Raw genomic sequence first — 117,079 nt, forward strand, 5'->3', positions numbered from 1 at the left:
CTCAAAGACAAAGAGCATTCTATTCTCTTGTACGGGCTGGTCTAATTTTCATATTTTTGTTTTTCATTTCTGTTATTCACTTGAATTTAATACGACAGCCGGAAGAAAAACCTGGCTTGTGATTGGTTAAACTTGCCCAACCTTCATGTTAAACTCTTCAGCCATTCCTCTTTCATTCCACATAATACCCTGAATCATCTAAGATCTCATTGGCAAACCCAACATGTCACAACGCTTCTTCTTATAATTTCTACTGGTTTAATGTAGTTCATCCTTAAACTAGATTCAGCTTCACCAAGCTCCTTTTTAAGCTCCTCATTATCATATGTAATTTGCTGGCTTTCCACATCTGGAGGATGAGTCAAGTTCTTTCCCTGATGTTCATTTCATCAGGAAGCAATAGTCGGGTAATATTTCAGCTTTGATAAATGTTTCTTCACACTGGTGTATGTGCTGCTACATCACATCCCCTCAGGGCTTCCTCCTCTGTGATTAGCAAACTGGCATGAGGATCAAGCAGGGTGGATAACAGTGAATCCTTCTCAATGTTGAACAATAGAGGGAGGGAGGAAAAGATAGAGCTCCTTGTGTTCTGTTCAAACTAAAAGTACTCTGTTGTAGTGCAGGTTTAAGATGTTGGAATGATGTTGTGATGACCAGTCAGAAAAAGTGTCCAGAACAGAATTTTCTCTGGCAGAATTATTTGGGTGGACTTCCGTTGCATAGAGGGAGCTTGGCAAAGAGTTTGTAATTAAGGGATAAAGTGAAATTACGGTAGGTCATTGAATTGGGTCTTTGTGTGCCCAGATGACTTAGACAACCAAAACTGGTCATTCCTGTTATCTGATGTTGAGATTTTAGTCATTACATGTCTCTCACTGGCATAAAATTTTGAACATCGGACAGTGTTATAGATCACAGCTTTAGAGTTATGGTTAAGTTTAATTCAGATGTTGAATTGTCAGTGACAATGATGTGATTTTACTTGATGTTCTGAATTACTGTGTTTTGTCTCGGTAGTTAGATGAGTTATGGTGTTTTATGTCTTATTGTGAGCAGGGCCTATGGGGCCGGATGAGGGGGTTAGCTTTCAGCCACTGGGGGTTAAACATTTCTTAATGCATACATATTTTCCAGTATCTGTACGCTTGAAATGATCCCAAGTCTTAAAACTGCCAGGGGTAAACAAATATACACACTTTTAACATCACCTGCTTTGCCATTCATGTAGCAAGTGAATAAAAAATTGTACATTTGTCAATAAATGTGCAGTGTTTTGTTTTCTTTGTTTTCTCAATGCATCGTTAAATAATTCCTCCCGATGTAATGATTATAAAAGTAAGTAAACATACAAACTGAATCATTTGCATCAGTCAGTTTGGTTTTAAATGCTACAGATCGAGTGCATAGTGATTTATTAAAAAAAAAAAACAAAGTAGTTTAAACCAAAATGTAGGATATTAAGACTTACATGTTATATTCTCTTTTGACTTTTTTAGTGCATGAGTAACTCAGGCAGCGTTCACAAGCTAACCATGGACAAAAATGATGGAGGTAATGTAAAGAGAGATTGACAGACCACTGCTCAGGCACTGTTGATCATGAATACACCAAACAACAACCACCTGTTTTGGTTTTAAGTGCATTTTTTCAGTGTTTGAGTAGCTAGTGCTCTATGTGTGAATGCCCACCACAGTACACCACAGTAGTAGCTAATAGTCACACAGTGCTGATACACATAGAAAATAGTGCAGTTAGCTGCTTAGCTGAAGGCACTGCTACTCGGCACTGTTTTCGCTTTGATATTGTAGAGTTAACACAATGAATGAAATATTCAGTGCTGCAAAGAGCCAAATAAAGCTCTTTATTTGGTAAAATACTTGGTGCACAAGCTATACTGAACTTGAACTTGCAAACCAACTGACCTGCATCCACTCTCCATGCAGAGAGCAGCAGAGGAGGCACCACCACAGTATCGTTAATGTGAAAGATGGGAAAGATAAAAAAAAAAAAAGCTCAAAAATAGTGCCCAAAATTTATGGGCCTTTTTTAACACTTCAGTCATCCCTACACCCTTTCAAATTACCTTGTGACTCCCAAAAACCAGGGACAGCTAATATTTTTGAGAAAAATCTCTGTCTCTGACTCGTCTGTCAGCATTATTTGGTACACACACACACCATATTTATCTTGTGTGGAAACACCTTTAATTAATTAAGTACTTAAGTGATTTAATTTTTGCTTTAGAAATATTAGAGATCTTTTTTTTTCATTATACTGTTAGTTATTTTCAGTACTTTTAATTCATTATAGTAATTCTTGAATCTCTGAATTGACTTGCTGAATCGATTCGTTGTAGTGTGTTGAATCAACTCATTCTTAATTCACAGAAATTTTTTTTTTAATCGAAAACCTGAGAATTGTAAACTGAATTGAATCACTGTCAGCTCAAGGATTAACTCCACTAATGCTCTGTCTAACAGTAAAAACAGCCTGAGTAACAACCTGATGGATGAACGCATTTATGAGACTTTTTGCCTTATAAATTCAATTCAAAGTTTTATTTGTCACATACATAGTCATACACGGTACAACTAGCAGTGAAATGCTCAGATAATAATTAAATGCATTTGTATTTATAAGAATTTTATTTTTTAATGAAGTTTAATGAACTTCCTCTTTTATTTTTGTCCGGTAAAGTTTTTTGGAATGCCATGTATGCTTGTTTCTCAGGTTTTTGTTTTACTTAAAGCTGATTACTTGATTGTCAAAAGTTATGGATTGCACAAGATGACCAGTAAGCAATGAATTAGAGGTCTGCGTTTCTGCAGGACTCGCCACAATATCTTGTGGCGCGGGGTTCATTTTCAGTGTAACATGGGTAAGTGGGTGGGGCAGTTTACCAACATAGTGTGGCATAGAGCGGAGCAACACACAGATTTTTGGGAGTTGGACTAAAAAAACGGTCCCGCGTAGACCTATACGGTGAACCACCTCGGCTGTCCATCTCAAGAAAGTGATCAAGAACTGTACCATTCAGAAGAAAAGCCAGCATGAATCTCTACTGTAGATCCCACCAGAGCTTCTCGATGCAAAGCCTGAGCTTGACGATGAGAGAGAATTTCAGAATGGGGAAATATAGTTGGCATTCTATGCACTCCACTTCGTTAGAAGTCTACACAGTGAGCTGCCGCTCCCTACATTGTAAGCTGAAGCTCCTGAGGCTCTCTTAAGACACACTGCGGGATACTGTTGGCCCTGGCCACCTGCCAACTCAAAGTGCCCAGGAGCCAAGGTGAAGGGAACGCCGCTGATTAATTGTCTTGGAGTGATTCTGCGTGACCTCTCTGATCCCTGCTATTGAGAAAGACTCGCTCTGTTCTCATTCTGCCAGAGACACAGCTGCCTGCTTTTGTTGCTTTGCTCTTTTACACCTCTCTTTCTCTCCGTCTCTCTCTGTCTCGCTCTTTCTCTCACACATTCACTCACGTTGTCAAATTTGTCACATTCTCTCACTTGCTAACTCATTTTGGTGTTGTGTAAAATCCATTAACAGGGAATAATTTACCTACTGAAAGTTTATGCAAAGGAGATGAGGCATTGTTTGGGGTGAGAAACTGATTTATCTGCCATTTTCCCCAAGCGACAAGTTTGATAAGGAGCTGTTTTAAACTTAAATATTCCCCCACTTGACACATTTATATATGATCAGTTGTTCAGAGGGTGACGTGACCCACGTTTCGCCACTGGCCAACGTTTTTCTGCTGTGTTTTCTGTGCAAACAGTGCAAACTTCTGTGTGCAAATCAAATGGCTATTGTGTTTTGCCATTGCCTAACCTTCTGCTTCTCATATTATCAGTTTATTTTACCAGTGAGAAACAGAATGTAAAGAGTTTTATGACTAAAAAGCAAAATAGTCTATAAAACGATTCTCAGCACATGGTGTTGTCTTAACTCCAGGCTCAGTGAGAAAATGTGTTATTGTTGTTAACATCACTGCAGCTCAGACCTTCCTCGTGGGGTTTGAGCTAAGCCTTTGAATCAGTAATGTCAAAATTCTGATTTCTAGATGAAAAGGTCCTCTGTGTATGGCATTCTTCATTGGTAGGCCTTGAAGCAAGTCCCTCTGTACTGTGACTGATCCTTTAGCTGCTGACCTGCTTGTTCTAATGTGAAATTTCCCAAGCGAACCAGCCATGATTTGACCACATGACAAAACATAAAACATGAATTCCATTCTAACAAGGAAGCATCAAGTAAAACCACTTTGTGGCATGCATCACTGTCACTGACTAACACCTGAATAAAGGAAAAGTGCTAAGTTGACTTATCAAAAGACCACAGTCCCCATATGACAAATATCTTTAGTCTTTGCAACATAGTTACTAGTAGGACATAAAAAGCTTGTATAGAATAGTGCTAGGTAGTATTGATAAAATATCTTAGTTTCACAATATTTAATAATATTTATGCTATATGGCCAAAACTATTTGGACACCTATATGAGCTCAGTTGGACATCTCATTCCAAAACCATAGGCATTAATATGAAGTTGGCCCAACATGAGTATGTCTGTGGGAATTTGCCCATTCAGTCAAAGAGCATTTGTGAGGTCAGGCCCTAATGTTGAATGAGAAGGCCTGGCTTGTAATTGACTTTCCAGTTCATCCTAAAGGTGTTCAGTGGGTTTGAGGTCAGGGTTCTGTGCAGGCCACTGGAGTTCCTTCACACCAAACTCATCAAACCATGTCCTTTTATAGACCTTGCTTTGTGCACTGGGGTACAGTCATGCTGGAGCAGGAAAAGGCCTTCCCCAAACTGTTGCCGCAAAGTTGGAAGCATATAACTGTCTAAAATGTCTTTATATGTTGTGGCATTAACATTACCCTTCACTCGAACTAAGGAGCCAAGTCCATACTTTGAAAAACAGTTCAGATCATCATCCCTCCTCCACTAAGCTGTGACTCTATGCATTCCGGTTTGCAGCATTCTCCAGATTCGGAGACTGGGACATAGTGAAGCTTGCTGCATCACTCGAGAATATGTTTTCGGTGCTTCAAAATCCTGTGGTGTAGTGCTTTACAAGAAAGAATGAAACAGCCCCCTGGTGAGGCCACAGCCAGTTGTGGCCACGAGTCCAGGAGAGCACAACTGGCCTTGCTTTCTGGGTGAGTAGAATGACCGTCTCCTTTTGCCCTCTCATCACTCAGCGCGGCACCAGCCAACATTGGCATCTGTTAGATTAACAGAATTGGCAGTTAGTGTTTCCCTCCTAGCATGTTGAGCTGTCCAATGATGCATGTTAGCAGCAGTTTGAAAACATGCAATGGTGCTTTACCCGATTTGAAAAAAGGCACATGCTTTCACTCACCCACCTAGCGCTGGTAGTATTGTGAGACAGGGCTCTAGTTAGCGGGTGGAATGGGACATGACTAAATAAGGGAGAAAACATAGCCAACAGAAATATAAGACACAGGAGTGTCTACACTATCACTAATTTACCAAGTGAGGACCAGAGGATTCCTCTGAGTTTCTCAGAAATCAATTTATTGTGTATTTCTGCTGGCATAACAACAGGGACACATCTCTCAGTACTGCTAAACCTGGACACAGTTTTCCACTGATGCAAAGGAGCACTTTTACAACACACCAAATGCTATTAAGTTGTAATAGTTTCCACGCTCAGCCAGGTAACCAGGAGTGCGGGATGGATGGCAGGTCCATGAGGTGCTTCATATCTAAAAAATGAATATTGATATGTGGTAGCAATACCAGCATAGTAGTATAGACAATATATTGCCCAACACTAGTACAGAGACATATTTTGGACTGGTAATCTCGCTAATGACTACAGCCGTGTTTACATCCCCTCTAAAGAGCTATAGTAAGTGTAGAAGGCCGCATTCTCGACATCTTTAAACCCCCATGTTAATCACTCTTGTAGCCTTTCTTACTGTAGGCAAGGTCTGTTATGCTCTCATCAGTCACCACTTGAAATAGGAAAGCATACAAGCAAACAAAACACAGCAAGTGTCATACTGACCAACCCTATAATATTATCCTTATCGTTATTACCATTATTGTGGTGATGATGGACAGCAGCAAATACCGTGTCACCTGAAGCCTTGATTTGCTTGGCGTGTTGGTTGGGAAGCAAGCAAAAGCATTTGGAGCTGTTTACCAGTTGACATGAAATCATAACCTAATTTTTTTTCAGGACAGAAATCATCTAGTGCATTTTGGCCATGGAACCCAACATACAGTGTGTTTGAATACCAACTGCAGTATGGCACTTCTACTTACTAGGCACTGTTAATGTAGCTACAGGATGAGAAAACTGTAGTAGTGCGATTTCACCTTTTGCGTTTTAAGAGAGAAATTATGTTCTTTGTACAAAGACATCAAGGAGGCCACTGGTTGCCTTCTAGCGCTACAATAATCACATACACTCATACACACAGAGCACCGGGATCTGGAGAGAGGGCTGCCCTGCACTCAGCTGCCTCCTGCCGAAGGGCCAGATGCAGCTGAACTGTAATTGCATTGGGGATGAAGGGGTCTGACTCTTATTATGCTCTCTCTCTCACTTTCTCTCTCTCTTTATCTCTCTCCCTCCCCTGGCTGCCCATGGACAGAGAAGAGCTCCTTGTCCCTGTTACTGAGAGCTTCTTTTATGGGATGCATGCCTTGCCAATCATTTACTATTAACTGCTCATTCCTGCTTTAATTCACTTTCTCAAATTTCCCTTTTTACTGCCTTACACTTTTTTGTATGTCTTCAGTTGAAGATTTAGAATGTCCTTTTCAATTTCTGTGTGCTGTTGAAAATGTGTTCATCAAAAATCCTGGGTTCTTTTGTCTTATGACAGATCTGGCCACAGGATTCTGAGCAAAAGTTTACTTTTACATTCACTGTTGCATTTGTCTATATGATTTTGAAGTAGGCGCTAACATTCATGTGCTAAAATAAGACAAATTTGCTGTTACATAAAATAAGCCCCTTTGTCTTGTTTGGTTTCTGTTTCTTTTTTGTTTTGTTTCTTTTTTTTTTAACTGCCATTTGTTTAGTAGCGTAGGCCCAAATCATTTGAGTATTTCTTCATTATGTTGGCATGTGTTAAACTAATAATAAATTAATTGTATAAATAAATAAATTATAGCCTAAAATAAAGTTTATCTTAGAACAGTGATTTGGTTATATATAGATAATGCTAAATTTTAGATGGTGTAGTTGTTGAATCATAGGTTTATGCATGGTATACCATGGAGGCATAACACGTTTGGTGAATCATTTCAAATATGTGAGAGTGTCCTTTTCCGAGTCCTGCCATGCGTCCATCCACACGGCCTCTTACTCAGCTCTTGTTTTGACGGGCTTGATACGCATCTAGCGCAGCCACTATGAGCTGAACCACTCAGTAAGCATAGACGTGTATCTGTTTTGCCAGATGAACCACTAAAAAGCACTTCAAATATTATTGTTTTTAAGGGTGGTTTGTGAAGAGTGTTGGAGCACTTGTTCAGTCATAGTATTCGAATCCTGTGAAGTGCTGTTCGGGCCAGACCTAGTGTACAGTGTTTTGATACTGTACATAATTCAAGTACATCATCAGTTTATGCAAAGAATACAGCTCAGATGAACGGAAAGGCTACCTGAAATCTACTAATCTATTATAGCTGGTTCTTTAGTGACCATAAACCACTCAACATAGTCAACATCAACTCAGAGACTCTTACTCAGATATCAGTTCATTTTAAAATACTGAACCATTTTTCCCTTTAGCGCATTATATTATACAACCTTTTTCTCTTGAGAATACTTTGCTCTTGTCTGTTTTCCTATTGAACTAACTTATTTACTCATCTAATAATACAAGTGTCAATATCATACTAGCAAGCAACATCATTAAAAGGACAAGACCCTAAACATTGCATCCTAATTTGAATATACCCTGAGAGAAAGCTAGTTTAAGTTTGCTGGTTAGTGTACTGAAAGCCCTTTATGTCTGTGCATTTATATTCCAAGGCTTTGCCTTTCCGTAGGAATGAACTGATGCCCCATAAGGTCACATACAGTGCATCTTTTGTTAGCCTGTCTCATCCTTGACCTTATCCATCCCCAGACACTCCAAATATAAGCATTACTGTTAGTTAAATTTCTTCTTTTTTTTAACAGTCGATTGCCTCAGGGGGTTCTGGCTGTAAATTGATGGTAAATTTGAACTGTGAAGTGACCCATCCAATTACAGCCTTCCTACGCAAATTTTACAATGAGGCCAGCTGCTTCCAGGGTCTGTAGGTCTTTCTTGTTGAAAAAAAAAAAAAGTGTTATTCTGAGCAAGAAAAGACGAGTCATGGAGTTGGTCTTCTTTTTTTAGTAATGTTAAATGTCATGAGGGACAACGGATACAGCTCTCAAACAGACTATTTCATAGTCTCTTGGATGCCTTTTGGATTAGGGCCCAAATTGACTCACAGTTCTGCTTTTCAATTAGCTATTTTTAAAAAGCGTTTCATCCTCCCCCCAAATAAGTTAATAAAAGATTTGCAGAATTCTCCCTAAATAATCATATTATTGGTTAAAACAATGTGAGGTTTAATGCTATTCACAGCCTTCCAGAGGAAATGCTTAATAATGTACATTTTAAGAACAAGCAGCTCATCTTGACTTCAGCATAATTGCCCAACAGTGAAACAGGCAACTAGAGATGACATATAGTCTCTGACAGATCCACATAATTTAACCAGACAACTGTTATAAGCAATACTGACACATGATTTGAAGACCGGCAAAAGTAATTACCATATTTGACCATGGAACCCACAGCATTTTACCATACTTCAGATTCATGTAGGCAACATAACAATGCTTTCTGGAGTCCTGAACCATGTCAGTTGTATTTCTATGGAAAGGCAGGATTTCATGCACGTAATGTAATGTACATTAATGATAATAATGGAACTAACAAAATGCATTCATTGTTAAACACTCAGACTAAGTACATATTCAATTCTTATCCATTTTCAGCATCAGTTACGCTGAATGATATGAACTGTTAAACATATTTCTCTTAGATTTGGATGATTAGATTACGTCTTAAAAGACTTGGGGAAGGATTCATAACTGATTGATAGTGACAGTAATATTATTATTTTGCTCAAAAAATATGATTCATGTTGTAAGTCATGCTGTTCTCAAACATGTGACAAACATCTTGTGACTGGAAGATGCAATCTGTGGGATTTGTCTTTTAACAAGGAGATATCACCATCCTTTTGTTTTTCTCAGCTCTATGCTGCCTGTGAAAGTGAGTTTTAGCGCCTACTTTCTGAAGAAAATGTACAACAAACATATGCTTTCAGACTGCTCTATCTCACTTGTAAGACAAAGCACAAGCCAAGTTGGAGAATAAGTTGCATGTTTTGCTCAACGTTTTCCCCTGTAATCAATTTAGTGGTAGGTTAACAAACTTCTACACTGTTTGCCAAGAGGTTTCTCATGCTGCAGCTCAACTCGTAGTTCTCAAATCAACAAAATCGCCTGTTTCCTGTAACAAATGCCAAACAGAATCTCCACCATGATCAACTCAATCAGATTATTCAGTGGGCAGAGAAAGGCCTCATTTTTATGTTCGGTATGTTCCTGATCTGTTATTGGACACATGGATTCCTAAACTGTCAGCTGCCACTTTTCATGAGTTTTGTTTTTGGGTACAAGAAGGAACAAAACCATTAGAATATGGGACATACACTCTCAGAAAAAAAGGTACGAAACTGTCACTGGGGCACTACCTCTCGGGTCACTGGGGTGGTACATCTCAAGGGTACATCTCAATACCTTTAGTCAGGGAACCATAATACACTGAAATTATATTTTCTAAGTTGTATTGACTCCACACACCACATCTCGTATATGCTTTATATTTTTAATATGTACCTGAAAAAAATATATTAAAAGTGCACAGTTGGACCTTAAAGCACTGTTATACCTTTTGAAGGTACATTGTTTGTACCTTGATGAATGAAAAATGTACCTGCACAGAACCTTTATTTCTAACAGTGTACCTTAAAAAAACAGACATAAATACTGCTAAAAATACAGTAATCTCACTATAGCCACTTTTGTAGGACAGTTTGATAGGCTTCTAAGATCGTATGCAGTATCCCACCAGTCGCACCCCCTGGCCCTTACTGATTGATGATGGTATCATGAGGGCTCGTCTGGAAAATACGGCAAACACTTCAGAGATGCCTGCTTAAAACTACCCTATATACAATTTGGGGATTTGGAGACCTCTCTGGTGGAAATCTGTAATTGCACACAACGTGTGGTTGAACATTTTTTAACATCTATTGTGCCTTGGACCCCTTCCCCGAGGGGATGAGTCTGATGATTGCGAATGTGTTGAAAAAGTATTTAAAGAGAACTCAGTCAAAACCTGAGGAAGGATGTATTTTCAGAGGATATAAATGAATTATCTGCTGTTGTCATCATATTATCATTGTGCATTTGAGACCTAAATGTCCAGCCAGACCTTCTTTTTAAGCCTGCGTGTGTGATGTTAATACGTAAAGATGCATGACATGGTCTGAAAAAAAGTGAAATCCGACCTGACAAACAAAGAGGCTACTGATATTGTAACTTGATAAGCTATAATGCTGGGCTTTAGTAATTTGTATTTCTGTATTGAACAACTTTGCACAGCGAAGTCAAAATTATTTATAAAATTTATAATTTATAAAATTATATAAGTATCTTAAAGGGTGGCTTATTTTGTGATATTTAAATCATGCATCTTGAATGCCACAGAAGCAGTCTATTGGAGAATCATGATAGTATTGTCATTAGCTCAAGAGAGTGTTGTCCTCCACAGGAAATTGACCCCAAATCATGCCTTCATCGTTTAAACTAAGGCTAACTATCACTTTTGCGTCTACATCATCTTCACATCCTCAAAGTCATGCATGTGCTGAACTCTGCATCACATGGCTGTGATGTGACCTTGACGGTGACAGGAGGCAGGCTTTGCCATGTGGCAGGGGACAGAGGGGTAGTGGTTTAGATGGGAAGCATTCAGACAACTGTCACCTCGTCAGCTCGTCACAAACACTTCTTATGATCTCCTTTGACACCGGAGTCGGAACAATGTGCGCAATTGCAGCTGAAAGGTTGTTGTTATTGGCGCCCTATGCCTCGGTAGCAAGGACGTTATTTGTGTTTACTTTGTGGAAGAGCTAGTCAAATGACAGCAGTAGATCTAATACCACTATCGAGGTTTTGTTAGAGTGGATAGAAAGGCGTTTCGAGTGCTATTATGTTTGTGAAAAGCTGATTTTATACCAATCTAGCATCATCTTCTGACTTCTCAAATAAACCATCTTTTATCCATGAACAAATTACATTAAGCAAACATATGTTCTTATCAGAGATGCAATTCTAGGCAAGGATGGCACCAAGAGACAGACCAGCTACATCTAGGGTCCACTATCATCCCTCGTTTTCCCGAACGCAACTAGCAAGATAACAAGCTGTCCATATCCTTTTCAGAGAGCTAAACGTGACGACTCAGATAACACGCTGTATAGATTCTCTTGTATCTGCCTGACAAAAGGCCGTCCGCCCTTTTCCCGCCTACCCAACACGTTCGTCTCTCTCTCTCTCTCTCTCTCTCTCTCTCTCTCTCTCTCTCTCTTTACTTTTATCTTTTCTTTGCCCTGAGTCTCGCAGCCCCCAATTTCTCCTCTAAAGTCTCTCCATTTGCTAGGCTCTTTTCCCTTGCCGCTCGGGTTCTTTCACTCCTCTCTTACGCTTCCTCTTATCTCGTTACTTTTACCTCCTCCCACCCCCCCTTTTTTTCGTCTTAAGTCCTTCTCCCTCATTCCCCCCACCCGTTTTCCCAGCTTACTTTCCCTCTCCCCCTCTTCACCTGTCTATTTTAATCTATTCTTAAGCACTTCTTCTCCTTGCTTGCATTATACTTTTCCCCCCTCTCTCTGTTCATTCCACTTGGGAGGGTGCTCTCTTGTGGGGGGAAAGATGGTGGGGGGGAACTCGGCGTTGTCTGCAGAATGTTGAGCACCGTGGAACGAGGTCAGGCAACGTTAGAAAAGTGCTGACTGCCATTCAACACAGTGTTGTGGGAACGTCGCAACGTCCTGCAGTTGGATTAGGGGCATGTTAGTAGGTGCCCTTGCCTCGGATTGACTGTGAGGAAACAAATTCTGGCAAAAAGTAAATTAAAGGTCAGGTTGTTTGATGAGTTGTAGCGGCGAATAGTGATAAAGGTTCTGTTAGGCGTGGTCAGTGTTTGTCTGAGTAAAGATGGGACATATGGGCTTATCTTATGTACTCATCAGGCAGGAATGTATTGAATGCAACAGCGTAGCTTGGCCAGACACGATGCAAAGATGTGGTCTAGACACAATGATTATATGGAGATAGTGTTCTTCTGCTCTTTGGGTAACCAAAATACAATGATATCTAAGCTCTCCCAACACCCCAAAAACTACACTTCAAGTGCTTTTTTCATATCCCCAATACCAACACAACAAACTTGACCAATGATCTCTCATACTGTCCTCAAATGCTGTATGTCAAATCACTAACTCGATCAGACCTATGCTCATACTTTTGCTTACCGTTACTCTATACTTTACATCTTACCTGGCCCAGAAAGATGACTTTGTGCTCCTTTGTTCAACAGCTTAGAGGCACTTTTAAGAAGAGTTAGTGGAGCGCCTCCTACTGCTCAGTGGAAAACATGCTTTACCCAGCATAATTTAATCTAAGAAACATCTCCCTGTGGTCATTGAGCTACGAGATTGGAATCAGTAATGAAGGGCTTACTGCAGCTGTGTATGTTTCAGTCCCACTTAACACTCTTTCCAAAGTAGGTCACTGTAGTTAGTGAATGCGTGAATGCAACATGCTTCTAGGGTGTGGGCCACATCTCATTGTTCCAAGATCAAAGAGGATGAAGAAAATGTCATTATTCATTTAATCAGTGGGATTCATAGAGCAGGCTCATTTAGGGCTACATCAGTTGTCAGCCAGTTTTACATCAGCTGCATGCCGTGCAAGCTTTTACTTATTTACTTCATTCTTTTTTAGGTGTAGAACAATCTACATGACAAGCAGAACGCTGAATTGTTTACGAAACTGAAAAAGGGTGGAAAAAATGTTTTGTGAACTTGTTTGTGACTTTGAAGATGATGTACAGTTGTGGCGTCACAAATTATACTGATGTTTTAAGGTCTACTAAATGTTTTAGCGTATTTTTCTGGTAAGAGCTGAGTCAGTGTATAACAAACATCTAGACCAGTATCGGACAGTATATGCCCCAATGGGTACTTCTCTTATTCCTAGGTTGTCTAGGCTACAACTGAAAACATTACACTCCAGACTTTTTAGAATTACCCTTGGGCCAATAATTGACATTATCCAATGCTGTAGTAATATAAATAAACACTGATATTATGCAAATTATTGTTCTTTTGTTCTCTTTTACACATCAAGTGGTTTATGATTTTTATGCCATTCACAGTGCCAAATTTTTTTGCCATTGTTTCAAACCATACACATTGATGCATGTTGGCACTCTGTGACTGTTTTGCCATTACTGCGTTAAATTAAAGTCACATCAAGAGCACAAAAAGCCGTAAGTCTTATTAAATTTATACGAGTGGAGTGTAAAAATGAACTTGGGCTTGGTGTTTATCAGTGCTCTCACTGTGTACATTCTAAAGCAGAGCACTACTACATGACTTTATTCAATTCAATTCAACTTTATTGTCATTATACTGAAACAGGGTTGTACAGTACAACGAAACACTTTTAGGCTAGATCTCCAGTGCAATTACAGACAACATAGTGCAGGACAGGACATAGTGCAAGACAGGACATAGTGCAGGGACATAGAACAATAAATACAGAAAATAAATACAAGTATATACACTGCAGTAGGTGTGCTGGTACATGTGCATTTTTTGATTGGCTGTTTAGCCTAATGGTTAAGTTACTCATCACCCTTGTGGGAGAGCAGAGTTAAACACAGCGAAGGACTCATTAGACTTTCAATGGTTTGTGCCGACAATGTAAGGACGTCTCTCTGGCGCTGTGTGTATGAGGTAGTTTGATCTGTTCTGTCATTGCAGCTCTTAACAATGTGTATCACGGAAACTCATTTAGCAAGAACAATAAAAATGTAACTTATCGTGCATTCCTATATAGAATGTAATATTGTTCCTATTTCCATGAGGCTGATTTGGCGTATTTGCCAATTTTTGTCAGAATTTTCTGTTCCATTTACATAATTTCACATATTTCACGTACTGAAGAAGCTTTTATTTGAATTTTCCGTTCCACCTTAAATGATGCAGCAGTTCCCTTAAATGGTGGACAGGTGCAAGAATGTAACTGCAGCAACATTTAAGGCGGAATGGAAAATTGGAAAAACAAGCTGGTGAATAAGCCAATTCAGCCTTGTGAAAAGAGGGACAATTTAATATCCAACTGCTCTGGAATGAAAACTTTACTTCAAATCTGGTTAACTGGCTAATAATCTTTTTTTATAGAGTTATGACTACAGCAATGATTTTCTCAGTACATCACTCCGAGTTTCCTGTCAAAGCTCCCTTCAGCGGCCTCGTTATGTGAAGTATGTGAAATTATGTGAATTCTGATGGTAAGATGTATTGAAACATAAATCAGCTCCAATCATTTGTCCAGTTACCTGATATTACTTCAGATTTACATTGTCACTTTAATCTGTAGCTATATACAAAGAAATGGGTAAACTACGTTTAGGACAGTCCAACATCTGCAAATCTCTTTGTCGCTGGCTCTAGTGCTGTCTTGGTTCAAATCAAGTGGAGCCAAGGACTCCAGAAAACCCTAATAACATTTTGGATCACATTAGTAATGGTGGTCAGAATTTTATGCACTGACTTAGCAGACAGCCACAAGTCAACTCAGGCTTTGTCATTTCAGCTATGTACAAGTACACAATGAAACGAAACAACACTCCTCCAGGACCATGGTGCAACACAGGAACACAAGTGTGAGACAAAACAATAAACACGGTGCAGACAATACAGTACAATAAATAAATACGAAAGACTTACAATAAATATAGAACAGAATACAGGCAGGACACAGTACTGAGAATATGTAGATTGTGCAAAGGAGGATGTAACATACTATGACATATTAGCAGCTTAGCAGATAGCCTAGCATATATGAGCATAGGAGTCACTGAGGTAGCAACCAGGGCAGCAATATATAGTATACAGTATTTGGTTGATACAGTAATTCCAGCAGCTAACATCAGTGAAAGGGAAGTACAAGTGAAGTAAAATGTGCAAAAAATCTAAGTATTCAGATCTACAGTCATATCAAGTAAAGTGTTTCAAGTGTTTCTACAATAATATGAACGAAGGTCATACGCCATATCCTAAATTGCTTTTTGACCAACTGATGATGAAACCTTATTCCAAGCCAGTCTTTTGTGTTATTTTGTCTTTCACATGTGAACTAAAGACGATGGTGTTAAAACAGTACTGTAACATTTCTTCAACACTAGATTCTTATGGAACGTTTTCAAAAAGGCAAGCGATGGCTGTATTTTTTTTAAAGATGTATTGTTTGCTTTACAAATGTAGCTAGCAAATTGTGTGAAATAAAGAATAAAGGGCTTGTACTGAAATTACCACATGAAAGGAAAGCTCATACAGTTTTAACATTTTTTTAAATTTTTTTTGTGAAAGAGAATTTGATATAGCAGCACATGCATGTGTGAGAGAGCATCCATAAATGCACAATGCTTTATATGTGAAAACAACAACCACAATACAGTCTGCCAGCCAGCAACTTGGACATTCCCAGGTAATGCTCCATCGTACCAAAGGCGCATGTTTACCTGTTAGCACAGAGTGAGACACATACTGAAAAAGAACAGCATGCATTTGTTTGTTTTCAGTCCTTGATTGTTGTGTACTATTAACACAAACAATGCTGACCTTTTGTGCAAATGTTACAAGAAAGCAAGGTAATGTCACCTGACATTATTTACCAAGGAACATCTAACATTACAGTGGTTTCAGTTAGGCCCTCTGCCAGAAGTAAATCATGAGTTCGGCATCCAAAAATGACTGAAGGGGCCGGGGGTTAGTGTGAAGGGAGGAAAAAAAATAACTAAGATACATTTGGGGCGAAAAACCTACAGTAGACACATTCAGGAGAGAATCAACAGGAGCGCCACGTCATTTATAGCAAAGGTCTACTCATTTAGTAAATCTGTCTGCTGATTTATCTTCCTACTATATAAATGCATCTCTATTATGTAGCCAATACAAAGTGATGCATGCAAGTCTTTGTGGTAATTGATGTAGCTATTTTTACCAGGTGTGTGTGGCAAGCAGTGTAGTAGTGCACACAAATTGCAGTTTCACTTCGTCATTTTTGCAGCTTGCAGTAGAAGCATGTAATGTTTATAAATCGAGATGTCAGTATTTGAATACTGAAATGAATATTTGTTGCTCATGTCATTTCAGTACAGGAATAAGGAGAAAATATAGACTATCAATTCAATAAAACACTGTTTTATTCCAAAACACGAGTGCCAGAACTTGAGCGCGTTGTCCAGGACAGATGTAATGTGGCGTTATTGCTAACCAGACTAACTACTCTAGCTGATGGAAGCTAGGTCTTGAAACGGTGGAAATAATTTTTCTAATCAGCTAAATTGTTAGCACATCATCCACTGAGGAAAAAATATGGTGGCACTTTATTTTGAGTGGTACTTTTTAGATGAAAAAAACAGTCAACGGACTCTCAGTAAGATGTAAAAAACATATGAGGGTTAAGGTTAGGATTAGGGCCAGGGCTAGGGTAGGTTTTGGGTAAGGTTGGGTAAGATTAGGTTTTGCATAATGGAAGTAACATATTAACAATACATCTACTTAATGTACTTCATTATATTCAGATGCTTCACTACAGCTACTTCACTGATATGTTGTTGATGTGTTACTGATACTCTGTTAAGAGTTTGTTAATCATCTAAAAAGGACCACTCCAGATAAAGTGTTACCGAAAATACTTCATGTAAGATGATGAGTCCTCATCAGCATACAGTGTTATAGCAGTTAGCTGTAGTTTTAGTTAACATTTGAGGAGGCAGCCTTTGTTGTTTACTCATCCAACAGGAAAATTACCAATTTTCCTTGGCCTATTTTGAATAATAAAGCATGTTTTCATTTTGTGTTACTGATTTGTTTTTAGCCAGTTAACACCAGTACTATCACCTAAAAGAGTAACCCTCCAGCTCCAGCTTTGGCTGAAGTATGATTGTTTTGGCTGTTTGTCATGTTTTTCTCCTTAACCAGATATCCATTCATAACTCTTGCGATACTCAAATATCAAAGTTAGTCAGAATGCACATCCCTAGTTCCTGTCATCATTTTCAAGGGTGAAAAGATACAACTAACATCATAAAATCATAAAATTAAAAAAGGTAAATGGACCAATTCGATTGTGTTGAAAACTAGGGAGGTTGCTGAAGGCTGGGGAGGTGACTCGCATGTCTGCAAAAGCCTCCATAGGCAGATGCTCTTCTCTCTTTGTGTTTGCCAGTGTGGCCTCAGTCCTCCAAGTCCTGGCGAAATCTTTCGACATCTGCTGGGATCTGTAATCCTCTGTCCCAGCGAACACAATTGCCAGACGGGGCTTGCCAGTGCTGTGGAAATATGTCCTTGTGCCCATGCCCGAGTGTGGAGGTACTTAGCATGAAAATGGGGCTCTATGGAAACTCAATGGAAAAAGTGCAAACACTTGCTGTGCTCCAACAGAAGACCACAGAGAACAGTGTACCAGCGTAATAGCTGATGATTAGATTCTATTGTTGGACTACATATGATAAAGTTGACTTTCATTTTCTTTTTCTTTTTAATGAATTTGAGTTTCATTATAAATAGTCAAATAAACAGCAGGCGGCAGATTTTTGCTTTTTATTACTTTTCTTTCTTACCAAGATCTTAATAATGTATGTGTTTTTCTTTTTAAAATCTATTTTTTAAGGCAAAGGGAAAAAAATCCTCAAAGAAGTTATAGGCCAAATCCCAAGGCATGTATCCAAAAAGAAACCCAACATTTTAAAAAGAATAGCTGAAAGTTCAAGACAATTTTTTGAGTCTTCCCCAGGGTAGCCAGTGGACTACAAAAAAATAAAACCCTTATATAGAAAAGTAGGGCTCTTCAGCAAAATGGAAGAACAATTACATCTAAAAAGCTTTGAATAATTCATAAATCATTGTTTGAGAAGCTGTCATTTGAAACAACAAGGCTGCTCTAGATACAGTGTCCTGGAGGAAAACTATTAACTGGCAATCCTATTTGTGAATGTGAACACAAAGCTCCTCTTGCTGGAGGACACGATTAATAACACTTCTCATTAACCACACAAGCCTTGATTCAAATAATATCCTGACAACTTGTATAAAAGAGATTAAAGTGAAGCACTTTGAAATCACTGATGAACACAGGATCTGCTGTTCCTTGGCCCAGCACCATATATATATATATATATACGATACACCTATATTTGTTTTTTGCATGTGTTTTTCTTGTTTAACTGTGCGCATACTGTTAGGCAGGCTTGTTGAATGAGGCTGCTTTTTAATACCGTATGCGTGTTTGCAAGCAGGAGATCTTTGGTGTGTGAGTGCCACCTAGAGGGGTAAAGTAGAAAAAATATTAACTACGAACAGCATCATTACATTACATGATAAAATGAAAGATAAGAATGAGCTAACTAATACATGTTTGGTGTAGTGAAATGCTGCACATTAAAAATGTGCATATTTATTTGCCTTTTCATCCTTCTTATGCATAAAATTATTAGTTTGAGTGCAATCTAAAAGAAAAATCACTTTCAGAAGTTCCAGTTGTTGAGTTGTTATGGAACAGAACAAAGCAATAACATCAAATAAACTTTAACTAAACCGCTTTCTTAAACTGCTATTTTATACGTTCTCAGGCTGTGTTAACTCTATAGACGTGTGTGAGCTGTATACCTCATTAAATAAATGTCAAAAAAAGTATTTTTTTATGATTTAGCTTTAAGTAGTGTCCTCCTTAATGCTAAAATAATTAGAAGTAGTGCATTTTTGTGAATGTTAAAGGCACACATTCAACATTTGATGTGTGTAGGTGGGGTAACAGAACCATATCAGTTACTGTTCACATCATTTTAAAACGATAAGTTGACAAGATGTTTGTGACTTGAAGCAACACAGTTAAACACTGTTTTTTAAATGTGTCCTGAACACAAATCAGTGTCAAATCTGGTACTGATCTACCAGATTTGAGGTGCTTAAGCTGTTCTGCACCCCCACCTGCATGCAAATGTGTATATATATAGTCAAAAGTATGAGGACTCCTCCTCATTATTGAGGTTAGGTTTGAGCCACACCCATTGCTAATAGGTGTATTAAATTAATCATGGCTGTGTAATCTCTATAGACAAACACTGGCAGTAGAATGGGTCGTACTGAAGAGCTCAGTGACGTTAAACGTGGAACTGTCATAGGATCCCACCTTTGCCCATATCAGTTTGTGAAATTTCTGCCCTGCTAGATCTGCCCCTGTCAACTGTAAGTGCTCTTTTTAGGAAGTGGCAGCGACTAGAACAACAACTCAGCCACAAAGTGATTTACCACGCAAACTCACAGATCGGGGCTGCTGGGTGCTGAAGTGCGCAGCATGTAAAGATTGCCAGTCATCTGTTGCACACTCACTACAGAGTTCCAGACTGCCTCTGGAAGCAAAATGAGCACAAGACCTATGTGCCAGGAGCCTCAGGAAATGGGTTTCATAGTTGAACAGGTGCAGATAAGCCTCTCTACACACAATGCCAAAGATCAGCTGAAGTAATGTAGCGCATGTTGCCGCTGGACTCTAGAGCAGTGGAAACGTGTTCTCTGAAGTGATGAATCACGCTTCACTATCTGGCAGTCTGATGGGCAAATAAATCTGGCTTTGGCTGATGCCAGGACAATGCTACCTATCGGTATACACAGAGGTAGCAGTAAATTTTGGTGGAGGAGGAATAATGGTCTAGGGCTGTTTTCAGTGTTTGGAGTCACCACCTTAGCCCCAGTGAAGGATAATGTGAATGTTGCAGCATACAAAGACATAGTAGACAATTGTATGCTTTTAGCTTGGTGGCAACAGTTTGGAGAAGGACCTTTCTTGTTCCAGCATGACTGTGCTCCAGTGAGCTCCATAAAGACATGGTTTAAGAAGTTTGTTATGGAGGCCTGCACAGAGTCTCGACCTCAATCAGACTGAACACCTTTGGGAGAAAATGGGACATTGATTATGAGCTGGGCTTTTTTGTCCAACAGCAGTGCCTAACCACACTAATGCTCCTTTGACTGAATGGGCACAAATTCCCACAGACACACTCCAAAATATTGTGGAAAGCCTTCATAGAAGAGTGGAGCTAGAGGAGTGGGTGTGGGGATGGGGGAACTCCATATTAATGCTCATGGTTGAAATATGACATCCAACTAAGCTCATATTCATAGTATTCCAATGACAGTTAAAACATATTTACCAATATATTTGAGCATTTTATATTTGTGATTTATTTTAAATATTGTAATTAATTTTTAGATTTTGATTTGTTGCTGTAGTGGTAACAAAAGCTGAAACCTAAACAGCTGAGATTTCCTGCTGCGTTACTTCAGCCACATCCCAAACCGCATACTACCTCACTAAACAGTATGCAAAAAATAGCGCTATACCAATAGAAGTGCATTCTTTAGGTAGAAGGTGAAGTACAGAAGTGTGTGGTTTAGTACACAACATTAGATCAGCCTGTTCAGCAGTTCTAGCGGCTGGTTATTGCTCTGCTGTGCTGCTTGTTACCTGATCATTAAACATTTCCAAGTGAAAGTTTAAGGTATTTCTTGATTAAAGGTGCATTTATGAGGTGAAATAATGCATTTAATGAGGTACCTGATGCCTTTGTTTTCACCAAATTCATTCTGTTTAAGGCACCTCAGTGTAACTGCAGGACAATTTAAGGTGCAACATAAAATCCAAATAAGAGGAACTTGAGTTTATTTAAGATCTTTGGCAGTTTTGGTAGCCACTTCTGATACTTTTTGTAAAATGTCACACTTCGGAATTTTCTGAACTCTGGAGATATGCAGGCAGTACGGATTGAGTGAACCAATCTAGCTGATCTTCTTTTTGTAGCATTTCCTTTGAACTGCATCTAAAGTGTCCACATATGAAGTGTCATCTTTTTTCGTGGTCATTCTGGTCTATTTTGCTTGGTCTTCATCCACTTGCAGGGTTGTAACTGCAGTAACGGTGACTAGACAAGCTATATCAGAGCACAGCCAGAGCTACTGCTTGCCTACCAAAATGGCAACAGGGTGTTTTTAATGATGTAATTGAATACTATAAATAGGTGTGATGGTCAGGTGACCACATACCTTTGGTTATATAATACAGACTCACTGGTACTATAAGAGACTCAGAAAAAGTAACCCATATTCAGAGAGAAGTCACCAAACATACAGCAAAGCATGCACTATATGTATTGTCTTTACCAATACAAACCTTGTATCTCTGGGCCGCCTCGATTGGTACGTTCAGCATGACATTTTAACATAAATCACATTAGTTTGCTAGTTAAACTTGATTAAGTGTGTTTATCTTATTTGTTCAAATGAGACCATTAAAGTTTTTTCATTAAAAGTAGTGTATTTTGTTATAGCAATATAAGTGGATCAAAATAAGCTTCATCTGAATGTATTTATTACTTTCAGACATTCACAAGGACATGGGAAGGTTTTTTTTTTTTTTAAGTTGGTGGGTGCTGATATTTTAAGCAACATATACGTGATGTTAACGATGATATCATGTAAAACAATTTGACCGTTTTTTTTTATGTTTTACAGCAAACAGAACATATTGTACCTCATGTAAATGAGCTGAGTGGCGACCAATCAGATTGTTGATATGTGGTGTGGTATCTGATTTTGTCACACCCACAGTCTCACACTGAGATTTAACACTCGAACACATGCAAAGAGGGAGATATAACAATAAAAAAGCTCAAATATTCAAAGCTTTATTATAATAGATTACTTAAACTACATTTGCAGCTTTCTGGTCAGAAATAGCTCATTGCTCTGCACACACTTCCACCTCAACCTGCTAGTGTTTTAACAACGCGCCCCCACAATGAAAATCTTTTATTGTTATTATTATTTTTGGCAGTACCAGTCAATCCTGAAATCTGGGGGTGCTGTGACACGCTCACCACCTCCACTTCCACATCTCTGGTAATTACCTGACATCATTTATCATGTAAACGCAGGTTTCAGAAGAACTGAAAATCACATGAATTGCCTATGTTTAGGCCCCGTCCAATGGGTTTTATGAGCACTATTAAATACATGAGTAAGGCATCTGTAAAAGCAATACCTGAAACTTTGACAGAGCAGAAGATGTCTGTTTTTAAAGCCAGATATAAAATGCCAACCACCTGAGTTAAAAAGTTAGTTTGTCAGTGATCTGCATCATTCGAGGAAAGATAAAAATGGAGAAAATAATAAACATTTCCAAACCTGCCGTGGCAGTATGCTTTAGCTGGGCTGCTTGACGGCTTGGTTTTTACATTTTCTGCTTTTTTCTGTCTTTATGTACATTTCAGTTGTTCAATTTTAATTTGTCGTCTTCGTTGGGGTTAATTGTTTGCTTGTCAATAGTGGATGCAAGCTTTATATAGATTTGTTGCATTGGTTGTTGGGTTTATGTCAACCTGTGTTCTCATTAATGTGTGAGTAATTTTTCTACTGTTTTGTCTCGACTGGAAAAAAAGCGTGCACTCATAGCAGTGATGTGCCAACACTGTGGTTAGTGTGCTGCTGTCGTGGTGCTGCATAGGCCTTGTTTACCTTGCTGTGATATCTTGGGGAAAAAAATCACTGACCACCCAAAAAAGGTAGCCAGGTAGGACCCCAACAAGTATTTGTGTCCAGGGGCCCATAACTAGGGGTGAAGGCAATTTCCGATTTTCATCACTGGCGTTCAATTAATACAGCAGTTGTTGCATTTTCTATCCAATGACTGTATATTTTATTTATCCATGGGTTTCCCGTGAGCACTGAGGATTCTATAATAGCACCGTACAGCATGAGAGCAGCTGAGCCTCAGTCTGCTGTCAGATGGGATCAGAAATTACATTTAGATATTCTCCTTTTTTTTGTGTGTCAAATATTTTAGTATATTCAAATTTTAAATACTTTTTTCATAACGCATTCTTTTGCAAAGAAAATAAGTATAAAGCTACATAACTGCAGTAAATACCGGATTTCCCAGTCAATGTTATGTCTCCTGAATCCACCAGAGGGCGCTCAGCATAAATTATCCAGCATGCCTTCAAGCCTTCAAAACAGAAGAGTCTGCCATCTGAAGCAGATCATTCAGTTACCTCATGCAAAAACGTATTTCTGCCCATTAGCATATTCAGTTTATAAAATAAACAGATCGCCTCATTCAGAATGGCTAAACTAAAAACTGTCAGGTGTTTGTAAATATGCCTGTAGTATGGAAAACCCACAGCAATTATAATTACATCCAAGATAATTCAAAGTTTTGTTTGTTTGTGTTCAGCAGTGGTATGTTTCTGTTACCCTCTGTTTGGTCATTGTCATTTCTGATAGTATTAGTGACCAGTTTGCCTGAAACATAATAGGCCATAGATAGTAGAGGCAAATTTATACATTCTTTCTGCATTTAAATGTGTGTGTGTGTGTGTGTGTGTGTATGTATATATATATATATATATATATATATATATATATATATATACACACACACACACATTTAAAAAAATTTTTATATGTATGTATATGTGCACCCTTCACATCTCTGCTAGTAATTCAATAGTATATCTACGTAGTTTGTACCAGATGAGCTGTCCACTCTATACACATATCAGTACATGCAACAAAATAAAAGATTCATGAAAAGAGAATGTGTCAAATGTGGCAAATTTATTTTTAACCACAAAGTAGAAGAGCTAATATCAGTGCCCAGTAGCTGTATTTTAACCTGGCTAACTCTCACTGTGAGTCATTTACATGCTTTAAAATAGTGCTGTGTTACAGAAACGACAATTAAAATAATATTGCTGTGAATTCTGTGACTTTGAAAAACTCATAGGATGGGAAAAATAAGTCACTTTTATGGTGCAAAAAAGGTCTTGAGAAATATTCATCTGATTGCTGTGGAAAGTCACAGCTGTTATGGAAATATAAGACACTGGCTGAACGCACTTTTACCTGAACCCGTTTCATGACACAAAAAGCCCATTATTACATTTTAATCTGTGTTAGATTGTGCCCTGCACTCCCATAATGATCTATTTAAAAATGTTGCATTCATTTGTCGTTATTCCCTTTATACATAGAATTGTAAGTACAAGAATGACCTTAAGGAATGGCTGTGGTTTAATTGCCTTGTGCAGTATGATGAGATCACCCAAAATCGTTGTAGACACTTTCTTTGGATGCTCTTTTTTGAGACATCGTTGCTTCTAAATCATTTTCAGTTATTAAATTGGGTTCTTCCATTCGCTCTGCTGACAGCTGTCCAGTTTCTCTTACTGGGAGCTGAACCCAGGTTGACTGGGTGGAAAGCAGGAATCCTGAATGATAGACAGTACAGGACGTACTGAGTTTTAAGAAGTAAGATCCTAGAGGGTTGTCTTTCTGTGAGAACTGGTGGGCAAGTAATATAAATTTAATGGTGTTCTGGTTTGAAAGTGTTCAAAAACATTGAAAGAAGTACATTTTCAGTACAGCCACATTTGATCTACAGTTGTATGCAAAAGTATGAATACTCTCAGTCAAATTGCTTGTTTTGGTGATTTTCTCAATGAAAAGAAGTTAACATGTACAGGAAACAAACTTCGAAATGGCATTTCCTGCAAGTCTTAGAGTGCAGTTTCTATGTATTTGCTAAGTTTAACACATTGGAAAAAATAAGTATAAAATGTGCTATAACTTTTTTCACAGAATACATTTTGTGCTGTAGTTTTTTTTTCCCCCCACGATATGTTAAACTCAGGAAATAACAATAATTGCATATGAAATTGTGCAGAAATGTTCTCTATGGAGGTATTTAATTTATTTTCACTTAGAAAAATAACGTCATTTAACCATGGGGGCCCAAATCTTTGCATACGACTATGTTTTAAGACTTTAATGTAAAGTAGCTAACTATGTACTTATGTAAGTCAGAAATGAAAGCATGATACCAACAAGTGACCCATACCTTTAATCAGTCTTTCACAAATGCTACAAAAATTGCACAGTGATACAAGCTTTCAAAACAACTCCTTGCAAAAGTGTCCACAGGATCAAAACAGGGTATGTCAACAACGTTTTACCCTCAGGAAAGAGGGGCAGACAGTTTATATACAAAGAGATAAGAGCTGACCCTTTGCCACATAGATTATAGCATCTTCGAAAATGCTTAGACTTCATCTTAAACTTAAACAAAATATTCATTTTTTGTCTTTTAGAACTTCACATAAACAACTATTGGAGCAACATAAATAATATACATCGTTAAGCAAGCATTTCAGTTTGAAGGCAAGAACGCTGTCATGATACAGAGTGAAGGTGTGAACAGATCTGCTTGTACAGTCCGTGTGATGGTCATTAGCTCTCTGGGATCAAGTCCATCCAGAGGTCTCAACCATTGTGTTATCTGTGCAGCAAGATACATACACCGTGACATGAATTGTAGTTTTGAATTTATAAGCTATGTTAGGTCAGTAAATGATCTGAACTACACTGGCACCACTGCTATTAAAAAAAAAAAAAACAACTTTCCCCAACAAAATCCAGTTCATATTCATACGGTACATTGTCAGTTCATCTTATATCTTGAAAATCAACAGACCTTTTTCACCTCGACGTTTATCTAGATGTTTATCTGTCTAGAAATCCAGATATCCAAAATGTGGATTTTACAGACGTGTATTATTGTAACATTAGAATAGTCAGAAACATAAAGTACATGTATATGGAAAAACAAATGTGTGTCATCATGGACCAAAACAAAAACAAAAAGACACACTAATATTACGTAAAAAAAAAGTAACACATGACATGATCAATGTATTACATCAGTCCTGCTGTATTAAAGCAAGATTCTATTTTACAAAGTGAGAATGGCTCATTTCTATCCAGTTTATATTCGCATGTCTTATAGATGTTTTGCCTCTTAATGCAATGAAGCAACTGACGTGCTTAAGCATGTTTAATGGGATTGCACAAGGTAGCCTAGTTACAGAATTGCATCAAATTGTGAGACTGACTTCAACTGTGATGGCCACCCTTTTCATAAATAAACTAGACATTATTGTGCAAAAGTTCTCAAATATCTCTATCAAATGATTTCACTTTTATCTTCTTAAATACTTCACTGTTTTCTGTACAGTAAGAGCAGAAGTAAACACTTTTTTCCTTTCAGGGGATATCAGACTCCCTCCTGTCTGTTCACAGAGAATTTCTGTCAGTGTTTTCTTTGAAACTCTGAGTAAAAGGAGGGGAGTACTAAGTGGCCAATGATGGTCCGAGGTGCATAGGGTGACTTGGGATAGCTTAACATAGTCCGAGCTGGTGAAAGCAATTGTAAGCAGCTCAAGATGTCCACTTTTGATTGCCATGTCAGTCAAGGGGCTCCACGCCCTCCAGATGGTCTGGAATGGGGAGGCCAGTTAGAACTGTGAGACACTTGTTCCATACGTTAAAGACTGGACAAACTGGCTGGGTGAAGGAAACATGGAAGGTGTGAAGGTGCTGAGAGCCCACGGCATCGTAGAAAGCCAGCGAACCGGCATCATAGTCCAAGAGCACTCCAACGCGTCTCAGATGGGGAGAGGGCTCAATGGCCATCTCCTTGCTGTTGTGGCGAACCACCCAGGAGTTGTTGCACCGGCAGAGCACCCACGAGGAACAGTTTTTCCCAATCCATTCATGTTTGGGTGCGGACTTGTAGGCTATTCCCACTGCGTACCTGAGAAGAAAAAGTTGTTAGTTTCTTTGTGATGATTTCTGTCTACAACAGCGCTAGTGACACAAAAGTTTTTCTGCAAAACTGCTTGTTATGTAATTATTTTCTAATGACAATTTAGAATACAATATTGACGTCTTGTAAGCCTCACCAAGTGCTCCCTCCAATAAGAGCCTCCCAATAGTGGCGGCCGCTGTCAATGTAGACGTTTCCAGTGACCCCGTAGCTGCTCTGGCTGCTGAAACGCTCCTGACCATGGCTCTTCTTAGAGGATGTCTCGTCACGCTCTACCGTCAGATTGTCATGCGACACTTTTAGCTTCCTATGAGCAGACTTAGGATCAAGCTTAAATGGCTGACCTGGGGAATCAAGAAGACAACAAATAACACATTTAGAGAGGAAGATACTTGCTTTTTTTATTTTTGCCACTGATAACATCGATGAAGAAAGATAAATGAGTAATGTTCACTTAAAAGTGCTGTTAATAGTGAAAACTAAAGATGCACCAGTATGAACGCTGATGCCAATATCTGATATTTTTGATGTATATATCTGAGGATGCCAACGCCAATGCAGAAGTAGAAGATTTAGAAATTGGGACTTCATCTAGCTGGACCAGCATTAGCATATGGAGAAATATAACATTTACTTCTAAGAGTAACAACTGCAGTAAATCTAACATAGCATCATAAATCAGCATCTGCTTTTGGAGTACACTAAATACACCATCAAATATCAGTTTCAAATATCTGTCAGATCTAAACATCTGTCAAATGCTGCAGATTTTTAAGCAGTTATCTGCCAATTAAAAAATCACCATGCATCCATAGTGAAAACTGTATGCACATGTATTGTTCTTCTGAAATCTCTTATAAAAATACATGCTTTTGAAATATTGGATCACTTATGAGTGAATCAGCTAGTAAGCTAGAATGAATATCTTGAACTTATTCATGTATGAAACAGGATTATACTACCTTTGAAGCTAAGCCCAGCCCAAAAAGACATGATACATGGTCTTACTGTTGGTCTTCAATGTTCCAGGCTCACTGCTGCGACTTCCTGCCTGATTGATGGCCTTTACAATGAAGATGTACTTTGTACCGCTCTGTAGGCCATGAACCGTGTAGTGGTTTTGCTTGATGTTAGGGACGATCATCCAGCTATCAGCAGAGTTACAGAGACCTGGACAAGCAAGTAAGGTAAGTTTTGCTGTTTATATTATGCCACCTGAAACAGTCAAAGCCCTCTTATTCATGCTAGTTTGTCTAGACATAGAATTGACTGAGAACTGTGTACTGAGAACTGGTGTGCATGTGTTAAAGTGAGTGAGACAAGTCTTTGGAATGCACATAGGACTCATTGTGGCTATTTCCTTAAGCTGTGGCTTACATGGTTGTTATCATTGGCTAGTCTCGCAGGGGCAGGTGTGATCACTCAATGAGAATACACATCTGAGGGCAACTTGTTAACCTTTTGGAACTGGATTGCAGTGAAATGTGCTGTAAACAGGGGTACACCCCCTCTAAAAAACAGCCAGAAATTCTCTAGTCTGTGTTCTTTTAAAGCTGGGACTACAGTCGATAACTACGTAGCAAAAGGCTGTCGTTGGCTAACAGAGCTGCTTTTCTCTTGCATAAAGTGCTGTTCACTTTTATCACATGTAATGTGTTCTCCGCACATTCAACACACATCTACATGCTTCATTTAAGTATGCGGGACTTTTCAGCCATACTAACTGTACTTTATTCATGGTTGAACGACAGACTTGCTCTGCAGACAATGTTGATGAGCTCACCATCACCCCCTATTTTGAGCTCTGTCTGGGAAAGCTATTTGAATAACTGGTATTTTGCACATTTTTTTGAAAGCATGCCCCTGTATGCATCAGTTTTTATCAGACGGTGAACAAAGTTTTGTTTGAGTCACCAGTAGCACATAGTAACAGCACATCTAAAGTAAATAAGAGAATCTCCCTGCATGTGGTAATAATGTCTGTTTTAATCATCCAGTGCAGTCGAAGTGCTTTTCCTACTGCCCTGGATTTGCTGGCTAGCATGATCTTTTGCGGTGTATGATGTCTTACCTCGTCCTTTATTTATAACTTCAACTGATAATCATATAGAAAATGTGCATTTCAAGTTTACATTGATTAAATATGATGTTAATAAATGCAAATGTAGCCTTGCTGCAAAATGACCTTTTCTATAGTTCTAAATACTGCATCAACCAGGTAAGTGTGTCATAGACTTGTATTTAGTTTTTAATTAGCCTCCTTCTCATTTTAATAACTCTTGAGGGTGTAATGAATAGGGATAATGCACTGACACTGTGCTGCTCCAGTGACTTCTGTTGATGATATTCCAGCATGAATGCGTAGTGCAGCACTTACTGCAGGCCACATTTCTACATCACTGCCTCCATCTCGCCTTCAGCACTGAGCATGCACACACGTCTGTTCTGCTATTGTACTCTCTGTGTTCAGCACTGCAAAACTGTACTGTAAAGATGCCTCCTGTAATACAGTGCTACCATTCAGCACATGTTTATAGACACGTGTGCATGTTGAAGCGGTCTTAAGCATGTGCTCATAAGGGCAAAATCTAAAGTAAAAATTATGTAATTGTTAGAAATTGTGGTTAGTCAAATATGCAAATATTTGAACTTATAATGGTATTTTTTGACTTCATTGGGTATGCAAATTGTAGTTTAGTAAAAAATGAAACAAATTGTTTTATCTTGCAATTTTTTTTTTCCTCCCCAATTTAGTCGTAGCCAATTCCACCCGCTAGTTAGGACTCCCCCAATCACACACGATACTATCAACGCTAGGAGGGTGAAGGCTAACACAGGCTTCCTCCAAGACCTGTGAAACCAGCCACTGCATCTTTTCGAGCTGCCACTCACGCAACGTCATTGGACAGCTGAACGAGCTCGGAGGAAAGCGCCAACCCCCAGATCTGTTACGTCAGCTAACAGACGCCTGCGCTGACTAGCATCGTGCTGAGTGAGTGATGGGGGGGAGAAGAGCAGCCATCCCACCCACCCAGAGAGAGCGAGGCCAACTGTGCTCTCTCGGACTCCCGGCTACGGATGGCTGTAGCATCACCAGAGATCGAACTCGCGATCTCCTGATGACAGGGCCGACGCTTAGACGGTTGGGCCACTCGGGAGCCCTGTCTTGCAATTTTAAAGTACATTGTTGACAGTGTGCGACGTAGAACCAAAGACTATCGAATCACAAGCAGCTGATGTGTCTCGTGTTAAGTGGAAAGATGAAATCTAAATTCAGCTATATATACAAATGTTTAAAACAAAAAGATAATAAATTCTTACAGTAAGTGAATGTTCAAATAAATAAAAAAAATGTGTTTTGTTGAATGATGGGTAACTTTGGATTAGAGAGGCACTGCATGAGGTAGAATATACCACTTTGGAATTTGTCAGTATCTATTCTGAGGTACCTTCTTACACGGTGTAGAATATGTACTCTTTTGTTAAAACTGCCTTTTCATGCCATACTTACTGACAATATTGGACTGTCCAGTGAAGATAGCGTACTGAAGCTCATAGGAAACCACAGAGAACTCGTCATCAGATGTCCAGTGCACAGTTATGGTGTCATAGGAGGCGGTGCACAGCTCCTCTCGGATGCCAGGGGGACTGGGTGCTGGAATAGATGAGAACAATGCATAATGTTCAGTACAAAAGCAATGATTTGACAAAAAGGTTGTTACCTAGTGATTTATTACATTATTAAGTATTCTTTGTCATTTGAGGCTGAATTAGAAACATACTAGACTAGTGAAGTTAAGTAGTATTCACACTATTGCAGCAAAATGTTTTTATGTGCATCTTTTGGCTATTCACTTTTAATGGAGTTTTTTTTTTTTTGGGGGGGGGGCACGCTGTCACATGAAACCAGGTGGAGCTAGTACAGTATAGAGTATACGACTATAGGACTTTTGCTTTATGCTACAGTAAATAACTTCCTACCTAAAATACAAAACATAACCCTTACCTAGTACAGTAGAAGCTCATATCCAATATTATTACACAGGCAGCCAATGTTTTATGAAAATAGTAACACTACACAGTCACATCACTCCATAATCTGAAAAGTATATTCTTCATTCTTTCCAAGCATTGTAATTTTAACACTTAAGATATTTAAGCTCAGGCCAGTAGGAGGAGCAGTGCATGTTCTGCTTGACTGCAAACTCCACAAATGAGGACAAAAATTGGCTCATGAGCCCACAGAATACTTTTCTTCTGTTGGCTCACTATTGAAACACCTGGATGATTTACGTGCTTCAAATAAATAGTGTATATGAGAGCACTGAAGCTAATTCATCAACTGCACTTAAATTACAGCTTATTTTGCCATCATACAGTTTCCTGAATCAGACATGTAGTTGTTCGTACATCAGTTGGGACAGTCAAATCTGCACTCATGTCATACTTTGATGAATAAGGGCCTAAGTGTTGGCAGTAAATTCATTTTAGAGTTAGACAAATCAAACTAGGGCTGGGACAAAAAGCAGTTTTGAAAAAAATGATAAATAAATCAGGGCCATATTATTGTTAAAAGTATAGTTTTTTTCCGTTATTTAAAACCACAGGTATTCTGCAGTTACATGTTCACTATGTCTAGGACAGTTTCCATTTGCACCTCAGGGGGCAACAAAGCTACAAATCCTTTTCACAGAGGGCTTGTTTACAAACTGGGCATGCATTTTAGTGAAAAATGTAAATTAAATCTGGCCAGTATGATCCAGACATGAAATACATTTTAATGCAAAGTGTAAACAGGCTCAGTTTTACAGACAAACGAAAAACGTGTCAGTTTTTGAAAATGTGCACATTAACACTAATGCCGTCAGGGATCATTACTGCTCTTGTAGTTTGTTAGCTCGTTTTAATGCTCGGAGCTTCGAGCTAAAGCACAGCCTCAAACTCCACCATATAGAAACACAGCTCTGCTGTAGACCTTCAGCTCCTGTGAGTTGATGGAACTTCTTGTGCTGTGACTGATTTTTAGCAGAATGGGCTGTTATGCATCTTTATACATCTTTGAATTGCACTGGATGAAGAAACAGTGGTAACTTTGTTGCTGTTATTTGACAAATCCGTTTCTCCTTCCTCTGAGTCTAGTGTTCGGCTTGGTGTGAAAAGACTTTATGATGAACGAACAGTAAATTATAATTAAACATAGAAAATACTGTTTTGATAACAGGTTGGAGCACAAAACACTCATTCTAAATGAAAAGAAAAAAGAAACACGTTCTGCTTATGTTCTGCTGCTGCTAAAGACACCAACAGGTTTGGAACAGTTTGCCAAAGGTTGCAGCACTTTTGACAGAATCGACTAATGATCTATAATTGCTTCTCAATCTTCGCTTGCTCTCCTTTGACTGCCCATGGGCAGCGTGGTGAGTATTTTGTGAGGGGACTGGAACTGATTTGGCTTAAAAGCCCTGCTACTTTCCCCCCTTGTCGAGATCGCTCTTCAGCACAGCGCTGCACTGCACAGTGCAGAGATTTTAGAGTGCACAATGCTGACAGATTTGTCCTGACTGCCTTAGCGAGCTGTCCCACAAATTTAGCTCAGCACAAATAACTCAATATAACAGAAATGCCTAACAGAGAGTAAAAATTGGGAGCATCACAGGCTTATCGGATTGTAACGCAAATTATAAACGCATGATTTTGCATCTGAGTCACCAAATGTGTTAGGTAGTAATTATTTTCATGCACTGATGCATAACTTTCTAAGTGCTGCAAGATTTTTACATATCTTCCCAATACAAACACTTGGTGCAGTATGTTAGCAGCAGCCTTACATAAACAGCTTGTTTAAGACACATAATTAATATTATGTACTACATCATATGACATGAAGTATTTGCATTTACCTGTGAGGTAATCAAGACTTTCCAGCATTTTCTTCTCTCTGGTAAAGTCCAGTGCAAAGGTGTCAAAAGTGTCCGTCAGATTAATCTCAGGTATCAGGACTTGAGAGGATGCGGTCGCCATGGAAACTCTAAAACAGCAGTGGAAATAATGGGCCTGGTGTCATATATCTTTAATCGTTAGTTATGATTTATGAATGGCTGCCTTAAAATTTTTATTTTACTGAAATTTATTGAATAATAGGTTTTTATAGAATGTAAGGCAAATTGCTGTTCTGTTAACTTACTACTTGATATTCTCCATAATCAAAACTTTAAGGCAGGTTACGTACTTTTATATATGAAAACAGCAAATCTTTTGTACAGGGTTCTGACTACCATGAAACTGAAAGCACCACTTAAGGGCTGCCCACTATGTGGTCTTTATATTGGTCAAATAGTGCATCTTTTTGCTTTGAAACAGCAAGATATTTTAAATGTATTGCAAGGCAAATTGAAATCTGCGATGGCGTTTTAGGGCCACTGTTAGAAAAAAATAAAAAATAATACACTTTGAGAATAAAGAATATTTTCTAGAATAAAATCGTAATATTTAGAAACAAAAGTTTTAATACCTTGAGAATAAAGACACAATATTTCGAGAATAAAGTCATTATATTTTGAGAATAAAGTCTCTGCAAGAAACTGTGTTTATTGAGAATAAAGAACCAGATGAACTTGGAGGAAATTGTCTGTTTTGTTGAAGGAGAACTCGCAGGCAGTGTCGTCTACAAGGCTATCGGTGGTTACATCTCCATGCCATTCGAAGAGGGCATGTAGTTTCACAGGAGACAATAAGAATATTTCAAATGATCGATCCCGAAGTAGAACTCCAGAGCGCTCAGCATCTTCATCCTCACCAGTACAACAGCCGAGGCCCCAACGCATTACAGCAGACCTCCTACAAATAGCCCACTTTATTCTCAAAACATTGCGAGGTTATTCTTGTAACGTTACAACTTAATGCTTGAAATATTACAACTTTTTTATTTTTTTAAAAATTATTACTTTTTCTGAAATTTTATGATTTTCTTCTAATAATACGACTTTATTCCCAAAATATTACAACTTTATTCTCAAAGTCTCATTTTTATTTTTTCGTAACAGTGGCCCTAAAACACCATTGTAGAAATCAGGGTATGTAACAGTAAAGCAATATTGTCACAATCAGGTATTTTTGTCCATATTGTGCAGCGCTACTTGATGGTGTTGATTCTTTTTTTTTTTTGTTTTGCTCACCGTTCTGAGATGCTCTTGGCAGTCTGGAGGAAGCGGGCATGATCAGTCTCTTTGAGTGTCTGGTCTGCCTGAGTTATAAGAGCAGAGGAGCGCTCTATGCACTGCTTGCAGTTGGCGATTTGCTGTGCCAGTTTGCGCAATCGGACCGTCTAAAGACAACAAATTATATATTATAAACCAGTAATTACAATAAAATGCATACATTTATTGACAGACCTTTAAGTACAAAGTCAGTGACAAATTCTGTGGATTGGTGAACCGTTTATCCAGAAGAAATGTTAGTGTAACAACACCATATGTTAACACTAGAGTTCAGTTCTATAGGATGTGTTAAGATGTAAGAAAACTGTAATTTACATGTAGGTCAGAGAGATTTAGAGGGATTTAGGTCATGAAGCTAGTAGCCTTACTTTAATATGACCAGGCATATGGTAGGGGCATAAACACATACTCTTTAGAAATAAATCCTGACCTCTGTGCCTTGAGTTCTCATTTTCTTGTTTTTTTTTGTTTTTTTTTCTTTCTATTTGCCCTCACTTGCCAGCTTAGCCATCATATTGTAACTGTAACTGCTTATGATTAATTGAAATGGTGAAATAAATGATTTTAAGTGGATATTGAAGTAATTCTGTACATTCTAACTTCTGTTGGACATCCTGGGATAGGATTTTTTCCTCAAATGTTCTGGCTTTAAATGCCTGTCCACTAAGAAACGGTTTCTTTCAAACAGCAGATTTCTGTAAAGAATTTTCCATAGTGAAAACAGTTATTATCCTTACTTTGCCCTCTTTGATTTTAGCACCAATGATCTGTCTCCGCTCCTGAATTATATTGATCAATAGGTCGCACTCCTCCATGAGCTTTCCTTCCTGCCGTGATGCATTCATCTGAGAAAAGAAACATAGCACTGATGAGCACTGATGAGTATCATCTATGATCCTTACCAGACAAACGTACACACAGCATAAACCAGTTTTATGGTTTATGTGCATGATAAATTGCAAAAACTAGAGGCTGACTTATAACAATAAGATGGCAGTCGATAGACAGCCTGCAGATTTCTATTACTTTTTAATTGCTGTAATGTTGTTGGGATCTGAACACATGTTCTCCCAATTGTAGACTAAAACTGTGCACAGTGTCACTCAGGAATTAGTGAGTCACCACCTAATTACATCTATCACAGCAATGCAGTCTAAACTGGTAAATACAAGTAGAAAAATATATATATGAATGTGTGTGTATGTATATGTATGTATGTGTATATATATATATATATATATATATATATATATATATATATATATATATATTAATGGGGCCTCCTTGTCCAAATCTTTACCTTAAGTCACCATAAAAATTAATGCACCGTTCTGAAACTCATGTAGAAACACCTGAATCATGCCAAAACTACCATACATGACCAGCATTCTCATTCTCCAAGGCCTGCATGGTGTGTAAAAATGATGAGGCGCGATGTGAAAGAGGGGATTGTTTGAGGTTTGCGAGACCTTTGAGGTGTGTAATAGCTTCTCTCTTGAGCGATTTTAGCTTTTTTTGTGTGAAAGAGACTTATTCACTCACAGCTCTGGCCTTTCAACACCACTAATTAGGTCCCCTGACCTTTGAGTACTGCTCTCAATAGTCCTACTTCAGAGTGCTGTTTTTCTGAGTCATGCTCATTTCTTAGCATCTGTGTCCCGGAAACTCTCTAGCTGGTGCCTTGCTAATGAGCACAGAAGCCTTTAAATGACTCAGGTGGGGAGTAAAAAGACTTGTTAAGTAAATGCTGAATTCAGATTGGGAGCTGTATGTAACTACTATGTAACTACTGACTCCAGTTCTGTGAAGAGAAAGCCTACTGACTTACTGAAGAGAACGTCCAACATTAAGCTTCTCCCTACACCAGTGCTTCTCTAGTCCTGGGACTCATATCAAAGTATGCATAGAATATGTTCTACAGTACAAACCACTATGCATGTTCATCAAGGATGCATATGCACAACTGCACACACTGCTGATGATCCATTTTACACCTTGTAATGATGCTCTGCTTATGTATGGCCAGGTACATTTACATAAACTCCTCAAAATTGCTGTATAATGTGAACAGCTTCACTTTAAAAGGCCTCAGTAGCCTAATGCAGTGGTTCTCAAACTGGCCCAGATGCTCCATGTTTTCGCTGTTTTCTTAATGTAGTTTTCCATTTTTACATGTAAGAACTAAATTTATAATAATTAACATATCATAATTAAATTTTCACTACTAAGAATTAAATTTGAACATGTAATAATAATTAAATTATAATAATTCAGTAATACCCACCTTACTTTTGACAATTTAATTAAGTTTTAATTTAAATCTAAAGTAGTAAGTGTTTTTTTTGCCCTTGAAAATGTATCGAGAAAAGCCATGAATTCTTGCCAGTAATAACTGAATTTGTAGATGCTAAAGTATAATTCTGACTAAACTGAATTTGGACATCAGGATTCAAATTTCATTTCATATTTTTACGTTAACTTACTGATTTCTGATTCTGATTTCTAAAACACACTCCCAATGCAACCCACATGGCAAAAATTCAAGCAAAGCAAGGTCAGCCATTGTCTGCATCTTAAGTCATTTTTTAGTTGTGCTTTTAATGTAACATTTACCATATACCTAAATCTGCTGTGATCAGTGCCCCTTGTCAGCTCCTTATCTTTGAGCCCTGTAGTCAGCAATCATTCTGTTAATTATGCCAGCATGGTTGACGATGGGTGTTTGTGCATCTTATTATTGGTTAACCCACAATTACATCTAGAACTAGGGGTTTCTGCACATGCATCGTTAGGAGTAGTTCTAAATGAACGCTTGTTCTCAAGTGCAGGAATAAATAGATCTGTGCAGATAAAAGATTGATAAATAAGACCCCTGGTCCTGGAGTGCTGCTGCCCTTGAGTTATAACAAAAGACAAGTAACAGCTATATGTATTCAGAGTATAAATAAGAAATATCTTTTTTTAGTAAGGATGCACCAATCAATCATTTTTAAGGCTGACTGTTATTTCTTTACAGCCAAATTGGCCAATTAATAGCCTGTGTTTTAATCCAAAGCTCACACTGTGTGGGGTAAATGAACACATGAAGCACAGTAGCACATTTCCAGTACCTTTGGATTAGCCAAACTTGGAATATCAACAACATTATTTGCTCTTTAATGGGCTAAATTTGCATTTCAATTTTTTGCCTACATTTAAAGTAAGAGCTGGGTGGCTATTCAGCTCAATGATTTGTGCATAATTATGCTTTAAAGCAAGTGTAGCAGGAGAATTCAAATACAGCACGAGTGCACTTACCTGCTTCACGTTATTTACATCATAACAGTGCAACACAGGTCTATTAAAATAAACAATAAATTGGATGTTTTGAGCAAAAATCTGTCAATTCTGACCATGGCTGATTCTAGTTTTGCTCCCCTACTATTCAGTCTATGATGTTGTAAAAAGGCAATTAATCCTCATTATTTTACTCTTATTCAATGCTTTAAGCATGCAGTCTGCAAATATACAGTGAATCATCTGTGCAGATTTGTCACCTTTGAAATGCTTTGGACTAATTTGAAATAGACTAGTGATAATTGTACAGTAGTAGAGCTGGTTTAAACAAAGAGTCCAAGCTTTCATAATCCATTCATGTTGATCCCTGGCCATTTTATGCAGAGTAGCTAACAAATACACCATAAAGAGGCATTGCATAAAGAAAACTGCCAGCCAGTAACACAGAGGAACAGTGTGATTTCAAGTAGGTCTGACAAATGACAAGTGTATTCTAAAAACGTCACTCTTTGTGTTTTAATGGTGTGTGTTGCTGAGCTTCACAAGTCACTTTAGGGCAAGTCTGAATCACGTCTCGAGTCTTTAGTCATAAGCTTTAAATTTCAAATTATCATTAGCAATTAAGCTCCGCCTTAGTGATATGAGCGCTCTGCCTCACACACTGCACAGAATACAACTTTGTATTTGGTCTTAGTTGTGGTCTGCTGTCTGCGATGAACCTGACTGTGTGCTTGTACACCAGACATGACCAAAAATAGGGTCAGTCTTGCGTTTGTTCCTTTTACATTTATTCAGCTGCAAGAGAATGTCATTGCAGTAAATGACTGTGTGTGACGGTGGCAAAACTGACAGGCAAAGAGGCTCCCGGTTAGCTCAGAACACACATACAAGTTTTGCGCATGTTTCCTCAGGCTGAAATTTCCCATGTCTTTAGTCTCTAAGCCAAGTCAAATTGAGACTAAATAAAGGAAGAGTCCCAGTCAACATACGAGTCAGTCAGCATGCGACTCAAGCAGGACCGTCTCGAGTCTCCCTCCCTGGTATTCAGTATTCAGAGTGTTCAAACTAGCTCTCCCCCTTCAGCTGGGTATGTCAGAGCAAGACAAAACAATAAACTATGCAGGACAGTGAACTGCAGACCACTGCCCTACAGTATTGTAACCTGTCTGTTGAAGTAACAGTACCATGTTTACATATGTGTTCATATGTACTCTCATGTAGAGTGTGCCCAATACGGTGAGAGGGAGACGTAGAGCATGACTCCAGTGAGTGCAATGCCCTTAGTGTGGCTGATGTGATGAAATAGTCCTCGACAGACCCATAAGTGATTCATTTAACCCTGCGGTGATGCAGCTTGGCGAAAGGCCACTTTGGGAAGGCAAAGAGAAAAAACACAGAATGGAGGAAGCCAAGAAGCTTGCTTTGTGATGTAAAATATTTAAAGACCAGCCTTAAATGCACATCTCTCTCCCATGTGCTGTTTCATATTCTCAGTGCTCAAGAAAGGTGTCCCAGCAACTCTTGCCCAAAATGTGCAAATTTACAATATTCGAGATGATTGTCTGGCCAGCATTCATGGGGCATTTAAAAAAAAACACTGTTCCATTCTTCTTCTCAGTTGTTTATTGCACAAATGCTTCTCACAGCATTGAAATTAGGGATGTGCAATGATATCAGAGTCATTTGGGCATTCACAGTTGTTTAGATTTGACCTATATTACAAAATGATATTTGATTATGTATTTATTGTACTGTACAAAGCATTCAGATGATGCAGGACTACTGCACTGAAATGTCTGCATTTTATTCACTTCTCAAGTTAGATATAGTCCAGTTTTACATTTTATAAATGCTATATATTGACAGTGGTGTATTCAGCAGATATGTACATGAAAAATATTGGATATCTGCATTGGCCTACAATTCCCATATCAGCACTTCCCTAACTGGGGGGAAAAAAGGGAGCTGCACACTACGAAAATAGGCAAGTCGCAAATGGTCTATCCTTATCATACTAACATATTTAAAAAGTCCAAAAATTCTCCAAAAAGTGGCCTGAAACAAGACTTGGCATTTTCACATTATTATGCACATGCACAAATAGCATTATATTATAAATTAAGACTGGAGACTGTCTTTGCAGACATTTCAGTGATATTCATCTGCATTTTGCTCTTTTGTATCATTTGTGCCACCTTAGCAGTGATGTACCCTAATTTGTATTGAGCTTTCCAAATCTAACTTTATGTTCTCCACTTTTTTCTGCAGTTTAACAATAATATTGAGTTTTCTCCCACTTACAGCTCAATTAATTGTGCATGGTCACATAACATGCTAAACCATGCATGATGCACACTCCAAGTCTGCACCGCAAGCTCTAAAAGGGCATGGGCGTATGCAAAAACGTCAGAACCAAACTCCAGTGACCCAAATACAACACGAAAAAAGAGGACAGGCTTTTCATCTTTGTGTTTACTTCCCTAAATGCATTATTTACACACACCCGATTTGCAGACACATTCTGTTTTCAGTTTTCTTCTAGACCTGAAACTCTTCTGGAGGCAAAGTCATAAGCACTTTTAGACAGGTGTGGTAAAGGCATTATACTCGTTTGATATGCATACTCTTAGACCAATTTCACTATTGTAGCTGAGCATTTGTGGAGTACATAGTATAGTGACATTGACCCTTAGTCATCAAAGTTGCCTATGGTCAAATCTGATGGTAAAAAAAATATCAAACAAATTTCACCAACGGTTTTGTTATTTATCAGTTTTAGCTTTAGCTTATCTTTACGATGTACAGCATAATAGTTTAAAAGCCTGAAAACAATGCTTGATTTGCAGTTCACTAACTGTAATCAGGATCATCTGTAACACCAGTAATAAGCTTTAAAATGAAAAATAATAATAATACTAATAATTTGAGCATGTGGCAGTCCAGTACTTATTTTCCATGCTGCAACTATTCCATATTTCATTTAAAGACATACTAACTGTGCTTTTGTTTTATGCTTGTCGCACTGCCCAAAAAAATAACAAATTAAACGCGTCAAATTCCGCCTACGAGTCAGCCATTGGCTCACAAGCTGCTGAATGATGTCATTTTATTGGCCCTCTGCCACAATATCTGCCTGAATTAGAATGTGCTTCATGTAAATATGTTAACGAGATGCTGGTAGGCACTTGATTTCATGCACTGAAGCTGATTCATCATTTGTGTTCAAATCTCCGCTTGTTTCCACGTTGTATGAAAGTTTCAACAGACACAAAGTAGTTCATACGTCAGTAAAGGCAGCCAAATCTGTGGTACTTGGATGAATAAGAGCCATTGTGAACTGTATGCTAATTCAGGACATAGTGTTCTCTGCATGCTATTCACAAATACAGTGGGTGTGAATTCAGTGGTCAGCGATCATCTTATGAAGGTTGTTACACTGATGCATAATCATAAATTTCAAAATGATCAGATAGGACACCGTTGGCTCTCTGGGTGTAAAATGATTTTTGTGTTGAGCTGCTAGCGAGCAATGAGGAGTGAAAGAGGAGGAGGGAGAGCCCGCTGCTCTATGAACATTTCACATCTCTCCACAAAGACAGCCCAGCTGAGATAAAACTAAAGATAAAGATAAATCTTTCTGCTTATAGAAAAAGTTTCTATTTTTTATAAACAAAAGTTGCTTGCTCACATAAAAAAAGACAAAAATCCAGTTCACTTCTGATTTCGTCAGTCCTGCACATTTCCAACAAAATAATCTCTTCCATCAAGATTAGTAAAGAAAAAATGCATAGTTCAACTAAGGGCCCTCCAAAGCAAGTGGAAATTGCATTTTATGCCTACTGTGAAAAGAGATTCAAGAACAAATTGAATCTGTTTTGGCTGATCCTCAAGATTTCAACACTGATATTAGTATCACTAAGTGGTATCATGCCATCTCTTCCCAAGTGCAAGTTTAAATAAAAGCAAATGGAAATCAACATCATGGGTATATCTGACAGTGTTGAAAAAGATGTAGCATTTATAACTAGTATTAGGAATAATTGGCAATTAATAATTAAGTAAACCACAGCACTGCTTTAGAGCAACCATAATGCATCTATCTGTCCATATGTCACTACATTTCACTTAAAATATGGTAAAGCATTCTTCCAGTCCATTTTTTTTGTTGGTAACAGATTAGTTGCAATCATAATATTTCTCAGAAAATGCCTCTTGAGCTACAGATAAGAATAATGTTTAAAGGAAAATGGAAAGTGACTTGATATCCAGTGATATCCAGGTTTAGTTTAATGGCTTTGTAATCTATGTCTAAAATTTGTTGGTTGCTGTGCACAAGAGCAGAAATGCTCTACAACTGTGGGTTTGTGGTCCTGTCCACTATAGCACTCTTCTATTTTTAAACTAGGACAGAGCACACACATTTGCACGCACACACACACACACACGCACATGCACAAACACACACACACGCACGCACACACGTACTCTCTTAAATAACAGACAGGGCTAATTTAACAGTTTGCTCACTCTAATTAAATAATTTGGACTCTATAATTCAATCATTCAAAATAAGTGAAAATTCAGTGCGTATAATGGAGCATCAATCATTAGACACTGGTCTTCATTTTTCAAATACATTTGAAAAATACATCTATACATCTAAATCTATACATTTTAGAGGATAATATTATTAAAACGAAATCTTCTAATTGCCAACCTGGTAACAGATTTGAAATGAAAACAGAACCTCAAGCAGTCAGGGATGTTTTTGTAAAGCCAGTGAACTTCACTGCACATACATACATCTCGTAATTTTAACATTACACAAATATTTTACTTGGAAAAAGATAAAAACAAACCAACAACAACAAAAAAAACTTCTGTTAGGAATACTACAGCCACAGTACACATTCTCTCTGGAGAGGCTGTATATTAGCATTGTAGCATTAGGCATTGAGTGTACATGCATTACACTTCCAGACTCCAAAATGAAGAGCAACAGCTGATACCACTCACCTCGACATGCTGGCAGGTTTGAATGAGCTTCCCCATCAGAGATTCCAGCTCGTTGTTCCTCTTGATCAAACTACTGAGGTTACAGTCCAATGTTTGCTGTGAAACAAGAGCAAAAATACTTCCTAAGCGACGTAAGAAGAAAGATAAAGCCTTAAGGGTAAGTAAATCATAAAACCGATAAAAACATATAACCCACCATACTTTTAAGTCTAAGAGAAAAACTTTGCAAAAAATTGCAGGTTTAAAAGCGTCTTTACCAAAGCAAAGAGCAAATAAACTGAACACGTTTAGAGACTTCCTGCCCCATTATTTCCTATACGAAGCCTTGTCACTTTCAGTTTTTGGAGGTTGAACCACTGACCTCGGGGCACTGTCTCTCTGTCCGATACCTCCTCATCGCGACCGCTTGTCTACAAGCTTAGATTCCGACAAACTCGACTGGAATAACCTCAACCGGGAATGAAGCTCTCTTGGAAAAAAAAATATATATATATAAATAACTCGACCCACTCGACCAGCAAATTGAGCATCAATAGCCCCTTTCTGACATCCCCTCTACCTATCAAGTGTCTTTTACGTAAGATGTCGAGATGCATTTTTTTTTCCTCCCTTGCCCAGAAACAAGGATGCTCTGTCTCCTTTATTTTTGCATGCCATCTTATTATTGCTCAATCGAGCATGTTGAGCCAAAATGGGATGTGGAGATTAAATTTGCCCAGTAGGTAAATATCGTGCCAAACAGACGCAGGCCAGTGATGTACCAGCTAATGGATGAGCCTTAGTGCTGGGATGACGCAAAAGGGCTTCGAGTTCTATAGCGAAGGCTTCATCAGTGATGCCAAATATAGATACTCTTATCAGGAAGGGATTTATTGCAAGGCATTAACATTGTATAGTGTCTTGAAAAAGCATGCTGAGAGGCAGATATAAGAATAGAACTCCATTTTAATTTCTGGGGTTCTCTTGTGGGGCAGTCATGACCAGTTCTCAGTGGGCAGATTATTATCCAAACTATCTAATTGCCCCAAATATCCATGAAATTATTCTGTAGTGTGTGATATTTGTTTCATCAAACACTATTTTAAGGACCTGAAAATACCCCTCTGCTGTAAGGCATGGTTTGTGAAAGAAAAGAGCAAGAGTGATTTTGTTGGATTTAAAGAAGGTGAAATTGAGTTTAGTTTAGTTAAAATGTACACTGATTTAATTAAGTACATAAGTTTCAATTTAATTATATACAGTACTATGTCAAAGTTAATTTTCAGTTCAAAATGGCTATTTAGTAAAGGTCATTTTACAGTGTTGGGAAATAAAAGCATGAAAACAGAAAATTGCACAAAAGCCTCAAACACTGAGTATAATATCAAATCTGTAAGTATTTGTCTGCTCTTTCTTTTGTGCATCCTAATGCTGTTCTAACTCTTCTATTCTTTCAATCTTAACACCAACAAGTTACAGCTTTGTCTCCCCAACAAAAGCTGTTCCCAAAGGTGGCACTGACATTATGCTGCACAAACTCAGCTTAGCTGCCTTACAAGTTTCTTTCTCATGAGGACTAAAAGAAATATTTTTGAGGAGATTTCCGAAACTAGTGTTATAAAAGTTAGTAAAAGATGCAGAGAAAATGAGATTCATAACAACCAGGACTTGGTAGACCACCAAAACTGTCTCCATCAGATAAACAGCACTTAAAGTTTTCATCTGTGAGAGATAGGAGAAAATCAAGCTCCACACTTGATTCAGAACTGACAAAATTCAAAGGTGTTTCTGTCCATCCTTCCACTGTGAGAGGACAACTCAGTGAGTTCTGAAAGGATGTGTAGCTGTCAAGAAGTCATTACTGAGAAAAGGACAGAAAAGATAATAAAATTTGTACTAAAACTAAACTATTTGTACTGAAACTGGGCATGTGAGATGTGGAGTAAGATTCTCTAGACTCTGTCAAAATTCATAATTGTGATTACTTGGATTGTTAGAAGCAGAAAAAAATTCTAATAAATCAACTCACTCGTCATTGTGAAACACACTTTTTTAGAAATATATCCAAATTCTAAAACCGATGCCTGCAACACATTCCACAAAAAACTTGTGAAGAGTTAATTTAAGACCAGAAACATTGTGAAATTTAAAAAAAAAAAACATCTTACACAGGTGATACAGTTATGTTTGGGTATAAAAGAGGAATCCAGGAAAGGCCAAGCCCTTTGAGCTAAGATGGGTCGACTCTTACGTTCCTTGGCCAGGGATTGCAAGGTTTTTAGGTATTTTACGCTCTCCAGTGCACACTATCATCAAAAGATTTAGGAAATATGGAGAAATCTCTGTGCATAAAGGGCAAGGGCCAAAACCACAAGTGAATGCCTGTGACCTTTGACCCCTCAGATGGCACTGCAAAAAATCAGAATGCTTCTGTAATGGATGTCAACACATGAGCTTGGGATGCTTTGATGTCACTGTATCCACAAATGCAAGTTAAGACTCTACTAGGCACAGTGGAAGCCATATGTCAACAACATCCAGAAATGCTGCCAACATTAACACATTGCTAATGCTGCATCGTTTACTTAAGGCAGCTAAGTAGAATTGTGGTTAAATTTAATGTTTGGGCACATTTTCTACTTCAGCAGCGGAATGCATTGTGTATGGATGGCAGCGTGTAAATCGAGTAGTCACTCCCAGCTCTGTACTCTGTAATGTATACTGAGGTTTCTTGTCCCATGCTAATCATAAATATTACAGACATCCTGTGTTAATATAACTTTACATCACCTCCCCGTGTAAAACTAACTCCGTCTGTACTTATGTAATGTCTATTTTCCTTAAACATTCACCTTCGCTCACTTTTAACATCCTACGCAGTCTGCCTTTTGCTGTTTTTCCAAAGGGCAATGGGACAGATCTCTCTTTTCCGACTGTGTCTATCCACTTTCCTCCCTCATAAGGCTGAATGCCATGTAGTGTTCTGCAATTTGTGTCTGAACCCCTAATACTACCCAGCTGTCTTTCTGTGAGATAAACACTATGATTATGTTTACTGTTTGAAACAAGTAGCTTTCAGCAATGTGTAGCACCTATGCTAGACAGAGAAACAAAGATGAGAGAATACAGTTTATAAAGCTATACATTTGCAAAAGGTGACCACTGAATAAACTGACACCTGATTGGCTTCTAAGTCAATGCCTAGAAACCACAATCACAGAAATACTATCTTACTATGATGATGTCTCAAGAGACGGTTCAGGAAGTGCCTGAAATGATGGTCATTGCATGTGTGTGTCCCTTAGGAAGGAAGCCTTTCTCCTAAACCTGAGATGGAGCTGAGCCAAATGGTTAGCAAAAGAGAGCTGTGCTCCAGTTTTAATTTTCCACTGTGTCCATTCTACTTTTCTTCTGCCTTTCACATGTCACACTCTAATGCGGCTTTACAGAGTTTCTAAAAAACAGTCTCTTTCACTTTAAAGGGTCCACATAATGGAAAAACACAGTTTCCTCACTTATTGAAATTAAAGATTTTGATGTAGTTTGTAAACTTTGTTTATGTTTCAGTTCACACTGTTCATTCCCCACTCCATACAGTCTTTATATGGAAACTAAACTACAAAAAATAGGCTGTTTACAGAAAATTATAGTTAATTTGATGAAGGTAACATATTGAGGGAATAAAGCATAAAATGCAGACTGTGCAAAAGTTATGGCACATTTTATTGTTTATATTCTCTTTTTTTCCCCAATATGTTAAAGCTGCTCTATGTAAGAATGAGAGACTGAGAAATAAACAACATGCTAAAATATGGTGTGCATGTGCTGCTGCGAGTCACCTTGTAAAGCCTGAAATAGTAATTTACAAGTCCGAGGTGTCGGTTTGGATTTCACAGGAGTCTTTCGGATCATGTCATACGCCTTCACATGTTAACGTCACACGCTCAGGCTTAAAAAGTAGGTTCCAGCTCGATGTTTAGGTCTCACACAAAAGCAGGATTATACTGATAAAGACATGATGACAACAGTAGATAATTCACATCTTCAGATATGTCCTTCACCAAGTTTTCACTGAAATCTTTTTCTTGGCCCAAAGCACACTCAACATTACACAATGTTCTTCTGCAGGATGTGTGCAATTACATGTTTCCACCAGAGAGGTCTCCAAATCCCCAAATCTTATTTTAGCTTTAATCTCAGCAGAAAATAATATTAATAAAAAATTAATAATTGTGCACTAAAATTTACAGAAAAATGCCACATTTAAGTTTGTTCCCTATAGAGTAGTGTTTACCAACCCTCCCACTGGAGATCTGCTTGCCTGTAATTTAGTTCTAACCTACATCTAAATTGCTACCTCATTCTTACCCAATGCGTGTGATCCACACAATCTAGAACATCTGAAGAAATTAATTAGCTGGAGCAGGTGTGGCAGACTGTGGTTGGAATTAGTCTCTGCAGAAAGGTAGATCTCCAGGACCAGGGTTGATGACCACTACTGAGGATATGTTAACTTATTTTACCTTAGAAAATCAACAAACCAGGTAATTTGACCAGGGGTGTTCAAACTTTTGCATATGACTGTGTATCCACCTATTCAGCCTACAGCATTTAATCCCATCCATACTGAAAATTATAAGGAGTGTTTCAGCCCAGACTACTTTCTGAATAAAGGGCAGCCAAACAGAGCTGAGCTCATTTGCACAGGGTTTCGAAGGCAAGGCACAGTAACAAAAACAGTCTGTTTAATTCTAAGGTACGAAGAGAAATTGGAAATGTAAGGTAAAACTGAATTATGACATAATTAGTACAAGAAAAATGTAGGATATGGGCCTTTTGAAAAGCCTAATTTATATCAGTCAAATTGAAAAAGGCAAACTTTTATATTAAGCCATTTTCATTCCTTTGGTTTCAGTTTAATTCAATGCAGAGATCTAAAATGATAGGCCAGTGTACTGTGGTGATTTAATACAGATGACTTTTGTCTTCATCCTGCCTTCTGGTTATGATGGCTATATCTCATTACAAGACATACATAGTCCCAGTCCAAATGTTGAAAATAGCAGTTCTGGCAACTACAGTTTATCCAGTTAACTGATTTTAATAAGTTCCAGCTCTTTGTTTAAACATGTCCAAGCAAAGAGCAAATATGCTCGAACACATTCTTTATTACATTAGTTCTCATGCAGTCAATGGAACTACTGGATTTAAGTAAACTCTTGGAGGTTCTTGTGTAACTAAAACAAATCGTCAGTGGTTATTTAAGGTTTGGCGCATCTGTGGTATCTGACCTAAGCCCTTAGACCACCAAGAAAAGACCACTCTATTTTTGGCAGTTTCCTTTTGGTTTCCTCCCCTTTCAAACTGCATTGTAATCCAGTCTCAACAAAGCAAGGACGAGTCTGGGCAGGGTGTGTTTGTGTATATTTGTGACTGGAGAAGGGAAGATGGCAGTGAATGATAGGTTCAGTTGTGCTACTTTCAGTTGTGTAAAATAGTAAGAAGGTCAGAAGTTGTAAGAACGTCTGTGGTCAATGAAATCACATTCATATGAGTACAACATTTAATGCAATGTTTTAATGTAAATACAAATATGATGTTTTTGTAGTATATTTTGCAAAGTTATCAGCAACCAGTTTTACTGATTTATTCTACTTCATTAACTTTCATGCTAATGTTATTAAAATTGTAGTGGTCGAACATTTGTGGAAAAGTTGTTTGATTTTGTTGAAAGAATAAATCTGGCTTATTGTGTCTTTGGAAGAAAAGGCCTTATAAAGCTGAGGCCTGACATTTTCACCATGACAACACTGTCATACCGAGCAGAGGGTTATTCAAAATGCAAGAGGCCAGAGTTGATAGAGCTTGTAGTTCTATTTTTGTTTTTCCAAAGCACTGAATAATTTACAAAGAAATGAATAATGATAAAATCTGCAGTGCTCAGAACTTTGTTTTAAGAGCACAGACACACTCATCTACATGTCTTACAAGTGTATTTCAAAACATATTATTTTCCAAACATTATTCAGCAATTTGAGGTTTGAGAATAAACATCAGTAACAACAGAAATGTGTCTAACCTGTTGTTCACATGTTCACGAGACATAGTCAGAGCTAGTTTCCCTGAATGTATTCAGCTTTCACTGTGGCAATTCTGTCTAATCCCATTGATAGTTTTGGGGGTCAGAGCGGATTACAGGGTCTTAACCCTCCACTCTCTCTAGGGAAGAAAAAAAAAGAAGCTCTCACCAGATGGCTGTTCACACGTCCAGAGCCCTGACAGGTGTCCTAAATGCCTGGACAATTACTGTGAGAATGTGTCTAGAGGTTAAAGTTGTATGAATAAGCAGCTAAAATACCCTGAACATCTTTTGAATACCTCTGATCTGAGGCACCATAAGTGCTCTTGAAAATTTCAGAAAGTTTCCAAAAATGTTCAGTGCATTTTTTTATATACAGTGGGCTCGTAGATCTGAGACTGTTACTACAACCATGCTTCTAATTTGCACCTTTTCTAATTTCATACAATGTTTGTTTTTCATTACAAATTATATTGTCAACATAACTGAGTGAAAAGTGGAAGCCTTGAAATTTTGATGTGAATTTTAGAGTTTCTTAGTGTTAATGACACATCACTTCACAAGTTTGGGTACAAGCCTCTGAAGAGAGGATCAAATCCACCTGAGAGCTTATAAGAAACAAACACTCAATGGACTCTCAGTAACATGTGAAAAACATATGAGGGTTAGGATTAGGTTTTGGGTCGAGGTTAAGGTCAGGGTTAGGATTAGGGCCAGCGTTTGGGTTAGGTATTCGGTAATGGAAGTAATATATTAACAATGCATCTACTTAATGTAAGTAATGTATCAACAGAACATCAAGATGTTTACTTCAGTGTATTCAGATGCTACACTGCTGCTACTTCACTGACATGTTGTTAATGTGTTACTGATAATCTGTTAAGCGTTTAATCATCTACAAAGTACCACCCCAAATAAATTGTTACCTGCATTTTTCTATTACTTAGCCATCCGAGTGTTTAAATATGACTTATCACAACAGTAAAAGTAATAAATAGATAGTAATAAATAGTAATAAGTCATAAATAAAATATGTCTAGAGACCTTTGGGGTTTAACATTCACTGCAAAAAAAATCGAGAGTTGAGGACACTGTTTGAGCAGTAACTGTTCAAGCAGTTACTCCAGCCTGCAGTATTGAATCAGTAAGCCCAGCTCCATTTAGTGATCCAGGAGGGGAGGGTGAGCACCAGCCCCATTTCCCAGTAGGGCTGCCCACTAACACAGCTATGCTCAATTAAGCACTCTCACTATGGGGAGAGCAATTAGAACTGCTTAACCTGAAACACTGAGGGGTGTTTCAGCTTCCTTTTTTTCTAATGAGGCTGGGAGGTGGGCCATTTCATCTTGAGCAGAAATAGTGGAAAATTAAGCCCTTGGGCTTTTGTACTCATGCAATTTATACCTTACTACCCCAATTAATAAGCATAACGATGACTAATTGACTCCACATTAACATGATTATGATTTTAGCTCTTTGTTGATTTACTATTAACAAATTGGAACATATCCACAGCACCTCCAGCAGTTAAGGTCTGCCGCAACATTGACATCATTTGGTGGCGTTAAAATAAGAGGATATTGATCCTTTCTACACCAACATACACCAATTCTCAAACCAGGCTTTTTTCTTCTTCATAATTTCAGGAACAAAGCATACAAAAGTATGCTCTATAATCTGACAGTGTGCTTCTGGGAACTACTTCTCTGCCCATTTTAATCTGCTTCAGCTGGGGATGCTAAACATCTGGCCAACACAGACATTTTGAGTGCTCTCTCTCTCACTGGGGTTTAAGTGCTGGGCTTATCCATCCTTAGATGGCTCTGTTCTGGCCTGGGGCAGCAAGCACTGCACAAAGCAGTAGCCCGGTTATCAGTGTTGACACTCTGTCACTTTTCATTTTCCAAAAATATCAGTTTCTGTGGGTGTTCTTGCAGACATTCCGAAATATAAGGCTGAACAAAACTTTTTGTGGCAAATGCATTGTTGGACGATGCCCTGTCAGCGGATGCTATAGGACACGACTGCTTAAACAAGCCGAAAAATAATTCAGTAAAGTGAGTGACTCTGCAGTTATCCTGACAAAATGTCATGTACTGACTCCTGTAATTTTATTCTTTTGGAGATAAAAGGTTTTATTCCAATAGCAACAATATTTGAATATATTGTCACTGTCATAAGTAAAACCTTGTATCTCTGAACTGGTTATGTAATGGTGATAAACATGAATGACACTGAATGGCATTTTTTGAAAATCGCCAAAATTTCCAAACCATTTTGTAATGTGTCCGTTCCAAGCTAACTACCACTCCAGTGCATTGAAATGATGTTGCATGGCAGTAAGTCTACTATTAAACCAACACCAACTACTCAAACTATAGCCTACTACTGCCAAAGCAACTAAACTACCACACTTGACAAAGCTCGAAGTTACACATTGGTAAGGTTGTAAGTTCGGTGTGCAGCAGCGAAATATTTGTATTTCGACTCTCTACTGACCTCGTAATTCAGGGGATCTAGTGATAATCGCGGACTAAACGTATCTGTATTTTTGATTTCCAAAAATGCCGTTCACTTGTCTCACTGACACATTTGCTTAGACCCATTGTTTCTAATACAACTACAGAACATGTCAGAGGTGTATTGTAATGGAGAGCCATCATTCAAATGGTTTAAAGAAATAAAAACAGGGAAAAATGAAGTGAAGTTTGGAGGTATAAAAATAAAACTCGAGATCATCTTATGATGGCAACAATATATCTACAGATTTTCAAATCTTAATCCCACTAATAAGATGCTAAGATCGAGATGCTCGACACACCTTAAGCTTTTTGTAACGCTCACTCAGTACTGCCACTTGGTGGTCACAGTGGTGGCCCCCCGGTTTGCACAGGGAGCAGTACAGGTAAATATACATTTGCACATTACTAATCCCAGTTCAACCAAAAGCTCTCATTCAGAATTAAGAAGATTTTCGATGTACCTTCAGTTTCTCATAGCGGTCACTCAGTGCTGCCACTTGGTGGTCGCGGTGGCGGCCCACCAGCTTGCAAAGGGAGCAGATGAGCTGCTCATCTGTCACGCAGTACATGTTCACCTTCTCCTCCTCATGCTCCAAGCACTGCAGCCCTCGGAGGTGCGAGTCCGGCAGGGGCTCAATGAGGCGGTGCCCCGTGAAGGGTTTCTTGTTGGGGTGCGTGGCACGCAGGCACTCCTCACAATATGACACCTCGCAGGTGACGCAGGTCTTCACAGCATCCTGTGGTGGGTCCTGCTCACAGAACTGGCACTGCACCAGTTCGGGGGAGGGAGTGGTGGTCATGGCGGCGAGAGAAGCAGGCGGAGGACGTCCCTCGTCGCCTGGCGAGTTGGGCCCACTGGTGGGCAGAAGCAGCGTGGTGGCAGACGACGCCCTCTGGATGCGGTCGATGATGTTCTGCAGGGTGACGTTGCGCTTGAGTCCGTCCAGGCCACGCTGTGGGCTCAGGGCAATGACATAGCGGCAGGTAGGGCACTGGAAGGCGCCGATGGACTCTACGGGCTCGCTGGAGGCGCAATGAGAGAGCAGGACGCGTCGGGCACAGTTGAAGCACAGGCTGTGGGCGCAGGGCAGCAGCAGCGGGTCCTCGAAGAGCTCCAGGCAGATTGGGCAGGTCAGCTCCGACTCCAATGCGTCCATCCTTTCAGGCGGAGCGAAGCGGGGAGGGCGTCAGCGAAATCCAGGGAAGCCGGGCAGCTATCTGAAAAGGGGGGTACACAGAGAGGGCATGAAGAAATTAGGTTAAACTGGCTTGGGTGTTGTCATACAGAATTGGAAAAAGACACAAATGACACAACAGCGGGGAGCCTGTGAATGTTCACACTATGATGTGTTGGAAATTGACAAGCCCAACACATTTTCATTGTCCCATTGTCCTCCATTATTATGGACTATTATCCTAATTGAGTTACAATGTGTCTTAAATAGGCTAACTTGTAGGTTCATAGTGAGGTTAGAAAAAGGAGAAATGGTTAAACTCAAAACCTCTTTTTCAGATGTTTTCTTGGGCAGTAACTCATCATATTGTTATTGAAATTCTTATTTCACTTTGATATGATTATATATATTACTGTACATAAGATCCATATACAGCAATAACTTATGCATTGTGGACTTAAATATTACAAACTATTTGTCAACAGGTATTTTTAAATGTTTGGTTCAATATCTATGAATATATCCATACAAAAATTCAAACACAACACTTTTTACTGAAAAGATTTTCCTGAAATCTGGCGCAAAACAAGAAGGTTCATAAAGAGAGTGACAAATTGCCTGTAGCAGGAAATGGTCCTGGAACTGCTGAGCAAAACCATGAGCTGTATTTATTTTGTTCAGTATATTTGCATTCATTTTTTGTCAAGTAGCTTGCCTTGAGATTTGATTTCAACTTTGGAAATATGAATTCTGCATACTAATTTTTCTGAATACTATTTTTTCTGATTTTTTTCATGTCACACAGCTTTCTCAGTCATTGTAATATGTTCTGCCGCTCCATTCATTCTTCTGGACACATCAAAACCTTTTTCTTTTTCATTCACAAGTTTAACAAGACTAGTGTATTAGAATCCTTTTATACGTTCATCTGAAACCAAACTGGTTTTATAGTATTGAAAGCATTCCACACTTTCGAAAAGTGTTTCCAAACTTTTGAACAATAATGTACGTAATTGTATTCATCAGCTGCAAACTTTTCAAAGATCGTTTCAGCATTTCAAGATGGCTTTTACTGGTCCATACGTACAATCTACAGCACAATACATGTCAGGCACTTCCTTAACAAGCCAAAACGTGGTTCTTATCTAACCGTTATGTTTCCTCTCCTGACCAGCCAAACAGTAGCTCCTTTGTCTCAGGGGCATCTGTTGCTTTCCATAATTGACACATTCACACCCCCCACTCCAGTGCTCCATATCTACCACATACCAAAGCCTTGACCTCTACATAAACTCTCTGCTTTCCTAGGTATCAGGAAAAATATCATCAAGCTACTGTCTGACTCACCATTACTGGAGCTTAGCAGGTTCCCATTGTGTGTCTGACACCGAATTTCATTTCACTCACTATGTACAGATCTAATTTAGTCTGGAGAAATAAGCGCTGTTAGTTTGGACTTTCGTGTAATTGCTTCAGATATACAGTCTTTTACTTTTTATTATTTTTTTCTATAAATATGTATGAAAAGGATTCAGTTAGAATCCTTGGAGAACAGAGACTGATGCCATTGTTTATGGTGTTTTAGAGGCTAAGCTAGCGTCACTGACCTACATCCCAATAGGGATGCTTTGCTGCCCTCACTGCTCACGTTTGCTCTTAAACTCGAAAATACATCATCTCAACAAACCCAATGCCTGTAAGGACCTTAAGTGCATAAGTGCTTAGATTATACTGAATTTTAAAATTATATTTAGATGGTATTAATTTCTATATTATCAATCCATCAGCAGTTTAGAAAGAAACAGAATCTAAATACATAGATTATATTGCATTTTAGTATAATCACTCTGTTGCAGAACACTGTTCACTTCACTTTAAATGTACTTTCAGCAATGCAATGCAATGAACCTCAGTCTGATGATAAATATACACTGAATACATACATTCCACGTATGCTAAATTACATTCTCACAACTTGTAAACATGCCTTCCCAGACAAAAAGAATGTTGCATAAAAACTGCAGCCGTAACATTAGCAGTCAGGAGTGTGCAGTCATAAGTCATCTCCACCTAATGGCACTCGGAAGAAATTATTTACTCTCTGCCCTCCGTGCACATACACACACGCACACACATCACTGGACGCTCATAAACACACACACACACATCTTTCACATGTGTTTTCGCCAGTTACCCACCGATGGATTTCGCCCCAGACCACACAGTGGAGACATCTCTCTTGATGATAAAGACCAACGACCCGAATCGAGAAAGCGACGAGAGTCTCATGCCTCATGTAGACAGCCTCATCTGGGGCAACTTAACAGCCTGCATCATTCCGGCTCACCCTCCTCCATCCCTCCTCCCTCAGTTTCCCCTTCTGACTCCTTCTCCTGGTGGCTTAGGGTCCGGCAAAGCGGGACGCTAGTTGTGACTAACGTCTGTGTCGGCCTGTCGCTCGTTCCACGCTGAACCTGACAATTCCAGGAAAGTCAGTTTCCTCCACCCTGCAGCTCGTGTGAACCGGAGAGGGGGCGGGGGCAGGGGGGACAGGGGAGTTAGGACAAAGCTGTAGAGCGCAAACAGCCGCGAGTGTGTCCCAGCGCGGAAAGTGGTGCGATCACAAACGATTCAGCTTGTCTTTGGAAATCCGAAGTCCGAAAGTGAAGAACGGAGGGAGGATGAAAGAGTTGCCCGGTGCCCATTGTGTGCGAATGAGGGAGAGAGAGGAAAAAACAGCAGGGATCCGTGTTGGCATGCACACAGACACACACACACACATACACACACATATACACACACACACACAAATGTGAGCGGCTTTCCTGTGTTGGGGGATTTCGCAGAACGCCAGGGAAATGGGAGTTTGAAGAGGCACTGTGGACAATAGTGTGGAACTACAGTGAGCAGAAGAATCAGCTCAGCAGTCACATATTGAACTTTTGTGCTTGTGCTGATTTGTCATTACTTTTTTGACTACTTTTACTGTTTGTCTGTATTTGGTATTTTTTTTTAGCCATTTGAATGCTCTTGTGCCTTTGCTAGGAATGCACCGACCCCACTTTCTCTCCCGATAGATGCAGTTATTTTACTCCCAATACCAATACGGACACTGAAATCTTGAGTATCGGCCAATACTGATAGCAGTTCAGTACTCTAGTACTAGTTTTAAAAAGGGCTGTTTTAAATTGAAGCATTGTTGGCTTGACAAATTTCACAAGACAATTACATGTGTTTATTGATCAGTGTTCGCTCATTACACCATGCGTTGGGCAATACATTGTACAGCCATTGGGAATCCCTGTAGTGTCAGTCAATCCTGACTGCTAGCTTTCCCATCTATCCATTGAGTAATCCATTCTCTGCATTGTAATGAAGGCAGTTCTACAATTATATTGCTTTCAAAGCTATTTGGATTCGTAGCAGTAATGATGTAATGAATCCGTGTGTATTCTCCAGTTAGAAGAGAAAAACATCAAAACAGCCCACAAAATCCATGCAGTTTTACTTTGGGTGTGTTCAATTTGCCTTCACTAGCTGGCCGCTTTTTACATAGTGGCATGGGTAGAGAAACTGCTATACTGTATACTACCACGTAAAGCCTCCTTACTTAAATTGTTGCATAGTTTATCAACAACTCAAATAAAAATGCCACCAAAGAAGCTGTTGTACCTGTTCATGCTCAGCATAAATATTCACTTGTGTATTTAGAATTATTACTATTGACTATTGTTAAAATATGATACGACTTTGCCAACTGAGCTGGAGCTTTCGAGCGGCACTAGCAGTGCACACCAGATCGCGAGATGCTTTAAATTGAGTGGGAGCCACATCCACCTGGCATAATCAGTATATGTGCCCTGAAATGCTGAAATACACTCATTTTCAAACTTTACGTCCAACTTAAAGATACGTCATCAGAAGAGGGGTTTTCCTAGTTTTTAGACTGTAATATCTCACTCTGTGGGGGGCAAGTAGGTATGTATACAGTATATGTAGCTGAAGTGTCCCTTTAAGATACTGTACTTAAACTGCTCAAACTCTCTTCTGCCTACAGGAAGAAATGCATAGCCAACAACATGACTTGCACATAACCGCAGCTTTTTTATTACTCAGTTGAAGGGTTTTTAAAAGTGAAAGTTTCCGTATTAAATGCTTTGAAGATGGCCATCTATTTATTGAAAAATGGTTGATAGGCTCATCCCTATGCAACTTGATCTCATGTTAACATTGGCTTCTGGTTATGTGGCTACTTTTATCATGTGATGTTATCATGTGGTTAACATTGTGACCTACTTTGCTTTGTTTTTTGGCTCTACTGGCAGTTCTGTTTCAGGCTAGATTCTAGATTTGTAACATTCAGAACTGATTCATTCTTTTATATATAGATATATATCCAAAATATGTGTGTGTGTGTGTGTGTGTGTGTGTGTGTATATATATATATATATATATACACACACACACATACACTCCAGCATCCAATCCTGATCTTGATTTTTGATGCCATTTTTACTTTTTAAATCTGTACGCTCTGTAAATTCTGTACAGTAACATGAGGATGCCTAACTATAAAAGACAAACAATAAATATAACAAGTAAAAGAGGTGTGTGACACAAGAAGCTACTGGATAAATTGCTGTTACAATTTTATAAAGACCCTGACAAGTGTGAAATAGTATCAAATCTGGATTGGTCACATTTGGCTGATGCCTGATCCATTTAAGAAGATCAGTATCAGCACCAGTAGTGATCTAATATATCAGGTGGGCGTATCTAGTCTTTGTTCTTATATTAAATCTCATGTAGACGTGGCACATATGACATTACCTTCTTTAGAGCCATAAAAGCCTCTTACCTTATTTAGCAAATCATTATTTTTATTGCTATTAGATAAGTAGATGCTTTCAGCAATGCAGAAAATGTTCTTTTTAAGAAAATAGAAAGAGTACACCGCATGATGACTCACTTCTCTAGAGGCATCCCTCTGGCTAAATACTGCATGATGCTTTTTAGCCACGTCTACTGCAAACATATGCCCTGTAAATTTGCCTGCGTGACCTTAGCTCAACTTGTACGCAGTGTTTTGACCAAACCCTGTACTTTTGTAATTGAGTCCATTCCGGTAACTGATGCCGGTTGAATGGAGGTGGGAAATATGGGGCTCTGACCTTGTATTGTAATTTAAAACTTGGTTCTAGTCAGGCAATTCTTTGTCACTCGTCCTAACCCTGCATTCTAAGATTATTTTACACTTTTGATGTTTGTACAAATGGACTCACGCAAGGTGAGTCGATGGGAAAAATGTTTAGACAAACAGCAAAAAAATCTTGTCACGCTAAATGATTTTACTCTACAGACAAAAAGCAGCAAAACAGAACAAGCCCGGTTACCATTCGTCAGCATTTGATACATGTACACTAGGAGGCGCTAACCTTTCCAAAGGGCCATGCAGAGGCTCTGTGGATGAACTGCATTTGACCCTTTTCTCCAGGATCAAATGAATGCCATACACGTTTTTCTGCATGCTTGTTGACATGTCCGCCCGAGCGGGAGAATCAGGGGTTCCGAGGGACACTTGGTGATGTGGAGGGTCTAACTTTGAGATAGAGCTGGCTGGCTATCACTCCCGAAGGGAGAGTGAGAAAAAAGGATAGGTGACGTCTGCAGAGTCGATATTTAGTTGGGTTCAGAGAACAGGCCACTAGAGCCAGGTTGAAAAGAATTAATGCTCACTTAAAGCCCCTGAATGATGGTGAATGAAAAACAAAATCTGTCTAAAATATGAATAGCGGTATGTGGTGAATGTCAAGCTTTTGTACATAATCCCATAATTATCAAACTAAACAGAAAGATATCCCGCACTCAAAAACATGCAACATGGAGACAGGTTAACAGCCCCACACACCTCAGCATAGCTCTGGTAATACTAAATATACTCCACTAATGCAAGTTAAGAGTATAGAAATCTGAGGGAGTGCATGTTGTGGTGTGTGGAGCTATTAGCCTGCTAACTAAACTACTTTTGCTTCGCTATACTGTTCTGTTAGCACTAGGTAGTGCTGCCTTAGCTAGTATGCCATCAGCTTCACACATCACAGCACAACTTCATTTCCAGCTGATGCTCCACTGGCTTAAGTTTAGAGGATGAAGATTCAAATCTGACTGATGCTGGAGTGACACCACAAAGTTTTGTGCTGGGTTGGGCCATTAGCCTGTTAGCTAAGCTGGTGTTAATGTCATCAGTGATACAAAAGTCATGCAAAAGTAAACTTAATTACATCGGATAATTATGTACTCGTGGCAGTATAGGATATTTCCAAGCCTCATCATACCTTGCACAAAATATGTGCAGAACTTTCGGCAAGCTGTAAACAGATGTGCTAAATCCTAGGCTCGCTAACAACAAATATGTTCCCAACAGAACGTTAAACTGAGGTGGTTTTGTTTTAAATTATCCTTCTACCGTAGAAGGATGGGAGGACGATATGAAGAAGTGGCGAGTTACATGTGGAAGTATTTTTAAGTAATTGTGGAATAAGTGACAGAGATGCTATAAATAACCTGAAAAGCTCAGAGGCATACCAGTATTGTTGTAGCAATACGTTTGGCGGGTTCTAGTGAAAACTTTTTCCTTAAAAGCAGACACTGAGCCTGATGAGAGCCTCAAAGTCCATACCATCATGATTGGGTGGTCACTGCAGAGACAAGAGAGGTTCACACAGCAGGACGCCCGCGCATTGCAGGACTCAGGAGGTCAGGCAGTCATGCTGCTGCTGTTCTTTGGAAGTTTAGCTGCCAAAGTAGATTGTTCATTAAGTAAGATTAAATCACTTTAGTCACTTTGAATTGTAACAGAGCAATTCCAAATCATGTTTATTGGCAGAACCATCGAATTTATGATTATTGGATGTATGCAGCAGGCGTAGTAAATAGGCTAGAGTGGGTAATGTAAATTTGTCTTTGCAGTAAATGAATGAATACTCTCAGTTGCCACATTTTGTACAACTGGGAAGTAATAAACTGTCCCGCGATCTGAGAAACTGCTTTTGCTACCTTTTTCACAGTTAACATTTGATGGTTGGAGAATCACTGAGTAGCACTGTGCTTTCTACAGTGGTTTATGATCAAAATATATTCTTCAGACACTAATTTAGCTTTGCTAAATTACTAAACTATCTTGAAATACAGAGGTCACATGAAAAGTACTGTGGATAGTGCTGACAAACTGAGTCATACCAAATGTAAATACTGATGTGGCTGGCTGCAGTTAGGCAATGAGCTAACAGTTAGCAAGTTGGTTAACTTGCATACCTTAAACAATAAAAGCACAAAAGTAAACATATCACATAACTGTTTACTCATCACAGCACAGTGCTGCACACTGTTTTGTAGAAAAAAAGTGTAGATGACTGGGTTGGTGACTGTGGGGTTACTTGTTTGCAGCTTCAGTTAGCCATGGAGCTAACATTGCAGTGATCAAGCTGGCTAGCTCCTCTAAAACAATCAGTAAAACAACAGAAGTAGAGATAATACAGTCTCCAAACTGATTTGACATGTTTATTTATAGCTACTGTTGAAGAAAGGGTTGGGCTTAGACACTGGTTAGCATTTCCTCTGTATTAGAGGTTCAGTGCTATGAAGGGTCACCCCATCAGAGGTCAGTCTGGCCAAAGCAGTAGCGCTGTTGGTCAATGATGCAAACTTACATGTCAGAGTTCACCAAAGTTCGCTTTACTTACAAATGCAGGTGTGATTGTTATTCCCCAACATTGCCTCTTGCTCTTTTTTAGTGAAGCTAAAAGGACAGTGTGCAGGGAAGTGGGAGGTGGGGGGTGTTTAGAAAGTAGACTTGAAACAGTCTTTCATAAGTGTGAATGTTTAGAGATGCTCCTATGAGTAATGCAATAGACTGAATGCCATTGTATTATAAAGGATACTTTAAAGCAGCCCATTGGGTTTCCCCCCAGAAGATGGCGCTGTATCTCTGAGCCAGAGAAACTACAGATTGTGCTGTAGTACTGAGCCAGTGCCTTGCACCTTTTTTAAAAAAGACCTTTTGACAGTCCTTTCCTTTTCGTGACAAGAGACTGCATGAGTGCTTGCTTCTGCTGATGTTTTACACATGAAGTACCCACTTTTTAAAGAGCTACACCACTGGAGCCATGCGTGCCTTTTGTTTCATGAAACCTGCTGCCTTAACAGCTAAGAAGGCCTGGGCTGCAATTAATCATCTGTAAAACCACTTTGCTAGCTGTAGTCTCCCCCTGCTATCTCACTTGGGCACAGTGGCATTAATTTTTCATTTAACCCAGGAAGCGGAGATGTAGAAATCCCACTATATGTGTAGTTTGGTAATGAATAATGAATCAGTTCTTATTCTTTCTGCCCTCTGTGGAGGAATGTAGCTAAAACAAGGAGAAGAACTAGCATATCAATGCTTAGTCACAGGGATATAAGTTATAAAGCTGCCATTATTTACAACTTAGTCATTGTATTTCCATCTAGTTCTGAGAGTAAAAGGTAAGACAGTTTTGATTTGATGTGGTTCCTTTACTACTAAAACACTTAGTACATTCAATTAACCAATGTGACCACCAGGGGGAGACCTTAAGACATGCATGGTAGTCATGATGAACCACCTCACCCAGACTAAAACATAAATGCATTTCCAAAGTGTTCACTTCTTAATCGCTCAATTGCATCTGCTCACTATAATAATTCAATAATTCACATAATTCATACAAATTTAGTAATTTTCCAGCTGAGTGAGAAATGTGAATGCAAGTAATTAATGCAAAAGGCATTATCATTCCATCAAATCTGATTTGCTTGGATGAAACAAAAGCAGCAAAGGCAGAAACAGAAACTCTTTATGTAACGCAGTGTTTGTCATGCCACAGCCCAGAGGAATTTAGGTGACATGAAAAAACAAAAACCAGCAGAGAACTGCGTGTTATGAAATGGAGGGGAAATTGCCCATCCGATTAGGTTTTGATGTGAGCGGCTGTGGCATCCTGCGGAGAGCGAGGCTCAAAGTAGGTCAAAGGCATTGACCTATCTAACATTATCAGCATGCGCGTATGGAGTTTCACTTCCAAGTGAAGCCAGGCCATGTGTAAAACGGGAGAAAAAAACAGTACATGGTGAAAGATGCATGGAGTGCAACATGCAGCAGCATGATGAATCAAACTGTCTGGGAAGCTTAAATATTTGTGGTGACAGATTCTATGTTTCTGATGCTTAACACTCAAGTCTTTTTTGGAATTCAGGATTGGAAATGCTTCAAAAGGGGGTTGTGGGCTTAGTGTGACTCACTGGAAATATCTCCATTGCTCACCATCCTGTTTTGTCTCTCCCAGCACTACGCTTTACCCTATGAGGGCTGGAATGATGATGCCCACATCACAGCACATTAAGCAGTAGGGGTGTCATGATATGCGTGTTGGGTTTTTCCAGTATGGTATTTGCAAGGCAGTACATCCGGGGAATCATATACAGTTCAGTTTCATACTATGCATGATAACGGGAATGGTTTTTATAGTTATGTTCAACACAGCTAGTTTGGGTAGCCTAACTTGGACGAAGCTGAAGTTTCTTATTCATCAGCTTCTTCTTCAGATCTTCCATTCCACCTTAAGTGGTGCAGAAGTTACATTCTGGAGCCTCAGAAACATTCAGATAAGAAACTGGTGAATAAGAAGCTAACTTCAGCTATGACTTGGATGCTTGATTAGCCAAGCTATTTGAAATGGTTAGCGGAGAGACCAAGCTTTAGCTGGAAGAAGTGTTATCCATGCATTCATCTCCTGTTTGGGAACACTTCGGTTTACAGGTGAATGCAGTAATGATGGACAAAGACTGGTAGAACAGTGACAGTGTGTCGACACTGCGCAAGTATCAAATAAATGTGCTAATACCTAAAATATGCTAACTCGCGCCTCTGTTACTGAAGGGAGGAGAATGCGTGTGTCACGATGGCTGTTTTTAAACACAGGATTCAAGCAGCCGCCAAGTGTCGATTTTGAACATGTGAAACAAAACTCAACAGGGATGTTTATAGCTTTTGAATTGCACCTCTATTTGGTTGTAGACTCATGGGTTCTGCTGTTTGAGCCACATTAGAATATCCCCTCTCTCACTCAGCAAAAGTGTAGGAACCACACTTTAGAAATATGGGATCTGTTTGTAAATAAACTTCTCATGCTCAGTTAGTTTAATTTTGAGATGTAGCTTTATAGTCTACAGTGGTTTTTTTTGTTTACTTTTATTATGAACATAATAACGCACATGCTTCCACACACGTCCAACGTGTAACACAGATCTTAAACTTTTATTTTTTATTCATTTTATGTTTTCTAAGGAAATAATGTGTCAGTTATCCATTAAATAAGCACAGTTCTCTTTTTAGGAAAATAAAATTTTGAAATTACCAAAAAGTAAAGAAGTAAATAAAGAAATACAAAATGTATTGTATTATATCATGTTGTGATGCAAATGGCAAAACATATCAGAAATTTGCATGTTGTTACACTTCTTTTAAGCAGACTTATGATTAACACTTAATATCCAGTATGGGCCAAACATGTTGACCTCTTACTGGATTAAAAAGTAGAAAAGCTTAATGCTGTCAAGGCCAGTGGCAGATCAAGCTTAAATACCACAGATCTATTTTTGCTGCGTATTTCAGCTGAAGTTAAGCACCTGTGTCCCTCTGCTTTTCCATTTGAACACAACCCTAAGTTCAAGAGTCTTTGTTAACGTCCCCCAAATGGGGATGTGAAGCCCACGCCCCCCTCCTCTGCAAATGTCATTTGAGGTCTTCGCTAATACCTTTAATGACGGCCCTGATCTTCTATTGCCCCTCATTAGAGAAGGGTATTTGTATGCCCACCCCCGCCCGCACATCGCCTCTTGACAGGCAGACGCCTCTCCTCCACATCCCATAATCCTCCCAGACTGCTGTGTCTGTGACCAATCACGAGCCTTTCATGTCTGAATCAACAGTGGCAGAGCGTGCCTGCGACGGCTAACGGGATTGGCCGTTGATTTGAGGTTGGGCGTGAGGCAGGCCAGATTAGACGGAAAACCTTAATCTGGCACATCTAGCCCCCGCAACGTCTGGCACTGCGCCCTAACTTGCTCCCCATGACTGACCTAAATATCAAATATGGGTAATTCAGTTTGATACCAAAGAATTAGCAGATATTTAAAGACAGTTTCTGTTCAATGTGTGGAACTAGAGAGGCACCCAGAGAGCACTGAAGAGGATACAATGATGGAAATATACACATAATACAGTGTAGATGTGCACTTACAAGTTGACTGAAGTTAGTTTGTGTTTGTGGTATTTGTCTTTTTGGAGGGTCAACAGGTGTTCCCAGGTTGATGGAAAACCTGAAGAGTTTGATGTGGGAAAGGGGTGGGAAGTCATTGTAGTTTGTGTTTCTTATTATATTTCTCAATGTAGTTTGAAGACAAGTGGAAAAATTATACTTTACACAAGTATTACTAAAACTGAATACTAGTACTGTTACTAAATTACATTTCACAGAGAATAAAAAACATACTTTTTACTCCTTACACTTTCATTTAGACATTCAGAGTAGAAATTTTAAACATCATGAGATTTTTCTCATATTTCTCTTTTTTCTTCTTCCTCATCAGTCATCACACACCATCAAAAAAGACAACTTTTAAATGTTACACTTACTACTTTATGTGCTTGATTTAGTTTAAATACTTTTTTTGATGCTCAAGTATGTTTTTGGCTGTGTATGGTTTTACTGTACTTTGTACACCCCTGTTGTGGGGGCATTTGGCAAATTTTTACAAAAATTTATGTTGCAAAGTAATATGTATAGGTATATTATTGCAGTACAATATACCTTTGTCCATGTTTATAGATGAGGAAGGCTGTTTGAAATTACATCAGGCAAGTGTGATCATTTCGACATGTTGTTTACACAATGTTAATAGGATGCTGAAAGCTTCCTTTACTTGTTAGCTACTTTAGCCTTGCTGCAACAGTGCAAAACAAAATCATGGCTGATTAACTATATTTGGCGTAATGGGAAAATTGAGTAAATATGATTTTCGACCAAAACATCACTTTAGGAATAAGGTTTGAGTTTAAGTTGCTGTAATACAGAAGTCAATGGATATATCCTATAAACTGCAAGAAAGTATGAATATACATGACAAGTGAGATCATCTTAAATCTGGTCATTATATTATTTAACTTTAAACAGGACAAGTGTAATTTTATCTAGAGAAAGTTTCTTTTGTTGGCAAATAATTCAACTTTCTTGTTTTCACATGTTGGAGCTTTCCAGTTTTGTTAGTTTTTCTCACACAAGCCCTGTCCTGTGTAGTCTGCTGAATTACTGATATTACAAGCAACAATGGTGTTTGGGAATGATATTTTAGACTCATTGGGCCTCATTCACCAACCGTTTATAAGGAGAAATTTCTTCTTAAAAACCATTTACGCAGTTCTTACAAAGATTCTGACATTCACAAATGTTTTCTTATTTGAAAAGAATCTACACACACATAAGAGCACAAAGATGCAAACCATTCTTCTGGGAAGATATTGGTGAATGAAGCCCAATGTACTTTGGTTATAAACCAGTTCACGGCATTGCCGTAGCTGGAAATAACTTTGCTTTTGTCAAGACAGCCTTCAATGGATCTTGCCATCTAAATAAGCTGTATTTGAACAAAGGGCTTGAGTCGCAATATTACAACAACTACGCACGAGCAGCTCGGCTTTAGGTTGGAAGTACAGATGGTTTGACGGCTCAAACAAGGAAAAAGCTTAAACGGCACTAAAATATTTGTGTTGTTAATTTTTAATATGTTAACTTTGGCACTCTTATAAAAAATACTAGATATTTTGATTAGCTTTAAGATGTTTTCACAAGCCAAGATATAATTTTTTGCCGCACAATGACAGGAATACAAACTAACATGTATTTGTTCAAGTGCATATGAATGTGTGCATCATGTCTGCTCTTATGTGAGAGTATGAGTGTGTGTGTGTGTGTGTGTGCGCGCTTATGTCAGTGTTCATGTGTGTACAGTATGCGTGCACTTGCCGGCAGCATGTCGAGACACTAGTGTGACACTAAAGGTTAATGACACTACATCTCCGAGCATCTGTTTACACATGTGAAGGTCAATGATGGTATGTCACAACATCAAGATGAAAAATGAAGTAGCCTTCCACACCTTTAATGTACTCCAACATTAACTAAACATCTCATTCACACATACCAATAACTCCAGCTAACCAAACAAGAGGCCGCATCTGCGAATCATACCACGTCACCGCCCTGACATATTTAACAAATACTCGGCGGCGGAGCATTTGAAGGTTGCCATTTCTCTCCTCTGACAGATGGTGTTGCTATAATGTGGAGTAGATATGAGAGCTGCGACGGGGCAATAATCCTGTTTGATATTTGAACCATCTGCTATTTTCAGGCGAAAGGAAGCATTGGATCGTGGCAGCGAGTAGCCTTTCATGGAATAAATGACTGTATGTTACCTAGAGACAGCAACAGGAGAAATGAGCCTGAAAAAGTATGCATATGTGTGTTTTAGTTTGTAGATGTGTGAGGTAGTGTGTGTTATTTTAACAAGAAAACCTAATTCACGCTTGACATCAAACAAACGGCAACCACCATTATGTCCTGAGCTGTAATCACAGAATCTCAAATTACATGCTTTCTGCTTCTTCTTCCTTTTTTGTGCATCTGCAGCGTGAAGGGCACCTATTATTAGCTGCCATAACCAGAAACAAACAGATGATTTAAACTGCAACTATGTTGCGGGCGAGGTCTGAAAAAACACCTTGAAGTGAGAAACGTCCTTTGACACATCGACAGGGCAGTTGATGCAGCACTCTGAATAGATGCAAAACACAACATTCAACATGCAAAACCAGCCACTCAAGTAGTGGGTGGTTCTTGGTGGCAGTTCTGTCTTTGGTGATTGTTCTGGAATAACTTACCACCTTAAACATTATACAGTCAAAAAAAAGAGGCAGTGCATTGAGCAAAACCTGCTACTTTGCAGATATGGAGAAAAGCAATAACTGAAGAACCTACTAAGGTTATCATGTCTATTATTATTTTCAACATCATTATTATTATTATTATTATTAGTAGTAGTAGTAGTAGCAGTAGTAGTGGTGGTGGTAGTAGTGGTATTGCTGGTTATTTATTTATTCATTTATTTTTACCTATGTTAATGTTTAATTTGATTCTGCATATCTTGCATCTTATCTTTAACAGGGAATGGATAGAGGAGGAGAGATAAATGGGGTGCAAGACAAAGCAAACACATTTTTGCTTTATTTGCATTGTATTGTAATGCAGTCCATGTATAAAGCAAAAACTAATAAATTATGAAAAAAGGAGGCAGTGCTATTCTGATCTCAGTTACTGGTTACCAAGTATAATTCATTTTTATTTGTAAGAGCCGTAGTCCCAAAAGCAGCTTACAGCATACAGAAATGCTGTATATCCATAATGATTAAGCCAGAGGCAACTGTGACGAGAAAAACTCCCTAAGAACCTGAAGAATCACTCAGAGCAACCAAGACTCAAACACAAAACTACCTAAGAGCTTGAGGAAGAAGCACTGAGAGGAACCAAGTCTCAAAATGAAGGACCGTCTACACTGTTAGAAATAAAGGTTCTGTGCAGGTACATTTATCACTTATTAAGGTAGAAAAATGTAATTGTTCCCTCAAAGGTACAACAGTGGTTTTAGGGTCCAGTTGTGTACCTTAGACAAGTTTTTCCCAGGTGAAAAATATGTATTTGTACCTTTTCATAATCTAATGTTTTAAAACAGAACAATAAAATAAAAGGCCTGGAGATGAGACGGGTATGTGGAGTCAGTACAACTTAGAAAATATCATCCCAATGGATTATGGTACAATTATGTTCCCTGACTAAAGGTACTGAGATGCACCCTTGAGGATACCACCTGAGTGACAAGAGGGGTACTACCCCAGTAACAGTTTTGTACCTTTTTTCTGAGAGAGTATGAGCATGACGAAGGAACATTGAGAGGAACCGAGGCTCAAAAGGACGAACTGTGTAAGAGCATAAGGAAGAAACATTGAGAAGAACCAAGACTCAAGAGCACGAGGAAGAAAAACTGAGAGGAACGATGTCTCCAGGTGAAAACTAAGAGCATTAGGAAGACACATTGAGAGGAACCGAGGCTCAAAAGAAAGAACTCATTCACCAACTGTTCATAAAAAGAGATTTGTTTTCAAAACCCACTTCTGCAGTTTTCACAAAGATTCTGACATTCACCACTGTTTTCTTATTTGGGATTTGTTCTTAGGTAAGAACAGAATGTACACACACTCAAGAACACAAAGGTGTGAACAATTCTGCAGTTTAAGAACACGAAGATATTGGAGACTGAAGACTTGAAAGGAAGAACTCTGTGAGAGCATGAAGAAGAAACATCGAAAGAAACCACAACCCAAAAGAAGAAACACCATAAGAGATGAAGGAAACAATGGAATGCATAATCATTTGAACAATAGTCAATAGATGTCAATAGATTTATAGCTGGAATTTACAAACAATAAAACAATGTCACTCAGATCATACCAAGGAGAAAAACCAGTGATTCATGTTAAAGGTCAGTAAAGGATCTGGTGGCCTCCAGATTTTACCAAACATATAAAATAGGTTGGCAATACGACATCAGGAAAACCTAAATTAACTGAGCGTAAATAATTCAGTACACTTCTCCAGCCCAAGCTGATATTTAGGCAGTATGATACCGGCTTCGTGGTGTGGCATATCTGTCAACTGTTCATTCCTGTCTAAGTCAGAAGCCTGCATACCTCACTGACAGATGCTTGACTATAAATTATGGTGTTATTTTGGCTCTGACATGCGATGTCAGGCATACAAAGACTTATTGATATTCATTTATGAGCATAAATCAGCCACAAGCCTCAAACCCAGGAATGTTAACATGAGCACACAATGTTTACCAAACATAAAGTTATGTGGAAGATAAGGCTACAAAGTGCATTCCATATTCAGACAACACCTGTCAAATGACAGCACCACATAGTGAATGATTAATATGAACATATGAACTGATGAAGTGTCTGAGGCCTTACTTTTGTTATTGTAAATGGTGTTATTTTTAAGTGTTCTGAAGTTCACAGACTGAATTCATTGTTCAGGATTAGTGTTCATTCTTTGTTTCAATTTCAAGAGATTTAAGAAGGCGTATATGTAAAGAGTATAGTAATATATATATATGTGTGTGTATATATATATATATATATCTATACATTTCATTATTGTAAAAAATTCATTTGCGGTGGATTCTGTATTCTATATGGTGAGGCTCTCAGACAATTCAAATATTTAATCACAATCAATTTTTCCCATGGAGCAGTGGATTTTGTTTTAGCTGTATCAGTGGACAAAATAAGCTTCATCAGAAGGCATTTATTGCTTTGAGTACTTCATTAACGTTATTATCGTGATGCTGTTGCAGAACTCACATGAGTCTTAACATGAAAATCACGCGATTTTCCCAGAGTGAACGCATTTTCCAGTTTTTATCACTGATGTGACATCTATTGAGAGCATCTGTGGCATCATGTTCCAAACAAAGAGTGTATACGTCATGTAGGTCATATATACAGTCAGTGGTTTCAACACCTCTGTGATTAATGGCTATTGCTCTCGCTCGTGGATTCTAATTATAGTGCAGGCTCTCGAGGGAAACTGGAGTTCCACTTTGCTGTTGCTTTTGTTAGTTTGCTGCTTGTTCATTTACCTGTAGGCCTTCATAAGAAATGCGCTGCTGTCAGAACAAAACCCTGTATCTCCAAAATAGTAACTATACAGGAGAAGGAAAAACATACTTTACTTTCATTGTAAGTCAGACTTACATTAGACTTTTTTCCAAGTAATTTTGCGCTGTTTCTTCTCATCATAAAAGCTACACACAATGTAAAGGGGAACAGGGATTTTCAAATTATGACAAAAATGACAAAAATGGAGATGTTCTGACAGCAGCGAATTTCTAGCTCAGTCTGCAATTAATACTTTAAAAGCCATTTAAAAGCTGTATTTGAATGAAAAAGCTACAGTCACAGAATCTATCATAGCAACATAGAGCACACGAGCAGCTGGGCTTCAGCTAGCACTACTACTGATCGTTCAAAGGGTCAAACAAGGAAAATGTGTTAACGGTGTTAAAAGAAATGAGTGGGATTAAAAATGTATGCGTGAACACATTATTAACAGGTTGAATTTGATGGGCCTGCTAAATGCACAAACTTGTCATGATGTATTTGTTGCATTACTCAGCACTAATTTGTCAAAAATCATTTACCCACTAGTACTAAAAATAATCAGCTTCAAAGTGTAAACACAGAGGCATCGTGACAGACTGCAGACTAGGCTTATCCACCTGACACCAGACTGTCTGGATGAGTCAGAACACTATGGTCATCACCCTTCAGGATTATTGTAGAAATCACCACTGATGCCCTGTACTTTCCAGCATTAGACACAGCCTGCATTTGCATGGTAGCCAAGAATAGAGGCTACACTTTGTAATGTTAGGTGTGCTATGTTGATGTAGTCTTGACTGTTTAGTCTACAAGCTGTGGATATATAATATAGTATCCCATCAACTCATGTACTCTCAGTTGTCCACTTCAACATCTCTCTTCTAATTCCGTGCTCTGGGCCCCCACTGAAAGGCCCACATACTTTATAGGTCTACCATATAGGTGTACAATTACAGACAGACTGTCAGCCACCCTCTACCCCATTCAACATTGATCAGTTTCTGACCACAGGACCACTGTGTTTCGGACCATCCTCAGACCAGCAGTGACACTGATGTGGCAGTGGGGTGGGAGGAGGGATTGGCACCAGGAGGGCACAGCAGTATTGCTGGAGTTTTTACGCATATCCGTTCCACCACTAGTTTGAAAGTGATTAAAAAGTATCCAGTCAGTCTCCTTGAGGTCAGAAATTGACATTAATGGAGGGGCAGAGGATAGGCAACCCAAATTGTGCATGGCAAACAGATGAGCTGCAGGCTCTGGCTGCCCACCAGCAATGTGGAGTGTATGTTCTATGAGATCTTGCTGTGAATGGAGACCTTAGGAGCACCCTCTGGTGGTAGAAATGTGGACTAGCACAAAGCCAGTGCATCTGCCAAAGGACCACTTAAATAAGTGACTTATCAAGACCTATCAACACTACCCGCTTTTAACAATGCCGTAAACCAAACAGACTTCTCTGTCCTTTTCTGTAGCACGTCCAGATAGACACAGTGCCTGCCCAAGAGCGGTGCACTGGACTGTGAGTAACATTTTGATACTGGAGAGGTTTTTTCCCATACAGCCTTTCAATGGTGCGGAAATTGCCAAAAATCACTCAACAAACTGTTCATTTAATACAGTCGGAGTCGCCTGAGCACATATCAAATCAATGTAAATATGCATTAGGATGGAAAGGGAGTGGAGAAAAAAGGTAGAGAGATACGTTTTGACACGTTTCCCACTGGAACATGTCCAGAGCAGAATTAGAGGGAAAACCTTGATCAGCTTTTGCTCCACAGGGCTCAACATATTCTTGAGGCTGGGTTTCTTTGCCAGCATGAATTTGCAGAACTTTTTTCCCTGTTCTTTCAGCAGAAGCAGAGCTTCCTTGGAAAATCAAGCAGGTAAGGTTCATACTAATTGAAATCAGAAAGGCTGTGGCAGAACAACATCAGCCAAGGACTGGAAATGCCTCTTGCTGTTCGTTCCTCATCAGGTCAGAGACACAGATAGAGGTTATCATTCTGTAGCCTCCAGCAGCCCTTCAGTCTCCAGAGTGCAGAGCTTATCTGGTAGCAGTACCAGATGGAATGGTGAGAAAGCCATTGCTCCTACACTGCTGTGGTAAATCTTTAACCTGAAAGGTTTGAGGGCCTTTTGAATTCCTTAGTGGAGTTAATAAAATAAGTCATTGTCCTTGTGCCACATTGTGCTCTAACAATAGGTGGCACTCTGTGAAAACTTTGATGTCCAGTGGTGGAGACAAGCCCATCCGATCTGGAGAAGGACAGACTTGATCTGTGTCAGCTCCTGTCACCATCATCCTTGTGAAGCGTGCGACACTTTTAATAAACAAAACGGAACACACTGTTTGTTGCCATATCCTTCTCCTTTCTCCTTGACTCAAGTCTAGTAAGCCAACCCACACTACAGTCTGCTTCTACAGTTTATACAATTGCACGCCCCTGCAGCACTCACAGATATGCAACCTTTGAACAGCTGCTGGCTCGCAATCGTCCCCACACCGCCTGTACAGTGCCTTCTTCCCATGCACCAGACAGAGAAGCCACCCATTCATACAATTAAATGGAAAATGAGGTCAGCCCAAAATGACTCAACAGCAAAGAACACTCCCTCAAACAGAGCTAAAACAGTTCTCACATTCCTGCAACTTGGACCTGCTGAAATTCCTCATTAGTCCTCTTCTGTTTGGAGCTCTACTAATGGGTGATCTTGCATTTGCTTTAAGAAAGCCTTCAGAGAGTTTGGTGTTCAGTAATGTGGCAAACCTGAATCTGGCAGCTTCCTGAGAAGTGGGACTCACTTGGTGACTTGGGCACCAAGAAGTTATTGCTTACTCATGATAAGTCTGAGGTGAACAGCCGAGTAATCAAAGTTATGAGTGCAGTTATAAGCTTTGTTACCTGAATTTTTATGTGAGCAGCCAATGTAACGTTCCTCATAATCCAAGTTTCTCTTTGATACACATGACCAACTGTTTTGCTGTACCTATAATCTGACACTATTGTCATCCGCCTCCACAGCTCCGCTTCTACTCACCTTCCACATGGTTAAAATTCCATCATCCACACACACAACGAAAGGGGAGGAAAGGCAGTGAGACTGTGCTCAGGTTCTCCCGGCGTTCTGAGCTCCGGCCGCTCTTTTTCACTCTCTGTGCAGCTCTCTGAGAAGTTGGAGAGCGAGCACGTTCAGGTCTGCCTGTGTCATTGTCTCTAGCGGCTCGCTTTCCCCTTCAGCCACTCCTCCTTCCCCGGTTAGAGCGGCTCAGGAGGAGTGGACCGGCGCATTGGTCCGCCTCTGGCTCACTCGGCCCCTCCCCTTTGCATTCTAGCAGTGGGCAGGGTAAACATGCACTGGCGGGGGCTTGCAGAAGTAGTCCAATGACGAGACAGATGGGAGGAGATATTCCATTGATGTGGGTTTGTCAGGCTGCTTGGATGGCTACAGCAGGATTTATGTCTCTCACATCTCCAGACAAGATTTTCTCCTTTCTCATGTTTGTCCTCTCTCTCTTTTTCTTTTTGTCTTTCTCTCTCTCCCAGTCATCTGATCTGAGATTGTCTCATCTGTCGCCCTCAGTTTACTCTCCCCTTTATTTCCCAGGTCCTGTAAACAAGCCTCAGTTTGTCAACTTAATCACTCTTTATAAACACACAATTGCAGAGAGTAGAGAAAGGGCAAGTGGGAAATGAAGACCTGTTTCATAAACTAACTTCAATAGAATGCTTCTTCTTCTTTCTCTTTCACTCTTCAAAGGCAACGAGTCAAAGTGAATCCTCTCAACACGGATTTTCCGCACACAGCCAAGCCTCAATCCAATAATTATGTTTAACCAACACCGAGTAACTCACGACTACTGAGGTCTCCCATCTCCACATGTCAGCACAAACTCAGTATCTCTCCCAACAGGTCAAGAAGACACAATGACAAACTTAGTCTCTCAGCATTGCAGCTGAGCTAAGTCAGTTTTTATTAGCTACCACTAAGTGATGTTTTAGTGAATAGCAGGATCAGTCAATTGCTCACTCATTTTTCAGCCAGCCACTCTACAAGGAAGACGAAAGGAATGTTACGGGTCACTAAAGGGTCACTGTGGCCCGACATTGCCCTTGATCCAGAAGGCCAAAGACCACCATAACGCCTCTTAACTGTTACCACATGGTGCTTTAACGCCCGTTTGCCTCACTTGACTTACACCGAGACTCTCTGGCTGCCAGCTGTGCTTATCGAGAATTAATTGCAAGTGAGAAAGAATCCCTGTTTCTCATGATGGACTGATATCTCATATATACCACGTCAAAGAGGGATATATGGGAAGCATTGGATAAATAAACAGTACTATGGGGGCTCTAGTGAACCCACCATCGGCATTCGGATGTGCTGCATCCAGGGATTTTTCATCATGACGTCTGAGTACTCCCAGCAAGGGCTAATTCTTTAAGAAATCACTCTGCTGTGCTTTATTCCTTTTTTTCCCCTCTAATCTTCCAGCGAGAACACAGCGTGAGCTCCTCAAAAGTCGACATTCCTTTAGCGCCCAAGAAGCAAATAAACAATTAATCTTTATAGACTCTGAAAAGTGTCTGGCATCTCGCACAGAGACTGGTGCATGACTCACAACTGGGCCCATTAATGCGCTATAGTACATAAGAACTTAGTAAGCAAGGTTGAACCGCAGCGTGACAGGCCTGCCAAATGCTATGCCTTTTGTACATTTTGCTTATTACTTTTAAATTGGTTTTGGGGGAAAAATGTGCTTTATGCCTTCTGTCTTTTTCCTATGTTGGATCAAACCCAGTTTGCTTTGAATTTTAAAGGTTTTTTGGAAGGGTAAACCTTGCTTTTAGCTTTCTGGAATGCCTGGAATTTCAGGGTCTTTGCCTCGTCTCTTTTGGCAAACCCAGTAAAGGAACAAGCAGAGCTGGTTCCACAAGACGTTAAGGGCAAGTTCTGCTTTCCCTGATTTAGGACCAGATTTCTCCACCCTCTAATTTTGCCTTTAACCAGGACAGAAAAACAGTAAGACTGCTCTCAGAGTAGCACAAAATGCCGTCTTGTCAGTACTAAGGTTCAGATCTTATCTGCGGGAGATGGTCCGCTATTCTGCTGCTGACTTTTATTCTGTGCGACTTTTAATGTCATTTAATTGGGTGTCCTGGTCTTTCTCCAATCTCAGCATCTTTACAACCCATGTCCTGTTTTCCTTCATTCCAAGATGTTATCTGACTTTTTTCAACTTTCAAAAACAGAAACTGGTTGTATTTCCTCTATAGCTAACTGTTGTGTTGTTTACAAGGATATCAATTGTACATAGTCATTTTAAACGGCAGTTAGACTCAGAAAAGACATTCTGTCTCTGTCACTCTGTTACGTCTCTCCTGTAAAATCCTGAGCGCACTGCTTGTCTTCATGCCCTTTGACCACTAAAGTGAGTTCAGATGGCTTGTTAAAGAGCTGCTTTAAGTAATATAAGCTGCTGCAAGATATACTGCACCTTTGTGAACTGGGACCTGCACGAAGAGCCAGAACTGTGCCTTCTTGTAATTTTCCATGCCATCATGTTAATTATTCATATGTAGGTCATGCTTTGTCCTTCAGAATGGCAAGATCACAGTTACGCAAACCCCAAATGACAGCAGAGCAGGCGAACATTTGTTAATTAAGTATATTGTTTGAGCTCCCAGCCTGTGGGTCTTGTGTGGGGTCACGCAGACGAACTGAGTAAGCAGCTCTGGGGCATGTTCTACTTGTTGACTCCCTAAAATTGCTTTGTCTGCGACTGTGGACCATGTTCCATTTTTAACTCATCCGGATAATGTTACAGAGCCCAGGTCAGAGCTGAGATAATGATGTCACAGCCAACATAAATATAATAACAAGCATGTAAATATTAGGTTTCAGTTGAGAAAACAGTTCATTTAAAACTAGGCTGCTACTAGCAATTATTTCCATGATTGATTAATCTGCATAATCATTATAATTATGATCAGTCAGTGATTCAGAGAAAGAAGTGCAACAGTGTGTCAATAATATAATCAATATAATCAAAATATCTAATGTTGTATGCATTTTTAATTTTGGAAATGATGCATACAAGCATCATTTTTCCTTCTGCACAGTGTTCTTTTAAGACCCTCTGGTGACACCTCTTACTAATAAAAAATAAGTCATGGTCACAGGTTAGCAAGGCATGGGAATGAGATGGCTGAGTTGTGGTTATGACTTGGTTAGGCGTGGGGATGAGACAGTTGAGTTGTGATCATGACTTAGTAAAGTGTGGGGATTACATATACGTACATTTACGGCATTTGGCAGTCATTCTTATCCAGAGCAACTTATGGTTTAATCATTTTACACAGGTAGGCGAAGGTCATATTAGGAGTCTTGCCTAAGTACTCTTATTGGTATAGTGTAGGGTGCTTGCCCAGGTAGGGGATTAAACTCCAGTCTACAGCATAGAAGAAGCCACTACACCATGCCAATGAGAGTTGAGTCACGGTCCTGACTTTGTAAGGTGCGGGAACAAGATTGTTGACTTGTGGTCATCGTTTAGTAAGCTACAGGAATGAGATAGTTGAGTCGTGGTCACCATTTAGTAAGCTATGGGAATGAGAAAGAGATCAACAGATTGCATTCCTCTTGAAAACCTTTTTTTTTCTTTGTCGTACAAAACGTACAAAAAAAAAAGAAATGTACAAATTATTTTTCCTCTAATAATAAAACAAAGCCAAATTATTTTTTTTTTGTTAGTAATTAAACCTGATATTACTGAGCACGCAGGAAGAGCCTGGTCATCAGTGAGTTCTGAAGCTCAACACAGCATTGGGCCAGAACTGTCAGAACAATAAAATTATGTTTTACCTGCCCACACAAAGCTTGTTTGAAAAATCTCCACTCTGGAGAATGTTTTCCAAAAGCTCAATTTTCATGGTTTGCATGGAAGGGAGGTCTACTACTACTTAATAATGTGTTAAAGATCAGTGTATGTATGGATCACAGCTTACTGTTAATGAGCCAGAGTCACAACTTTTTAGATAAAAATTCTTGTGAGGTAAAGTTTTATTTAGAATCATTTGCGTCCAGACACTTCTTTGTCTTTTCAGGTAAAACAGTTTTAACATGTCTGTTTTCACAGTGCGCTTGTACTAAATAAATGCAATTTAATGCACTTTAAACTTTACCCATATTTGTTTTGGCATAAAAATATATAGCCTTAAATGTTACCTATTGTGACACGAGAGACATGTCTAAAAAACAACCAAATTCAAACACATTTTGACTGTCGGCTGATGTCAGAGGAAAACGTCTTCTCAGAATCTTGCCAACTAATTTATAACAACAACATTAGCAGTTGAACCAATTTGTTAATGCAGGCATTCTTAAAACTAAACCAATATCATTAATATCCACAAGGTCACTTTCTGCCAGTACTGAATTACTCATCACATGCTGCTGTACATGTTCACTTCGTCATAGAAGAGTGCGCTGAAATGATTCAACCACTTCTCCACTAGGGCTGCACGATATTGTTATAAAATGCGATGATCGACAAAGCTGTTGGATATCACAATGGTGTGACGCAAATACAGACAGCTATCATCTCCTTTATGCAAAATACAGAAGTACAAAAGCACCATTTACTGTTCTGCATAATAAAATGAAATGAACTACTAACATTTTTTGTGCACTGTTAGGCTGAAAACCAGTCAGCATTTCTTCAACAACTTTTTCTGTAAACGCTGCACTGCATTCTGTACCTTTTTTTAACCCACTGGGTTTTTTTAAAAAGAAAAAATATTTTTGTTGAGAATACAGCAACGATATAATGGCTACATTTCGTTGCAGTCTGAACAAAACCTCTTATCTCCAAAATTATAACTTTAAAGGAGAAGGAAAAAAACCTGCTTTACTTTTAATGTAAATCAATGCAACCAGACTTTTTTCCAAGTCATTTTGTGCCGTTTCTTTTGCTCTATTCATCATGAAATTTACTTACAATGTAAACAGCAACAGACATCATGTTAAAACACAATACTTGGTGTGAGAACAATCCTAATGTGTGATATGTTTTTACAGACTTGTACTTCAGGATGTAGTACTTTTTAAGCTGTGCATGTGTCTTTGGTATTTGGCTGTTTAGCTGAATGGTTAAGTATTTTGTCTCTTATTTGGGAAAGTAGGGTTCAGTCCCAATGCAGAGAAGCACTCTTTGGGCTCATGCCAGCAATGGTGTCTCTCCAGGGCTGTGTTTATTAGGTAATTTGATCTGTTCTGTCATTGCGTTCTTAATGGTGTTTCTATCACAGAACCTCATCGCAGTAACAATAAAAGTACAATTTATTGCGCAGTCCTACCCTCCACCCACTCCATCATTCATATTGTGTAGTTTTCACATTGGTCTTTCATTGGACACAAGTTGCCTTGTCCCACTCTTTCCCCTGCATCGCATCATCATGGTGCAGTCACTGATTTTCCTCTATATACATTCTAAAATGTCAAAGTAAAGCTTAGACAGTACAGCAATTATTTGCAACAGAATTACTGGAATACTACAGCTGAAATAGAAAGATGGCACCTGTCAGATTGTCTCTATGTTCCAATTAAAATGCAGAGCATTTCTTACTCTTTAAACAGAGCAGTGGCAGTCAAAGAGGAGTTTTACTCCCTCCCAGTAATAAAGCATGCAGTTCAGTTAATCCTCTCCAACCGAGGGGGGATCATCACAGGCGTATTAGTGCACTGCCTTTCACTTCTGTGTTAAGTACAATTCACACGTAATGCAGTGTGACTGGCACAGAGGTGATTAGACCTCTAATGGCATTTAACAAAGTCTGAGTGGATCCTCGGTGTCCAGCAGAAGTGAGAGTCATTTTTGGCCTGAGAGAAAGGGTTTTGATCCCACTGTGGTCTCTGATTACAACCACACAGCTGCATTGAAATGTTGGATGGTTCTCAATTGACATTGATTTTGCGCTAGAAACTACGCATATGAGTATGTTGGAGCTTGTGAGGAGCCACATGTATTCCAGTCCATTCTGCATAAATTTATTCTAGCTCCTCTGTTCTGTGGTCATGCCTACTGATTAGGATAGCAAAGGTCATCTTGTTTCTCACTCTGATTATTTCTACCATAGTTCAGAGGCACTGAAGGTGCATGTGTCTTAATCAAATCCTTTAAATGTTGCATGAATTCTTTTTGATGGGAAATCATGCAGGTATGTAGGTCAACCATGATGGATCACTTTCATAAACAGTTTCAGATTCTCTTTCGTTAAATGAGCAGTTGAACTGCACTGCACAGTATGCAGAACATACTGTACAGGATTGCCCTTACACCGTGATTAAACTTGAATCAAAGGTCCAGAACCCATCAAGCTGACTGTTGAACACCATCAGGCTTTTGGTGAGTGTCAGTGGCCAACCATCGTCCATAAACAGTGCAGTGTGTTGGTGTGCTAGAACATTGGCTCTAGTTGGTCCTCATCAGCACTTTTTTGGCCAGTTGAGCATGCTAAATCCCATCGGCTGTGACAGAGGGTACACAAAGGAGAGAAATGAAAACCAGAAAGGAAGCAATGCAAGAAAACAACATATCAGGAGGGCATACACAGAGTATAGCATAATTTTTGTCATTTTTCAATTTAGCCATGTCCAATTCCACTTGCTTACTAAATCTCCCCCACTCGCACAATACTACCAGTGCCAGAAGGGTGAAAACTAGAATATCATTCCTCCGAGTCATGTTAACTGCACCTTTTTAATCTGCCACCAACACAACGTCATTAGACAGCGTAATGCGCTTGGAGTAGAACACTAACTGCCAATTCTGTTGTGTCAGCAGCTAACAGATGCCCACCCTGGCTAGTATTGTGTTGAGTGATCTAAGAGAGAGCGAGGTCAGTTGTGTGGTCTTGAACTCCCAGCTATGGATGGCTGTAGCTTCGCCAGGGATCAAACTTGCAGTTCTAGCAGGGCTAATGCTTAGACAGTTGCACCACTCAGGAGCCTTTAGCCTCAAAACCCTTATATTTCTATGTCAATGTAAGTAGCAAAGTTTATGTACTAGGAATGGGCATTTTAATAGTTTTTGGTATTCCAACATCCAAATATTTGAGCAAATGTGTGATAATTGTATTCCCAATGAGGAATATATTGTGAATATACACGGACACACAAAAGCTCTGAAGAGGCTCTGACAACGCCCAATCATAGTGTTGAGTTGATGTTCTCTTTTCTCAGATTTTTAAACTTGTCTAGTAATTATGAGCGTGCGACTTGTATTTTAATGCTCAATGTACAGGCGTTCACATTTAATTTGACTTTTAACCCCCCCAGCGCTGCAATGGTTTACTTTAACTTTCACACCCTAGGAGTAGTTTATACACAAACATTTGGAGCTTATAGTCCATTCAAGAAATGGTTTTTATTTTGTATTTTGTATTTTATTTTATAGTTTTAGACTATTGCTAACTCTTGCTATCTGCATTTAAATACATGTGTGTCAGCCTCAGTGGTAGTCTCTGCAGTATTTGAATGCAAATTTTCACAGGTAATGAAAGACGACAGTGAACTGATGGAAGGTAATCATTAGTTGGACGTTGTTGGCGCTGGTTCTTAAGCGTTGGCTTGGTGCATCATGAGAAAAGCAGTTATTTTTGGACATCAGAACTACAGGGACCACATCACTTAACCAATACTTATTGATAATTTCTATGAATATTGAAAAACTCCAGTTCTGGTTTTACACACACAGCTGGGAATGTCACAATGGTTTCCTGTCACATTGGGAAATGGCATAAGAAGCAGTACTTTTCATTCTTAATTATACTTTAACCTTTAGTTGTCAAAAGTCTTTTTACGTCAAGTAGATTTTTACAAACTTAACGCGCTGATACCTTCACATCAAGTCCAGTATTCCACTTCAGCTCAGCACTCTGAGTATAAAAATCCTGGTATGGTATGAAAGATAGCTTTAGTATGAATGTTCCCCCCTTTTTTTTAACTCAACCCTGTGGCACAAATACTAACTCTCCTAGATATTTTAAATATAATTGTAATAGTTTAAATAATGAAAAATTAAAATGACAGCAAATTGATGAATGGCTTTGACCATAATAATAACTTTTTACTGATTTCAGTGTCTCATCAATGAAGAGAGCAACATAATTAATAGCACTACAATGGCATTATACACCTAATTACAAATCCCTGTCTTGCCGAGCTGGCCTATAGTTATAGCCTGTAGCACAGTGGTTTTCAAATCCAGTCTTTGCAACCTCCTGCCCAACACAGTTTCAGGTCTTCTCTGTCCCCAACACACCTGATCCAACACATAAAGAAAGTGATAATTATCTGAAGAGCTGGACCAGGTGTGTTGGGGCAGGGAATAGTGCAGAACTGTGCAGTGCAGTGGGTCCCTAGGACTGGAGTTGAAAAAGCTCTGCACATCTGTTGAGGCATAGTTCGTCATCCTCTCTTTCATTACTAGTCACTTTCTGGCCACAGAGCTGCTCTTGGCTGCATGTTTTTGGGTGGCGACTCATTCTCAGCTAGCATTGTCATTGACGTGTGTATACAATAATGCTGGGTGTATCTCCTAAAGTTGCCAGGGAGGTTAAGTGCAAGTTAGATTTCTGATAAAGTGAATGGAAGGCGTATTATAATATAGCATTTAAGTTCTGGACTGTGTCCGAATTTATCACATTTATGACATTATCTATTCCGATATACAATAGTTGAGAAATATTCCATTTTCAAGAGTGGAGGAATCCTCTTCAGAAACTGTATCGATGTCTTTACAAACACACAATAGGCCTATTTTTGGATGGGCTGAATCTAACAAGAGACGTCTCATCTGATAGACTTTCAAACAGTTGCTTTTGAACAGCATTTCATTGGAAAGAAAATCGCTGAGTCATGTAATGATTCATTTTTTTGCATTGGGTCCAACAATCTGAACTTCTAATGCCATTTACACAAGGTTACACACCTTTACCAAAGAAATATTGAAACTACATTAATTCCGGAAGCTTTCAGTGCAGGACAAAGGCAGTTTTCTGTCTAATCCAGGTCAATCTGATTAGTAGTAGTGCATAACACATAAATAAAAAAAAATGTTCAGGATGAAGCAAAACCTTTGCTAAACCTGGAGCAAAGGGAGTAAACAGCACAAAGTCACAATCCTTCCAACCTAAGCAGAGTGGGAAATGCTGCTGATTATTTGGAACGAAAGTGGTTTAATCAGTAACAGAGCAACGGATTACAAAGAACAAAGCAAGTAGATAAACAGCAAGAGGATGAATCTCAGGCTTGCCTGCCCTACTGGGAGTTCTGTGATCTTATTTTCCACGCAACAGATCTGAAAATCAAATACCACACACCCTACTGTTATAATTAGACCAGGGTGCATGTAACCACACAGGCATTAGTTTGTGGGTGGATATTGGCATAAAATCAACCTGTATAAGATCAGCACTGTATGATACCAGTTGACAGAATGAGAAGTGCACAAAGAACTTTTTATTGGGAAAGAGTTATTTTCTGAATCGTGAGTATTCCACCCACGGTGTTGCCCAAGGCACCTTGGCTCCATTAGGAAGTTTATGGGTTTTGCTAGTTTGTGGACACTTCAGCTGAACTAAATAACTCTCAAAGACTTGATTATATACAAGAGAAATCAAATCTAGCTTCATCTCATTCTGATTTGTATGAGCTGCAAAAACTGTAACTCAGTAAGATTTGCTTTTGTTTCTGAGGTGGCAAATTTGAGACTTTCTCTGAGGTAAAATTCCATTGATTCATCGGAATAAAACAGATCTTGTCAAGGAATAATCCCAACAGTTTTGCATATTGTAAATAATAATGTGCTCTGTCAGCTCATTATGAATTAATCACTTTTTTAAGAAGAGAATTCAGTCAGCATGGCATACGTTGCAATCCATAAGCAACTGGACTGTCATACAGTTTTTGTTTTGGTTGTTTTATTTTGAAAACCACAAGCTTCTGTCACTGAGTGTGTTTACATGCACCCAGTAATCCCATAATCGAATTTCTGCAGTTATCTGATTATTTAAATGGTCATGTAAACAGCATACTCTGAATTCTTAAATTGGAGGAAGGTCTAGAAATCTGATTAAGAAATCAGATTAAGAGACTTGGATTTTAGCTCAGTAATCAGATTTCTCAGTGCATACTCTTACTCGGATTTCACCGTCTGCGCGTGTGTGGAACAGGCTCCTGTACTGGAAATAAGCAAGCAGCGTTGCTGCGAGACGGCAGCAAACACTTTTGGAGCGACACTGAAACCAACTACATTCTTGACAAAATGAAGAATTTAAATCTTCTAGATGATGTATGTTCATATGTTTAGGTAAAGTGGTGTGATGATTTTTTTTTTGGGGGGTTTTACATTAAATTTACGTCTTATTCTATGGGTTTATTGGTTGGTTGCAAAGCAGAAATCCAATTACTGCCTGACTCATGTAGACCCGGAGTTTCCCCATTATCTGATTACTCAAGTGCATATAAACACATTGATCAGATTACTCAGAAAATCTGATTTTCTGAAGTCATGGGATTATTAAGTGCCTGTAAACGCACTCACTGTTCAGTCATGTACATATTGTGATTACATACTGTAAATATTTGAAATACAATAATCTATTCGTTTTTGAATTCACAACCATTATTTTTAAAAATGGTTAAACTTACTAGTTTTTGAACAACATACTAGTACTATGTATATTTTACGCTCTAGATTATACACAGTACCTCTTTCACTAACCATAGCCCTTGATCACCCTCCATGAATTCTTTAGCACTAAGATAATATAAGACAATACAGCTGTCCAGTAATTAATTACAGTTTTAGTAATGAAATGACCTTTTAAGTCCTCAGCTGGGCAGTGGAATCTGTAATCTAATTATGAAAGTCATTTCTTGCCAACAGTCAAAGGTCAAGTTTGTTAGCTTCATTGGAATGCCATCTGATAATGATGGATAGCAATTTTATGACCATCTGAAACAAAACTTCTTCCCATTATGTAGAGGTCATGAGTTCCATTCACTAAAGCATCTACTCGCCTCATAACAATGAGGCATTTCTCAGAGTACCACAGCTACCATACATTTGACTGTTAAAATGGCTCCCTGAGGAGCTGCGGTAAGTGAGATGCTATAGTTTTAGAGCAGACCAGCGCTCGCTTGCACGATAACCCCTGCTATGCCCTTGAGCTTCACTCTTCAGAAAGTCTAGGTTTGCTGGAGTGGAGAGAGTATAATGAATGCTGTAATCTTAAGTAAGACTTGCACACTCTCTCCCCACAGCTATGTCAGCTCTCCCAATGCGGAAAACCAGTAATGGAGTCTTTAGTTCTCTGGCCTCTCTCAGATGTTTTTGATTCATTACACCTTCCCACTGCCATGCTCCCTGGCCAAAAACATAATGTTCCACTAATATCATGGCAATACATTATCCCCAGCCACTGGCTAGGACAGTAGTGCAGAATGAAATATGGGGATGGTTAAGACTCTGTAACATTCATTATACTTGAGATACATTGGAGAGAAGCAGGCCATGGACAGATACTATACGGAAAATAACAAATGATGTGGTAATTATGACCTTTATGCAGTGCATGCCCATAAGTTAAGCCATGTCGACGTTGTGTGTGGCGCCAGTGTCAGCAAAGGCTCTGTGTTTCTCGGTCTCAGGGATACATCCTTGCTTCTGGATATCTGCCACCCTGCAGAGTTTACTTTCATCCCTAATTTAACCCCTTAAACCAGAGACGTGTCAGAAATCACCCTTTCTTTTATTTACTTTCCAGTTAAAACAGCCATTAGGTGCATGTTATTCTATTTTTCAGCATCAGGTAAAAAGCAGAAAACATATATTTAATAGAAAATTACACAGAAACCTCAACAGGAAAATTTAACATTTTTCAATATTTAGTGTCCACTCTTTGCTTTTATTAGATATTCCAATCTTTTTAGTACACTTGCTTTCTTTTTGTCAAAGAAATCTGCAGAGATATTTTTCCACACCTACAAAGTTCAGTTGTAGAAGTTGGTTGCATTTTCTGCTTCTCACGATCCAAGTAATCCCAAACACATTCAGTGATCTTGAGATCTGGGCCCTGGGCTGACTAGTTAATTGTTCTGAGATCAACGGCAGATTCTGTGTTTAATTTGTAAATTTTCTTCTATTTTCTTTTTTTCAGTAAGGGCTTCTTGACAGCTACACATCCTTTCAGATTCATAGTGTTGAGTTTTCTTCTCACAGTGGAAGGATGGACAGAAACACCTGTGGATTTTTATAGCAGATGTAAAGCAAGAGTGATGCTTGATTTCGTCTCAAAGATGAAAGTTTAAGTTCTGTTTGTCTAATGGGGACAGTTTTGGTGGTCTACCAGGTCTTGCACGGTTGTTTACTGTACCTTTTGGAAAAAAAAAACTCCAGTTAACATTCACTTCCGAAGAAAGATTTGTCTGGAAATTGAATAAATAAAGGGTAGTTCCTGCTTTTTGTACAGTATTATATGTGGGCTCAAAAGAATTAAAGCTCAAAAGAAGTACAGTTCTTTACTAAAACATACATATTGATTTCATGTTAACCATCAAATTAAATAGTTACTGTACAATGAATCTTAAGAACAACTTGATGTCAAAATGTACCTTTTTATCTTGTTAGATCATGTCACTGATCCTATAAAACATGATTCATCTTATGATTTAAAATACATTCTTGTTTTGCATAATCTTTGAATAATGCATAATAACTTGCGCTTTCCTGTAAAATATCTTCTGCGTTTGGCACAAGTGAGCAAGGAAAAATTATGTTAATCAGTAATATTTTACCTCCCTCTCCTACTGCACCCACCTTTCACTGAGCAAAATGCTCAGCTAGCTCAGAGACCCTTCCTTATACCATGTTTCAGTCAGAAATGCTTCATGGTATGAAAAGAAAATGCATTATGATTTCAGATTCACCTTAACTTTAAGACTAAAAATTGGAGATTAAGCCTGGCGTTCAAGGAGTTCCAGCTGTTCAAGCTCTTCAGAAGCTTCTGAATGTTGGAGCCAGTTGTGTGAGATTAAGTAGGGATCTCTGGGAGCAGGGTTGGGTGCCCCTTCTACAGAATCCTCCCTTGACACACAGTATCCACCTTTGAACATTCTGGCAAAAGCGTGATGACCTACAGGCAGCAGCCTTAAAAAACCTCCTTTAGCAGTCTTAAGACTTACAAGTCAATCACTTGATGGAAGGCCCACGCAGGGATGAATTACCACATCATTAGAGCCATTCTTTGTGGGGTTTAGTGGTTGGTTTCAGAGGAAGAGGTTTTTGATGGTCTAATCAGAAGCCATTGATAGCACATGGCCTTTCAGAGCTGGGTACCTTTGGACTTGATAATCACCCTCAAATGCGAGTTGCCCTGGTCTTCTCAGATGAAATAGGAAGAAAAGATTAAAGGCTAGTGTCCTATGGGGACGAGGCTGTGTTTGATGGTGCCAAAGCAATTATCCTAATCCAGAGCATCTAATAAGCAGCGTATGAAATAGGTGTTAGATGTGTTTAGAATCAGCGATTGTCGTATCGCTCTGGTAGGCCTAAAAGAGCATTTTCTTCTTCCTTTAAAATACCTAGTGGCTGCCCACTACACTTGGTTATCAAACCATAAAAGCATCATCCCTCAAACGACCTCTTTACTTGTCTATTTCTTGTTTCAAACTGCTTGAGGATCTCATCGTCGGTTTCACGTTCTTGATATTCTGGATGGACGCATTCTTAGCGGTCAGTACCACAGACCGCAGTGTGGTTTGTGAATGAGCGCAGACTCCTTGTGCATCAGATATCTGAAATCTTTTGTGGCAATCACACGACGGCTGCCTGGCCAAACCGAGCAGATCTTAGCTGAACCAGTGCTTCCAGCTTTATTTTCTAGATTTCTGGGTACAGGAGTCATGCGACACTAACCGCTAGCCCAAAGTCAAGAGCGCCCTCACCGTGACTTTGAAACAAAGGAACAGTCTTCCCTGCGGAGAGCAGAAATCCAAAGCTGATTACACATCTGTGGCTTTAGGTCACACACTGAGTCCACATTATCCATTCCCAGCAGCCTTTCATCAGGCTCTTCGCTGCTGGGTTGGCAGAAAGTAGCTTTTTGGCTCTGGTCTGGACAAGGTTCGCCGATTCTGTTATGTTAGGATTTTTGTGAGGGCGTCTGAAGCTCGGTTGCTGCACCAAGAACATCATTTGCAAATAAGAGATGAGTCTACAAACCAGAAGTGACACCGTATGCATTGTGCGTTCTTGTTCCGAGCTCAGCCGTGCATGGTAATGAAGTAACCCTACAAGGATTGCTTGGCCCTGCATCATTGAGCCTGATCATTGAACATTCCCGCGATGCTTAGTCAATAGCATGAATCGAAAGGCCTTAGGTGGGTGACGGAACCGAGATTAGTTTGTTGCTCCTGGAGTATAATGGCATTCCGATGGGGTATAAAAGGAGCATGAGGCTGCATTCAAATGGCGTTCTAACCGCTATTAAGAAGCAAACAAAAAAAAACTGGGATCGATTACCAGTTGCGTTAATGGTTAAATCAGACACTTGGGGAGTATAGTACATGAGGATAGAGTGAACTAGAAGAGGGTTTTTGGCTGCTTGTTAAAGTGGGAGGTTTAAGGTTTTCATGAATTAATAATGAAATGGACATAGCATGAATATACATTTAAGAGGGGAGAGAAACCTTAGGAAATTTAAAGAAGCCATCTGGAGGGTCTTGACTGTAAATTAGAAAGGGAGGATGACTTCACTAGTTCCAAGAGCAATCTCAAGTTCCCCTCATTATTATCCCGGGTGATGTTTGTTGCCCTTGTGTGTCATTTATCACAGTCTTTCACAGGCCAGTACAAAGTGGATCCACCTAGCTTCCCATTTCTGATGAAACCTCATAAACCAAGCCAAATTGTCCTTTTTGTAACACTTTGTTATGACAGTAGTCTGCAAGACATCTGTAAGCTCTTACTTCATTAACTACTCACAAATTAATGAAATATTTAGTTATTTATCATTAAACTGTTTATTAACATGTTAATTTTACTTTATAATATATAAAGGGTGTTAATGCAATATATCTTTTGTAATGATTTAAAAAATAATGCAAAAATGGTAGATCTCCAAATGATTTGGTAAACAACAAATAACTAACGTTCTTGGTCATGTTTTGCAAATGATGTATAATAGTAATCGTTTACAAATTTTTTATGCTAGAACAGGAGATATTAGTCCATAAACATCCTTAATACACACTCCTATACACTAGAATAGGAAATATTAGTCCATAAACAACCTCAATAAACAGTTATACACTAGAATAGGAGATATTAGTCCATAAACAACCTCAATAAATACTCTTATGTAATAAAATAGGAGACATTAGTCTATAAACAACCTTGATAAACACTGTTATACACTACAGTAGGAGATGGTGGTCCGTAAACATCCTCAATAAACACAGTTATACACTAGAATAGGAGATATTAGTCCATGAACAACCTCAGTAAACACTGTTATATACTAGAATTGGAGATATTGGTCCGTAAACAACCTCGATAAACGGTTATCCACTAGAATAGAATCCTATACATTAAAACAGAAGATACTGATCCATAAACAATCTTAGTAAACACTCTGACCAGTCCATCATTAAAGATGTAGGCTGAGTTGATTGGTTTTATTTAAACTTGAGGCAAAAACAAACACTGCAAACAAAACATGAAGCAAATGGTGCCAAACAAAAGCAAAAATGAGAGCTACTTATACCAAAGACGAGAACAGAAACACCTGGAAAGGAGGAGTAACAAGCTATACACAGATGGTAACACTAATGATAAGGTGGGGCTACATGGATGATACAAGAGAGGGCGGACTTTAGATTTGAGGGCTGCAGAAATAACTTAAGCCATTTGTAAACTATGCTTATGTTATGGTTTATATTAATAGTGTGCAATATACCAGTTGAAATTCTTAATGTTTTGTCATTACCTTTATACCGCTGTGCCACAAGTAAATGCAGATAACATGATATCCAGAGCAAAGCATGGTAGTTCCCTCACCTCCCATGTAGTGCGTTACAGTCAGGTAACTTGCTGAAGGAGCAGGCATCAAAATGTAATGAGCGGGAAAAAGGAGTGGAAAGAAAAAGCGGACTTTTGGGGTTAGCTGTCAGCCATTAGCCAAGCATGGAGAACAGCTTGGCCAGCTGCTTCAGGTGATGACACGATCTCAGCCAGGTCCTCACTACAAACTGAGAGACTCCTCAGCTTCTCAGTTAATACTGTTAGTTCGAATAACTTGTTAAATTTATCAAATTCCAGCAGTGACTGACAGCTGTAGATGAATGTTTGAGTGTGAGATGTATGTCCAGGATAAATGAATTGAGAAATTAGGACATTAAAACGTAGTACTGTACTGTAATGTAGTAAAAATGTAGTAGAGTACTGTAAAAATGGAATGGTCAGTAACTTTTTTGAAAAAACCTTACAAACTACGTTTGAACACTGCTTTCGGTTTATAGAAATGTAAATTCGCAAATCATCTTTGAAAGATATTTGTATTTATTTTAATGGTTGCTACTGTTATTATTATGGTAAAATACTGTAATAAAATAAAAATGCTAGAATAACTACACTGGCAGGAAAAGAAGGTACAAACAATATAAATGTACCCTTAAAGCTACAACAATGAAGTTAAGGTCCAGCTGTTTACCTTAAATAGGTTTCTCCCAGGGGAAGGAGCCATTTTTGTACCTTTTCGTAACCTAATGTTTTAATACAAAACAATAAAATAAAATGCCTGAAGATAAGATTCAACTTGAAAGTATAATTGCAATGAAATACTTGTGTTCCCTCACTAAAGGTACTGAAGATGGATCTTGGAGAGAACCACCCGAGTGACAGACCTTTAGTACCTTTTTTTCTAGGAGTGTGATTGAGCTGGTGATACTGTTGAATTACAGTTAAAGGCAATTTTTTTTAAGAGAATAAATGACTGTAATTTTACAGATTTTCACTGTTATTCAGATTCTGCTGCCAGACTGTTTACATTTTTTTAAAGCAGTGTATTTAAGCATCTAAAAAGTATTTGAAAAATAAAACCGTGATATATAAATATATATATATATATATATATATTTATATATATATTAAAATACACAGAAACTGTCAGAAAAATGAATTATATTGTGATAGAAATTTCAGGCCATACTGCCCACTAGTAGTTTAGGTTTTAAAGTAATGTTAATATATTCATTAATGACAAATGATTCTTGATACCTCATTAGTTCATTGTTCTGCACTTGTCTGTCTCTCTCTCTCTCTCTCTCTCTCTCTCTCTCTCTCTCTCTGTCTCTCTCTCTCTTTCTCTCTCTCTCTCTCTCTCTCTCTGTCTCTCTCTCTCTTCTCTCTCTCTCTCTCTCTCTCTCTCTCTCTCTCTCTCACTGTATCATTTTTGTTTCTCATATGAATCTCTATGGGTCCACTTGATCCCTAGCAGACAGCAGAGGGACAAGCTTAACTGACCATCTGTTTCGAGGACATCTGCCTAATGGGCCTCAGTCTGACTGCAGTAGGAAAACATGTCAATGAATTGGACGCACCGATGTAGCATCCAGTTAGTGCATGATTTATCAGGAGACAAATATTGGCAGGGCACAATCATAGCTTTTGTCTGCTTTTGTTGGATCCTACATAAAGACAGAGCTTCACCTAGGGAGTCACTGTGAATACTAAGCAAAGCAGACGAGATATATAGAGCAGCTGAGACTGATGCTGATGTTAGTTTTAATTAGAAGCAGATTGTTTAGTGTATTTGTTAGCACTGATGTATATGGCTAGACCAAAGAAAATAGTGAAATATGAGTAAAAGAGCTCACTTCTCTCCTGCCAAGGTAAATTAAATCAGTATATTTCATACTCTCTATGTAACTGTTAATATCGTTCACAAATTCCAGTAGAAGCAACATCAGATATGAATGATATGAAAATAAATAGAAGAAATATTTTGATAATTTCACCAAAGACTTGGCCACAATCCTGTTAGCATCGTCCAGTCCAGCAGGAGAAACATTCCTGAAATCCTTAGATAACAAAAGCTGTTCTCCATTGCACAAAACTGAAAGTAGTCTCATAAATAGCGCAGCATGCTCACTATCAAATGATGGGCACTGGGGTCAATTCCTTTTAATGTGTGAAGTCTATCAAAGCCTGCAGTGGTAGCTGAAATGATGTGTGTGAAAAGATAGCACTTCATCTAGAACCAAAAGAAGGAAAAAAAAATCAACAAAGAAGCTGACAGGAGTGAATGAATAGATGCCACACTGTCATGTTCGCCTGACCGTACAGTTCTTGAATTGGACCCGTCACTCTCAGACCCCTTTGTGCGCTCGGTCACTGGAGAGATCCCTTCAATGGACCGAAGAAACCCCCAGTGAGGGAAAAGCCTCAGTAAACAAATTACTTTCCACTTTCATTGTACACTGTGCTCTTGACTGATGTGGGGAATGCAGCAATATTGCGCGGGAGGCTGGAGAATGGTTGCCAGGCCCGGGTAGCCATAGCAGTAGGACAAGAGAAGCTTTCATTTTGGAACGAGGAGGGCCGGTTTGCCGTGAATAGATCAGAGAGTATACTTGACGCACAGGCCAAAATCGTGCTGGGAAGAAGGCCTGGTATCCAACCAGGGCACCGGCGTTGGGCAATAGCACTGTGTAATCTCTGCAGAGATAGACAGAGCTGAAGCTACAAGAACAGTTCCCTCCAAGTCTCTGGTTGTCAGTCCTAGGACTGCATGTTTTGTGCTTTCTCCAGTCTGACACTCTCATTGCTCTTGAAAAGCTTAACATTTACCTGATGAGTATGTGTGTGTCAGCTTTATTCTCATGCTAAGTTTATCATGAAATTTACACTTATATAGTTGATCAACCAAGATATTTGGAGTCCAAATTATTATTATTATTTATTTATTTATTTATTTATTTTTTTTTAACTCGGCACTGGAGCTATGGGGCTAACAAATACTAGAACTCGGTAGTCACCCAAATAGATCACTGCATCATCATATTCATCTGTAAATAGTAGTGTTATTGAACTTGCGCCTGCACTGTTTAACAAAGTGGCAATGGAGGGTCTCTGGTTTTTAGCCTCCCTCAAAAATCTTCCTTTAGCCTCAGTGCAGTTAATAGGAGAGCAGTGGGCTTGTCTGGTAGCTCCTCCAACATGGACGGCTAGTTTGACTTGGCCAAAGCACATTGCACAAAACTTAAAAACATTAGAACTTTGCATGACCCTGCACGTCTGCCGCTGTGGACTCAGGGGTGAGTCCACTAAGCGGAGTGCTCTGCTGTAGACGACTATGCTGTGCATCCCACGTTTGAAAGTGCATCTCTGTGTCAAAGCAGCTGTGTTAAGATGATGGAACGTGTTCCGCAAAAAACTTGTGTTTTAACTGCAAGGAATCTGCCCGAGACAAGTTTTGCAAAGCGGAGGAGCAGCGGAGAGGATTTTTATGTTTAACACCACATCACACATCCCTAAACAGATTTGCACTCATTGCGCTTCATTCTGGAGAAAAAGTCCATCACTCAGCCCATGTAAACAATAGCAAGTGCCCTGAACACAACCAGCACAGAAACGCAGCATCGTATTTCTGCGTTACAGTAAACTAATCACCAAGCTACTGCGGTGAGGAGTCTATTTCCCATGGTTTTTAAGCAAACTTCAGTGATGACAGTCCCCATGGTAGTAAATACAGCAGTGAATAAATATTTGTCTTGGAGCTGAGCATTTTAATCATAAATGTGAGCAAACCTGTCCTGCTGTACAGCCCACATTCGCTCTCCAGTTTTGTTCTCTGTATTGGTTGATTAGCGTTACCTCATTAAAAGTGACACATGGCGAGCTGAGCTTTTCAGCTGAAGCGTATTATTTTTAAACTTGATCGAGTGGAAATTTAGGTGAGGCTGTTTGATTGAATTATTGGTGCATTTAGGAACACAGTAATGATTTTGGGCAGCATCAGCCATTGTTTACAGTGTGACCGGAAGCCATTTAATACTGCCATTTGCTCGTCTTCATTAACAAACATGGAAGAGTGAAAATGGTCTATAGCTAACGTGGTTTAGAGCACAGTCTGGCTTACTGTGAGCTATAAAAATGAACAAAACTGCAATGCTAGGCAGAACAGTTCTGCGGTTTAAGAACACTTTAAAGAAGCAACATTTGAACACCAAAAATGTCTTGACTGATTGGCTACATCTGGGGTAAGTGGAAAATTTTGTACCTTTTAGATTTTTCGCCAAAGCACTTCTTTATTATGACTAAAGTATTACATTTTCATTTACACATAAAAAACAAATCACCTTCACAGGTAGCTTGCACAACACAGGAACTCAAGGGCTTGGGTGATTTTGCCTAGATGAGCTTTTCTTTTTTAGGCGCCGGTGCCACAGCTGTTTGTAAACTAAGAATATCTCCCAGCCTTGCCTCCTGCTGCCGTCTCGAAAAGAAAGTTTTACCCTTGAGTGTGTCATCTTGATAAATGGCAGTGTTGCTATCTGCTCCAACAGCACGACCTGTCATCAGCCCCAGCTTAGCTCTGAGAACAAGGTCAGCCTGTCACTTCATATTGATTCTGACTTAGGCAAGCTTTGATAGCACCCAGCCCTAAGACGTCAGGGTTTTGTGACATAGAGACTGCCTTAGCACTGACATGGCCTGAAGAAGCACAGCAGGACCTTCTTAATTAGATGATGATGTAAGGAACTTCTGTTTTCACACCTTCCACAAAAGGTGGGAGAATGAATTGCTCTGTTTAATTGGAATAGGTCTCATTTCCTATCCATCAAAGTTGCATTGGGATTTTGAGGTTTTGTCACTTTTTTTTTCCATCTTATTGCATTTTAGCACTGTTAGCCTATATATATCGAACTTCTCAAAAAAAGTTTATTTGGGATCTGCCTTTTCCATACAGACGTGTATAAAGATTGGGCACCCCTGATAAAATAACGATGATTTTGTAAGTGAAAATAGGTACCATCCCCTACAGAGAACAAACTTATGCACATTGTAATGCATGTTAGAATTACTATTTATTTGCTGAATATTAGGGTGGAGGAGTGGGTGGCTTGCCTGTGCGAAAGTTATGGCACCTTTTATATTTTATGTTTTTTTCCCTCCCATTATGTAAAAATCAGCAAATACACAGACGTTGAGCATTAAAATTTGCTGAAAAATACCATGTATTAGTTTGTTCCCTGTAGAGGACGTAATATTTTCACTTAGAAAATCAGCAAAGCATGTAATTTATCAGGTGTTTTCAAACTTTTGCTTACAACTGTATATGCATGAATCAGAGATGCCACTGATCTGACACCAGGTATCAATGTTGAGCCAATATCAGCAGAAAATGGTGGACCTCATGTCAAAGGAAAAAAAGTGAATCTGATCCATTATCGGAAGAGTGGTATTGTGCTGCCTCTACCGTGAACTGATGAGACATGAACTTTGACATTCCAGATTCTACCTGCAAACATCCCAGCATTTTCCTTACCATATAATAGGCTGGGTGGCTGCTCGGCCAAACTCACATGCTGCCCAGTTTGGTTATTTTACTAACATTAAGATGTAACTGACAAGCAGGCTAAAACATTTACTTTGTAGTGTTTTATTTTTGTGTGGTGGTGCATGTTTTTTAGCCAAAGTTACATTATCAGTCTGTTTTCAAATATAATCATGCACTTAATTCAGAGCCCAAGTCCAGCTCGGTGATATAGCAGGGTGTTGCAGAGGCGAGCTGATTTGTGCCAGCTCTAGAGTTCTGATATCCAAGTTAGTCACAGTAGTCCTTAAAGGAGTGGTTTGGTGAAAAACCTAATTTACAGACATGTTTAGTCCAAATTTTGTTTCTTTAGTTTACAGCCTGACAAACACTAGAATTCAGTAGTCACCCAAATACATTTGGTTGCTTTGGAAGGTCTACTGCCTGTCCAGGGGGAAAAAAATAAATCTAGTGGAAATTCATTGTACTACTGAACATTTGTAGTCCTTTGAGAAATTCACCTTGACATACTGTACAGTATTGCATTTCTGCAGATACCATAATGAACCTGATTCTGCTCTAACAAACAGTGTTGAGGGTAACGTGGAGTAATGTAACATGTTACAGTAATGTGATTAGTTTTTCCGGTAACAAAGTATTATATAATATAATAGTAATGTAACACATTACACTTTAAATTCTTGAAATTACATTAAAGGTAGTTACTAATAATAATTTTGTAACTTTCATTAAGAGCACAGAATTGATTGCATATGCTGCATTTAAATTGTATAAATAGTTTATCCATGTCTGTCTTTGTATGGAAGTTGCATGTTACTTGGCTCGACAACTCTGCAAACCATCTGTCAAAGCATCTAATCATGCTAATATGAAAATGATAAAGATCACTGTGCTAAAGAAGAGAGATCCCCAAACTCACCCAAATAGACTAGATTCAACTTCATTCAGCTTTGTAGTTTCTTAAAGATTACTGTCGAGAATACTGAAGAATACTGTCAGGATTTGGGGCTTTTTGCTTGTACTTTCGAATCAGTATGGATTTGTTTGGGTTTTAGAGAGTAACTTGGAAGTAAAGAGTAGTGAGATTACTTTGGGAAGTAATAAGTACAGTTACAGTTTGAGAGAAGTAATTAGTCATTTATAACGGATTGATTTTTTTGAGTAACTGCCTCTACATTCCTGCTAGAAATCACACACAGTTCTCTATTCCTACTGCTATGGAATCTGCAATCATCCACCATTTTAAAAAAAAAACCTACTTACTATTTTATGTGAATATTTTATTGTTCTATAGGATGAAGTCCTTTGATTTTTTTTTTAATGAACATGTTCCCAGCCCTCCTCTACTGGTGTTCAGTGTGTGGATGTGTGCTATCGCACATTGACTCTTGAGGTTTCCTAGGCAAGGCATCCCTCCCATAATTTATTAATGACATAAGAAAACGACGATGATGCAACTATAGGTCAGTGCTGTGAAAATATGGCAGTTCTGAGCCTCCAGAAATGTTTATATGACAGTAAGGCAACCATAAACAAATGAGCGTAATGTGTCACCCTGTGTCCTTGAGCAACATTTTAGATTGAAAGCCTGTTCACGGCTCATTTGCTCTATATGGGCTGTGATCATTGTTTCGCGTGTATGTGACCAATGTATAGGGAGTGAATTTATAGGAAGTGGCGTGTTCAGCAGTCATGTCAGATCATATAAAGTCCCGCAGGCAGCAAAAACAGCATGTAGTATGTGGGATTTCTCTAACATGTTGATTTTTATGGTTCGTTTTCAAGTCTTTACATTATAATTTACATTGACAGAACATAATGTGTAATGTGGTCCAGACATTTAAGCTGCAGTAATTGTATAATTACTAATTAATACGTAAAAAGAGATGATGATGATAATAATAATAACAATAATAATAATAATAATAATGAACCAGAACGTACAAACCTCCGCATTGAAACATTGAAATTGCAACTATTTTAATGTGCAAGCATTAAAATAGTTTTGGTCACTTCTTATCAATGAGAAATGGTAACAAAATGAAACATGAAAATTGGAAAGCCAAAGTTAGTTAGATGAAGCCAAACCAAAGGACTGATTGGTTAAAGCAAGATGTTCTGATCCTTTCAGAAACTCCACAAATTTCCTCTCCAGCTGCAATGCAGATTAGCATAAGCGCATACAAAGGACAATGAACCCAACACTCGTTAAGGGCGTCCACAGTAGCACGTGGACACTGTTTCTGTTCTGCCTCTACCCCCCGCATTGTGAAGCAAGATTCTCAACGCCTCAGTTATTAGCGGTGCATCCTCAGAGCGCAGCACCCATGGCGCCTCCCAAGACAAATAAAAGTTCATACTCACATGCTACACCTTTGGCCGGGGTATGGAAGAAGAACAAGGAGCCACCAGGAGAACACAAAAGACGCCACTGCACGGGAAAGATGTGGCCATGCGTCTGACAGCCGACTCAAAACACCGAACAGCCGATGCGATGCCTTGCTGTGTGGGTCTCCCCCTCCTCCCTCCCTCTCTCCCTCCCTCCCTACCTCCCCCCCCACCCCCTCTCCTCCCGCTCTCTTCCTCTCTTCAGCACTCCCACTCCCTCCTCTTGTCCTGGCTCGATGTTCGGACAAGCGTAAAAGCAGACTTGAGCGAAAGCGCTAAGCTTCTTCTTGCTTTGGACCCCATTCGATAGAGCATGGCTCTCTTCCCGTTGCTCTCCTTCTGTTCAGAAACAAAAGGGCGGGAAACTTGGTAGGGGGGTGCACACAAGTGCAACTGTTCTGTACACAGATGGGGTTTCCTGTGGAGAACTTTCCATCACCCAGCACAATGAAGAAAAGAGAGAATAGTCACATTCACTGTGAGGTCTGGTGCCACAGTTATCACAGCTGAGATGTCCATTATCTCAATATTGACTGATTTAATTGTCTGCCATATAGAACTTGCTAAAAGCTTGTCAGAGTTTGCAAACAGAAGCATCCATTCATTGCTGTTTTGGTTGAAGGGACAAAGAGAGGAAATGCCTGTAGATAGTGATACCAGGAGCCTATCTGAGCTTCGTTGCTTGTTTGATTTTACTAAAGAAGGCTGGTGCATTTTGGTCACAGATTTCAATTACTCTATATATTGTCTCTATAATATATGAGGGAATATTTAGTTCACCCAATATGTGTGGGTGTGTGAGTTCCATGCATTGCAGTCATACCCCAACAACCCAGTGACTGATTCTTTATTTTCATTTAAATTTTATATTTCATATTCTGAAAACCGGTTCAAAAGGCATATTTTCTATTTGTTTTACTGTGGGAAAATTCAGAAAACATTGTCAACAGCTTAAATTCATGCACTATTTTTCTGTGATTACTGGTGAAAAATCACCAGTCTGTTTTAGAAGAGCTTCAAAATTGTTCCAGTTTTTATCTAAATTCTGGATTTCAGTAGAATGGAACTGTTATAAGCTCTTATTTGCATACACTGTATGTCCAGACACACCCAGACACCCGTTCTAATTAGTGAATTCATCTACTTTAAGATGCACCAAGTACTGATACAGGGCTTAAGCTCCAATATGTTTTATACGGTTCCATACAGAACCTTTTTGAAAAGGGTTCTATATAGCACCAAAAAGTTGTCAAGCCTGTAACTATAGAAGAACCCTTTTTGGTGCTGTATAGAACCCTTTCACAAAGGTTCTGTATGGAACCATATAAAACACATTCTTTATCGATCTGAAGAACCCTTTCACAATGCAAAGAACGCTGTAATCATGCAAAGGGTTCTTTGAGTGTTCATGGTTCTATTTTTCTATCTTTTTTAAGATCTTTTTTAAGTGTGTACCTAATACCAAGCCCCACATAGAGTGGTATAAAGCCCCCCAGCATTGCGCTGTGGAGCAGTGTAACTGTGTTCTCTGAGTGTTGGAGCTTCTGATACCTTTGGGACGAGTTGGAGTGGCGTTTATGATCCAGAACTGATCATCCAATATCAGTAGCTGACCTCACTAATGCTCTTGTGGCAATGCAATGTTCCAAACTCCCTATTATGCCTTTGATCAAACTTTTGGATTGTGGTGATATGCAGCCCTCCTGTTTATAAAGTGACCATGGCAGTGATCAACACACTGGTCTCTCCTTACTGTTTAAATCTTTTACATGTGTCTTAGGTAAAACCTCATCAAAATCAACATGTTAATGATACGCATTAATATCGTCACTCAATAAAGGCCTATTTGGCTGCCAAAAAATGGAAATGTGAAAATAAAGGAAAAATCTCAGAGAAGAAATATCTGATAAATGAGGTGGGAAACTCAGCAACAAACAACATATCAACGCATTATCAGATGTACCCTTGAAAACCACAAAAAGCCAGAAAAAAAGAAAGAAAAGTGGAAGCAACCAGATATGTCCCCCTCAAACCACTTTTTGACCAGCAATAGTATTTACTGGTAATGTTACTTAACAGAAACAAATGGCTGTCCTGCATTTAAGACAATAATGTAACATCTATGATGTACATTGAAAGCTTCACTGAACTCCTGTTAAGACAAGGAGCAATACTAAAAATCTGTGACCAAACTGCCATGACACCTGGTCAAGTGACATGTTTTGTTGATTTTTGAAAATTTAAAATAGTGAGTTTTCTGTTTGTTTGTTTTTTTTTTACTCAATTTGTACACTCAGTTTGTTTTTCCAGTTTTGTTGAAAAGAAGTTAACACATCCTTTGCAGAGAACACACCTCTGTACATTTTAGGATCAGAATTTAACATATTGGAAAAAATAAAGCATAAAATGTGGCCTGTGCAAAAGTTATGCCACGTTTATTTTATTTATTTTTTTAAATTTCATGCATTTTTCCAATATGTTAACTCAGCAAATTGTGAAATAGAAATCAGCCACTAAAAATTGCAGACAAATGCCGTATCTGAGTGTGTTCTTTGTAAAGGATGTGTCCACTTATTTTCACTTATAAAATCAACAACACATGCCATTTGACCAGGAGTGTCAAAACTTTTGGAGAAGCTTAGATATTTCATGATATTATTGCATAAGTAGCCTCTGTTTTGCACTGATGAGTCCTGACTCAGTATGCTGCATTACTGTTAAAATTATTGTTGAAAAATATTGTTCCCCAATTATGAAGCCTGTCATGAGCTGAATGAGGAATAGGAGAAAACATGAAACAGGATTATAGCATACATAAAGTCCCAGACTGTTGATTTGTTTTCAGTTGCTGTGCCTGTGGGTCCAGGCTGAGTTTTGCTAATGAATCAGAATGAATATGTATAACTGCTATGTATGCATGTGCAACACCCTCTAACAGCATGTGCATTGCAAACGGGCAGAGAGACCCTGAAAAATTGCTAATTAGACAAAACACAAAATTGTTTTATTGAATAATTTTCCACTTAATAGACCACAAGCAATAATTTAAATAAAATGAAAAAAAAATAAATTTAGTTTTACAATAGACATTGTTATAAAGCAGCTTTACCAATTGTCTTGATCCAGACCTCTGAGCAAACAGTAAGAAAAGCATGCGGAAGAAACCCTGAGAGGTGGCAATGGATATGAATAGTGAAGGTACATTTAGAGATGACATTTGAGTGGCATTAAATCGAGGCAGTCAGATCCAGAAACCATGAGATAAGCCAGTGTCAACAATCTAATTCATCTACATGAGCTACTGATGGTGTTGGCATATACCAGATGTTGGACATGTGGATGATGGAGAACTTGGCAGGTTGTTGAGAACATGGCAGTTAGTTGGTTAAATTACTGGTTAAAATCCCTGGAGTGTCCAGGAAAGGTTATGGGAAATGGGAGCATCAGGTGAGGTTGTTGGAGGCTGGTAATCATTGCACATGCAACAGGAAGATAAGCAGCACATACACACGGCTACAGAAAGCAATCAAGCATGTCTCTGTGGCTGATCTCGGGGGATAACAGCATAGGGTGCCATTGGCTGGAGCTTGTGCTAGTGTCATATCAGACAGCACTGCAGTGATGGTGGATAGGCAGGATCAGAGCTCAAATACAGTGCATTATGGGGGTCCTACCTAAACTATATTACAGAATTCCAACCTGGAGATTATAAAGGCATGAGCTACTTTCTCTTCATCATGTAAAGAAAGTCTAGATTTCTAAGTATAGACTAGTGGCGTTAGTTATATATACAATGAATAAGTGTCAGTTGTTACACTTTTATCGTGAAGGTTTTTGCAGCTACACCTGATGCAGTTGTCATCAAGATTAAACAATAATTATCCTCAGAATGTACTACTCGTTCTGTCTGAATTAAGGAAGAGAAAGATACCTATAAGCACAGTGCCATTCTTGTGAATAATTAGTAATAGAAAAAGGAAAATAAAAGTGGTCCTAGAACAGAGCCCTGTGGGACACAGACTGACTGGATTTTCTAAGTAAAAGTTATGGTGTATGATGGCAAATGCTGGGATGAGATCAAGTACCATGAGCAAAGAGTTGTAGCCCTAGGAAGAAACAATTTAATTATTGTTGAATTATTAGCAGTTGTTTAAGGAAATTCATAGGTATTTCATCAGATATACACATTTGATCCAAGTTTTTTAATCAAATATTTAAGTTAGCCAAATATACATGATGAGGTGATCCAACCAGATGTAAATCCAATCTATGTATGTAATTCAGGGTTCTTCATTGGTTCTTCCACTGTCATGGATGCCCATTTATGACACTGCATTGCTTACTGTTGCTGAAGCTGACAACTATGACAACTCATGCTCTTGATGGTGATATATTAATAATCACTTTATGTTAACACCACCTGCAGGTAGGTATACTACAACATTAGTTTTCATATATTTTTGATTTTCTATAGTTGTGCAAAGACGGGGTGTGTTTTACCAACAGGTAACTGCAGCTCTTTTGTTGGAATGCCTCAGCTTGTACTATTCTCAGGTGATGATAATTAAGAACATAATTAAATCGGACCATATCGGAGTAAAGAAACACAGCCACTTAGACACAATGCACATATTCTGAATATTCCATTCAATATTTTCTGCTTCGTTTTAAGAAAAATAAATCCATAATTCATTGGTCCCACAGACTGTCAGTGCCTGGGCCTCACTTGCTGTCTGACTCCTTGTTAGTTTAGACACTGTGGTGAATGTGAGTATGGCTCTAGGATTGTTTTTTGTTGTTTTCTAAGAGTTCAGAAAGATATGCTGACAGAGATGTAATAAAAGCTCTTCAACAGTCTATAAAACTTTTCTATGGAGTTTATTTCTAGTTTTATTTGCAACATGACTGAATGCAGTATTAAAGTTAGCTCTAGGAATTCGGTCACTTGTCTAAAATTAACTGATTATGGTTAATAATAAAACCCATCACCATGGCTGACAAGATGGTATTCTTTGCATGTAGGTGCTGAAAATATATGATGGCTTAGGTGCTGTTTTTAAAAAAGATAAGGGTAATGATCAGACATAATCTTAGCCAGGGGGAGATTAGCTGGGTTATCTGACACCCTTCATGACGATGAACAAAAAAGACAGTTTAGCAGTTTGATCTTACACTAACAATATGTAAGAAAGCTAACCTTGTAGCAGTGCTGAACATTTCCATTACAGCTAGGCACATGTCAAAACACCTCTACGCTAATGCTAAATTCTCTAGGGTCCTTCTGAGATTTTAATAGTGTGCTAGCGCTAAGCTAATGCTGGTGCATATGAATGGTTTTTTTGTCTGTTCTAGATTAAACACAGACATGTGAAGCTTGAAACAGACATGAAAATATATTTTACTTTGTTTTTAGCAGTTTTACTGTGACGCTTTTTAGTATAGAGCAGCTGCCACTGTTTTCTGTTTCTAACAATTGACTGAATCCTTGTCAGACTACGGCTCATATTCACAGGCAGTGATGTGTTTACACTGATGTAAAATCTTTATAGAAAACTCAATAACATGTCTCCATTATAATTTCTTAGAAACAATGGACCTCATTCACCAATATCTTCCTAAGTTTTTTCTTAAATGTGTTCTTGAGAAAGGTCCTACAAGAAAGTCTACGTCAGATTCATGATGAGTTCTTAAACCTCAGAGTTGTTGCTCATGATTGTGTGTAGATTCCAAATAAGAAACATTGGTGAACGTCAGAATCATGAAAACTGTGTGAAATGAGAGGAAAAAGTAGTTAGATGTCAGGTAATGGCTTTGAAAAATTGACTCTCACTTGAAAATACCTATCTCTTCTATTAGGTCACCATGAAAGTAAAGCACTAAGCTGTGATGAACCTGCATGAGGATGCAAGAGGATGCAAGTGCACTTTGTGCACTCATACATAGTGAGGAGGATGATTTGATTATGCATTGTTTGATTATATTACCTTCAACTTGTTTTGAATGTAGCCTAGTTAGTGCTAGTAAAAAACAAGGGAGAAGCAAATTAAGCATACAAATTGAGTCTAATAAATAAACAAATAACACTGCTTTACATTTTCAAAGAAAAGTGTTTTTCATCTTCTATATTGAAATTATGTAAAGAAACTACTTGTTTACAATATAAGCACAACATTTCAGTTGCCAAATATTCAGGAAAGATGAGAAAAAGAAGTAAAATAAAGAGCTTTTAAACTTACTTTGGCAGAACACTATCTCTGTCTGAAAACAATGAGCACAATGCTTTCTTGATAAAAAGAAGCCCTTGCAAACACTGCATAAATTTGTGATCACAAATTTCTGGAGGGACCAATAGTTGTGTACTAGGTACTTGTGCTCAAACACAAGCAAATATGTGTGTGTACATGCCACCAGCACACTGATCATTGAGAGATGTTTTAACTCTTAACTTTACATGCTGAGGAGCCTGTAAGCAGCTTGCTGTGATGTGAGCATATGCCACTTTCAGTCAATATTTGTCTTTTTTCTGCTCTAACCTGTTTGCAGCACTGCAGGTAATGTGTCTGAACCTTTTCTGTAGCCCCAGAAAAGGTTCAGATGAAATAAACATGCTTGTGTTTTTGGTCAGAAACATGCAGGCCAGCTTTGTTTGTACTACATGTAGTTCGATAGTTCTTGGTGGAAGTTATAGCAAAAAAAATCACACTTTTAATATAAGAGGCTAACATAACATGGCTTACCGTGTTAAGTTAGCCTGTCGGTTACTGTTATTGAGGCTTGTTATTGTTTTTGGTCTGTTATAATACAGGCTGTTATAATAGGCTTGGCTATAATAAATAAATATTTTATTAATTGAACAACTTTGATGTGCCCACAATTTCAAAATGATTCAAACCCACATTTATGTTTTGTGTAGTAAGTAGTGATGTGTCGACTCTGAGTCAGCTCTTTTAGGTAAACGTTTGTAGCGGACTTGCATTGAGGAGTTTTTGTTTTTTGGTTTTTTTTTTGGTGGGGGTAATTAAGGAGACAAATCTGTTGATCTCATTTCATGACACTGTAGCTGAAAATTCTCTTCTGGATCTTTTTGGAATGTCCCAGCTCCCCCTCCTGATCCCCAAACCTGCTACTTGTTATGTTAGTTCGGCTCTAGATCTTTTCTTGGTTGTTTTTTCGTGTAATTCTTCCCTTTGTTAGTTGATGACTGGTTATAGACTTGCCTACATTTTGCTTGTCGGCTTATCTTGTGATCACTGCCTCTTGAAATTCATCCGGTGAAATAACAGACATACAGCAATTTTTATCAATTAGTTAATTAAATAGTATGCAAGGGTTTTATTTTAAAAATGATGGCTAATATCACTATCTTGGCTTTTTTGCAGGGAAAATAAATGACAATGCTACTGAAGCTGCAGCAAGGCTTTGTCTATTTAGCGAGCATAAAAAATTCAAGTGGTGCTTTGCAATGCTATAGAATGTTATGAAGACAGGCCACATATTACAACTAATACAGGACATGGAATTTTGCATTAAAAGTGCCAAAAATACAGATTACAGGGCACATATTTACTTTTATGCTTTTCAAAACAATTGGTAGCATGTTTGCTGACATTGATGGCCTTTGCAATTCTAAGTACTGTCTTGATATCATACTATCTCCAACTACTTTTAGACACTATTTTTATTTCAAAAGAATATCTGGAAGACGTGCCTTTGACGTTGTCAAATCACAAATAAAAGTGTTTGGAGTGCTTGGAGCTTGGACTTGACTGGAACTGCAGCTGGAACAGGGTTCTGTAGTCAGATAAGACAAAAACAGAGCTTTTTTGAAACAGACACCAAACATGTCAAGGTGATGCAAATAAAAGTGCAATCCAATCCCCAATGTGAAGTATGGTGGCGGACCTGTGATGATGTGGGGATTGTTTACTTTCCAAAGCAAAGGTCCAGGGATTCTTGCTTAATAAATGGCATGGACTCAATCATGCAAGATATTTCAGATCAGATTTTCAGATTTTCAGAACTGTGAAAAATGTCAAGGCAAACATCCTGAATGTATCGCGTCATCAAAGGTAAGACATAAATGGACCATAAACATTTTTCATGCAAGCCATGGCAATTTACCTTTGCCTACAATGATTAGGTTTCTTTATTTTAGGTTTGCTGTGTTTTTTCCCCGTCTTTGCACATCTCAGCCGTCTGATTTTCTCTCAGTCATGTCGTCGTTTTTGGGGCCGCCCACTGTGCTGCTACACTTCATCCTAGGATGATTTACGTTTAGGTTTTTAAGTTTGCTGTTTTGTTTTGTTTTTTTTCCTTGTCTTTGTACCTCTGTCTGATTTTAACTTATGTCATCTTCATTGGGCAACTGTGCCTGTGATGAGCGAATGCATGCTTTATAGTGAAGGGTGCTGCAGTGTTGGTGTGTTTGTGTGAATCCAGCATTGTAGTTGATGTGTACACCATCTCGCTATTGTTTTGCAGGCTACAAGTGTTGGAAGAGTTAGGGTGATGACTGTACTGTTGTCAGTAATAGGCTATAGCGTGAGGTTATGACATTGCAGGACAATTGTGCCTTTGGAAATTGTATCTACTATGTTGCCCTACCTGCTTTTTCACAGGTCTACCTGATTTTTTTGCCTATGCCACTGACTAGGACATTTCTTTATGATAATTTGTTATAAACTTTTCATTCATTTTTTTTTTCTAAAATGTATTTTAAAAATACCCACAGGGCAGAGGGCTTCAAAGTCCCCAAAGAAAACATATTTTTTCAGATTTACTGATAACACTTCATCTTGTCATTATCAACATTACATATAAAAAAAATCAGACAACACATGGAGGTTCACTGGTAGTTTGGATAGTAAATAAAATGGCTATATTAGTGTTCTAGACATGGTGACCCCTGATTCCTGTCACTACCACTGTAAAGAAATCAGGGTTGTTAAGTTTCCGTACAATTAATCATTTCACATCAAACCACTGAATGATTTTGTTTGCATCTCAACAGTTGAATTACACTTTGACAAAAAGCTTGACCTGTTTATCCTAGAATGCATCATTTTTGCAACAATCTGCGTGTATTTAAGGAATAATAATAATAATATTTATTATATATGATTAGGCACTTTTTTGTAATGCGGTCTTCACAGCCAGTGGACCTTTAGGTGAATTTGTGATAGTGAATTCTATCATTAGCAGATCAAACCAGAATTGGCTGCTGTGAGTTAGAAATGCCCAATTTAAAACATCACAAAATAAAACAAATATAATGAAGCTAGTATGAATGAAAATTTAACCTCTGATAACTGTGTGGATAACCTCTTCATTTGATCTCACGCTGTCCTACCTCAAACAAGCCTCTCTATGAACACAGCAGAGGCAGTCCACAGAGCTTCCCCAGAGGGCTTAACGGGATGAAACAGACTTCCTTTGGCTCCAACCTACACAGATCCATAAAAGAAAGCAATATAAACAAGCTATTGCCCAAGCATGGTATGATGAATTACTATAAAGCCTTAGTTTACAGGGTCTTTAAGCACTCTAATAAACGATGTTTTGCTTTGTTCACGTACAGTTTACAAGGCAGTCAAAGCAAAAACATCTATCTTTCGTGGCATACTCTTGGATAAGTTTCTGACACTGAATCAACTCTGACAGTAGCAACATTCTTTATGCCATCTATAGATCCATAATTCATTACTATCACACCTTACAGATCACAGGCTCCACAGCTGAGCTTATCTTCAGCCAGCGGTTGCATGGAAAGGGTGAATATCCTCATTTCCACTATCGGAATCAGATCCAATTGGAAGAACGTTCCCAATAGTGTTCTAATGTTTTTTTAAAGATTACTAGCATTGCTTCCTGAACTTGCTGGGCATGTTGAGTCTTTGGCCTGAAAATAAAAGGACAAAGGATGATCATATGGCCAGAATTGTAATTCAGCATTTGTGCTGAGATAAACCTGCCATTGAATTTTGATAGGTGATATAAAATATTATAGGCTCTCCTCCCACAATGCTCAGTATTTAAGGTTATGCAATGTATTGAAAGTACAATAAACACAGCTCAGCAGCAGCTCATTGGTCATCATTTGGCCAACTCACAGACATAGTGTTTAATTTTATGGACCAGTCAGTACTAAGGAGATCTTACCTAGACGTGAAGAGAGCCCTGTTTCATGAGTGGTGAAGCTGCAATTTCTCAGTCCTACTTTTCTTTTCGGTAGCTTTTGAACAGTGGGCGAAAAAAGGTTAATATGTGTGAATCAAAGGACTGGCCACCAAGAGGACCAGGACAATTCCCAGTGGGCTGCCATGTGTGTGAGCCACTGAAAGAGTGAGAAAGAGGGAAGTGCATATTCATAATGGAGTCCTACATAAAATGAATGGAGATCACTCAAGACAAATGACATGTGCCAGGCTTATACTGGAGTGCACATATTTAGACATGTTAGTGGCCCACTGCATTCTCAGTGTGTGGCCGTTGGTCAGTCATGCAAATGCTGCCGCCCCCAGACCAAAGCATAATGATAACAACTGGGAGAGTTAAACCATGAAGGCTAGCTAGAGAGAGATGGATAAAACCTCCAAAGAAGCTGAAGAGGTGTGACATGATTAAAAAAAGAGAGTTACTTAAATGAAAGAAAGAAATGAAAAAGGAAAGTATGTGATTTGTTTGAATGTCAGAGTGAGGAATCCCAGAGCCAAAGTGCAGAAGGGGTAAGTAAGCCTGTTCATTCAGTGTGCTTATACACTGAGGCTGCAGATGGCTAGTTTAATGTTAGGGAGTCACTCCTTAGACAATAAGCTTTCATTTGGTTTGCATCTGAAACACATTGATTTCTGAGGACTGTTGTAACTGCTATGACAACTTCGCCACCATCGACAAAATTATGCCACAAATATGCACTTTATGGAGGCAGTAGAGCACAAATAATGGACAAAGTTTTTAGAAAGGCCCCTATTTGTTATAGATGTGGGTTCTCAAATGGAGAACCCACATGCCAAATTTTGCACACGCTGACCTTTTGACCTTGATATGGCAAGAAACAGATTTTCAACAAATAAATCAAAATATCTCAAACAGTACATTATTTGGACTTGGTATTTGCTTATTTGTTAAACTTAATGAGCTAAATAATTCCACAGCATTTGCCCCTGAATTTTAGTCCTAGAGTCCACAAGAATTGCATGTTAAAATCACTAAAATGTTCTCATGAATGATGTCCCGGACCCAGTTACAGGAGACCTTTTTCACTCCTCATGAGATTTTACATCTGCAGAGAAAAGCTTTTAGAGACGCTCATGTAAGGACACCTAGCACAGATCTTTTGAATAAATTGAATTTTCCATCAAACCAAATAACCTCTCAAACTGTTTATACAGGATATGCTTTAAGGTGCATTCCACACTGACATCTCATAACAAACACAGTGAACAGAAAAAGATGTTTCAACCACTATTTTGGTCTGCATATTTCAAAAACATCTAATTACAGCAAATGAAAGCTGAGAAGTGGAGCAACTGCAGGAGTGGTTAAAGTAGATTCACCATCACTAATGAGATAACAGGGCTTTGTATCACTGCAACTTATATATTCAACATACAGACTCTATGAATATTCCAGGCCTTAAGCCACAAACCTAGTTTTAGTATGATTCAAAGGTCAGGCATCTTATATGAGCTGCAAGGCAGCACATTTACTCATGGTGACATACAGTGTAATGACTTTTGCTCATGTCAGTTGCTCTACTGCAAGCATAGTCATTATCATGTTTTATTATGGACAGATATCCTTCTGAATATTAGAGATAATGGCCCCTGTTCATTAAAGTTGCAAAGGCAATAGCGCAGATTTGACCGCCTTTGAAGACGTACAAACTACTCTGCGTCTGATTCATGAATTTTTGTACGATCTGGAAATGAGCATTTGACCAGCTTCAGTGTGTGAAATCAAGCACCAGCCTACCAGCACCTCATTTACGTATACCATTTACATGAATCACACCCTATTTTATGCAAATGTTTCAATAGGGAGCCAATAAAATGACAGGATTCAGCAGTTGTGAGCCAATGGCTGCGCTTATAGGTGGAGTCTGAGGCAGGGTGCACAGTGCTCCGCCTACCGACCAAACTTGATAGTGTTTAAATTACAATGACCAATGTGAAATAAACAAAACATCGGTACGATGGTAAAATGATGTGATTGTGTAGTATGATTATTTTTTCTAAAATAACATATTTAAAAGTTTTATTGCAATGAATGAGATGCTTCTGCACTAGCAGTCTTTTGAATTTGTTATTGTTTGGGTGGTGTCAGTAGCATAAAACAAAAGCATAGTGTAATATGACTTTAACTGGAACAGGAAATAGTTGCAGCATTTATTTATACCAATGTGGATGTAAAATAATTGCATCCATGTTTGTACTGGATTACCAGGTGAACAAATGATTATGGTTGCAATATGTTATTGACAATATAAATATTGCTCATCCTTTTATATTATTGCTCTTTTTTAGTATTCTTATTTTTCTGCCAGAGTTTTCCACACCAAATACACACACACACTTTTAAGGTAGCAGGAAATTTTAGGTAGCAGTGTATTTAAGGTGGCACTGGATTTAAGGTAGCAGGTGTTTAAGGTGGAAATGGATTTAAGGTAGCAATGATTTAAAGTAGCAGTGAAGTTAAGGTAGCAGGAGATTTAAGGTGGCAGTGGACGTAGGCAACTGCCAACTTAGCAACACCATAGCAACGACATAGCAATCACTAAGCAACATAATAGCAACCACCTAGCAACCACATATGAACACCATAGCAACCCCCTGGGAAACCATAGCACCACCTTAGCAACACCATAGCAACCAACTAGCAACCACTTAGCAACACCATAGGAACCACATAGCAGCACTGTAGCAAACAGCTGGGATACCATAAGAACATCAAAGCTATCACCGAGCAACCACTTAGCAACACCCTAGCGACCACATAGCAACACCAAAGTAACCAACTAGGATACCATAGCAACTTCCAGGGCTACCATAGCAACACCAGAGCAACCACCTAGCAACCACTTAGCAACATCAGAGAAGCCACCATAGAAACTAGCAACAACCTAGCTAGAAGTGGGAACTATTTAAGCTGCGCAATCGTTCTGGGTTTCCTTCAAGAAATGCATGTTTCTAGTTAGTATTATTGTTGATATTGATAATAGTTTTGGTTAGTTAACTGCAAATCAAGCATTTTTTTCAGGTTGTTGAACTAGTATGCTTAAATTTACACACATCATACCAGACATGAGTTTGATTGTACAGATATGCCAAAGATGAAAACTGTTGAATAATAAAACATTTGGTGAAATTTTACGATCAGATTTGACCGTATGCAACTGAATAAGGGCCAGTATCGTTGATGATCTTTGATAACCTGATGTCCATGCTTTAATGTTCTGATGAACATTTAGAAGTTGCAGTTATCACTGGTGGTGATAAAAGCATGTTGTAATTTTATATTAATTATTTTCTCAATGATAGCTCATTGAAACATGCAGAGAATTCTGCCAGAACTGCAAATCTTAATATTTTAATCAATTACTACTTTTTTGTGAGTACAAAATATTTCATCATTACTTGAATTTGATGAAATGTTTTTGTTTTACTTACAGTCTTTGTTTTGCAGTAAGAAAAGCATTTTTGGCTTTAAAGCAATTGAAAAAAAAGTCAGAAATGCAGACTTGAGCTTATAGGTTGAATTCACAATAGTAACCCTAGACCTCTAAGAGCTAAGAAAGAAATAAAAAATGATCTCAAACCCTCTAATATAAGCCATTCCATCACATTATATCACCGCTTTATCCCCATATATCTCACCTTTGAAAAATCCAGCCCCAGCTTTGATGCATTATCACTGTAAGATTGTCTCCATCTAAATCGAGATAGTTCTGAGTTTATCTCTCTCGTGTTTCGTGCGTGAGTCTGTCAGTGTTGTGTGCTCATGCTTGGGGCTCCTCCAAAGCTTCAGCACAGTCTCCAAGAATCCGCCTCCCCCACTGCACACGGACCACCCGCAGCCATCCCCCGAGAGTGGACATGGGCAGAAGGTTGCAGAGAGAGCATGCCATTGCTGCCCTGCCCGCCTAAAGTGCGCCAGCTGATGATGACCTCATTCTATCTGACCTCCAGACTGCTTCATAATTAGCTGTGAATAAAACCTTGTGCTAACAGTGGGCTAGGTCAGCTGCAAAGAGCCTATGATGAGCGATGACCTGGAAACAGAAAACATTCCTTTGCTTGAGGGCAGTAGGGGGCAGATAGGGCTTATTGCATGGTAGAACCATGTTGCATTACAACATACTGTGAATCTGACCCTCGACTTTCAGACACGGGCACTGGAAAAAGCGGCATAACAGTTTAATTCAGTTATTAACCCCATGGAGCTCACTATTGAACAAGACAAAAACCTTTGTGTCATAAATTTATATTTGAAGTTTTATGTAGCTTTTTTTCAACACAAACTGAAAAATGAACAATAATGTAACAAAAGCAAATTACAAGTAGTTTTGAACAATTTCTATTCTCCTGTTATTGTTTCCTACCCGGTGTCGACCAGAGGAGGATGCGCCCCCCTTTTGAGTCTTGGTTCCTCTCAAGGTTTCTTCCTCTCCCTCTTAGGGAGTTTTTCCTTTTTTGTAAAGCTGCTTTGTGACAATGTCTGTTGTAAAAAGCACTGTATAAACTTTGACTTGACTTGATGTATTTGTGATGTAATATTAACACAATGTAAAGGCAGCTGACAGCTGGTGGAAAAAAAAATATCTGAAACTACATTTCTAATGACAGCAATCAAATATACAGTGAGGCCTTTTCATTGTACTGGTGTCATGCTTAAAGTACACTTAAAGTCATAAATTGAATTGAAACAAAAAATAGGCTCCCACTGTAATTTTATTGATCAGAAAGATTCTGTCTTTCTGTCATTCTAGCACCGGTCACTTGATTTCACTCACTCAGATTTGGGTCTTTAGCCTCTAAATTTGCCTCAGTGCAGTGTCAATGAGGTGGAATTGTTGGTGATTTAGCCTTGTCGCTAGCCTCGTTAGTCTTTATTCTCTAAACTTGCATCAGTGAGGCTTCAGTGAGCCAGAATGAATCTGTCTGTTAGTTTTTAGCCCTTTTTGCTAAACTAACACTAATTTTTAGTGAACATGATCAATCATGGCACAAAAGTAGCCTAGACCAAAAATCCGATTTGAGTTTTTATCCTCAAAACTTGAATCAGTGAGCCTGAATGAACCTGTGCTGTGGTGAGACCCTAGTATGCTAAGCTACTGCGGGTTTGGCATCAGCAGTGCAGGCACATGCCACTTTATATGGCTTGCATCAATACTAAGGGCTCGGTGCTGGTTTCTTGCTGCCTGGCACATCCTCTCATTAGCATATTTTATTGTACTGGACCAAGGTTTAGATAGGCTCAAGCTAATATAGCGTCCCTTGACTTGCTTTTTTCGGGTACTATGAAAGCCTGTGTAATAATAATCTCAGCTAACATCTCTATGTGATTACTGAAGTTAACGGGAATTTTAAATAAACATTTTTAGGTTCTAGGTTAAATATGAACATTTGAAGCTTGTGTCAGACATAAATCTATATTTTAGTACTTGCAGAGTTAAAATACAGCAAGCATGATGATTTAAATTAATAAAAATAAACTGAAAACTAAACTACTCGTGCTTTTTAATTAATTTCACAGAGATCATTAGGCCTTATTTCATGTTTGCATGTTTCTCACCCTGACTAAAGTGCCTTCATAAGGTTGCAGTGCTCTATGGGATCGTCTCTCTTGTTATATCACAATATGTAAGGTATAGCCTAAAACATGATAAATTATAATTATATTGTAGTGTCTAACTGTGCATTGTAACTGAAAACAGTGGTAAGGCTATTCTCTGTCCTTCCTCGCTGAAACTTCATAATTGCCACCTAAAGTCAAATGACAAACTAAACTACATCCAATTTTATTATTAAATGAAAGCATAGTGATAATAATTTGATGATATGCCTTCAGGTGATGTTTGAATTTTGGGACTAATGAACAGTGGGCCCTAATGGCACTGTAATAAATGCAGATTTTTTTACAATACAGATATGTAATCAAACATACTTGTAAATGTGATAAATATTATTGATTATTTGCAAAAATAAAGCATTATATTTTTATATGCTTACTAGTTACATTTGTTTTAAGTGCAAGCATAACAAACGAAGGAAATACAGCAGTGAATACGTAGCTCTGCACCTTAATCTGTGGAAGTTTTTGTGGTCATTTGTGTGGGTCACGAGTTGCAAAAGTTGGAGCCGTTTTATTCTGTTAATTTTGATTTTGTTGATATTCAGTAATGACTCTGCTTCCAGTTATCTTAGATGGAGGTATTACACTTGGCGGGTCTTAAAACTGTTTCTGAGTCTTACCCTGAGACAAGACCAAGTCCAAATGATATCAAGACTGAGACTACTAGTTTATGGTCTCTAGACCGGACTTGACTACTACAACACAAGCTTCAATTGTGAAAGATTATTATTTAAATGTTATAAGAGTTACAGCCTATATCCTGGATGTCAACATCGCAGGGTGCTGCAGAAAAGTTTGATTTAGCAGAACTTTTGAAATGGTTCACGTGAAAAGAAGCAGTTCTTGTCCGATAATTTATCTATAAGTGATTTGCACTTATAAGTGGTTATGCATGACTGAAATTAGTTCCTCCACTGCAAGAGCTACTGTTCATATCAAACGAGTGTTGGGGGTGATGGCCTCCATTAATCAAGAATTTATTGCATAGTAAAATTACCAGCACTGTATTAAGACAAAGAGCTAACAGGGTTCAATTAAATAATGTGAGAATATCTTCTGTAAAACTTGGTGAGGTTGTGCTATGGTGCTTCTGTGTGGCATTTGGGCTTTACCACCACTGCAAAGCTGGGAAAAAGTGCCAAGCTGTGGCCTGTTAGCACTCTGGCTTGCGAGTAATAGCAGGGATTAAGGGGGAATGCAATCCCATTGTTGTCTTATCATCACCACCATCATGCGGTCGTAATTGGCAGAGCTATTGCAGGCTTTTGCAGTCATCCTTAAGAAGGAGCCTGAATGCTAAGGCAGGCTGCAGATCAGTACTGGGGGAAAAAAATGAGCATCGGCTCAATATAAATCTCAGTTTAGGCTTATTTCTGCAGAGATATGAACCTAATTTAATTCAAGCCACCACAGCGCATGCTTTCACACTAGTTGCTGGAGAAAAATAACAGCGTAGAGGTGAGATAATGAGTCTACGACTTTCCCCTTGCACTCCTTTTCATCCTATCCAACACAGGAGCTTAGGGAGTGATTAGTCCAAAAATGGAATTAATTTCACACCAACTTATTTCGGAAGCTCCAAGCTGTGGAGATGCCCTCACAGAAGAGCCTTATTTAGATTCCTGGTGCTACATGTCAGCGGGGTCCCTCTGCTTCCGCTTGCAGTTTTATTGTTGAGGACGCCGTAATTTAATTAAACTTGCAGACTGCTCCAGCAGACGTGCTGTAAAACCAACACAATTATAAAGTCATTCTCCTGCTCTTTGTTCCTTTTTGCCTCGGCTGGCTCAGCAAAAACAACAAGGTCTATTGAGCTTCCAGGTTTCAAAAGGTAGTGTCAGTCTTCCGTGCTCACAATGATGAACTGCCATGCTTGGTACAATGCTGTGTTAGGCACTAGTGTTCAAGGTTGATCGGCGTATAATCATGATACTTTTGTTTTGTTTTGTAACAGTTTAGTACTATAGTTGGCTTATAAAATAGAGTATAAATCACTGGGATTGTACCTCATTTAACCTTCAAACTTATTAGTAATTATAACAGTAATAACAAATTTTACTTGAATTTAAATATAACATCACTACATCAGTTCTCTGCTTTTGCACATTGGTCAGTTGTTGCTTTTATGCTACACCGCTTCCAAACCAATGTTTAGCCATGCAGAATGTTGTTGAAAGCCAGTGAACTTGAGTCACCTTCATGATCAATTCTTTGTTGTAAACCTAATTAAAAGCCATCTATTGTTGAGCGTTACCAGCTACCACTGATCAATATGTTTAAAAGATGCAAAGGACTGTTATTGTACTCTCACTTTATTTTTGGGGGGGTTGGTTGAAAGACATTGATTGGTATGTCCCCATGGTAAGGTCAAAACAAACTGGAGGCCAGTGAGCATTACAGGTCATGGTGAAAACCCTTAATTAGTTTGTATGTCAGTGTGTGTTGCACTGGTCTGTGTGGATCAGACACAGCGGTGCTGCTGGAGTTTTTAAAAACCTCAGTCACTGCTGGACTGAGAATAGTCCACCAACCAAAAATATCCATCCAACAGTTTCTTGTGGGCAGCGTCCTGTGACCACTGATGAAGGACTAGAAGATGACCAACATAAACTGAGCAGCAACAGATGAGCTACTGTCTCTGGCTCAACAAAGTAGGTGTGTCTGATAAAGTGGAAAGTGAGTGCACACAGTCTTTAAAAACTGCAGTTCTGAGAATGATCCACCACCCAAATAATGTGTGTGTGTGTGTGTGTGTGTTGTGTGTGTGTGTGTGTGTGTTTAGTGAATTTCTACGTAAATGTGACCTTAAATATGAAATATATCAGATCTTTATTTAACTCACAACAGAAGAACCCAATCAAACAAATCACACAAAATGTCTATAGGTTTCCATTCATTTATTGAACTAAGTAATCTAGCATTACATGTGAACCCCTGCTTTGAGGAACTGGTGTGACCCCCTTAAACAGCAGTGATTTCAGCCAGACGGTTCCTGTAACTGTTAATCAGCCCTGCACACTGACTTTGAGGAATCTTGGCACATTGCTCCTTACAGAACTGCTTTAACTCTGTTATGTTGGTGGGCTTTCTTGCATGAATGCCACACCTTAGATTCTGCCCCAACATTTCTATTGAATTAAGGTCTGGACTTCGACTCAGGCATTCCAAAACGCAGCATTTCTTCTGGTTTAACCATTCTTTATAGACTAAATGGCATTTTTAGAGTTGTTATATTTCCACAGAGCTCACCTTCTGTTGAGGTTCAGTTCACAGATGGAACTCTAACATTCTCCTGTAGATTTTTCTGATACAACTCATAATTCATTGCTCCATCAAATGGTGGCAAGCTGTCCTGTCCAAGCGGTCCAATAGCAGCAAAACAGCCCCAAACCATGATACTGCCACCATTGCGTTTCACAGGTGGGACAAGGTCCTTATGCTGGAATGCAGGGTTTAGTTTTGCCAAATACAACATTCCTCATTTAAGCCAGAAAGATCCCATTTACCCACATGACATTATTTCAGTAGTTTTCTGGCTCATCCAGGTGGTCAGCTTTAAACAGGCAGTTCTTCTGCAGAGAAGTTGCTTTCTCCATGTTACTGTTCTTATTCAGTGTTTACCTGATTGTAGACTCATGAACACTGAAATTAGCCAGTGTAAGAAAGGTCTGCATATCCTTAGATGTTACGCCGTGGGGTCTTTGTGATCTCCAAGAATATTCTTTGTTATACTCTTGAAGTCATTTTCGTTGGATGACCAATGCTGGGAAGGGTAGCAGTGGTGTTGCATTTCTATTTGTACTGCCTGACCGTGAACTCTTACTAAGTCCAAACTCTTAGTCGTAGTCGTCAGAAATTTACTGAGACATTGCCTGCACAAACAAATGTGTATGCTGAGGACCAGACGTTGACGGTCAAAACTCAAGTTGAGGTTTTTTAAACAGGGTAGGGTCAGGCACACTCACACCTGCCTGTCATCCAATTGATTAAACCTCCTGACCCTAATTTCCACCTATACCAAATTGATAATTCTAGAGGTTCACATACTTTTGCCAACAAAAGCTTTTAATGTTGGCTCACTTTGTCAATAAATGGATCTAAAACTATACAATTTTTTGTGTTTGTGTTTTGTGTTTGTTTAAATGGGTTCTCTTTATGTATTGTTATGATTTAAAAGAAGATCCAATCACATTTTAGGTCACATATGTGTAGAAGTAAAGAAAATAAAAGGTTCACAGACTTTCAAGCAGCACTGGGATCACCAAAACAGGCAGAAATCTCATTACGGCTACTGTAAAAAATAAATAAATAAATAAAAGGCTTAAAGAAAGAGACTGCAATGAACTTGAATCAGACATAGTAGTATGCTTAAAGTACATTTATTCATTTAACAGATGCCCTGATCCAGAGTGATGTACAAAACATACATACAGAGGAAGGTATGGCAATACAAGAGCACAGAGGTCCTGTAAAGATCCTTAATTTTTAAAGAATTTTCTTGACTTGACCGAGGAGGGATATAACTTAAGTGGTAGTTAGAAAAACAGTAGCAAGTATATTAGTAAGAGCAACAACACAGGAAGAGGATTAATCACTTAAAAATCCATCAACATCCACAATAACTAGGGCAAGGTACAATGTAGGGCTGTGCTGATAACCAGAGTCCTCTTATTCAGGTAACTGTGTGGAAATGCCATATGACTTCAGTCTCCCCCAAATAAAATACCCCCAAACTTTACCATCTGAGGTTACATAACTTATCCTTCTTTTCTAAAATTAATTTTGCCTGTGGCCATTTGAAATTACCTATTTTGCCTGACACATGAGAGCTGAGACATGACTTTACTTGTGTTTTTCTGATACCGTAAGTTGTTTTTCAGTCTAAAGTGTTACGCTTTGGTCTGAGGATGTCCTAAAATCTACACCATACAGTAAAGGCAGCTTACAGGTATAAAAAGCAGTTATGTTTACA

General features: G+C 38.8%; 1 protein-coding gene across 3 annotated transcripts; it reads right to left on the minus strand.

Annotated features, from left to right (window-relative positions):
- Positions 1–25,335: 25,335 nt before the first annotated feature.
- On the minus strand, positions 25,336–96,316 carry LOC118798236 (E3 ubiquitin-protein ligase Midline-1-like). 3 transcript variants are annotated; one of them, XM_036557631.1, is made up of 10 exons: positions 96,232–96,316; positions 51,670–52,426; positions 42,629–42,724; positions 35,074–35,181; positions 34,295–34,443; positions 33,020–33,147; positions 30,631–30,774; positions 28,128–28,289; positions 27,256–27,463; positions 25,336–27,107 (listed from the first exon to the last, which is right to left on the minus strand). In XM_036557631.1, exons 2-10 carry the CDS (start codon positions 52,363–52,365, stop codon positions 26,759–26,761), a joined length of 2,040 nt encoding a protein of 679 aa, XP_036413524.1. In that variant the 5' UTR covers positions 52,366–52,426; positions 96,232–96,316; the 3' UTR covers positions 25,336–26,758. The 3 variants fall into 3 exon arrangements, with proteins under 3 accessions (XP_036413524.1, XP_036413523.1, XP_036413525.1); XM_036557630.1 differs by lacking the exon at positions 96,232–96,316 and adding an exon at positions 72,284–72,479; XM_036557632.1 differs by lacking the exon at positions 96,232–96,316 and adding an exon at positions 54,582–54,836.
- Positions 96,317–117,079: the final 20,763 nt, after the last annotated feature.

This window comes from Colossoma macropomum, unplaced genomic scaffold, assembly GCF_904425465.1.
Source record: "Colossoma macropomum unplaced genomic scaffold, Colossoma_macropomum, whole genome shotgun sequence".
NCBI classification, from domain to species: Eukaryota; Metazoa; Chordata; class Actinopteri; order Characiformes; family Serrasalmidae; genus Colossoma; species Colossoma macropomum.

What these genes read in the sequence shown, in the direction of transcription:
- LOC118798236 (XM_036557631.1), bottom strand. Translation starts at nt 52,365, where the DNA reads ATGGACGCATTGGAGTCGGAGCTGACCTGCCCAATCTGCCTGGAGCTC. An exon ending in AAGTCTTGATTACCTCACAG is followed by an intron (nt 30,775 to 33,019) that starts GTAAATGCAAAT and finishes CATCTATTCCAG; the next exon opens with CACCCAGTCCCCCTGGCATC. An exon ending in TGGAACATTGAAGACCAACA is followed by an intron (nt 27,464 to 28,127) that starts GTAAGACCATGT and finishes TTGATTCCCCAG; the next exon opens with GTCAGCCATTTAAGCTTGAT.